At 40.0% G+C, this 121,670-nt stretch overlaps 3 protein-coding genes, 1 long non-coding RNA gene and 1 pseudogene across 7 annotated transcripts; 4 read left to right on the top strand and 1 right to left on the bottom strand.

Annotated features, from left to right (window-relative positions):
- The first annotated feature begins 7,131 nt into the window (after positions 1–7,131).
- Positions 7,132–51,622, top strand: f13a1b (coagulation factor XIII, A1 polypeptide b). The gene is given in 15 exon segments (NM_001077154.1): positions 7,132–7,223; positions 12,783–12,984; positions 20,617–20,805; positions 25,645–25,893; positions 26,173–26,291; positions 26,392–26,499; positions 31,704–31,881; positions 33,515–33,653; positions 35,391–35,494; positions 35,894–35,982; positions 39,415–39,568; positions 41,629–41,904; positions 44,353–44,513; positions 46,959–47,095; positions 51,242–51,622. Coding segments are annotated over 14 exon segments (2,229 nt in total). The 5' UTR covers positions 7,132–7,223; positions 12,783–12,800; the 3' UTR covers positions 51,384–51,622.
- Positions 12,557–18,067, bottom strand: LOC147835898 (uncharacterized). The gene is made up of 3 exons (XR_015495365.1): positions 17,503–18,067; positions 17,181–17,226; positions 12,557–13,601 (listed from the first exon to the last, which is right to left on the bottom strand). It is a non-coding gene; the product is annotated as an uncharacterized LOC147835898 (long non-coding RNA).
- Positions 51,623–54,148: 2,526 nt separating the features above from the next.
- LOC137496073 (uncharacterized) lies at positions 54,149–74,810 on the top strand. The gene is made up of 6 exons (XM_087260517.1): positions 54,149–54,266; positions 56,226–56,264; positions 57,309–57,560; positions 70,308–70,568; positions 73,226–73,366; positions 73,453–74,810. Exons 1-6 carry the CDS (start codon positions 54,236–54,238, stop codon positions 73,473–73,475), a joined length of 747 nt encoding a protein of 248 aa, XP_087116643.1. The 5' UTR covers positions 54,149–54,235; the 3' UTR covers positions 73,476–74,810.
- Positions 74,811–86,587: 11,777 nt separating this feature from the next.
- On the top strand, positions 86,588–93,301 carry LOC141375457 (B-cell receptor CD22-like; annotated as a pseudogene). The gene is made up of 7 exons (XR_015495013.1): positions 86,588–86,618; positions 88,083–88,118; positions 91,779–92,012; positions 92,130–92,404; positions 92,560–92,817; positions 93,026–93,142; positions 93,279–93,301. The product of XR_015495013.1 is annotated as a B-cell receptor CD22-like (transcript).
- Positions 93,302–104,907: 11,606 nt separating this feature from the next.
- Positions 104,908–109,680, top strand: LOC137496072 (uncharacterized). 3 transcript variants are annotated; one of them, XR_015495197.1, is made up of 4 exons: positions 104,908–105,477; positions 105,537–105,733; positions 105,836–105,930; positions 109,105–109,680. XR_015495197.1 is itself a non-coding variant. In XM_087260491.1 (3 exons), the coding sequence occupies exons 1-2, from the start codon at positions 105,015–105,017 to the stop codon at positions 105,921–105,923; spliced, it is 807 nt and encodes a 268-aa protein (XP_087116617.1). In that variant the 5' UTR covers positions 104,908–105,014; the 3' UTR covers positions 105,924–105,930; positions 109,105–109,680. The 3 variants fall into 3 exon arrangements, 2 of the variants coding, with proteins under 2 accessions (XP_087116617.1, XP_087116616.1); XM_087260491.1 differs by having other exon boundaries at positions 104,908–105,733; XM_087260490.1 differs by having other exon boundaries at positions 104,908–105,930.
- The last annotated feature ends 11,990 nt before the right edge of the window (positions 109,681–121,670 follow it).

The following is a 121,670-nucleotide window of genomic DNA, read 5'->3' as shown; positions in this document are numbered from 1 at the left end:
TCACATACAGTCACAAAATTGGTATTGACCATTAAAATCTGCTGTGTGAATGAAGCCATCAAGTTTTTTTAAAGTCTCTCAGTTTTGCCAGAAAGGTCTAGATATTTGGGAAATTACTCTGCGGACTGACAAGACAAAAGTTTAACATTTTGGAAGGTGTGTCTCTATATGTGGTGTAAAAGTAACACCACATTTCAAAAAAAGATCCTCATACCAACCAGTAAAATATGGTGGTGGTAGTGTGATGGTCTGGGGCTGTTTTGCTGCTTTAGGACCTGAAAGACCTGCTGTGATAAATGAAACCATGATTTCTGCTGTGAACCCTGAACCATAATATGCGGCCCTATGTTATGAACCTCAAGCTGAAGCGAACTTGATTCTGCATCAGGACAATGATCCAAAGCACACCAGCACTTGTGAATGGCTGAAGAAAGACCAAAATGGAGACTTTGGAGTGTCCTAGTCAAAGTCCTGACCTGAATCCAATTAAGATGCTGTGGCATGACCTTAAAAAGGCAGTTCATGCTCAAAAACCCTCCAATGAGCTCAAATTACGACAATTCTGCATAGATGAGTGGGCCAAAATTCCTTCACAGACTTTCTGCAAGTAATCGAAAACGTTTGAGTGCAGTAAGGACGGCCCAACCAGTTATTACTGTATGTTAAGGGGGCAAACACTTTTTCACACAGGACTTTGAATTTTTATAATTTGCTTTGCCTTAATAATAAAAATATTAATGTCAAAAATGCACAATTTACTTAATATTTAAATTAGTTTAATAAGCTGAAACATTAAAGTTTGACAAACATGCAAAAAAATCTATAAAGGGCAAACACTTTTTCACACCACGGTAAATATATAATCTTAGGTCAAAGCAAAATAATCATATGTCAAACAGAAAAACAAGATTAGTTTGCTCACCCCTTTGGCAGACTTTGCTTGTTTTGAGGAAAAACTTACCTAATTTTTACATGTATTTAATAAAAAAAGACAACTTGTTTTGCTTGTCTAGAAAATGTCTCTTGATTTAGGAATTTGGACTAGACACAAGACAAAAAAATCTAACATAATATCATCATTTTTGCAGTATATATATATATATATATATATGTATATATATATATATATATATATATATATATATATATATATATATATATATATATATATATATATATATATATATATATACATACATATAAAAAAAAATATATATATATAAATATATATGTATATATATATATATATATATATATATATATATATATATATATATATATACACATACATATGTACATACATATAAAAAAATATATATATATAATATATATATATATATATACATATATATATATACATACATACATACATACATACATACATACATACATATATATATATATATATATATATATATATATATATATATATATATATGTATAATCCGCACACATAACATAATCCATTGGTCTTGGCCAACCAAAACTTTTTATGAAAAGCCCATTCATAAGAGATCAACCTGTCCACCCTGTGTTACGCAACTAGATGTGACTTGAAACTGATGTGTTAAACTGCTTTGACAAGCCTTCACATTGTAGCAAACCATTACATCTTCTGCTTTTAAAGTTCACGGTGAAAGAAAGTAGCCTGTTCTCCGATCTGAAGCTGAGCTCATGCCTGTGACTCAGAGTCTCCCAAAGCATCTGCAGGGTCTCGACAACATGTTTCCCCCTCAGAAACACTGGCAAAACACAAGATTTCCATATAGAATCCCTCAGGCAATGACTCAAACTGCCCATTAGATCCGTAATGCAGTGCGAAAATGGATAAAAATAATAATTTCCCTGAAAACAGGTCTTAAAATCAGATGCAATGCTCCTCAGTTGAATGCATCTTCTTGTAAGGATGTCTACATAATTATTACAATTCTGTGACTTCCAGAAATCAAACCTCTTTGAAAGTTATTTCAGTAAATTATGGTTGGTTTTAAAGTCTGAATGTGATTGAGCCCAAATCTAAGTGTGTCACCAGAAAGTGATTTAATATAAAAATAAAAAAAACTTGAACACATTTTTGTTTTAGCTTTACACAACTGTCTGGAGATTACAACTTTAGTAAAAAAAAAAAAAAAAAAAAAAAAAAAAACGAAACCTTACACACTTTTTATTTTTTACTTTTCATTTTTGTGAGTCACTGCTTTCATGTTATTGCACAGAATTATATTCCACATTATAATTATTAATTAAAATAAATAAAACCATTTAATACTTTTAAGAGAACAACTTTTTATAATATTATTTCAAAAAAATATACAGATGAAATCAGAATTATAAAACCCCCTTTGAAATAATTTTTCGTTTTTAAATATTTCCCAAATGATGTTTAACAGAGCAAGGAAATTTTTACAGTATGTCTGATAATATTTTTTCTTCTGGAGAAAGTCATATTTGTTTTATTTCGGCTGGAATAAAAGCAGTTTTTAATTTTTAAAAAAACATTTAAAGGTCAGTATTATTAGCCCCTTTAAGTTATATTTTTCCGATTAGTGTAACGATCTAAAACGATACAGAACAACGATTTTTTAATGATACCGAACAAACCATCATTATACAGTAACTTCCCTAATTACCCTAACCTGCCTAGTGAACCTAATTACCCTAGTTAAGCCTTTAAATGTCACTTTAAGCCAGAGGTGGGCAAACTCGGTCCTGGAGGGCCGGTGTCCTGCACAGTTCCAACACTAATCAAACACACCTGCTTTTAGATTTCTAGTGATCTGGAAGACACTGATTAGCATGTTCAGGTGTGTTTGATTAGTGTTGCAGCTTAACTATGCAGGATACCGGCCCTCCAAGACTAGTTTGTCTACCTCTGCTTTAAGCCGTATAGAAGTGTCTTGAAAAATATCTAGTATTCTGAGTATATCTAATACTGAGACCTGGAAGGGACGTGATGGTGGGAGAAAAAAAAATGATAGGAAAGTATATATATTTTTTAAGTTTTTGCGAGATAATGCAAAACATCTTTGCGAGGGAAAAAAACTTAAAAAATATATATACTTTCCTATCATTGTTTTTTTTCCCCACTCATTTGTTTTTTCCCCACCATCACATGCTTTCTGGGTCTCCATAAAGATAAAATAAACCAGTTATTAGAAATGACTTCTTAAAACGATTATGTTTAGAAATGTGTTGAAAAAAAATCTGCTCTCCGTTAAACAAAAATAAAGAAAAAAATAAACAGGGGGGCTTATAATTCTGACTTCAACTGTATATATTGAAGTATTTGATATGTTGTGATTTTGGGGTGACACGGTGGCTTAGTGGTTAGCACATTTGCCTCAACAGCAAGAAGGTCGTTGGTTTGAGTGCCGGCTAGGTCAGTTGGCATTTCTGTGTGGAGTGTGCATGTTCTCCCCATGTTGGCATGGGTTTCCTCCGGGTGCTCTGGTTTCCCCTACAGTCCAAATACATGTGCTATAGGTGACTTGGATGAACTAAACTGGTAGTAGTGTACATGTGAGCATGTATGGGTGTTTCCCAGTACTGGGTTGCAGCTGGAAGGGCATCCGCAGTGTAAAACATATGCTGGATAAGTTGGCAGTTCATTCCACTGTGGGGACCCCTGATTAATAAATGGAGCGAGCCGAAAAAAAACAAAAAACGAATGAATAGCAATGAAGAATTGGATTAATTGTGAGATATAAAAGCATTTGATACTTTTAAAAAACTTACAAAATCTAATCCCAAAGGGGCTTTTTAAATCATTTTTAAAAACTATAATGAAATAGTCAATTTATATAGAAAAACAAACAAAAAGCGCTCAGGGGTAATTCAGATATTTGGTTGGTGCTCTTTGGGTAAGCGGTTCATCAAAACAACAACAGGAATCAGTCCAAGGCACTCGAATGAAGGCAGATCCTTGCCGTAACGCGTATTTTTTTTTAAGATTTAGCCGTGTGAATAAGTGAAGTTTATTCATAAACTAATTTCGAGAGGATCATGTGATTATGATTGAACATGGCTGGTTATTAGCATGCATGATCCACCAATCATGCCATTCTAACCCACTATAAAGATCCAGGGTTTTTCACTACAGTTATCTTCGATTTGAAGAATCCCCCCTTCCACACCTACCTCTTCACCTTTCCCTCCATAGGGTGGCACGGTGGCCCAGTGGTTAGCACTGTTGCGTCACAGCAAAAACGTCACCGGTTCTAGTCCTTTAACAGGCCGGTGGTCGTTTCAGTGCGTAGTTTGCATGTTCTTCCCGTGCTCGCGTGGGTTTTCCCCAGGTCCTCCGGTTTCTTCCCACATTTCAAAAAACATGCACAACAAGAGAATTGATCAATCTAAATTTAGCACTACAGTCAATCTCTCACCCCGCAGCATATCTTTCCATAGCTTCAATTTTTAGTCATCAGTATTATCAAGGGGGAGTTGTCGAGATCTACCTAAGCTCAAGGCTCCCCTCTCGCCCTGCAAACGGGAGGGAGCCCAGGGCTCAAGGACCTTTTGAGCTCAGGGCTCTCTCCCGGGACAGCATGCCAAACTTGCTTATAATCAATCATCAGCTAAGTGTGAACTCTTGAAAGGCTTTTTAAATTTTCCACATGTTTTGAGTGCCTTGGACTGATTCCTGTTGTCATTAAATTTATATGTTGTGAGTTTTTATTTATGTGTAGTTAAATTCATTATTTTCGAATCTCTAATCAGAGACTAACTAGACAGCTCTAACTACTTTATTATTAAATCGATAGAATAGACACCAAATAAGCACTAACCAGCATAAACAATATATCATCTTCTTGAAGTAAATATGAAATTCCAGGTACATAATTGATCTCTATTGTAACATATAGATGCCTGTTTCCATCTCTGAATAAAAAAAAAAGAAATTATGACCTTTTTTCATCTTAAAAAACTTTTATTTTCTGGCAATGGTGAGTTTAAATAGTGTTTTTTCCATATTTTTCATGTTTGCTAGTTTTAGTCTAGAGTTCTACATTTTAATTTCCTATCCTGTTTGAGCACTGGTTATCCAGATTTAGTGATCCTGAAAAGTACCTACCCACATAGCAAAATTTCTCTGGCCCAGCTCTGGCCCACACAATCAGGTTTTGCTTGGCCCACATGCCGCAGTGAATTACGGTACATGACTGGACCAAATCTGGCTTCCAGACAAGGGCCAAACACGGACCATATCTGGGCCAAGTCTCAGCCAAGTTAATAACTCATAACTGGGCCTGAACTGGGCCAGATAGGTTGGTGTGTCACGATTGCAATGAAATTGATAAACCCATGGAGTGATGCGCTTTAGGCACACTCTGGGCACGCTTTTTCTCAAAGTGACCTGATTGGTAGAATTTTTTTTTCTTTACTCAAAAATGATTTTAGTGTATTTTAAATGTGGGTCAAGACTGGCCAAACTCAAATGGCCCGCTTATCAAATTTTTAAATCTGGGCCAAATACTACGTTTTTCAGTCCCAAATCTTGTGTGCCGCCTTAAAGGTGGTGCCACCTCTGCCAAACCCGGGCCATGTTTGGCCACATGCTGTATGCCAGTGCCGGATGAATGCCTGCTGTGCCAGCTTTATGCCAAATCTGGGCCAGAATTCTTTGCTACTAGGGTATATTCGAATCAGATTGATACAATCCAATGTTGCTTTGTAAAACTGTCTCAAAAAGTGAGCTGGATTACATAATTATGGATCACAAAAAAAGGATTACTAAATCCGTATCAATTTTATCTGGATTAAACATTTTTAAAAACCGGGCCCAGGTTAAACTTTCTGATACCTTTATGGCAATAAAATACATTAAACACAAATACAGGCCACAACTGAACATTCAGGATGATCTCTGATTGGCGATCTCCAAAATTAAACCAAGAATAGACTTGTGCTGAAAACATTGTGTCTATCAGTCTCTTTAGTTAAGGTTAATATTAAATTGAGGGGCGAGGCAGTGGCGCAGTAGGTAGTCCTGTCACCTCACAGCAAGAAGGTCGCTGGGTTGCTGGTTCGAACCTCGGCTCAGTTGGCATTTCTGTTTGGAGTTTGCATGTTCTCCATGCCTTTGCGTGGGTTTCCTCCGGGTGCTCCGGTCTCCCCCACAGTCCAAAGACATGCGGTACAGGTGAATTGGGTAGGCTAAATTGTCCATAGTGTATGAGTGTGTGTGTGAATGTGTGTGTGGATGTTTCCCAGAGATGGGTTGCGGCTGGAATGGCATCCGCTGCGTAAAAACTTGCTGGATAATTTGGCGGTTCATTCCGCTGTGGTGACCCAGGATTAATAAAGGGAGTAAGCCGACAAGAAAATGAATGAATATTAAATTGAACTGATTAATAAATGACTATAAAAATGATATGGTTGTTAGACTGCTGCACTTTTTTGTGTTGGCAATATGCTCAGGTTTATATAGGCTTATTGTTGTGCGCGCAGCGTTTGTATATTTAGAACCACCTTGAGGGAATTTGGGGGTTGCAAGTCACTAGTGTTGTTATTTCAGGGATTACAGGCTAAAAAAGTTCGGGAACCTTTCGTTTAGCTGTTTTTTCTTTACAGTATCTTGTTTTCTTTTCCTCTCTCTCTCTCTCTCTCTTTTCAAACACATAACTGCACGGTGAGCTCTGACAGATACTGCACAAATGTTACCGCTTCCTATTTTATTTTGTTATTCAGAAGCTGAAACTTGCTTCTTTAAATGTCTAAATGATTGACAGCTTGACTCCACCCTTATTCGGGTAAACACCAATCATAGAAGAGCATAGATATCATTGAAGAGGAAACTCTTTATAGTTTAAACTCTTTATAGGGATTCATATAGCACATAAAATGTTGAAAACTCAAATATTTCATGAAGAAAAGACTTCATGGTGGACAGACAGCATGAAGTCATTTCTTCATGAAATATTTGAAAGAGAGGATTGTGGTCAATTCTGCTTTTGTGTGTTATTTGGTTAAATATATTCTCACCACAAGCCACACAAACTCACACATGCAGCAGTTTTCTACTTCCACTCTGATCTTACACACACCCTCTGCTTTTATAGTGTTGTGCTAATCTGCATACATGGACACACCCATTCATGTGGGATATCTCTCTCTCACACACACAGGGTCATTCCAGCTCCATATAAAGCTGAAGGCAGAAGCCGTCCTGATGTGATCCCAGACTCCAGGATCTGACGCCATTTATCAACCCAGTAGTGTTCCAGGTTAGTACACTTTGTTCAAACTTTGCACAACTTTTAAACAGAAGTTTGGGTGTTCACTAAAGGCTGCATTTATTTCAACAAAAATACTGTCAAATTAGAAAAAAAGCTGAAATATTATTGCATTTTTATATAACAGCTTTTTATTTTCATATGTTTTATATTTCATGCTTTAATCTAGTCTTCAATCTAAAAAATAAATGTTCTTTCGTGGCACCAGTGCTCGCATGATCAACCTTTTAACATTCAAGGAAGCTTTTTTACTGCACAAAATGTTCTTTATGAGAGACAAAAGTTCCTTAAGTTATTAAAATACTCTTCATGCTACTGTTTATTTTAGTAAATTATCCCTGAAAGTTCTTTGGAGAAACAAAAATGGTTTTATATATGGCATTATATTTTAGGAGTGTCCTCACAAACAATTCTAATGTTATTTAATTGTCAAGGAAAGTTTCTTATCTGTGTTGAAAATAGCTGTGCTCTTTACTAACCGGTAATTTGATAAATAAATAGATAGATCTTCACAGAGGTCTCCAACCTAAATATGTCCCGCAGAAATAATCTGCAGCTCTAATTAAACACACCTGAAGCAGCCAATCAAGCTCTTGAGGATTATTTAAAAACACACTGAAGCAGGTTGAGTTCCCCGTAAGGTTGCTGTAGTACATGCAAACTAAGACATGACATGAAGGAAAACATTTTCATTAGCTGAAATGCATTTGTAAAAATTCACAATTAATAAAAAAAAAATTTAAATTAAATGTAGCTAAAAACGCTGAAAAACTAAATTTAAATGATAACCAACAAAGATAATAATTTTTAGAAATAAGCACTCTTTCTGGATGAAAAATCAGACCTGCAGCTGTTTATGTAATTTCCCATACATGTACTTTTATGTACAGACAAACACACGATTGTGTATATATATATATATATATATATATATATATATATATATATATATATATATATATATATATATATATATATATATATATAATCGTGTGTTTGTCTATATATATAAATTTCCTTCAAACTGTTGTGAGAAGCTTGTGGAAGGATGTCCAAAACATTTGACCAAAGTTATACCGTTTAAAAGCAAAGCTAAAAAAAAAAATTAAATACCAAGGAAATGTGTGTAAACTTTTGACTTTAGAAATTAATAAAAAATTCTCAAAAAAAATCTCTCATTATTCTGGCATTTAGCAAATGTAAATCATTCAGGTAATCCTAACGGACCTAAAATAGTAAACGTTTAGTGTGATTTACCATCAGACATTTAATAAAAAATATGTGTATGTAAACTTCTGGGTTCAACTATAAGTGTATGTTTTTGAGAAGAGCGTAGATCACAGGTGTCAAACTCAGTTTAACGTATAGCTTTAACTTTTATTAAATACACCTGATCCAACTAATTGAGTCCTTCAGACATGTTTTAATCCTCCAGGGCCCGGTTTTTCAAAAGTTTCAATCCGGATTTAGTAATTCTGTTACATAATCCATGCAGCTTGCTTTTTAAGACAGTTTTTCAAAGCATCATCGGATTGGATCAATCTGATCCGGATAGAAACTTTTCAGGATCATTAAATCTGGATAACCAGTGCTCAAACAGGATAGGAAATCACAATGTAGAACTATAGATATGTAAAGAGCAACAAGTAGAATAGCCAGTGTGGGGTCAATATAACTTTATTGAAAGTGAAAACACTCACATTAAAAAAAAATAAAAACAAGAAAAACTCCATCCTCTTCCAGCAGTCCGCTCATCTGAGACCTTCAACGCTGTACATTGAGGATATTTATAACAAGTTCCAATTATATAAATATTGACAAACCCAAACACTGGTTGAATTTGGTTCTATAGATTTAACTTTTAACTTGATTTAGTAAGTAAACACCCAGAATTGGGTAAAAAAAAAAAAACAGCAAGAGACAAGTAGTTGTCTTTGAAAATAATGTTTGAATCTTAAACTAATTATACATGATTAATATGTCTCGTTTTAATAACATGTCTCATTTTTCATACTTGTGTTTGTGAAAGCGAGTCTGTGAGTGTAACCATGCAAAGCCAATTATTTTGTGCAGTTTGCAGAACGCAGCTATTTTAATTTGTGCCACCATCTGTTTTAAATCTGCATGCTAACCACAGAAGATCAAGCCTGCTTTTTTTATTTTAAGAGCCTCAATATTTTTTTCCTTCTAGTTTACCTTAATTGCCAGTGTGGAAAAGTGTGATCAGTGTGTTTAGGGGCTTTAGAAGCTAACAGAGGCTTCAGTGTGTGTTCATGGTGTTACTCATGCTCTTCGGTGGGACAAACATCTCCTCAAACTTCACACCTCATTCAGCAGACGCCCTTATGTAATCTGTCATGCAGGTGTGTGTGTGTGTGTGTGTCTGCGGTGACATATTCTAGCACCATGAAACCAGTGTTTGTGCAACATGTCGTAAAAATAGGTTTTCCATGTTTTAATGTTGGGAAATACAGGAATAGGCAGCTGGATGGGAAAATGTCACCTGCATGTTGTTTTTTTATATCCATCCGGAATTATTAACAGCACCCAAGAGTGAATGACAAGGTGTCATGTAAAAACTCACACAGAAACTTAGTTTATGTCATTTAAATCTCCATAGTTCAAATGGACGGCTCTTGTTTTAATTTTATTCTTGAAAAATAATTTATCAGTGCATATTATGAACACCGATTAAAATAACTGCTCCTCCTTCAACTACATCTCTGATTGGTGCATATTGACGAGGTGGCAGGATCAACTTGTCAGCCTTATTAGATTCACTAATAGTAAACTACATCCATCCAATCAAATCCCCATGTACAAAATAAAGCCCTTTCTTTGTGTATTTGTTTGTTTGTTTGTTTTTATTTAGCAATTTTAACAAAAATATACAAACAACTTCAATTATACTAATTGGATTGTCTAATTGAACAATTAGACCAATTCACTTGAAATTTTTTTTTGTCATTGTAGAAGCTTTTGTACTTCTAAAGACTGTGGACTGTTGTAAAGCCTTGACATTGTACCCGTTTTAAGGGCTCATATTTATTTAGAATTTCAAGAGATGGATTTGTTTTCAAAACCCCTTTTTATACACTCAAATTTACATTTGCTGCTTGTTTAAACTACTTATTTAAAATGAGTTGCACCAACAAGATTATTAAGTTGTTGTTTTTTTAAAGAGATTATTAAGAGGAAAACTTAATTGTTTTTACAGATTTAGGTGGATTAAACAAAACATATTAAGTTAACTTAATTGATTTATATTAGGACAACATGAAGTAATTGTGTGGAACCCAGCAGTTTTACAGTGTATAGTTCTATACAATAATAAAAAAGGGTAACACTTTATTTTGATGGTTCGTTTGAGTATTACTGTCTGTTTAATATTAGCTGATACTGCTCCTTCAACAGACATTTAACTGACTATAAGAAACTTTGCAAGTACATGTCAACTTACACTAACCCAAACCCCAACCTAACAGTCTACGTATAATCTAATTGGCATGTACAGATGCAGTGTAACTTAAATTCAACAAACGGACCATCAAAATTAAGTGTGATCTAAAAAAAACTTTTGTTACTCATATATACATCACAATTGGAATCAAAAACTTTTGTTTCTTTCTGACTTGATAAATGGCACAACAGCATTTTGGTTAAAACTAATTAAAAATGATGGTTTACAAACAAGCTGAAAATCGGTTTATTATACATTTCTTCTGTTAAACACAAAGGACATTATTTTGAAGAATGCTTGAGAATGGTAACCATTGACATCCATAGTATGAAAAGCAAATACTATGGAAGTCGGTGGTTAATATTTTCTAAAATTTTACAAAATGTCTTCTTTAGTGTTTAAAAAAAAAAAAAAAAAAAAAAAAAAAAATATATATATATATATATATATATATATATATATATATATATATATATATATATATATATACATACATAAAGTTTGATCAACTTGAGGGCGAGTAAATAGTGAGTACATTTTCATTTTTAAGTGAACTGTCTCGTTATCAAATTAGATTGTTTTTGTAATTCTTAAAGGTGTATTATCTTTGGTATGTTTTATATTTGAACAATAACAAACTGCTTCAATTGTTAAAGACATACTTTTTTAAAGAATGTTGTAATAATTTAAAGCTGTACTTGCTAGTCTAGCTTACGTTACAACATTGGACTCTTTATTTGCAGCAGTAAATTACTGAAAGAAAGCCAAAATCCCTGCAGTAAATCTGTGATTCGGCACATGCTTTGAGTTTGTTTTTGTGCAAAATATCTGCGATGCAAAACAGATTCCATAAATGACGCACATCCTGTTTACATTCTTAAAAGGATTTCTATTTGGGGGGTTGGGGTTCTATTGTTCCACAAAAGAACCTTGAAACTTCCACGGATTATAACTTTGCTCTTTAGAATTTTAGAATGTTCTTCAAAGAAAATGATTCTTTTAAAAATGTTTTTATGTGCTGTTGGGGATGTTTTCATCCACTCTGGGATGATTTTGAGTCGTAATTTGGTCACAACTTTCTGTTTTTCAGCAAATGAACTGATTTTTGATGACATCTTATGTTGACACATATTTTGCAAAAATGCTTTGGATTTTTTCAAAAACACAATACACTCTGGACAAATATACTAATATGTTTGTGTGTGTTTTGCCCCCATTGACTTCCATTATAATAACATTGTTTTAATTGCAAGGCATATTAATATGCATTTTAGATTTCTGTTTTTTCTGTTGGGAAGAGGTAAAAAAAAAAAAAAGGTATTTTTACTGTTCATCATCAGTTTCTGTGCAAAAAATAGCGAAGTTTCGTTATTTTAAAAGATGTGTGTGTGATACAGACCTTTTCGGACTTATCTTTCTGTCTGAGAAAATCAGAATAGGCAGCTCAGTTCTCAGAACACGGTAAACATAGTAAATGTATTTATGGACACACACTATAATCTGTTTTACAAAGCCAGAAATCTATCTAAAGGGTTAATGCTGACAACTGATGATCAACAGTAAAACATTCCAAACAGGGAAAACCAGCAACAATCAAGAATGCATGATTGTATGGCTTATTCACATATTGTTCATGGCTTTACAATCAAAAACTGTGGGTATAATGGAAGTCAATGGGGCAAAAACAGCCACCAACATAATGAAAGGATAAATTTGGACAATACACATGGGTTAAAAATGTCCCCACCCCTAGTGTGGTATCTGCGCATTTAAAAAAATAATAATAATAAATATATATATATATATATATATATATATATATATATATATATATATATATATATATATATATATATATCAGCAAAAAAAAATTATTCAAAGATAATTCCTTGGATTTACTCAATATTTTTACGTTAAGTGGTTGTAAACAATTTATTTGGCCTGAATTTAAACAAACAAATTAAGTTGAACATTTTTTAATTTAATTTGTTTGTTTAAATTCAACACAAATAAATTGTTTGCAACAGTTCTGCATGCAACACTTTTTTCAGTGTACATTGTTGTATTGCATCTGATGTGTATGTGTTCAGGATCTTCCCTTATCTATCATGGCTGATCAAGTGGCTCCAGAGAACCCGACCCCTGCTGCTGCACCCACCGTTCGGCCCAAACAGCGGGTGTCCCACCGTGGACGCAGCGCAGGAGGCAGAGCCAGCTCCAATCAACAAGAGGGCAAGGTGGAGGAGTTTGAGCCCTTCATGCTGATGCCCAGAGGACCTCCACCACTCACTGGTGAGTCGGAGGAAATATTTGCTGCATCGGTGAATAAAAATATATACAATTAAAGTCAGAATTATTCGCCCTCCTGTGATTTTTATTTTTTGTTTTTCAAATATTTCCCAAATGATGATTAACAGAGCAAGGGAATTTTCACAGTATTTCCTTTAAGGTTTTTTCTTCTGGAGAAAGTCTTATTTATTTTATTTCGGCTAGAATAAAAGCAGTTCTTAATTTTTTAAAATCCATGTTAAGGTCAAAATATTAGCACCCTTAAGCAATATTTGTTTTTGATAGTCTACAGCAGGGATTCCCAAACTTTTTAATTCCGGGACCCACTTAGGCAAGTAGTTCAATCTCAAGACCTACCATAATATTTATTATGGAAAAATGGGTAAAAAAATGTATCCATTCAAAGCTGTCAAAATATATGGTGTGCGGCTTTTTGGATTTTGCGATTTGATATGCACAAAATGAGGCTCGAAGTGCTTGTTGTGGGATGCTGGCTGTAACTGTGTTTATTTTTTTTGTTGAAAAAGATCCTCTTCATTTTTCAGAAGAGAATATGATCAACCTTTGATCAAGACCCTTGATTATGATCAAGCACCGTCACATCGCAGTAAATTCCACTGCTAGTGTACATATAGCAGGGGTGATAGCGTTCCGGCACCACGCCGGATTTCCGGCGTACTGTGGCTGCGGGTAGGGTTGTGTCGGTGAGGAAATTTCCCCACCGGTTAATCGACATGTGACAACACCGGTAATACCGGTATCACCGTGGGAGTGGGCATTTTTTCATTTCCTCCTTTTTTCTGCTTTTAAATAGCTTATAAATGCGTGCGTATAATACTTTCACTTTCAGTTTTGCGGGAGTTGCCAATTCGGTGTCAATTGAATGGACAGAAAAGAAACTACAAAAAAAAATTCCTGTTATTAAACAAAACATAACTTATTTACATAACGAATAAAACACAACACTGCTACAGGCTGAAAAAAACTGTGTAAGTTGGAACCACACAAATAACAACCATAAACGCCTATGTTATATATTAACAGCTTAGTCCTTATGAACAATCCGTTTATAAAATACATTATTAACGAATCTATAGGCTATTGAAGAAAAAACCGAATATGAAATATGATCCTTGCATAATGATCACAACTAAACAAGCGAGCACTCATTTTATATTTAAACTATATGAAAAAAAATTAAGAATTGGAACATTATGTAAAAAATCAAAGCGCCTCGTCAGAGCTAAACATCACCGCACATGTGTCAGTTTACAGCTTCTGGAAAGATCAGACAACCTATACAGATCACACAATCTCAATAAACAACATGTAAATGTATAAATATTTCGATAAGTATTGTTATGGAATATTTATAACTAAATGATCTTGCTTTTTTGGTTTTATCGATACAGCTTTGATCTCTCTTACAAGCGGCAGTTACAGGCGCAGCATAAGGGCGTCTCACACTGTCAGTGGCGGAATACACACAGCACTGCCAAGACGTTTTATTTATTTATTTATTTTTTTTTTGCAGATTTGCGCGTTGTTCCTTTAAAAAAAAACCTTTTATTTTTTTAATTCTCTCAAGTTAATGTTGTCTATCGAGTAACTATCGAGTCCCTCGGATTGGAGTTCATTGCGCATTAAGACTATTGACCAACCGCCCTGTAAGTTTAAACACTACAGGTCCACAGCTCTGGTGTGGTATGAATTAAACGTTTTAAATGACAGCGAGACATGCTACGTTTAGTTTTTATTGTAAAATATACATTATAACCCATTACACGGTAAAATTATATGTTTTGAATGGCTTGTCTATTGACGGCGTATAGCCGTTAATTAAATATGCTGAGCATATTTTCATTAAAATCAAAACACATTAATACAAATTAGCCACCCTTTGATTTTTTTTCGTTTACGTATATTTTTATCAAACGAAAAATGCAATGAATTGTTAATTTTAGTTTTCATTTTATTAGAATTAATAGGCCTATAATTTATAGGCTACACAACTCATATATTTGGCTCCAATTGCGTTTTTACAGATATCCTACCAATAGACTTTTTTTTGGCTCAAAGACATTTATGCCTATTAAGTTTTGCAACTTGACTTGTGTTGTGGCTCGATGTCTGAATGAGAGAGAGAGAGAGAGAGAGAGAGAGAGAGAGAGAGAGAGAGAGAGAGAGAGAGAGAGAGGAAGAGAAATCAGTCCTCAGATTCGATGTGTGGCCGCACGTCTCAGTTACTTTATTGCAATTTTTAATATTGGCTCATCTAAATAAACTTTTCATATATTAAAAGCCGAAATATTGCCAGACAGAAGAAGCAACTTTCGGTTTTTGAAGAGAGCGGCCTCAGTTATAAAAGATGCGCGCACACAGGATTCGATCTTTTTGGCCTAGACATTATGGATTTTTTTGACATTAAACACATAATCAAGTGAAAATAAGCTGAACTTCGGAAAAAGTCCTCACGTTGCCACGATGTTTCTCTGCAGTTGGATTGTCAATGGCGCGGCATTGCTAAATCACTCGTTTTAATTAAAAAAAAGATAGGCTATTTATTATTAAACATTGTGAGATGATGGTCGCGTGATTTTTTTTTTTAAATGAGAGTATGCGTTGCGTATTTGTCTGTTTGATCAGTTTGCCTTCTCAGATCATCACGACTTGCCTAAAATAAAAGATATAAAACAGTTCAAGTATAAAACAATGGTAGCTTAAACGTTAAAGAATGTGTGCTATTAGGCGCATAGTTTGCTTATAAAAAGCTTGCAGGACATCGAGGCGCCAGAGCAATCACTTGCATTTTTTCAGTGGGAGCAATTTAAAGTTATCCGTCATTTTTGCTCACAAAGTACGAGTAATACATCAAAAAACGTTACAGCGTTTTTATAAAATAAAGAAAACCAAAATTATGCGCTTTCTGTCGTCTGGTTTTTGAACAGGAGCGCTTAACAAAATGAAGCAAAATGTATATGCCTCACAGACATAATAAATATATTTATAGAAAGCTTTAAATTATTACTTAACGAAATAAAACAAATCGAAAACAAAAAAACTCCTTCATGTAATCCGTAAAGATGAATTTCTCTCTAAAGGCGAGTCCAAGAGGAGATTGCCAGTCAGGATCTTTGCGACACTGACTCAGAATAAGTTTATTAATAAATAATTAAGATATGTCCTTACTCTTTCCTCGACACATTCATTGTTGTTTGTTTTTGCCGGTGCTTGGGGCGAGTTTTAGCTTATTGTGTGCGCTTGAACGCGGATTCGCAGTAGCAGTTTTAACATGGAGTGACACGACATCTGACGTACAGATGACACTGGCACATGCCACTGATTAGTGACACTTCCGGTGGCACGTACGGTTTTCCACTCATGTGTCACTCGCTATTGGCATGTGTAGTGACCTGTGTCACTCAGAGTGTCGCGCTGCATGTCACTGCAGTGACATCGACACCCGGCGAAGCTTATGACATTAATTAACACGAGCAAAACCATATTTAATCATTGCGCGACTTTTAACCTAGTTTATCGCGTCGCAAATTAGTTTATTTGCTGAGCTACTCCACGATGTTTTAATTTAAACGCATTTATTTTATGTATTCCTAGTCATACTTCCGTACGTAATATAGTCATTTGACAGTACATGTCAGTCAAATTTATTGTGGCATGCTTATGTATGGGAGGGGTTACACTTATCTGTTGTACTGTATATTATTGCATGTTCTATGTTTTTAATTCATTCGTTTATTTTATTATTTAACTTATTTTCATTTTAAGGTATTTTAAATAATATCCTTTAAAAAGTTATAATAAAATGCATGTTGAAAACTCGTAACATATATGCATGTAAGATAACAGGTGTCATTTGCCTAATGATTTTTAAATATTAAAGCAAAGAGACTTATAAGATTAATGTGCTTATAACGTGCTTAGACTGACATCTACTGGCACATGTCACAAGATCACTGACACTGGCATGTGTCACTGACATTACTGGCATGTGTCTAAAAACAGCCACTTGACAACAATGATGATCAGGGTTACACATAGGCTGTTAATATATTTGGGCCCAGGGGCCCACAAGTTATGTGTTAAAAGTGCGTTGCATACATAGTACCCCCACCCCTACTCACCTCAGGGACAAGGAAAAAAAGTTCAGGCTCAGGAATTTTTTCCACTATCAGCCCTGCATATAGTCATAAGAAACTAAATAGCTTTTTGATCAACTACTACAAGCTACTTTCAAGAAACGACTAAAAACTCAACTATTTAGTCTCCACTACACTTCCTAATCTGCAATTGCCTCTCTGAATATCACACTAACTGTACCATAAAAAAAAAAAAAAACTAATACTACTAATACTTCCCTTCTTAGACTTTACAGACCTGAAACTTGCCTATAGCACTTATTCATTGTTTCTCTTGGTTGTGTAAATTGCTTCCTTGTCCTCATTTGTAAGTCGCTTTGGATAAAAGCGTCTGCTAAATGACTAAATGTAAATGTAAATGTACAAGCTGGGAATAGGTCAGATAAATATGCCAATGCAATTAACGTTATTGCTGAATAGATCTAATATTTACACATTTGCTTGAGGAAGGAAGGATGGGGGTAGTTACATTACTATTACTATTTTCCATAACATCTATGCCCTTCCATAACATTAGCTGACGTTAAAACTAACAGATAGCACTGTAGCTATTTATTGATTAGCAATCTGTCAACGTTGGGGTATAAAAAAATGGGACAACAAATTGCTTCAGATGATAGAATAGATAGCAAACAATAGAAAATATTGACAATAAAATAAAAGGTTTAGCCTATTAAAATCAATGGCGTATTCAGAAATTAAATAAAGCCATAAAATCTACTTTACCTTTAATAGTATTTGGATATTGATTACAGTTACTATAGTTATTTAGTGCAGAGCAGCAAATGAATCTCTTATTGTGTTTTGTTTAATAACAGAGGTGTTAATGTAAGAATGCACAGATCTATAATGAATATTCGACTACTTGAGTAACTGTTTGTGCTCATTTAAGAGAAAATTAGTTGTGTTTACAATAAAACACGCAAGACTTAGCAAAAAAAAAAACGAAAAAAATAGGCATTTTTCTGACGGTCCCTTACTAAGAGCTCCGCTTAGCGCAAGCTCTAACGGCTAACGCAGATTGCGAGGCCTCAAACGGAGCAGTGCTCATAATGTGGAGCGAAAAAAAAAAGAAAAAGACAGCTGAGAAACAAAACCAGCTTTGTCTTTTTTTTAGGAAATACTCTTTAGATATTTTTAGGGTAAGAGATTTTGAGTTATTGCCGTCAATCGTACTGGATTTGATTCACCGCAATGTAAATATAGCTGCAGCTATGTGACGTAGCGAGACCCACCTTTGTTCACTGTGCGAGCCACAGTTTGAAAACCCCTGGTCTACAGAATAAACCTCACCTATACAATGACCTGCCTACTTAACCTAAATGTCACTTTCAGCTGTATAAAAGAAAAATGATATATTTCTTGAAAAATATCTAGTCAAATATTTTTTACTGTCATCATGGCAAAGATAAAATAACCCAGTTATTAGAAACGAGTTATTAAAACTATTATGTTTAGAAATGGGTTGAAAAAATATTTCAGATAAACAGGAATTGGTGGAAAATATACAGGGGCTAATAATTCTGACCTCAACTATATTTGCAATTGTTTCCTGCAAGCAGGCACGTGCACACATAGGGCTCAACCTGTGCAGTGCACATGCCCTTTTTAGTCTTGGATAGAAAGTGCCCTTCTAAAACGATCAAAAGCGCCCCCGCGACGCAACACACCCTTGGTCCCGCCCTTCAGTAGGCGCGCGACAACACAGCTGATCAGAACGCGCGAGACAACACCGCTCTTTAGTACGCGCGCGACAACACCCCCCACCCCCTAGCTCTTCAAAAAATTTATCCTGCACATGCCCTTTGGACGGTCTCTGCACGGGCCTGCCTGTAAGTAACGAAATGCTGCAGAAATTGAAAATGAATGAGTATTTGCTTTATAAATTTGCTTACAAAATGGAAGCTACAAGCAGTCAAATACACGTTTAATGTCCTTTTAAAATTTTGTGGCTCATTTAAGTTGTGTTAAATAGAATATAAGGCAAAAATGGGAATTTTGATTAACTGTGTGTGGTGAATACAAAGATGCCAAAAACAAATCAACACATTACACTCTCTTGCTGCTTCTAAGTATTAAATAATTAAACTCTTTTATTTTAAAATGGGGAAAATGCTCATTTATTCAATTAGGCAAATTCATTATTTTCCAAAAATATATCGGCATTTACATCAAATATTAGTTGTGTAAAGTATTAGAATAAGGGACATTTGTCTAAAATACACATAGAAATGAAACTAAAATGAGCTTTGAGTTTTAATTCATTACTCTTTACTGAGAGTGACTCTTCTATTTGGGGTTCGAGTGGTTTTGTTTACTATTTGTTTACTCTGTCTTATCCAGTCAAAGTCTTTAACAGAAAGGCTAAAACAAACAATCTAATGACATGAGCATTTTCTCACCATTTCCACCAGAAAGCAGACCTCTCTTGTTTTAAAGATAAGGTTTACTGCAGGAAACACCACTATTTTTTTAACGACTTGACCTTTTTTCGGGGGGTGGGGGGGGGGGGGGGTCTTTTTCTGTTTAAACCATCCTCATGTCCACATCCTCTGTTGCTGTTTGTGTAGGTCATTGTGGTGTAAAACAGTTGTTGCCAGATCGGATATGGTTGCGGCCAGGGCCGGAGCAAGCTGAACTGCCGCTCTAGGCAGAGGACGATCACGCCGCCCTCAACCCCAATATGAAAACGAAAGTGACCAGTTATGAAAATGAAGTGAGGTGTCGCGGACCTCTTTTCCAGCGCACTATGCGCGAATATAACTGAGGACGCGCGGGTGCTGAGGGAGGGAGGTGTCGCGGACACTGCGCTCTCTATTCTGCCGCCCTATGCGCGGATATGACTGAGGACGCGCGGGTGTCGCGGACCTCAATTATGCCGCCCTATGCGCGGTTATAACTGAGGAAACGCAGGTGCTGATAGAGGTGTCACTGACGCCGCCCTCTCTATTCTGTCGTCTATGCGCGAATATATTTAAGGACACGGGTGGTGAGGGAGGTGTTCGGACATAACTGAGGACGCGGGTGGTAAGGGAGGTGTCGCGGATGCCGCCCTCTCTATACTGCCGCCCTAGGCGGCCGCCTAGGTCGCCTCTATGGACGCGCCGGCCCTGGTTGTGGCTGGAAGTTAATGAGAATTAATAATATTATTTATTAAATTTCTCATTTATTGTATTTTTTTAACGTTTTCCCCCATCCTAAATCTAAACCCTACCATCTGAGCACTCTAAAAACAGTAGTTGTACAGAGAATTATTTATGCTATCTATTAAATAACCCAATAAATTGTATTTTTTGACGCAATCCCCAACCCTAAACGCAACCGTCGCAGTACTGTAGAAAATATAAATTGCTGTTATACAGTGTCATAAAAAACACTGCTATATTAATTTGCACATCATACCTCCAGCAGGCTGCGTATCCGATCTAGACTTTACCGTAAAACACCAGTTTAAGCATGGAATGTGTTTGTTTTTCAGAGTATCTGGATATCTTTGATGTGGATGTGCTCAAACAGCCTAATGAAGTGAATAAACAGGCTCATCACACACACCTTTACTCCAGCAACTTCCTCATCGTGCGCCGAGCTCAAGAGTTTCAGATCAAGATCACCTTCAATCGACCCTACAAACCGGCTGAAGACAAGTTTGCGGTTGAGTTTGTTATAGGTAGGTTTTTTTTTAATTGAAGAATTTTGAAATATAACTATTATAACACAGGCTCCTTGGAAATGTGTGCTTTGGTTTACATTTTTACAAAACCACAAAAAAGTAATTTAACATGCATCTGACTGCAGTTAGGTAAAACCAACACGAGGGGGCAGTATGATGATGGCAAATTTTGTTCCTGTTCAGACTAATGATATACACAGTGATGTATTAAAAGATTATTTTTGTGAAGTTTTTTGCACAACACCAAATAAATATATGTCAACTTGATGCTGTTGTGTGATGAAATACATTTGCCGCACCGATCTCCATATCGATAACTTTTCTGGTTTGGTCACTTTGTTCGTAGGTCAATTTGCACATCGTGAACTGCAGAGTGCTTAGGTTTGAGTCTGGTAAAGCACTTTTCAACAAAAGAGAGAAAATCTATGTAAAATGTGTGTAAAGTTATGTGATTGCAGGCACCTTACACTTAAGTTTGCTTTTAAAATTACTATTGGATGGATTTGGGGAACGGTTTGGCTTAGGGAAGTGGCATATTTCAGATTCGTAAAAATGTAGACAGCATGCTCTTGTGGATTTGTCATCTGAAACGTACAGCAAAACGCACACTAAGCAACGTATTTTTTAGATTCGCAAAAATGTAGAAGCGCCCTTTAGTGGATTTGTCCTCAGATACATACAACAAAACGTAGCCTAAGTAATGTAATTCAGATTAGCAAAAATGTTGACAGCACCCTCTAGTGAATTTGTCATCTGAAGCGTACAACAAAACACACCCTAAGTAACATATTTTAGATTCGCAAAAATGTAGAAGCACCCTCTAGTGGATTTGTCATCTGAAGCGTACAACAAAATGCACCCTAAGTAACACGTTTCAAATTAGCAAAATGTAGCTAGCGCCCTCTAGTAGATTTTGTCATCTGAAACATAAAGCAAAATGCACCCTAAGTAACATATTTCAAATTCGCAAAAATGTAGACAGTGCCCTCTAGTGGATTTGTCATCTGAAACGTACAACAAAACACACCCTAAGTAACATATTTTAGATTCGCAAAAATGTTAAAGCGCCCTCTAGTGGATTTGTCATCTGAAGCGTACAACAAAATGCACCCTAAGTAACACGTTTCAAATTAGCAAGATTTTGTCATCTGAAACATAAAGCAAAATGCACCCTAAGTAACATATTTCAGATTCGCAAAAATGTAGACAACACCCTCTAGTGGATTTGTCATCTGAAGCGTACAACAAAACACACCCTAAGTAACAGATTTCAGATTCGCAAAAATGTAGACATCGCCCTCTAGTGAACTCGTCATCTATAAGCATTCAACGAAGCTGGAATGAACTTTTACTAGCTGTAAATTAATTTTTACAATTGTTTTCTGATGTATGTTTCTGCTTTTTATGCTTTCTGTGTTTTTTAAATGTTCACCTGCAGCATTTAAAAAGATGTTGTTGTAGAATTTTTTTTATCAATTAATCAATTGTTATCCATAACTTAAAAGTAATTATTGTCTTATCAGCTAATATTGTAACAGTAATGCATCTCTAATAATAAACAGTTAATAAGTGCATCAGTTATGTTATATATTACTATATTTACTATAGTCTAAATTATTTGTCATAAGATTATAGTTCTCATTTTATAAAATGTGAAGGGCAAAATAATGCGGATACTGTATAGTCAGTGATTGAGTGTATTTCATTTTTTGAGATTAATATGTTTCTTTTGTGACAATCTGTGATTCAGCACATGCTTTGAGTTTTGCATGCTATGCACTATGCAAAACAGATTCCATAAATGACACACTTCCTGTTTGCATTCTTAAAAGATTCTCTCTTGTATGGCTTCTGTTGTTCCATTAAAAAACCTTAAACTTCTATGGAGCTCCACATTCTGTTTTAGAGTTTTAGAATGTTCTTCAAAATAATGATTATTTTTAGAATGTTTAATAAAACCAGAAATAATAATAATACCAAAAATGATGTCATGAATTTCATTAAAATGCCCCCAACCCCTCCCCCACAGAAAACCTGATTGTCTCAGTAAGTCAGAAGTCACTTTATGCTTTCATTGTTTTAAAGCATACATATTTTTTAAAGTTTCCTTCTGCTTTAATTATCAGCTTCCCCCTTTTGCAATACCAAAGAATTATTTAAAGAGGCAAATTGTCCAGCGCAGCAGTAAATGTAACGGAGTGAGCATTTTTCACACTTAAATTTCAGAATAATGGCAACTCTTGTGAAATTTCAGAGAGCTTTCTCTTCTCGTTGCCACACTTCCCTTCAGTGGTAAAACATTGCTCACTTCCCTGTTTTCCTGATAATGATGAACACATTCAAGCACTCATATTTAAGGAAACTGAGCACAGGACCCGAAAGAAGTCAGTTTGACGGCTAGTTGTGTAAGGTGCTTTTTACTCGAATATCCCAACTGTCACCCTGCCTTGTGCATGTTTCTTTTTTTTCTTTTTCAATTTTCCATTGTGTTACGGTTTAACTAAATTGTCTATTGAAAATAAACGTAACGCTTATAATATTAAATTATTACTGAGTAGATGGATGGAAAATACACCAGGACACAATTTACATTCCATTCGTTTATTCCTCTTATGAGGAGAAGAAAAATGAAGCCAACAAAAGAGAGGCTTACATGTGTGCGCTTTGTACAATGCATGTATAATAATAATAATAAGAAGAAGAAGAAAGAAATACAATCAAAAGTTTTAGGGGACAAAGGAACTAAAGTGGTGCCAAAGCAAAGATCTAAACAAAACAAAAAGCCACCTAAACTAGAACACAAGATCCCCCTCTAAACTTACTAATAAAAATCAAAATGTGAAAAAGAAACCGAAATCTTAAGCGTTTGCGACGCCACACCTAAACTCCCTGAAATAATAAGCAAAAATACAAAATGCGGCGCTCACCCACTTACCTAGTGTTTCTGAACATCGAAGTTACCTACGGGCAAAATGTATGTCGCTCGACTTAAACTATTCCCTTTTCCCCAAAAAGGAATGATAAATTCTTTAAGCATGAGCTAATTTACATCGATGTAATTATTCAGAAACACAGAACAAAACATACATTATAAACAGCAGCGAGCGAACACAAACCAACGCACATAGCACTCTGAAAAACAAGGCGTGCCGGTCGAATTTAAAGTCCGCGGAACGAAGTCCAATTGGTTCACGAGGAAACACCCTAATAAGGAGTGACAGGCTTGGGATCCAATCAGCAGGTACCTAGTAGAGTAAAAGTAGCGGAACAAAAGGTGATAGGGCGAGACAAAGAGCGAATGACAGACAAGGAGATGCGAAGGGAGCGAAAGGAGACACGCAAAACAGAGGGAGAAGGCACAAAAAATACAAACTCCCACAGACCGTAACACATTGTCATAAACGGAGCAAGGAAAATTTCACATGATTTCCCATCATTATTCTTTCTTCTGGAGATTGTTTTATTTCAGCTAGAATAAAAGCAATTTTAGTTTTTTTTAAACCATTTTAAGATCAATATTATTAGCCCTCTTGAGCAGTTTTTTTATTGTCTACAGAATAAACCACTGTACATACAATTGCTTGCCTAATTACCCTAACTTGACTAGAAATTAGTTATTATAACTATTATTTCTAGAAATGTGTTCTCCATTAATATTAATATTCAGTGGGGGCTAATAATTCTGACTTGTGGAACTGTATTGCATAAAGGGTTACCAGACAAGGCCAAACTAATATTTAAATTTGGATTTAATAATTTTTTTAGGGGAAAAAAATTTATACTCTTATGCTGTGTTCACACCAGATGCGGAACGCTCAGATAAATTGCGCTATTCATTTTGATGCATTTATTGTTGCAAAATTATCTGTTTAATAAACAGGATAATCAAATGAAAGCAAATGAAGTGCATTCGGCCTCAGCCAAAATGCCGGTTCAGTTTGAATGGTGGTCTTTATTTAATACAAATAAATCGCTCAACAAAATGTTTAGTTGGCGAGGCAGTGGCGCAGTAGGTAGTGCTGTCGCCTCACAGCAAGAAGGTCGCTGGGTCGCTGGTTCGAACCTTGGCTCAGTTGGCGTTTCTGTGTGGAGTTTGCATGTTCTCCCTGCCTTTGCTTGGGTTTCCTCCGGGTGCTCCGGTTTCCCCCACAGTACAAACACATGTGGTACAGGTGAATTGGGTAGGCTAAATTGTCCGTAGTGTATGAGTGTGTGTGTGTATGAGTGTGTGTGTGGATGTTTCTCAGACATGGGTTGCGGCTGGAAGGGCATCCACTGCATTGCTTGCTGGATGAGATTGTGGTTCATTCCACTGTGGCGACCCCGGATTAATAAAGGGACTAAGCCAACAAGAAAATGAATGAATAAATCGCTCTTTAAGACCGACTCAGGGCTTCTGGTAGTACCTAGAATAGCAAAGTCAAGTAAAGGAGGTCGAGCCTTCTCATTTATGGCTTCTAAACTCTGGAATAGCCTTCCTGATAATGTCTGAGGCTCAGACACACTCTCGCAGTTCAAACCTAGATTGAAGACCTATCTGTTTAGTTAAGCATACACAAAGTGCATCACTTAGTGGTATGATACATGAATGTGTTCCACACAGGTTTCTGCATCTTGTTTATATACACTATGAACAGCAGCTACACTAATTATTCTCTAATCTCTACCACACTGAACTTAAACTCTGAAAATTGAACTGACACTGTTTCATTTTTCTATGATCTTTTATGTGGAGCTGCTTTGACACAATCTACATTGTAAAAGTGCTATACAAATACAGGTGAATTGAATTAAATCTAAATATTAAATGTGTTATGATCTGCTGTTGTGCACCAGGACCGGTTCCTCAGTACAGTAAAGGCACCTACATTCCCGTCTTCCCCACTGCGAAGCGGCAGAGCGTCTGGAGCGGCCGGGTCATCGAAAGCAGTGAAAATGTGGTCACGATGGGCATCACTCCCTCAGCAGAGTGCATTGTGGGAAAATACATGACCTACATCGGTGTGGAGACACCGTACGGCATCCGCAGGACCAGGAGAGACCCAAACACTGACATCTATATCCTTTTCAACCCGTGGTCACCAGGTCAGAATTAAACATACAGAGATACTTACACTAAAACTAAAAATCTAGCTTTACTTTTATTAATTAAGCAGATGATTTTAGGATTAAAGAAACACTTCAAATCATCAGAGAGCAAAATGCATAAATGTTTGACACGTCTAGTTTTTTTTTTTCCATTCCTCCAAATTTACTGCAAGTATGAAGGTGTCTGAATAAATGTAGTTTTGCCTGTGGATTTGACTATATCGCTCCTGCTTTGAAAGTATAGCGGGCATATTTAGAGTGTTGTTTCTTTCTCAGCTGATCCGGTGTTTCTGGATGACGAGGAGGAACGTGAGGAGTGTGTAATGAATGAACTCGGGATCATCTATCATGGAGCATATGATGATGTGTCTGAACGCGCCTGGAACTACGGACAGGTGTGAAGGACGACATTAATGCATCTAACTTGCATTGTCAAAATAACTGACTATGCTTGCATTGCAAATAATGCAATGTGCGGTGTTGTTTCTTTTCTAGTTTGAGTTTGGAGTTCTGGATGCATGTCTGTTCGTCATGGATAAAGCTGATATGCCGCTGTCAAACCGAGGTGATGTCGTTAAAGTGACTCGCGTCGCTTCAGCAATGGTGAGAAACTGTAAACTACAATGGCTGAGAGAGCTCAAATGCGCTGGAAGCTGAACTGACACTTAAATAATTGCGTATAAATAATGATGTACTAATATGAAAACTAATGATTCAATTCAATTCAATTCAGCTTTATTTGTATAGCGCTTTTACAATGTAGATTGTGTCAAAGCAGCTTCACATAAATGGTCATAGTAACTGGAACAGTGTGGTTCAGTTTTTAGTGTTTAAGTTCAGTTCAGTTCAGTGTGGTTTAAAATCATTACTGAGAGTTCAAACACTGAAGAGCAAATTCATCGATGCATAGCTCTACCAATCCTGAACCATGCGAGCCAGTGGCGACAGCGGAGAGGGAAAAAAAACTTCACCTGATAGGAGTGAAGAAAAAAAACCTTGAGAGAACCAGACTCAGTTGGGCACGACCATTTTAAAGGGTCACGAAACACCAAAACACATTTTTTGAGCTGTTGACAGTTGTATATGTGTCCCACACTGCTAAAAACACTATTAGGACACCTATATTTCACTAAAAAGTGTAAATTGGTTGTTTTTGCGTTATTTCAAGCTAATTTGTACTTCCTGTTTGAAACGAATTTTTGAAGCTGCGTCATGGTCATGACATAATAGCGTGTATTCCAGCGTGCAGACTGGGCGTCTGTGCCTGAGTGAGTCTTATTACGTCTTACAGTGTGATACATTAATGCATGAGTAAGGCTTGGTTCAAACCAATCAGCGCGCTCTATTGTGGAACTTCATTAATATTCATTAGTGTCACCGTGTTTACGCCACAAAGACGCCACGTTGTGTTGGCAAAACAAGCGTGAAGTGTTGCTTTTATAGTTTGCTGCCGTTAAGTTTCGTTTTCATTTTCTCTCTGTGAGAGCTCAGTCTCACGTGTGGATTAACAGTGTACGCGACGCTCGACAACAATAACTTACGTGTCTGAGGATTATTGTTTACCTGAGAGCTGTTCTCATCTGCAAACGCTGAAATCTGAATTCGCTTGTAGTATTCTCTCCATAAAGACGCGGCTCTAGTTGCTGGTGATTGTCCTGTCTCTACAGATTTGGTAAGTGAGCGACCAGTGCTCTTTGTTTATTCAGTTTGTTCGTATCGAATTAAGTTACTATTGCACTGAGTGCAGAAATGTAAGCACCGCATTTTGTGACCGGAATAACACACGCGGCTTTCTGACGCTACCTGCCGTGTGCATCTAAGTTTCCGGGAAATGCGGAGTTTTTTTCTCTCTCATTCGCCGTGCGGTATCAAACATTGCATGAAAAATACACGCTTGCAGCAGTTCCTCGAATCAAATATCTCGTTTGTCGCGAGAGGCATGAACGAATTCCCTGAATGAAAGAGCCAAACTGCAGTTAAAGTCCAACTTTTAATAATTTGGCAAATAATTCGACTACAGATGTCCATGTAAACACATTGTCACATTGTCCGCTGTGGGTGTGTATTTTGACTCTGAAACTCGCGCGTGCACAAATAGACACTCCCACACCATCCCACTTTAGTTCCTCCGACACTCCCCCCTAAACAGAGCTGGACACGCCCACTTTTCTGACTTTTTCCAAAGTGGAGGTGTGAAAACACCCTGCTGAAACGAGGGGGTTTCATGGCCCTTTAATTTCTCCGCTGGCCAAAAGTCTTGTGCAGAGCTTCAGTCACCGCGGTGGGCTAGAAGATGGCCTCAGCGAAGACTCGTCTGTCCCTGGAGCGTCGCTGGAATCAGACACATGTTCTCCACTGCCCATGACCATCAGCGCAGCAGCAGCTCAGCATATGGCCTGGTCCCGGATATGGAAACCTTGGGATCATCTCGTCGCTGGTCTTGGATCCAATCAGTGACTCCGCATAATCTAAGGACCTCGGGATGAGAATTCCCAGGTGAAAATAGAGAATAAAGAGAATAATTAGCGTAGCTGCTGTTCATAGTGTATATAAACGAGATGCAGAAACCTGTGTGGAACCCGCTAGGTGATGCATTGAGTGTATGCTTTACTAAACAGATAGGTCTTTAATCTAGTTTTGAACTGGGAGAGTGTGTCTGAGTCTCGGACGTTATCAGGAAGGCTATTCCAGAGTGTAGGAGCCATGAAAGAGAAGGCTCGACCTCCTTTACTTGATTTTTCTATTCTAGGTACTACCAGAAGCCCTGAGTTTTGAGATCTTAAAGAGCGAGTTGGATTGTAGCGAGACAGAAGGTTGGTTAGATAAACAGGAGCTAGATTGTTTAGAGCTTTATAGGTGAGAAGTAATATTTTAAATTGAATACGAAACTTAACAGGCAGCCAGTGTAGGGAGGATAAAATTGGGGTGATATGATGAATAAATGCAAATGTAACGTGTCTGGTCCTTCAACTCTTCTTCTTCCTCTGCGTTGTGTGTTATACTCTTTAATGAAGGCCCGGACACAGTATCTGGTTAATCCTTTTACTGAAATAATAAACAGTACAGCCCTTTTACGTGGATTGCTTGCTGCAGACACACAACATCCACAGCATGGCTGTCTCACAAAATCTGCTGTGTTACATCATTATTATCCACCACGGTGACTGTAGCTCTGCACAAGACTTTTGGCCAGCGGAGAAATTAAAATGGTCGTGCCCAACTGAGTCTGGTTTTCTCGTTTTTTTTTTTCTTCACTCCTATCAGGTGAAGTTTTTTTTCCCTCTCCGCTGTCGCCACTGGCTCGCATGGTTCAGGATTGGTAGAGCTACGCATCGATGAATTTGCTCTTCAGTGTTTGAACTCTCAGTAATGATTAAATCACACTGAACTGAGCTAAACTGAACTGAACTGAACTTAAACACTAAAACCTGAACCACACTGTTCCAGTTACTGAACCACACTGTTCCAGTTACTATGACCATTTATGTGAAGCTGCTTTGGCACAATCTACATTGTAAAAGCGCTATACAAATAAAGCTGAATTGAAAATAAAGCTGAATATGAACTGAAAATCAAATGAACATTTTGCATAAAACATAACATTCACAATTAACAAATGAACATTGACATACCTAAAATAATAATAAACAGTACAGCCCTTTTAAGTGGATTGCTTGCTGCAGACATACAACATCTAAATAAAATAGAAAATCAAATCAACCGCATGGCCTTGCTAAAGAGCACAATCCAGTAGACATTTATAAAAAGCCATTTAACTTACAAAAACTACATGTCACATGTCACACTGAATGCTTAATGATGATATAACCGAATTATAAACTAAATGTGTGAAATCGCTACTCTTTTAAGTTAACATTAGCCCCTTTCACACAGTGATACCGGTAAATATATGGAACATTTCCGGAACGACTTTAGCGGTAAATTAAGAGCTGTTCACACAGGCGAGGACGTTACGGAATTTTTCCGGAAAAGAGCATTCACACATCCATTCCAAAATACCGGTAAATTCTGATGTCATTGACCAGAAATGAGCTCTAAACGGCTGCGCTTGTGTTTGTAAACATTTGACTACATCGCAAACTCTTTTGATGGATCAGTATTGTGAACAACTTCGATGAAATCCTATAGAGAAACACTATTGCATGTCGAGATGTACATGATATGTGTGTGTTTCATGGGCACAAGCAAAGCTTGAAGGTAAACAAACAACGGCTTATCATAAGCATCTTATCGATAATCAATCACACTGTTTGCATTAAGATGAACATATAAACGTTATCTGGCTAATTTCTAGCTGCTAAATGTGTCTGGAAAAATATTCTAAGGCTTTTATTTTCATAATCGCGCGGACGTGAATGCGTCTGACTGTTCTGATTGGCTAAAGCAGACGTCTTACGTCAGCAAGTTCTAGACGTGCACGTGCTTATTCCGGCAATCTTCCTTCTGCGTTCACACAGCGCAGCATTCCGGCAAGTTACCGGTAATGTTACAACTTCTCTTTCCGGAAAATAGACAGAATGAATTTACTGGTATTTTCAAAAAGGGCCTGTTCACACATATACACCTTTCCGGAAAATTGCCTGTAATTTTCCAGAAAGCTGTTTTTGTGTGAAAGGGGCTATAGATAAACTGAGACGGAGCATGAAAAACACCTACCCACAGCATGGTTGTCTCACAGCATCTGCTGCGCTAGGTCACTTCCTGCCTAACTTGTATGTCTGCAGTACCCAAACGAACCACATGAGGGCGCCCTTACTTTATAAAACACACAACTGCTGCATAATTCAGGAGGATTCACAATGAAAAATATAACTTCGTTACACAAACTTCAAATGAGTTTGTGTGAATAATGGCTACCTTAATTACTTGTTAGTTCATGTTTGTTAATTATTGTATTAACTAACACTTTAGTTTTAGCTAAATACAACTAACATGAACTCATGACTGGTAATGTATGTTTATGTCATGACTTTACTTGGAGGGGTGCATTATCATTAACTCATCCTTAACTACTCATGAACTCCTTTGTGTAGGCTGTTCATGTTGATGTAAACACACACTAGATGGTCTTGCATAGGCTACATTTAAGCAAAGGAGGCTTGATGGATGGAAAGATGACTGCATGGAAAGCAGGACTGACCATACCTCGAGAAGTACATGTTACGATGCATTAACTTAATTTCTGATGCTGTGCTAAAAAAAAAAAAAAAAAAAAAAAAAAAAAAAAAAAAAAATTTTAATATTTTCCAAATGATGTTTGGCAGAGCACGGAAATTTTCACAGAATGTCTGATATAATTTTTTCTTCTAGAGAAATCTGATTTGTTTTATTTTGGCTAGAATAAAAGCAGTTTTTAAATTTTAACACCATTTTAGGGACAAAATTATTAGCCTCTTTAAGCTATATTTTTTCTTGATAATCTACAGAACAAACCATCATTATACAACAGCTTGCCTAATTACTCTAACCTGAAAGGGGTGGATGGGGGTATCGGTCAGACGACAGCGGCCTCTGTTGGATTTGCGCGAGAACAGCAGGTGTGAATGTCACTCGCGAGAAATTTGAGATCTGAAAAAGCATACACAGCGGCCTCTGGTGGATTTGCGAAAACAAAAACTGCCAAAAAAAAAAAAAACTTCCTGGGACGTATTTTGCGCTGTTTAGAAATGTATGCAGGGGTATGTATCAATAATGAGCCTGGGTTAAAAGTAACAATACTAAAGCATGGCACAGCTTTAAACTGCTCTTGTTGGGTGAAATGGTTTGTGTTACCTTTATCTGCACAGCTGAACTCTCGTGATGATGACGGAGTGTTGGTGGGAAACTGGAGTGGGGATTACATGTACGGAGTGCCGCCGACGTCCTGGACGGGCAGCGTTGAGATCCTATTGGACTACGCCAACAGTAGTGGAACTCCAGTCTGCTATGCTCAGTGCTGGGTCTACGCCGCTGTCTTCAACACCTGTGAGAACTAGGATCCGTTTTTTGATAATAGCCTGATAACTATGTTTGGTTGCCAGAATGGTCTATTAAAGGTTTTTTAAGGTTTGATTTTGTTTGATTAGTTTTTTTTTTACAAGATTTCAATGTCCGTTTTTTGTTTTGTAGAACTTTATTGGAATCTGTCAGGAAGTTCTGTCAATGTTAGTTTTTGATTCCCAGATTGTTCTTTTTAAGGTTTGATTTTGGTTAGCCGTGAAAGTTTTCATTACAAGATTTAATGTTTTTGGTTCGCTGAACTTTATTCTAATGTTCCCAGTATGTTCTGTTAACTGCTTTCTCGCAAAACGTTTCCGGAATATTCTGTCACTGTTAGTTTTTGATTCTCTGAATGCTGCTTTTAAGGTCTGGTTTTGATCAGTCGGGAAGGTTTTTTTTTTTACAAAATTTGAATGTCAGTTTTTGGTTTGTAGAGAGTTGTTCTATAATGTTCCCTGGATGTTCTTTCAGCGTTAGTTTTGGATTCTCAGAATGCTGTATTTAAGGTTTGAATTTGGTTAGCCAAGAAGGTTTTCTCTATATGATATTGTAATGTTAGATTTTGGTTTTGAGAATGAACGTTGGGGATGGGAATAAGAATGAACATTTTCATTACAAGGTTTCAACATTAGTTTTTGATTGGTAGAACGTTATTCCTCACAGAGTATTTCCAGAACGTTTTGTCAGTGTTGGGTTTTGATGCCCAGAATGTAATTTTGTAAGATTTGATTTTGTTTGGCCATTAAAAGTTTTCATTACAAGATTTCAAGGTTAGTTTTTAGTTTGTAGAACATTATTTTAATGTTTCCAGAATGTTCTATCAATGCTAGTTTTTGATTCCCAGAATGTTCTTCATAAGGTTTATCTATATGAGAATAGAATGTTAGTTTTTGGTTTGTAGATCATTATTATTAAGTTATTCTTCACATAATGTTCCTAGAATGTTCTGTTAACATTGTTTTTTTTTTTTTTTTGAAGGTTTGATTTTGATTAACCAGGAAAGTTTTCTTTTCAAAATTAGAATGTTAAGATTTGGTTTGTAGAATGTTATTCTAATGTTATACTCCACAGATTGTTCCCAGAATTTTCTGTCATTATTAGATTTTGATCTCCAGAACTTCCTTTTCAAGGTTAGATTTTGGTCGACCATGAAAGTTTTTATTACAAGCTTTCAGATTTAGTTTTTGTTTTGTAGAATGTTATTCCAATGTTACCGCAGAATATTTCCAGAATGTTCTGTCAATGTTGCAAATGATGCCCAGAACATTATTTTGTAAGGTTTGATTTTGATTAGCGTTATAAATTTTTTCTAATGTTAATCTACACAAAGTTTCCTGACCCTCTTTATGGAATGCTATTTTATGTTTGCAAAATAATAACATTAAATAACCATAAAAAAACGTTTTGGATTTATAATTTTTTGGTTGTTTACAATTAAATACTGTGCATCAATCTGAGAACACTATTTTATAATTTTATAATTCTATATATAATATATATAGAATCTCAAAAAATATTTAAAATTATATTTTTATTGTAACGTTATTGTTTGGTTCTTAAAAAAAAGGTAGGTCAAAAGGTCAAATAATTGTATGATTTTATGTCTCCTCCTCCACAGTCCTGCGATGTCTCGGGATCCCCAGCAGAGTCGTGACCAACTTCTTTTCTGCTCACGACAATGACGGCAACCTGAAGATGGACATAATCCTGGATGAAAATGGGAAACTGGACCGGAACCGCACCAAAGACTCCATCTGGTTTGAGCTTACTTACACATCGTTTGCATTATGTCACATTATTGTACAGTGTTTCCTCTAGGATTTTTCCAGCTGTGGCGGCAGGCCTTTTTTTCACACTGGTCTACCTTTGGCGTTATTTCAGTGACAAATGTCGTAAGCGCAGTATTACTAGTCGAGATTGCTATTATGTAATAGCCTACAGCATGCGGATCTCTTTGCTTGCGCGCTGATTTCCTCTGCTTGTGCACAAAACTTCTTGCACACCCCCTTCAAATATAAGCCGCTTCAAGAGCACGCAGATTTTGTGCGCTCTCAAATAAACACTGCTGAAGTGTGATTTAGTGCGTTGATGTAATGAGTATGTCTCCAGCATTTATTACATTTGCTAGGAATATTTATGAATGTCTCCAATAAACCTACAGAGCGATATAATAATGCGTCCTGAAGTCAAGTGAAACGGCTATACGTCGTGTTTGCTGGCCTCATGCATCACGCACCTGTCAGTCAGTCAGCACGTAACCTTTAAGGGTTAAACAAATGAGGCACAGCACTACTACAGTTACAGAAAAGTTTGCGCTGTTATATTTCACTTACCCTTTAATACGTTTTGGTGCGATTATAACCCGCTATTAAAAAAAAACAAATGTTTTGAATGAGAAGCTGTAATGTAGCCGTGGCAGGATCAATTTTGGCGTGGTGCCCCGCCATGGAAGACTGAATGTAGCGGAACCATGTATTATCAAAACCCACGTAGGGTTAAGAAATATTGTATATTTCATTACATGAATTTATTACAGTTCAGGTCCACAGTATGTAAATGTGTTGCTATCCATTTTTGCACTTCATGTTATAAATGGGGCGAGGCAGTGGCGCAGTAGGTAGTGCTGCCGCCTCACAGCAAGAAAGTCGCTGGCGTTTCTGTGTGGAGTTTGCATGTTCTCCCTGCCTTTGTGTGGGTTTCCTCCGGGTGCTCCGGTTTCCCCCACAGTCTAAAGACATGCGGTACAGGTGAATTGGGTAGGCTAAATTGTCCGTAGTCTATGAGTGTGTGTGAATGTTTCCCAGAGATGGGTTGCGGCTGGAAGGGCATCCGCTGTGTAAAAACTTGCATAAGTTGGTGGTTCATTCCGCTGTGGCGACCCCGGATTAATAAAGGGACTAAGCCGACAAGAAAATGAATGAATGAATGAATGTTATAAATGGTATCATACTGCCCTGTCTAATTAAATCCAACGTTTTTCTCTCTGATTTTGAAATATCAGATATATATTTGCTTTTCTGAGGTTAATTTATATAATCGTTAATGAAATCCTTAATAGCTACAGTAGTTAAACATAAAATAAAATGGAAAAAGACATTTAAGATTTTTCATTCTTATTCTTGTCAGAAGCTGAGAGACAATGAATACATTTAATGCAAGCACAAAGCCTGTTGATATTAAAGAGGTTAGTTAGCTAGTCAGTTTGTTGCTAATTATAATTAAAACAATTAAAAACACAATTGTTGATGAGTGCTGTAAAGAAGAAAAAAAACATACATGTGATGACAAAACAGCTAAGTTAGCTAAAGCTGCAGACTTTCACAGTGCATTTTTTAGGAGTATACTTGCTTTGAGGAGTGCTTGTGCCCCAAAATAAAAGAAATTAGGAGCTCGTGTAATACTACAATTAAAATGTTGAATTCCTTATTTATGTACAAACCTTCATGAATTTCCCTTCAGCTGCAGTTGGTGTTATATTTGCTTTCTGTTTGCAGGAATTATCATTGCTGGAACGAGTGCTACATGGCCAGGCCTGATCTGCCTTCAGGGTTTGGAGGTTGGCAGGTTGTGGACGCAACGCCACAGGAGACCAGCGATGGTATGACACACACTTGTTCATGCATGTATTTACACACTCATACTGTCATACATACTCAGACAAACACAGACACACGGGTTTGTTTTTGTGAATTGTGAGGACATTACATAGGTTTGCATTGTTTTATAATAAAATAAAAGCTGTGTTTTCTATTGCCCTACCCCATCCCTATATCTAAATCTAACCCTCAGCGGAAACTGTGTGCTGTTTTACTTTCTGGAAAAAAAAACATGAATTCGGTATGATTTATAAGGACGGTCCTCATAATTCCCCACCTTCTTACATGTGTCATTCATATCTATGTCGTTATACAGTTTGTGTCCTGTTATGTCACAAACATATACACACGCACTCTTGTTTGTAGTTCATGTGAAGTTATTGTGGCTGGTCTTCTGTCAGGTATGTTTAGGTGTGGACCTGCGTCTGTAGCTGCCATAAAACATGGTCAGATCTGCTACCCGTTTGATGCCCCCTTTGTGTTTGCAGAGGTAATGCTACTATAACATTATATTGCATTACATTACATTACTATAACTACTGTAGATTCTCTATACACTGAAAAAAACGATGTCTGCAAAACTGTTGCAAACAATTTATTTAATTTAAACAAACAAATTAAATTTAATAAAATTCAACTTAAATTGTTTGTTTTAATTCAGCCCAAAAAATTGTTTACAGCCACTTAACGTAAAAAAAATAAATAAAAATGAGTAAATCCAAGGAGTCACCTCTGAATATTTTTTTTCAGTGTATAACTATATACTACATAAAAATACAGTTACTACTGTACATGAAAGCCATTCCACCTTTGCCATTCAACCTTACAGAATCACTGCACAACATTTGAAAACAATATAGTAATGCAGATTTGGCTAAATGGGAGTTTAAATCGCACGTCTGTACATCAGGTGATAAACCATGGTTTAAGAAGAAAAAAACATGGATGCAGTCCTTGATAATAATGACTATGAAATCTATTCTCCAGTAGCACTGCTTTGAAGTCGAGCAAGTCCATGAATAAAAGCTTTAAAAACCCATTGTTACAACTAGGCATAGATATATACATTAGATGTCGCCTGGCCTATTGTTGTCCATTGGACGGAATGCGTCAATGGCGCTGCCATCTTGCTACAGGGTAGCGCTCCTTTGAAATGAATGCGGGACCAAGGTACAGTGGAGGACTGTGGCCATCCGAAGCCAGAGATATACACATATACACATATATCTATGATCGGGAGTTTTCCTGGATGTTAGTATGTAATTTTTTTTTCTAATTACGAAAATTATAATTTGCCATCACTTTTCTACGGTGATGGATCAGTGACCGCACGGGCATTCCTGACAAAAAGCTTGTGTTTGTGTGTACAGAAATGTACTATTAACCCTCCCTGTTAAATTTGATCTAATCATGTCTGAAACACAGCTCCTCTCCTGCTTTCACTTCTCATACTGACGGAGGGAGCGATTCGTTTGTGAATGAATCCCCCGAACGACTCTTTCACTAACGTTAGCCGACAATAATACAAGTTTCTGGCAGCGCAGCATCTCGTTGTCATATTTCTTTTGCATTGTTTGCTGATTTTATTCAACAAAACTAGCATAAGCCGAGTGTTGGAGAGAGAGTTGGAGCTTCTTTGTCTTATGGTGAATGCAGTAAGTGACTGTTATCATCAATAACGTTACCTGATTAGCATAAAAGTTCAGAACATACAAAAACATAATCTTACCTATGAAATGTTCTGCCTTTGTGCTTTGTTTTCTTTGTTTGCTCGTTACTACACCCGTAGACAGCGCTAAAGTCCCGTATCTTCATGTAATAACACTGTCTTGACTAGTGCGGTTGAATGACATTTGTCCTGGGAGCACTGTACCAATGTGGCGGCGCTATTGACGCATGCTCAGGGTCCCTATGCGATATCTAGTTTATATATCTATGACAACTAGGGGTGTGACAAGACGCCTACTCCACGATAGGAGACACGAGATTGGGTTTACTAGAATGAGACAAGATTTTTTACACTATTTTCAAGAGATCCTCAATGATGATATATATGAAGGAAAAATAGTCTTCAATTCTACTGAAGAAGAATGTATGTTATCAAAAATATCAATACTCCAGGCTTAATTTGATTTGTGTTTATGACGATTATGACTTTCAACATATCTAAAGTGCTATTCCATCGTGTGGTGATTCATTTGTGTGGCAGAAGTTGTAGCATTTCTGTGGGAAAAAAAAGTGGTTATGTGATGCCCACAGCACCGAGGCCAGGTTGTGTGCAAAGCACTTGACTTGCAGAAATCTTTATTGTTAATTTTACCATCACACTCCATCTTGTTGCAGGTTAAAATGACAAAATCTCATAACACATCTCAACTTGACATTACCATAGGCTTGTGCTATTAATCCAAATCGAATCGCAATTGCAATTTGAAACGTTGCGATTAGTTAATAACGGCTGTGATATAAAATATAAACAGTTAAAGTCATAATTATTAGCCCCCTTTGATTATTTTTTTTTCTTTTTAAAATATTTCCCAAATAATGTTTAACAGAGCAAGGAAATTTTCACAGTATGTCTGATAATATTTGTTTTATTTGTTTTATTTCAGCTAGAATAAAAGCTATTTTTTATTTTTTAATCACCATTTTAAGGACAAAAAATTATTAGCCTCTTTAAGCTATATTTTATTTCAATAGTCTACAGAACAAACCATCGTTATACAATAACTTGACTAATTACCCTAACCTGCCTAGTTACCCTAATTAACCTAGTTAAGCCTTTAAATGGCACTTTAAGCTGTATAGAAGTGTCTTGAAAAATATCTAGAAAAATATTATGTGCTGTCAACATGGCAAAGATAAAATAAATCAGAAATGAGTAATTTTAACTATTATGTTAAGAAATGTGTTGAAAAAAAAAATTCGCTCTCCGTTAAACAGAAATTGGGGGAAAAATAAATGGGGCTAATAATTCGGGGGTGCTAATAATTCACACTTCATTTGTATGTATATATGTAAACAAAAATAACGAATAACATCTTCAGAACCAGTCCACTATGCTTCAGAAAATTAAACATGCAAGACTTTCTGCGATGGTGTCGTGAGACATCGCAGACATGTATCGGTTGTCGTGAACTATGTCACTTTAAACGTGAAGAAACGATTGAATATTGTGTCACAACGTTTATTTGATTTTTACGACTCCCTACGACACCCTACGTCAAGGAAATTGTGCCGAAATCATGTGATCTGACTTGGGTTTTATAACTAGCCAATTGAGTGAGCACACTTTTGTTCCGCCCAATCAGAATTGCGCAACTGAACTACGCCCACAATAAAGAAGAGAAAACAAACAGGAAAGCGGTGACAAGTGGGATAATGGCATCTGCTGCTTCAGAAGCATTAATATACGAATTAATATTAAAGAAAAACTGCATTTGTAATATGGGAATTTTTTGGTTCCAAAGTCACAGACACCAAATAAAAATAGGTGAATTAAAGAGCTGTTGCAGAACTGTTGCCATGGCTTACAGATTATTAAGATGAAGCTTGAATTAAATTAAAATCAGCTTGAAGCTTAAACTAAATCGTAAATCAAATTGCGATATGCGTCAAAAAAAATCACAATTAGATATTTTCCCCAAATCGCACAGCCCTATTACCAACACAATAAAACTTGTCGTAAATATGATTGTCTTGAAGCCACTATAAATCCGTCATGATTTCTATAACAACATCAATAACATTTTTTTACCTAAATTATAGTCATTAAAATGTCATTAAATTTTAAGTACGCTTGTAACACGAGATCTCGTCACACCCCTAATTATAATCCTTCATGTTTTTTATCATTTGTAACTTACAAGGAGGATACATGTGTACATATCTCTCACTCCATCTGCCTTGTATATTTCCGCAGGTGAACAGTGACGTGGTCTTTTATCGTAGACGTAAAGACGGTATTCTGGAAGTCGTGAAGGTGAATCAGACTCATGTGGGCCGGATGGTGCTGACCAAAGCTGTGCTGCACAGTGGACGTCGAGACATTACAAACCAGTACAAGTTCCCTGAAGGTGAGAGAAGCTGCTCTTAGATATTAATAAAAGACTTCAAATCAGGATCAGTTTCTTTCTGAATATAACAGAACCGATCAGAAGAGAACAGAGAAGAATGAAGGTAACACTTTACTTGAAGGGGGTGTTTATAAGACTTATCATGACATGATGCTTGTCGTGAATGAGAATGAGATTTTATGCATGCTTATAACTGTTATTAAATGTCATTGGATCAGTTATGACATTTTAAATGCAAAGATGAAATTGTTCATGACAACTTGACATGAACAAATACATCTCAACCTGTTTTTGTCTGGCATGACAATTTGACATTACAACGATAACGTAAACACTGTCATGATGCCATTATAAATATATGATGAATTTTATAACTTCATTAATATTTTTTTTACCTCAACTACAGCTGAATTTGTCATTAAAATGTCATTAAATATTAATGACACAGTTAAAAAAAATGATCTATGAGTATTAACACTTTTAACGAGTCGTCATTAATATAAATATTAAAAACTTTTAATAATAAAAGTAAAAAAAAAATAAATAATAAAAAACTTTTGAGGATTTTAGAAACTGATGACTATTAAATGCATCATTACTGGGTGACCGCCAGGGCCAGCGCTTCCATAGAGGCGACTTAGGCGCCCGCCTAGGGCGGCAGAATAGAGAGGGCGGCGTCCGCGACACTACCCTCTCCTCCCGCGCCCTCAGTTATATCCGCGTGACCGCTTCTTTAGGGCGGAAGAATAGAGAGGGCAGCGTCCGCGACACTACCCTCACCTCCCGCGCCCTCAGTTGTATCCACATGTAGGGCGGCAGAATAGAGAGGCCGGCGTCCGCGACACTACCCTCACCACCCGCGCCATCAGTTATATCCGCGTGACCGCTTCTTTAGGGCGGAAGAATAGAGAGGGCAGCGTCCGCGACACTACACTTACCACCCGCGCCCTCAGTTATATCTGCGTCTAGGGCAGCAGAATAGAGGGGGTGGCGTCCGCAACACTACCCTTACCTCCCGCGCCCTCAGTTATATCCGCATCTGGGGCAGCAGAATAGAGGGGGCGGCGTCCGCGACACTACCCTCACCACCTGAGCCCTGTTATATCCGCGTCTAGGGCGGCAGAATAGAGAGGGCGGCGTCCGCGACACTACCCTTACCTCCCGCACCCTCGGTTATATCCACGTCTTGGGCGGCAGAATAGAGAGGGCGGCGTCCGCGACACTACCCTCACCACCCGCGCCCTGTTATATCCGCGTCTAGGGCGGCAGAATAGAGAGGGCGGCGTCCACAACACTACCCTCACCACCCGCGCCCTCGGTTATATCACGTCTAGGGCGGCAGAATAGAGAGGGCGACGTCCGCGACACTACCCTCACCACCCGCGCTCTTGGTTATATTCACGTCTAGGGCGGCAGAATAGAGAAGGCAACGTCCGCGACACTACCCTCACAACCTGTGCCCTGTTATATCCGCGTCTAGGGCAGCAGAATAGAGAGGGCGGTGTCTACGACACTACCCTCACCTCCCGCACCCTCAGTTATATCCGCGTCTAGGGTGGCAAAATAGAGAGGGCGGCGTCAGCGACACTACCCTCACCACCCGCGCCCTCAGTTATATCCGCGTCTAGGCGCCCCCATCCCGCTTTCACTTTAGGGTTGAGGGCGGCGTGACCACCCTCTGCCTAGAGCGGCAGTTCAGCTTGCTCTGGCCCTGGTGACCGCTGTTTTGCAGTGGCAGGTCCTAAACTCTGGAATACCCTGCCTACTTGGCTTCGTGCAATCACTGACCTGCCACTTTTTAAAGCTAAGCTTAAAACACTATTGTTTAAATTGGCATTTAATGCATAGCACTGACACTTCGTTATGTTTTAATATTTGCTGTATTGTTTTGCATTGTCTGCTTTTTTTGTTGTGTTGTATAAGTTGCTTTCACTTGTGTAGAGCACTTTAGTCAATCCTATATAAACAAAAGTTGATTGATTGATTACTGTTTTGTGAAAAGGATCCATTGTGTCCATAGATGTGAGACGTAGTTTACTCTGATGGTGTGTTTTCCTCAGGGAGCCCGGAGGAGCGGCGTGTGCTGGAGAAAGCTGAGGAGTTCGGCTGTCAGCGGGAGAAATCCTCTCCTGCTCTGAGCGATGTGGACGTGGAGATCCACAGTCTGGATGTTAATGTAGGGGAAAACTTTGATGTCACTCTGCAGTTCACCAACCGCAGTGACCAGCGCCGCACGGCAGACGTCTACATCACCGGGACAGTGGTGTATTATACTGGAGTCCCGAGCGGAGAGGTCGTGTTTAAGACACCTAAAGTCAAACTAGAGCCAATGCAGAGTGAGTACATGTGGGAGAGAGAGGGCAGGGCTGGCTGTTGAAACATATTTACTGAGGACAATCCGACTTCTACCCTTTCACGAGTTCACTCTTGCAGTCGTTTAAGAATAAGGCGTATTTGGTGTGCTGTCCGGGGAGAGGGCTCGAGTTATTCCCCTGTTGAGAAGTATTCAACTAAGTTGCCAGTTTAAAGGTGATGATCACTGTGGTGCATCGATAAGAATGCATGAGACGAGGTAATTAAATAATGTTGCTTTATTCCACACTGGTGAATAGAGATGTGGTTTCCACAAAAAAGGAATAACAATAAACAATATTAAATCAAAGTTACATTTGTAATACAACATTAAACATAGTACAGTTGGATCAAAATATTATACAGTAGTTAGTTGAAAATGGATAATTGTATTAAGATACTAACAGCAGCATAATATGAAGTCCAAATTGCTGCTAACTGGGTGTTTATGACACAAACTGGTTCACATGTTGAATGAAATATAGACTAAGACTGGAATAATCATACATACTGACTAACATAATATAAACAGGTTGAAATCGAAGAATATACACACAGCTGGTAACTTACTAACTTCAATAACGACGCGAGTATCAAATTAGCGGCAGCGATTGCTGCGTCATCTCAAATCACGGCGATCACAGAACATCAATTAATGCTGGTAAACAGCATAAAAACTCTTCTAACGTACTCCTTAAGTCTCAGTAAACATACAATACATGAACATTTATGTACTCACGGTTTAAAACACGCACAAATCCACCAAACAACGATGATTAGCAACACACAACTAGGGATGGCTGACGTGAAACTGATGTTTCAACACAGTGTCGAGATCCCGAAGCGCAAGTGTTTCGAAACACTGCACCGAAGCATGATCCGAAGCACCAAAGTCACGTGACTAAAGTGTTTCGAAACACCTAGTCACGTGACTAAAGCGATTTAAAGCATTGATCAGCTTAGAAACGTTTCGAGACCTGGCGAATCCTCATTTGACTGCCAAGGTCTCCAAACAATCTCTGTCTCATATGGCTTAGAGGACTGTGTGTTTGCTAATTGATTTTATGCTTTGCATGATGTTTTGGGTTCGAATCCTGACTTGTACAAATACTCTGAAATCATGGTTTCATGTATTTTAATCATGTTTCTGTTTTGTGTAGCCTAAATAGGATACAGCTACAGTTACGCCATCAATTTAGCATCATTTTTGTAACACTGTAAAACAATAATACATATTTTTACAGTATGGTTGGGTTTAGGGTTAGGGTAGACATTAATAAAATACAATAAATGGGAAATTTAATGAATAATATAAATAATTCTTGATAACTTCAGGCCACCGTTTTTGATCTAGCAACAACCCTGTTTTAAGAAAAAACAAGACATATTTATTCACAAATTGTTTATTCGGATATCAGACCAATGTTGAAACAAAACGATACAAGAGCAAAGCATTACCAACTGGTATTAAAGCATTTTAAAACAACTGTGATAGACTAGCTTCAAAACCTACTAACCCTGCATGGAAGTCTGTCACCTTAATCACTGTACTATGTTACTTGAAGGATTTCACGTACAAAGTTGGGTTTAATGCCTCAATTTGTTCAATCGTTCTTTGCTGAAGCTGTTTCAGTGCAATACATAAAAAATGACCACTAGATGTCACTGTAGAGTGAGGTTTCGAAACGTTTCGAAGCTTCGACACATTTGCTTCGACTGTTTCAGTGTTTCACAAAGCCTCGCTTTGCCCACCACTACACACAACTTCTCTGCCCGTGGCTTCACTCTGACTGCATTGTTCTCTCGTGTGCACGTCTCTGAAAGGCACAAAGGATAAGTAGTCCATTAGCGACCTCTACAGGACAGGTTGGTGTAATGCTTCATAACACCCCTTATCAGAAAACAAAGAGGAGTTGGGATTGAGCGAAGTATCTAGCCCGATCCCAGAACGCTCCCCATAGGAATGTAATGCTTATGAGGTGAGGTGTCGGGGTGGTAGAGGGATGCTAAAGTCGTGAGATGCTGCAGGTAAGACAGCTTTGGTATATACAGTATAGGGGTTTGGTCAAGAACTGATTTGATAATAGAATAATTGTCAATGACGTATTCGATACTGAAACTTCTGCACGTGCTCCTTCAGAAATTTGTTTACAAAACATCACTTAAAGGTGCTGCATGTACTCTTCTACAGAATAAAATTGACACACGGTCACCCGACAATACTGTAGATACTCAAGTTTATATGAGATTGGGCATGATACCTTTCTGTACATTTTTTTCAAGTACAAGATGAATTCTTTGGCTTTACATTTCAGTTTATAAACATGAGGTCTGATTGAAAACGAGTCATCAACAGCCCAGCCCTATGAGAGAGTGAAATACAGTATGATGCTGTTCCTGCATTAACTGCTGCCTCCTGCTGGTGATGACAGGTAAAGAGGAGAAAGTGCTGGTCCGCAGCGAGGACTACATGAACAAACTGGTGGAGCAGAGAAACATCCACTTCATCGCTACAGGGAAGATTAAAGAGACGGGACAGATCATCACAGCCATGAAAGTCATCGCAATGCACCATCCCAAACTCACCGTCAAGGTCAGACTCTATACTGGTAATTCTCATAGACATTAAAGGCGCACTGAGTTTGAGGGATCTGCAGTTAATACTCAACATAAATAAACAAAACCTAATAAAAACATACTTTTTCTTTGTTTTTTTAGTTTTCCTGCAAGTAATGTCACTATTAACTGACACACCAGAGAACAATGATTAATAAAATATGTCATTTTATTTCAAATTTCTTTTATTAGGTTTTTACATGGAATATCAACCTTAAGTCATTTTATAATTATCTTTCCATGTTAATTTTTACACTACCCCAACCCCAAATAAACATTTCCCTCCCTCAACAGCCTCTAACTTCCCATTGAAAAAAAAACAAAAAAAAAAAACATACATATATATATATATATATATATATATATATATATATATATATATATATATATATATATATATATATATATATATATATATATATATATATATATATTTCAATAATAATAATAATAATAATAATTAAGTAAAATAAATAAATAAATAAAAATAAATAAATAAATAAGATGAAAATAAATAATAAATATTTATTTATTCATATATTATTGCTCAGTTTAAGAATCAAGAGTTTGCCAGTAGATAATCTAATAAGGGGCGCCACAACTTGTCAAAGGTCTTTAAAGAACCAGTAAGTGATAGTCTAATTCTTTTCCAATTTAAAACAAGTAAACACTTCTTTTATCCATGCATCAAAAGATGGTGGAGAGACATGTTTTCACTATAAAAGAATGAGACGTCTCGCTATTACAGTAGTAAAGGCTAAAGTCTTCTGGACCATTACTGAAAGGTTGGCATCTACTGTCAACCCAAAAATGGCCAGAAGTGGATTTGTATCCAGATCTATGTCGAATGCATCTTTCAAAGTTTTAAATATTTTAGTCCAATTATCAAATAATTTAGGGCATTCCCATAACATGGATGAGATCCGCTGGTGACTGTTAAAATATGTCATTTCATTAAGTAGTAACTGATTAAAATCTAAAGAGGTGCTAATATTTTGAATATTTCAGGTTAAATTTAATATAAAGAGATGCATATTTTAGATTAAAGGTGAATATTTCAGGTTAAAATGTGTGTTGGGAGTATGTTTAAACAAATAAATATATTTATAGACAGATGGCTTCTTATAGTATCTATCCAGCCTTAAAATAGGCTTGTGCTTTTTTATTTCAGACCAAAAGCAAGATTATTTTTCTTAACCCATTGGCAGGTTATGCAACTTGTTTTAAAAAACCCACTTACAGGTTTTAGCAATCGTTTTGCTACCCATTTCAAAGCCCAGGACTCAAAATTCACAACTATTGACAATTTTTACAAAACTCTTAACACTTAATTTCAAATGCTTAGATATGATGATACACATACTGTAAGTCAAAGATACTTTGTTAATTAAACTAAAATCACTTTAAAAAAAAACACAATTTAACATCAAATTATTTCGTTTCAAAATGCAAGACACACATCTGAAATAACTGTGTATTCCTGTACTTAAAATGATTTAACTATGAACTGATACAGGTGTTAAAAATGATAAGTAACTGTTGCGTTACTTTGAATGTATGTACTAGATTATGTGTTTAGATGATGAAAGTTTCAAGATAAGTCAAATGACAACAGTAAACACAGACGATCACCCAGCTAGACTACATTAGCTATAATTCATAATTTTTTCATCATTATCCATCTTTTACAGACTATGTTTTCATATTTGATATTACTGTATGCACGAAAGCTATGACAGCAGACCAATGTCAGGCCTGGATTGGTCAGAAGGTTGTGACATCAAGGTTCTGAAATTGGTGGCTGTATGCTTGTAAAATACTAACTCTGACTTGTTTCAGAACCATTCATTCATTTTCCTTCTGGTTAGTCCCTTATTTATCAGGGGTCGACACAGCGGAATGAACTGCCAACTATTCTTGCATATGTTTTACATAGGGGATGTCCTTTCAGCTGCATCCCAGTACTGGAAAACGCCCATACGCACTCACATTCACACACTCATACACTATACAGCCAGTTTAGTTTCTTTAATTCACCTATGGGGGGGGGGGAACTGGAGCACCCAGAGGAAACCCATGCCAACATAGGGAGAACATGCAAACTCAAGAACGGCAACTGACCTAGCCGGGACTTGAACCAGCGACCTTCTTGCTGAGAGGCGACAGTGCTAACCACTAAGCCACAGTGCCTCTTTTTATGTCAGAAAACAAAACTAGATTTTTTGCTCGTCAAGAAAAGGCTTTTTAGATATTTAGACAGCAATTGAGACATACACTAAGTACGTTTTAAGCATTTTATTTAAATTTTTTTTTTATCTTGAGAGATGTATTGATGCACGTTTTTGTCAGTAGAATGTAAATGAGTCTGCTGCCCTCTGCTGGTGGATTGACTCATTTCCAAATCTCTGTCATTTCACTGTAGGTCACAGGCTCTCCGAGGGTGAGTGAGGAAATGTACGTGTCTGTTGAGTTCACAAACCCTTTCAAGTTCAGTCTGGAGAACGTGGATCTGCGTGTGGAGGGTCCCGGAGTCCTGCCCTTCAAATACAAGCAGTACAGGTGAAACTTTATATCTGATCCTTAATTTTCTTCAGCTTCAGGAAATACATGTAATAATCAGATTTACACAACAGATTCTAATTGCTTTGGATTATCTGACTATTGCATAGGTGAACATTTGTCCTACGTCATTTAGAATGTGTGCTGACACTTTATATGTTTTTATCACAATATTAAAATAAGGTTAATTTTTACAGGTAAGTCAATAGTTATTGTTTGATAAAACAACAACAACAACAGCCTATTGTCCTATTAACAGTCTATTAAATGGTTTTGAACCATTTGGTGCTGAGAAACTTTTAAATTGAGATTTTGAATTGCCCACATTAACAGTATCATGCAGGTTATGCATGTATTCATTTAGCAAACACTTTAAACTTTTTTATTTTTTTTTTATCTAAAGCGATTTACAAATGAGAAGAATAGTTATGTAGTTGTATATGTAGTTTAGCAGTCTATACATAAATAATTTTTAATATAGAACAGAGAGAGAGAAATTCGATTTGTATAATACTTCTTTATTTCATACCATTTAAAAAAGTCAATTAACAAATTCGGGCTATTTTGTAAATATTAGTTCTTCAGCTTTGACAGAGCACAACAATCACTATCTTTGTAAATCCACAGGCTTTCAAATTCTTCAATATTCTTGACCTTCTTTTAAAATATGACATCAAAATAAATTCTCATTTTAATTAAATTCTGAAAAACTTGTGCCGGATGGATAGATAGATAGATAGATAGATAGATAGATAGATAGATAGATAGATAGATAGATAGATAGATAGATAGATAGATAGATAGATAGATAGATAGATAGATAGATAGATAGATAGATAGAAAAAGAGATAGATAGATAGATAGATAGATAGATAGATAGATAGATAGATAGATAGATAGATAGATAGATAGATAGATAGATAGATAGATAGATAGATAGATAGATAGATAGATAGACGGATGGATGGCTAGACAGACAGAGATGGATGGATGGATGGATGGATGGATGGATGGATGGATGGATGGATGGATGGACGGACGGATACTATAGATGGATGGACGGACGGACAGACAGACAGATAGACAGACAGATAGACAGACAGATAGATAGACAGACAGACAGACAGACAGACAGACAGACAGACAGACAGACAGACAGACAGACAGACAGACAGACAGATAGATAGATAGATAGATAGATAGATAGATAGATAGATAGATAGATAGATAGATAGACAGAGACGGACAGGCCGATGGATGGATGGCTGGAAAGACAGACATGGATGGATGGATGGATGGATAGACGGATACTATGGATGGATGGATGGATGGGTGGATGGATGGATGGATGGATGGATGGATAGACAGATACTATGGATGGCTGGACAGTCAGAGATGGATGTATGGACGGACGGATACTATAGATGAATGGATGGATAGACAGACAGACAGACAGACAGACAGACAGACAGACAGATAGACAGATAGATAGATAGATAGATAGATAGATAGATAGATAGATAGATAGATAGATAGATAGATAGAGAACTCCTTTAATTCTTTTTCAGTTTTCAATGCGCCTTAACACACCTCCTTTTTTAGACCAGAATGCTTATGGGTGCACATATGAGCGCAAACGCATTTGCTGTGTTGCAAAATTAGCTCAGTTTATGAATATTAATGATCAATAATGACGAGTTAACCAAATAAATATAAAAATGACTTTGCTCGCTCGTCTGAGTGGACTAAGTAATTATTTATTTATTTAGAAAGAGAATTATAACTACTTCTTGTGAAGTAGATGAATAGTTTAGCAGTTTTAATAAACTTGTTTGTAGCTTGTAGCAAGGGTCTAAATTAACCCTTTCTGTGAGACAAAACAAAGACGATCCAGCGTGGTTATAGCGTGGTTTATTGACTAGTCTAACATATAATAAACAAATGTACACAATATAAGAAAAACATACAGAAAGCGAGGAAATTAAGAGTTTAGGTAAAATAATGGCAAATCTAGTTCAGTTCCACATAACTATTAGGGACCACCAAGATTATAAAAACAGCTTTTAATAAAGGGGCGCTCAGCCTTAAACAAACAACTGAATACCTGGATTTAGTGGGTCTGTCTCTTTCTCTTGTTGTTCGAGTTTCTCTGATGCGTGGAAGATGGAGTCCTTTAAGAAGTCTTAAGAAGATGTGTGGAGCTTGTGACGGAGATCAGAGGATACGCGAGACGCAAACTTTAAACTGAGTTAAATTTGCAGGAAAAAAAAAAAAAACGTGGACTCAGGCGAGTCACGTGGGTACAGAAACATGATCTGCCCCCTTAGGGGCACTTCTGCGGAGACCTTTCTGCCGGCACCTTTCTGCCCCGATTTTGAGGCATAGATGGGTTTTAATTATGGGTCAAGTCACACCCATTTTAACTGACCAATGGTTTAGTGGAAAAGTTTTGAGCGGGAGATTTTCTTTGTCTCTCGACCGCTGATATGCATAATGAGGATCCTCCCTGAACATACAGATGGACTTTAACTCAGAGCATTAAAGAATGCAAGCCGTATAAGTTATTATAATGCTCTCAGCATCATGTGTTGTAAAATAGCAGGAGGCACCTACGGTCATGAATGTCACACCAGTAAGAAATATGGTATTTAAGGGCCATCCCTTTCTTCAGCTGCGGCCCATATGTTACAGTCAGGGCTTTACATTAACACCCGCCAACCCGCCGGGTAGATTTCAGCTTTGGCGGGTTAGACAGACACCTCCACTAGCCACTTTGGCTGGTTGGAAATAATTTTTAAATTGTGGTTTTCTTAAAAGCAGGGTTCGACTATAAGAATGACCCAATAGGCGTGTAAATGTGATCTTAGAGTGAAGAAACAGCACGACTAACAAAAAAAATAGCATTCGCGCGGGCAGAAGAAAGCAGATGAATACGGAATGAGAGGATAATCACTCGCGCTAACAGCTGATGTGGTGCGCGTGACTTTTTAAAGCGTGTGCGCGCTCCTGTTTCCTTCATTGAAGCACACGTGCCTGGAACGCAACTGTGGTCGGATCTCTTTCAAATAGTCAGGCAAAAAAGTAATGCTAATGCACACACAGTGTTGCTGCTTTCAAGAGCTCCAAACATGTCTTTTTGTAAGCAGCACTTGCTTTCGCTTTGAACAGATTATTAATCGGCCTTAACCGTGTGATCATCCTTCCATTATCACACAGTATGTTTTTCACCTGCTTTCTTTTGCTTACGGTTGTTTTTGTTTATATGGTTATCATTTTTTACGACAACATTGCTTTAATATGAGACTAACTCTTCATTTGTGTGTTAACTGGTGATCTGAGAGACCTTTAGTGAGGACAGATTACTGTGCATATTTTTGATACATGACAATACTTATTTTTAAAAGTCAATTGTATTTTTTTGGTTTCATTTAAAAAGAAATGCTAAATAAAAAGTATAGTATACAGCTATATTTAGCTTGTTTGACACATTTAAAATTTGTGGTTAAGAATTTTTTTTTTTTTTGGTGTGGTCAAAGATAAATTAGGTAATTCCTTAATTTTGAGTTGTGAAAAGTCATGTGACCCATTTGCTCATATGATACGATACAACACAAAAAACGTTAAATGAATGAGAAGGCGTGTGGACATAACACAAAATCTAAATCAACTAATTTTAGCATGTTAAAGTCATATTTATGCATATAAAAATATTTTCCCAACAACAAAATTGTGGCTAGTAAAAATGCAGAGTGGCTAGTAACATTGGAAAACTACTAGCCACAGTGGCTGGTGATCAAAAAAGTTAATGTAAAGCCCTGGTTACAGCTATTTAAACAGCATGGTGCAAAACATTAAAATGACACTTGCATCTGTTGAAAATAGCAAATAACATCTGTGTCGCACCTTGCGCCGCATCCAGTTACTATGACCATTTATGTGAAGCTGCTTTGACACAATCTACATTGTAAAAGCGCTATACAAATAAAGCTGAATTGAAGTGAGTTGAATTGCGCCAGGTGTATGATAGGGCCCAATTTGTTTGTTTAAATTCAGGCCATATAAATTGACTTACCTTAAAACAATGTAGTAAATCCAATGAATGAGTTTTTTCTCTGTGTGTCTATGTGTGATGTGTGTGTTTTTCAGTGTGATTGCTCCAGGCACCTCTATAACGTGGACTGAGGCGTTCAGCCCTCGACGGGCCGGATCTACTAAAGTGTTTGCCAAACTGGACTGTGCTGCTCTCAGACAGGTGTACGGAGAGACGGAGCTCACTGTCCAAGAATGAAAATGGCAGAACATGAAGACAAGAAACTGGCGTCTGTAGTCTATGACCAAAGAGAATTTGCATGTGAACTCGAGAGTAATCAAGAGAAACATCATATTGCTGCATGTTACCAGTGCATGATATTATTGTGTGTTCAGTTAAATAGTTATCACAGTGTATATTGTCATTTAGCCATCCTTGTCCTTTATGTAAGAAGAGTAATGCTGTACTGCATAGAAAATAAACGACCAACAAAAAAAGTGTTTGCATTTCTTTTTTCCGTGAACGTGACATCTCAATAAGCAGAACTCTTTTTCAAGAGTTCACACTTATGCAGAGTTCTGACTGCATGATTTTAGCCCTGATTTTGGCTCGCCGACAGGTTTTGAGAAATCACAGACAAATTCCTGAAATCACAGGCAAATCGATGCTCATGCACGTGAGTGTCAATCACACAGTATAACCTATCAAAGACGCGATCTGAGAGAATCGCAGATGAGTCGCCGTGACTGTGAGATATTTGGTGTGCTGAATATCTGGAGCTGTCGGCGATTTAAATAATGCTGTGTGAAATGAGTTTTGACTGAAAATACCATCAGCGATCGCCTACAGCCAATGAGAGAGCAGCATTCACAGCTGTGTGTGTGTGTGTGTGTGTGTGTGTAGATGTTTCCCAGAGATGGGTTGCGGCTGGAAGGGCATCCGCTGAGTAAAAACCAATGACTGTAAAAAATATGGACGACGCGACAGCCCCTTTTCCCATTGAACGCCTTGAGGGCAAAACGCCTGCTTGACGGGCACAAACTGTCGCAAAAGACTGCTGAAATTGGAGCCTTGACATGCGCAGAAGGACTGTCTGATGGAGCCAGAGGAGGGGCCGCGAAAATGAGCGGAGTCGAGCTTCCAACCAAACGCTTTAGGTAAAATCAACCACGCCCCCCAAACTTCTCAGCATGCGTTTGCTGTCATATCAACACAAATGGATGTAATAACGTTAACAAATATGAGGGTTTTATATATTCAATCGCGCCAGCTCCAGGCCGCAGCGCATAACCTACTCGCGGCGTCGCGGGCTGATTCCGGCTCGCATGCGGCAGCGCCGGCTCGCTCGGCCGCCGCATCTGGCTCGATTGACTCGGGCTGGAATCGGGCAGTGAGTCCAGGCATCCGGAGTAGGTCCAGCAGAGGCAGTCAGTCTGAGCTCTGAGGGGTAAGTCTCCAGCAGGCGAGAATCTAGCCGGAACTGGCCCGAGTGCGTTTTGCTATCTGGGTGGTTAGGCGTGTATCAGCAAACTAATAAAGCCCGAAAAAAGCCCTGACCTTAGCGAATAAACAGTGTTCCACCAGGATCATGTATGTCAGAAACTGTAGTTTACTGCTGAACTCATTTTGTCATGGTAAAATAACACAGAAATCGAATAATAACACTTCAGACTCCTGCTGAAGCTCAGACGCGCTGCTTTGAGAAACTGTCAATCACAGCTGTCAATCACGATGACACGCCCAGCATTAAATTACTGCTAAAAACAAACTGTTTACAAAAATGAAGATCTGCACCTATTTCAGCACAATAACCAGTGCCTTAATCCACCAGAACCATCTTTCGGGACATTTTATGGCAAGTGTAATAATTTTTTTATTTGGGCTCAAGTCTCCTTCATTAACACGGAGGAGGCGGGCTTTATGACTTGTACCGTAGCCAGCCCCCAGGGGGCGATCTAACGGCCGAGACCTTTACTCAATTGCAGGCTTGCGGCACACTTGGTAAAAACGTGCTGGATAAGTTGGCGGTTCATTCCGCTGTGGCGACCCTGGATTAATAAAGCGACTAAGCCGACAAGAAAATGAATAAATGAAGTTATTAATAATAATAAAAATAATAAGAATAACAACAAGTATACTGTATATACTTTTGTGAGGTAAAAAAATTAAAAGGGGACCCTTGTATTTGCTATAGCCCCAGGGCCCAATGTGTTTTTAATCCGGCCCTGTCTGTAAGTATTTGGAATATCTACTGTATATAATTGAAGACTTTAAACATACAAAGATGGTACACTGCTATACTTGATTGAATGAATGAATAAATTAATGAATGAATAAACGAACGAATGCATGAATGAATGAATGAATGATTGAATGAATGAACGAACACATTTGGTTGCTTCAGAAATAGACAATGGAGAAGTTTCAAAGATGACTGAAATAACTTAACCTGTTAAAGAACCTAGATCCAATGCTATGTAAAATTGCTTTGTCTTGTATAAACTTTTAGAATGTGGTGTGATCTACTATTTAAGTTTTGTCTTTTTTAACACTCACTGTCATTTACTGTTACTACTCCTGTGTTGTCCTCGCTGTTTTCTGGACATTTACGTTAAAGAGTTTTTCTGTTCAGTCCATTTCACCCCACTTGTTGTTTATTTTGCTACTTTTCAGTTGTCCTCATTTGTTTTCCATTTGCTGTATTTATGCAAATATTAACTTTTGCAAAATAAAAAATAAAAACTGCTTAATATAGTTTGTACAAAAAACATTTTTTATTGCTATTAAATGCAACTTATTATTTTATTATTTTTATTTTGTGTAAAAATTCAAGCAAACTTGTAAGTCATATATGTGATTTGCATATATATGTATGATGATTGTATTAGCATAAATGGAATCAAATCCTAGAATTGTGGTAAGAGGGCATTCTCTCTCTCTCTCTCTCTCTCTCTCTCTCTGTGTGTGCATGTGTATGTGTGTGCGTGTGTGTGAGTAAGTGTGTGTGTGTTTCTGTCTATCTGTCTGTGTGTGTGTGTTTGTGCACACACAGGAAGAGTTGAATCTTAAACACAGACTGGATGTTCTGCAAGTGTCATTAATAGATCAGGATGGAGCTCATCTCACTTCCTCTAATCCTCTGTGAGTATCAGTATATCATTTATCCATCATTTTATTTTTTTAATGATCTGACTTTAAGATAAATGTGTAGCTTATGATATATAAATATAAATATATACATATATATATATATATATATATATATATATATATATATATATATATATATATATATATATATATATATATATATATATATATATATATATATATAAATGCACTGATATGCCGTTTATGAATGAGATCATTACTGTAGTTTCTTTAGTCGTACTGTTTAAGGTTTGTGATTGTTCATGAGTGGGACTGAATATGCTGTCATGAGTTGATATATTTGTTTTCATATTTACTGTTTATTGCAATCCTTCAGTGTTTTTGATCCACATTAAAGTTAAGTGTGTGAATTAATATGTTTGGGTAATTCCATAGTTGCTATAGTAACACAACAACTATAGTAATATAAACAAATTACTACACAGTTTTTTGACTATATATCATAATGCAACACACCACAGTTTACTGCAGTAAAACTAAAGTATACACTGTAAAAAATCAATTTGTGTTGGCCAACATGAAGGAATTAAGTTCACTTATTGCTTTTTACAAAAGCTCATTTTAAATAAGTAGTTTGAACAAACAGCAAACATCATTTGTTGATTGTACAGTATATATATATATATATATATATAAAGATAGATCATAATTTATTAGATAATAATAAAAGTTTATGAATAAAACTTATTTAAACAAGATAATAATGGATAATAATTTGTTATTAGATAAAGTATATCTATATTAATACAGTTTATGAGTTCACTATAGTTAATACTACAGTATGCTGGAGCATTCATTACTAAAGTGTTTTACTAAATACTTCAATGTTATACGCTTTACTATGGGTAAAAACACTACAGCAGTGGTTCTCAAACTTTTTTCATCAGTACCACCTCAGAAAAAAAAAGGTCTTTCCAAGTGCCACCAAAAATGAGCAGTATTGAAATACAGTAGCGTAGTAGGCCCAGTAAAGCAGCTACAACTCTGCACAGTTAAAAAAAACTTGGCAGATTACCTCAGAAATATAGGCTATATGGCATATATGGTATATTATATAGATCATTTTTGATAAATTTTGAAATGTGTAGCATGTACATGACATATTTCATTCCTTCTTGTACCACTAGAAGGAAGCCTGCGTACCACTAGTGGTACACGTACCACAGTTTAAGAACCACTGCACTACAGTATTTCTAATTTGTTTACATTTTTTAAAGCAAAATGATTCCACAAATATTTTGAATAATCAGGTTTTGCAGTGAAGTACTGGTTGATTTGAATGCTGCTGTCCTTTGTCTGGTTTTACTTATATCCTGACAGCATATAAATATATAAATATAAATATTCTTAGAAGTTTATACAGATATTTTACTCTTTCAGCCTCAGTCTCGGTTTATTTTGAAATATTTTTTGCATATATGACAATTTTATTAATATTCCTTGGACGTAGTCACCACAGCGACAATCAATCCAGTCAATCCAGCATATTTTTTACGCAGCGGAGGCCCTTCCAGCTGCAACCCAGCACTGGGAAACACCTTTACACTCTCACATTCCCACACGCACCCATACACTACGCCCAATTTAGCTTATCAACTCACCTATAGCACATGTGTTTGAACTATGGGGGAAACCGGAGCACCCGGAGGAAACCCACGCAAACACAGGGAGAACATGCAAACTCCACACAGAAATGCCAACTGGCCGACTCGAACCAGCAACCTTCTTGCTGTGAGGTGACAGTGCTAACCACTGAGCCTCCGTGACGCCCCATATGAGAATTTATATGTTTAAAAACCAGGCATGTACTTATGTCACATGTCATTTGAATAGAGTGCCATATCAGATTTCTATTTTTATATAGTCATTTTCTATGTGCCAAATGTAATGAAAAATACATTTGAAAAATTGCTTGTCTCCTCTTTTTAGTGCTTATTTCAAACATCGACCGTGGACACACCCTGGAAGGTGATGTATTTTATATATTTATTCATATTCACACTTTCAGCTATGAAAAAAAAATTTAATCATTTAAAAATAACAGATTTCTCTGGATTTAGTAGGTCTTTGATTGGAGTAAAATGTTGATATTTAGTTTTCTTCTGTAAAGCTTTGATAACATTCCTCCCAAATCTGAAACACTGCTAACAGTTTCTGTAGAATCTACAGTAACTTACTGTAAATCAATTCCTGCAAAAAATACTGTATTTACATTTAGAGCACCATTTATTTTGCTGTAAACATATTTACAGAATTTTGTATATATCTTTACTGTAAGCCTAAAACATACCACAATTTTCACAATGCAACTTTAAAATGCAGCAACAATTTACTTAACTGTCCTACAGTAAAATAGAGTTTATATAACGGTTAAATACTGTCATTTTGTTCACAGCATAAATATTGTCTTTTTTGTTAGTGCTGTTGTTGTTTTGCATAAAATGACAATTGTTCAGAAAAGCAATTGTTTCATTTGTTAAGATTGAAAATCAAGGTTATTCCACAAAATATTGATTTCGTCATATTTTACGGTAAAAAAACAGCTCGAGAGATGTTCGAGATGTGAAAAAGCGCGCTCAGTGGCCTCTCGCGGATTTGCCAAAGCAAAAACTGCAAAAATACGTTCCTCCCGGGATGTATTTCGCAGTCTCCAGAAACGTCCATGGGACTACGTGTTCAGAATGAGCCTGGGTTGATTTTACCCCAGTATTTTGAATGGAGTTTCTCGGCTCACCTGGTGAGCCTGACTGCGCTTACATATCTTTCATCTCGTTTTACGCTTGAACAACTAAATGAATGATGAAGTCTATTTAACTGAATGTATTTTAATGAAATTACAACGTCGATGCTGGAAAAGGAACATTATGAAATTGAAAATAGTCCAGAAGTTTATCACTGGCTGAAAAACTGTGCATATACTCCATTAAAAGCAGTATGGTGTTTTTACACAGCAAAAGCATGTTGTGTAAAATAGTTAAACGTCTAACTTATATATTTAATGTGATGTTACAGAGAGACCAAAAGCTGCAGTGATTGTAGAGCCAAACAATCATGAAAGTGTCACTGTCAAATGTGAAATATCAGGAGCTGATGACGACTGGACGTACAGCTGGTTTATAGAGGGATCATCTCGTCCCTTCAGCATTGCCAGAGCGCTGAGTGTGAACACAGATATTACCAACTGCAGCACAAACATCACCTGTAGAGGAGAGAAAAACAGTAAAGTGAAGTCAGAGATCAGCGACGCCGTCACATTCTCATACCGTGAGTCAGATGCTCTTCACTTATGGAACAACAATAATGCCAAAACTATTTGAAATTTTAAAAAAGCTTGTCGGGATGGGAGACAAACAGATGTAGAGGTTAAAAAGACTGCAGACTGTACTGTCTGTCGCTGGATCACCTCTTGAGTTCTGAGGGGCAGATATACTATAAAGCTTTTTAATACAAACACTTTTGGCATTACTTTTGTTCCATATTCACTGCATATAATACAATGAGCTCAGTAGCATCCCAAAAATAAACACTTTGAAATCATCATGAAGGTGATGTCAAGGATGAAAAAGGGGGTTTTGCTTAATACAACTTCATTTAAAAAATGACGCTTCTCTAATTGTTTCCTCGCTCCTTCATTTGTCAGCCAGTGACTGAAAAACTAAATTTAGTCATCCTGAATGACATCTCAATTCACGAATAGTGTAATGAAGAAGCGGGAAGTGAGGAATTTTCTGCAATGATTGAAACACGGACCCGATAGATAACACAAGTACATCTGCAAGACGTATTTTAAAGATCTGTTGGGTCTGGAAAACATCTGCTGTTTACAAGGATCTGATAAACATCTTTAAAGGTCCTGTGAAATTAAGTATTAGCAGGGCTTAACATCAACACCCACCAACCCGCCAAATGCAGGTGGGTTAGACAGTCACTCCCACTAGCCACTTTGGCTGTTTGAAGATCATTTTTAAATTGTAGTTTTCTTAAAAGCAGGGTTCGACTATAAGGATGACCCAATATGCGTGCAAAAGTAATCTTAGAATCGAGAAACGGCACGACTAGCAAAAATAATAGCATTCGCACGAGCAATAGAAAGCAGATGAATACCGAATGAGAGGAGGATCAGTCGCGCTAACAGCTGATGTGATGCGTGCGACTGTTTAAAGTGCGTGCACGCTTAAGTTTCCTTGCTTGAAGCAACCGTGGCTGGAACGCAACTGTGATCGTGTCATGATCACCAGCGATCTAACCACCAGAGGTCGCTGGAAAACATAGACAAGACTCAGCTATAGTGTTTGTGTTTGAGCAGTACTTGTAAGCTGCGTCCCAAATGGCACACTATACACTATGCACTCATGCACTATGTACTTATGCACTTACACACTCAACAGTAGTATATGTATGTAGTGTCATCCCAAATGGCACATTAATGTTTTTTTACTAAACGGAAATTCAAACCGTTTTCCTTATGACGTTTGACGGTTGCCAAATCAGTGAACTAAGCGACCGAATTATCAAATAATACCTGCCGTTAGTATTGCCGCATTCACCATCGGGAGGCGCTATAATCACTCTCGTAGGAGATTTTTGCTTTTATCATACAAAATAAATTAAGTTATCCAACATGTGCGTCCGATAGCTCCGCCTCTTCCGCGACGTAAGCAAACCTGCGGTCGTTGAGTGCGTGAAGTGTCCATCATTCCACACTTCATTTTAGCGGCTAAATGAGTGCATCATCCGGGTAATTAAAGTGCACTTATTATTTTTAGAGTTTTCAGTGTGAACACTAATTATAATACAAAATGGCGTAGAATAGTGCATAGGTATGCAATTTGGGTCGCAGCTATTGTCTATGATTCAATCCTTGAGCAGCTTCAGCTGTGCAAAAGTAATCAGTCAGGATCTAGAACATGTGTGTGAACAGAGTGCATGTATGAAGTTGTAGTCCATGAACTGGCGGACTTGTAGTTTGTGTGAGTGTGAATGTTTTCCAGCAACCTCTGGTGGTTAGAACGCTGGTGATCCTGACAGATCGGTTCTCTTTCATTTAGACTAGACAAAAATCTAAGCAGCATCGGTTGCCTTTGCTTTGAACAGATTATTAATTGGCCTTAACTGTGTGATCATCCTTTCATTATTACACACAGTATGTTTTTTTTTTTTTTTTTTTGCTTGCCTTCTTTTGCTTACAGTTATTTTTGTTTATATGGTTATCATTTTTTTACAACAACATTGCTTTAATATGAGACTACCCCTCTATTTATGTGTAGTTGGTGATCTGAGAGACCTTTAGCGAGGACAGATTACTGTGCATATTTTTGATACATGACAATACTTATTTTTAAAAGTCAATTGTTTTTAAAGTATAGTATACGGCTATAATTACCTTGTTTTGACACATTTAAAATTTGTGGCTAAGAAATAATTATTGTTTGGTGTGGTCAGAGATAAATTTGGTAAATCCTTAATTTTGAGTTCGGAAAAGTGATGTGAAATAAAAACTGTTTGCAGTATAACACCATGAAACCATGACCCAATTTCTCATACACGACTCACAAAACATGAAATGAATGAGGCATGTGGACAACACAAAATCTAAATCCAGTCATTTTAATAATGACTTTTAATAATAATTAATAATAATAAGAATTCCTTACATTTATATAGTGCTTTTCTAGGCACTCAAAGCGCTTTACACAATGGGGGGAATCTCCTCATCCACCACCAATGTGCAGCATCCACCTGGATGACGCGACGGCAGATATATTGCGCCAGACTGCACATCACACACCAGCTGATTGGTGGAGAGGAGACAGAGTGATGAAGCCAATTGAATATGGGGATGGTTAGGAGGCCATGATGGACAGAGGTCAGTGGGCAGATTTGGCCAGGATGCCAGGGTTAAACCCCTACTCTTTTTTCGAAGGACATTCTGGGATCTTTAAAGACCACAAAGTCAGGACCTCAGTTTAACGTCTCATCCGAAAGATGGCACTCACTGAGCAGTATAGGGTCCCCATCACTATACTGGGGCATTAGGACCCACACAGGCCGCAGGTTGGGCGCCCCCTTCTGGCCTCACTAACAGCACTTCCGGCAGCAACCTAGCTTTCCCATGTGGTCTCCCATCCAGGTACTGACCGGGCGCAGCCCTGCTTAGCTTCAGTGGCCGATCATGTTGCAGAGAGCTAGCTGTCGGCAATTTTTACACACTATTTTAGCGTGTTTATAGTGTTTACACTCTATTTTTACTATTTTAGCCATTTTAGCGTGTCAAAGTCATATTTATGCATAAAACTATTTTCCCAACAACAAAATTGTAGCTAGCGAAAATGAAGAGTGGCTAGTAACGTTGGAAAACTACTAGCCACTGTGGCTGGTGATCAAAAAAGTTAATGTCAAGCACTGAGTATTAGTATCAGTATGTTAGTCTTAAGCTAGTATGGTCCAAGACAGTGTCAAAATTCGTATTTAGAAGATGCAAGCCTGATATAAACATAAACACCTAAATGAATCAATGATTTTTGGAGGTCACCTCCAACTTTAGTTTCTGATCAAACCTTCTGACCAATCAAATACTCTCTTGCATCTGACATGCCCCGCCCCCTTCAAGACGTTTCTCATTTGCTTTTCATTTGATTCGCTTGATATTACGCCCCAAGTCTAGGGAAAACAACATGGGCATAATAAACAAAGAAAACAAATGTGTTGGGGTGGTGGATTTTCCAAACACAACAAAATCTAAGACAAAAGATTCCCTTCGGTCAACAACCAAACTCAGAAACTCAGTTGAGAGTATATGAATAGATTTATTATAGAAAAAATGTGGTTAATATAAATGAGCATCTCTTCAGGGTGACCACATGAGGCCAAAATAACAAACAAAAGAATCTATAAAGTAAATGCACTAAATTACCTATTACTATTTAAAGAAAAATACAAGAAAGCTTACCTTACTCCCTACACATAAACATAGTCAAAAGTAATCAAATAAATAGGCAGGCCACCCCTACACGCTCAAACTCTCAAAATATTTTAACGTATGATGAACATCAGTACAATATCGGTTGTTGGTCGTCGGCCGGAGGGGTGAGGGAAACCCAGGAGCTCCACTCCAAACACCGAACGCACAAAAACGAACTCTGCCAGAAGCTCCCTTATATACAGGCCTCCGAGACCAGCAGCCAATCAGAACAAGGGATGACGCCGGTATGGGAGCCTATGAGACAACAGAAAAACAACAAGAAGACGGGAAAAAGAAAAAGACAGAGTCCATAAAATTCGCAAAAATAAATGAATAAACTTCAGTCGAAACACTTGAGCTCAACCACTCTCACTGGTAGAGCTGTGAGAAACAAAACTCTATCGGGTGTTTTTTTAGGAAGAGGAGGAGCTACTCTATGTACCGCCCTATCTTCATGTTTCAGCTGAGACTACGTCAAACATAGATAAAAAAAAATCACATTTCAAAGCACTATTCGGGATCTTTAACAGGTCTGTTTTATGAACATTCTAAATCAGTGGTCACCAATCTCGGTCCTAGAGGGCCGGTGTCCCTGCAGAGTTTAGCTCTAACTTGCCTCAACACACCTGGCTGGATGTTTCAAGTATACCTAATAAGACTTTGATTAGGGTTGGAACTAAAATCTGCAGGACACCGGCCCTCCAAGAACAAGTTTGGTGACCACTGTTCTAAATTATAAACATGTAAACCTTTTCACCTGTAAGTTTCAAATATGTCAGCTGTTTCCCTGGAGTGAGTTCTTAACAGCTTTAGAACTGTACACTCTGTTCCATTGTGTTTCCATAGCAACACATTAAGCTTCAGCTAAGATGAGCAACCAATTTTGATAATTGGATTGTAATTCTGCCATTCTAAATTCTGTACATTCCAAGTTCCACATTTGGAACTGTACTTCTCAAAGGGTTAACCCATTCTTAGCTACTTATGAACTCCTTATGCACGTCCAACTAGTGCATTTATGTTAAATAACAATAGAAAAGTGTACACTCAAGATCAACAGTTTAAACACAGGAGTTCATGAGTAGTTAAGGATGAGGTAATGATGATGTGCCCCTCCAAGTTAAGTCATGACATAATTAGACATTAACAGCTCATAAGTTCATGTTGATGACATTTAGCTTAAAGGGCACCTATGATGAAAAACGTTCGAGGTTACAGAAGTAACCCTTCGTTCCCCGAGGAGGGGAACGGAAGTGCCATGAATGGGAGGATTCGGATCAGAAGCCGCTTATCTGGAGAGTATTGAACGGGCCAATGAATGAAATTAATTGGCAGCGTAAGCTTGCGCAGGTGTGCGACATCTGCAATCATCTCAGCATATAAGCACACCTGAAGCCAGCAGACGCCATCCTTTTAAGCTGAAGAGACTTTCAAACAGCTAAGGGACAGTCATTATGGCGACGGAATGGCACTTCCGTTCCCCTCCTCGGGGAACGAAGGGTTACTTCTGTAACCTCGAACGTTCCCCTTCGGTTGGGGAACTTCAGTGCCATGAATGGGAGAATATGGAAAGCGCCATAATGACTGCACCTTACCAACACCCCCGATGAGGAGATAGTCAAGCAAGCGTGACGCACCCACATCATGGGGGGCGCGGTCCTCCAACGTGTCCCTGGCCCTAATTTATCCTACTTCAACAGAAGTTTTACGGATTTAGATATATTTTTTGGGAAGTCGTGAGCATCTAGATAATTCTAGGAAATACGACAGTACGTTGGGAAGCGTGCAATCCCGATAGGGAGGACGCTGCGGAGGCCATCCGTTACCCAAGGGGGGGATAGATGGCAGAATTTACCTATGGACTAGCCCTAAAAAGGGGGAGTACGCATAGCAAAGAGTGGTTAGCGGAGAGGGAAGACACGGGTCCGCCCAGGGGGGGGACTTAACCGTGGCGGAATAAGCATATGGGATCGCCTAGTGGGGATCACGCATAGCAGGCACCTATACCCAAAACGCGGGCTGACCAGCGGGCAGACCTACAACGTAGTGGGCCAGCAAGTGACTCCTCCGCCGAGTCAGTGCTGGGGGCCACGGAGGAATCTGCAGGGCTCACCTGACGGGGAACTTTACTGACAGATAAAAAAGGCGCACGTACCTCCGTGTTAGGGAGAATGGCGCAGCAAGCGTGTTTCAACACCCTACCGAGTTGTCTCCTCAATCACCAAAGGGTTACCTAATACCCTTGAGGAAACCGGCTCCACTCGCAGATTGTAAAACCTTGCAAATGTGTTGGGTGTCGCCCAGCCCGCAGCTCTACAGATGTCTGTTAGAGAGGCGCCGCGTGCACGCGCCCAAGAGGATGCAACGCTCCGAGTGGAGTGTGCACGTACTCCCGGGGGACACGGCTGACCTCGACTCGAATAAGCGAGTGAAATGGCATCCACAATCCAGTGGGATAATCTTTGTTTCGATACGGCACTTCCCTGCTGCCGACATAACAGACAAAGAGCTGCTCAGATGATCTAAAATTCTGAGTACGGTCCACATAAATGCGCAGAGCGCGAACTGGACAAAGTAAAGAAAGGGCTGGGTCTGCCTCCTCCGGGGGCAGCGCTTGCAGGTTCACTACCTTATCTCTAAAGGGGGTGGTAGGAACCTTGGGCACATAACCGGGGCGGGGTCTCAGGATAACGTGAGAGTAATCCGGCCCGAATTCCAGGCACGAGTCACTGACCGAAAATGCCTCCAGGTCCCCGACCCTCTTGATGGAGGCCAACGCAACCAGCAGAGCTGTCTTCAGGGACAGAAATCTTAGAGATACTGATTCGAGTGGCTCAAAGGGATCGGATCGCAGACTCGTGAGAACGAGGGCGAGATCCCAAGAGGGCATGAGAGGGGGGCGAGATGGATTAATTCGCCTAGCACCCCTAAGGAACTGGATGACCAGGTTATGCTTTCCCACGGTGCCGCCAGCTACCGCGCTATGATAAGCGGAGATGGCGGCCACGTAAACCTTGAGAGTGGAGGGCGACAGCCTGCTGTCCAACTTCTCTTGAAGGAAAGAGAGCACAACACTAATCTGGCAATTTCGGGGGTCTTCTCTGCGAGAGACGCACCATTCAGTGAATAGACTCCACTTCAGGGCGTAGGCGCGCCTCGTGGAGGGGGCTCTAGCCTGAGTGATGGTATTAACCACCACAGTCGGTAGGTTACCCAAGTCTTCCTCGCGTCTAGGGACCACACGTGGAGGTTCCAAAGAACGGGGCGAGGGTGCCAGATGGTGCCCTGTCCCTGAGAGAGTAGGTCCTCTCTCAAAGGGATCCGCCAGGGGAGGGCCGTCGCGAGGAGTGAGAGCTCTGATATCCAGGTCCGGTTGGGCCAAAGGGGCGCAACTAGCAGAACCTGTTCCTCGTCCTCCCTGACCTTGCACAGAAACTGCGCGAGCAGGCTCACTGGGGGAAACGCATACTTGCGCATGCCCCGAGGCCAGCTGTGGGCCAGTGCATCCGTGCCGAGAGAGCCCTCGGTCAGGGAAAAAAACAACTGGCAGTGAGCGTTCTCGGGGGAAGCAAACAGATCGATCTGGGCCTCCCCGAATCGCCATATCAGCTGAACAGACTCGGGGTGGAGTCTCCATTCTCCAGGGCGTAACAGCTGTCGTGAGAGCGCATCGGCTGCACGATTGAGCGTGCCTGGGACGTGAATGGCGCGCAGCGATTTCAGCCGCGGGTGACTCCAGAGGAGCAGACGGCGGGCGAGCTGAGACATGCGGCGAGAGCGCATACCCCCCATGCGGTTGATATACGCCGCTGCCGCCGTACTGTCCGTCCTGACCAGCACGTGTTGCCGCTCCAGCACCGGTAAAAAGCGGTGGAGAGCGAGGAACACTGCCAACAGCTCTAGGCGATTGATATGCCAATGCAGCTGGGCACCCTTCCAGAGGCCCGCAGCCGCATGCCCGCGACACACGGCCCCCCAACCCGTGTTGGAAGCGTCTGTTGAAACAACAACATGGCTGGACGCCTGTCCTAGAGGCACACCGGCCTGTAGGAACGAGGGGTCGTTCCAAGGGCTGAGGGCGCGGCGACACAGCGCAGTAACCGAGACCCGGTGTGTGCCCGCGTGCCATGCGCGTCTGGGGACCCGATCGTGAAGCCAGTGCTGAAGTGGTCTCATATGGAGCAACCCGAGCGGCGTGACGGCGGCTGCGGATGCCATATGCCCCAGGAGCCTCTGAAAGAACTTCAGTGGGACCACTAGTTTGCTGTCGAGCTCCCTCAGACAGTTCAGCAACAGGCGAGCGCGTTCCTCGGAGAGGTGCGCTACCATGGTGATCGAGTCCAGCTCCATCCCGAGAAAAGAAATCCTCTGCACGGGGGCGAGTTTGCTCTTTTCTCGGTTGACCTGAAGCCCCAGTAGGCGGAGATGCCGAAGCACCTCGTCCCTGTGCATAATCAATTGCTCCCGCGAGTGGGCTAAAATCAGCCAGTCGTCGAGATAACTGAGTATGCGAATGCCCGCGAGCCGAAGGGGCGCTAGGGCACCCTCCGCGAGTTTGGTGAAGACCCGCGGAGACAGAGAGAGCCCGAAGGGGAGGACCTTGTACTGCCACGCTCGACCCTCGAACGCAAACCGCAGAAATTGGCGGTGGCGTGGAAGAATGGAGACATGGAAATACGCGTCCTTCAGGTCTATGGCTGCAAACCAATCCCGAGGACGAACGCATTGGAGAATGCGCCTCTGCGTGAGCATTCTGAACGGCAGCTTGTGCAGACAGCGGTTCAAAAAGCGCAGATCTAGGATTGGCCGTGACCCACCGCTCTTTTTGGGTACGATGAAGTATGGGCTGTAAAACCCACTCTCCATCTCGGCTGGAGGAACCGGCTCGATTGGACCCTTCGCCAGGAGGGCAGCAATCTCCTCTCGCAAGACAGGGGCGGACAGGGGGTTGACTCTGGAGAAATACACGCCCGTAAACTTGGGGGGCCGTTTCGCGAACTGAATCGCGTAACCGAGTCTGATTGTGCGTATGAGCCACCGCGAGGGGCTGGCCCGCGCTAACCAGGCAGGCAGAGCCCTCGCTAATGGAGTCATCGCTACAATCGCTGACGTACCAGCGGTGGGGCAGCGCGGAGTGGGTGTGCTGATCCGGGAAGCACGAGGGTCCCGCGGAAAAGCTGGAGGAGAGCGATTCGCTCTGGCTCCGCACCCTGACTCCGGAGAGGGGGCTGGAGGGCTGAGGGAAGGGAGACCGTCCCCCCTGCGCTCGTGAGCCACTGGCGAAGCACGTAGAGTCTGCGAGCCGGAAGGCAGCGCGTCCCGGACTGGCAGAACTCGTGCAGTCACATCCGGGGAAGGGAAAAAGTGCTCTTTTACTGATGTTTTGGTGGCACTGAAAAGTACCGTTGTTATCGGGCCCCGCCCTCCAGCGGGGAAAGAGCAAGTTTCCTCTTCTCCGGATGGCCTGTCTCAGGGACGCTTCGCGGTCCGTTTGCCGGACTTAACGGCGCCCTGGGCAGGAGGGGCTGCCTGCTTTCGAGGTGAACGCCGCGCCCGCTTGGCCGGAGGCGCAGGCGGGGGCGGGGCAGCACTCGTTGGCGGGCGCCCTCGGCGAGGAACAGCGGAGGTGGATGGCTCGGCGGGCGGAGCGGGCTTACGGCCACGCCGATAGATGACATTGCCCATCGCATCCGACTGCTCTTTCACCGCCTTGAATTCCTGGGTGAATTCACCGACGGTGTCGCCGAACAGGCCAGCCTGGGATATGGGCGAGTCAAGAAAGCGAACTGTCAACGTCGCGCATATCGGCCAGGTTTAGCCAGAGGTGGCGTTCCTGAACCACAAGTGTGGACATCGTCCTCCCCAGCGCACACGCGGCGGACTTAGTAGTCCGAAGAGCATAGTCGGTCGCGGTGCGCAGCTCATGTAATAAGCTTGGGTTGGACCCGCCCTCGTGCAGCTCGGCCAGCGCCTGCGCTTGGTAGCGCTGGTAGGTGGCCATCGCGTGCAAAGCAGAAGCAGCCTGGCCCGCAGCCTTATAAGCTCTGGCTCCGAGGGAGGCAGACAACCTACAAGCTTTGGACGGGAGGCGGGGCAAACCCCGCCACGTAGAGGCGCCGCGCGGACAAAGATTGACCGCGATAGCGCGCTCCACTGACGGGATCGCCTCATACCCCCTGGCAGCTCCGCCGTCAAGGGCGGTGAGGGCGGAGGCACTCGCAGCACGGGCAGAGAAAGGTGCCCTCCAGGACTGCGTGAGCCTACTGTGCACTTCCGGGAAGAAGGGGACGAGAGGCTTCGAAGGCTTCGCCTTCTGGTCCTCTACGTAGCACCCATCTAGTCGGTCCGGCCGCGGAGCTGGGGGATAAACCATCTCCAACCCCACGGCCGAAGCAGCCCGGGAAAGCACGGCTAACATGTCCGCTTCAGGATCCGATTTGACAGCGCTCACCTGCCCGGAGGGGGCGAGCGGGTCCGGATCTTCGTCAGACAGTGAAAGCCCACCCTCCGATGCCGCGGAGGACATCTGATCTCCGGTGTCAGCGAGTGTGAGAGCTACCATCTGGTTAGACGGATCACTCTCACCACCCGAAGCTTGGATGGAGCGCCGTGAGGAGCGAGAGGTCCGCGAGCCCGTGGGCGGCGGATTAGCTCCCGCTGAAACCCTCAGATCTGCCCGAGCGCCCGCTGCTTTTTTAGAACAGGAGGCAACTGGGGTGGCTCGCTCTCTTGCGAAAGTTAGCCGCGATCTTAGCTGTGCAACGGTCATGGCATCGCAATGACGACATGAACCGCCCGCGAGCACCGCATTAACATGCTGGACCCCCAAACATGCAATGCAGTGATCGTGTCCATCATCCGGAGACAGGAAACCCCCGCATCCAGAAACGCACAGTCGGAGCGCCATCCTGAAAAGGACGTGCTGCACGACTGTGTTGCTCTTTTAGGAAAGTTGCAACTATACGCACCGCTCTGGAGGACCGGACCCAAAGAACCGCAGGCAAGGGAGTAACCCAGCTCGACCGTCTGCCACCGCGAAGACCCACTCTGGACCGGGAGACACACTCGTTCGCTCTGAAGTGCTGATCAGCAAGAGGAACCCTCATCGACTCACTCAGAAAGGATCTGAAGCGAAAAGGATGGCGTCTGCTGGCTTCAGGTGTGCTTATATGCTGAGATGATTGCAGATGTCGCACACCTGCGCAAGCTTACGCTGCCAATTAATTTCATTCATTGGCCCGTTCAATACTCTCCAGATAAGCGGCTTCTGATCCGAATCCTCCCATTCATGGCACTGAAGTTCCCCAACCGAAGGGGAACCTACTTTCCAAGCTGTTTGGACAGACGTGTGCAAGTATAGTGTATAGACCAGGTGTGGGCAAACTTGATCCTGGGGGGCCAGTGTCCTGCATAGTTTAGCTCCAACCCTATTCAAACAGACCTCCCTATAGAGTTCAAGTGATCTTGAAGACACTGATTGGTTTGTTCAGGTGTGTTTGACTAGTGTTGGAACAAAACTCTGCAGGGACAGCGGCCCTCGAGGATCAAGTTTGCCCATCCTTGGTATAGACGGTCATATTGGGGTGATATAAACACACACAGTTCTTTTTTTTTTTTTTTTCAATCTAACAAAAAAAAAAAAAACAGTTGACCAATTGGAGCAGTTTTCAGACCGACCACAACTTTACGTAGGAGTGCGGTCCCCCCGCCCATCAATATTGATTGACAGCCTTGCGTCACAATCATATCCTCAGTTACTTGTTGCATGTCTGCCATTTTTAGCGTGTGAGTCAAAGGGATATCATTAAAGGAACACCCCTGCTCTATTTTTTGATGAAAAGCTCATTGGGCTTAACACAAGATCAATATTCTCCACATTATCGCTGTAATCTGAATTATTGCTTGTATCTTTTGCGTGGCGCGGTGCCGTGCATTTCGGAGTTCTGGGCGGAGTTTCTGTCGGGGTGCAAACTGTGGAGCTTCGGGTCAGTGGCTCGGCGTGGCGTGGGTTTCTGTTAGGGTGCACGCGGCCGAGCTTCGGGTCAGCGGCTCAGCGCGCCAGGGGTTTCTGTTGGGGTGCACGCGGCAGAGCTTCAGGTCAGCGGCTTTGCGTGATGTGGGTTTCTGTCGAGGTGCACGCGGCAGAGCTTCGGGTCAGCGGCTTCATTCGGTGCCTCAGTCAAAGTTAATTCAGTGTGTGTGGTTATTAGTCTCGGTGTACAAGCTCGGCACTTATACACCGAGACTATACAAAGACGCAAATTTTGATTTTGTATTCTCTGCTTGGTCTGTGTCCGACTCGTACATGTACGGCTGAATGCTCATCTTAGCTTAGCTTAGCTTCTATCTCTGTCTGTCAGCCTGTCTGTTGCAAACACAGAGCGTGGGAGCTCTTGGCTCCGCCCCCTTGTTACGTTGGGTGGGAGGCCGAAACTGAAGCAACACGCCCCTAAAACAGCAAACTGTGTAAACGCCCCCAACATGACACTTTTGAACACATTATAATAAAAACATCTGAACTGTGTGTTGAACTGAACCTAAACTGGCACACTCAGAACAACCATAATATTAGTATTAAATAATAAAAAAGGGGTAAACTATGTGCCCTTTAAACTTAAATGTTAACTATTACACCTATTAACAACATGTACTAACAAGTAGTTAAAGTAGCCATTATTTACTCATGAACTCTTTTGACCCATGTTGTAGTTAAAGTTAGTTCATGATTAGTGCATGCCTTAACTCATTAATACATAATAAAGTCATGTATAGTTTACATATTAATACATCGTTATTCATGTACTGTTATTGTAAGGTGTTACCACTACATCCAATCAGCTCGCAGTAGAAACAACAAGTCACGCCCACTGTGTAATATTATATTTCTTTAGGAACTGTATAACAATATGGAAAGAAATGGGTGCAGCTTCTAGTTCATGCAGACTTTAATTTGATTGTACCAAACCACAAAGTCAGCACCTTGAACACTGCCACATGTGCTGATAATTGTTGCTGCTTCGTGTGTTTTACCTTAATTTCTGTTTGTCCAGATCTTATAGAAGAACCTAAAGCTGTTTTGACTGTTCAGCCTGAACCGTCATGGATACTCGGAGGAGGCACTGTCACTCTCACGTGTGATGTAGAAGGGGAAAGCAGGGCTTGTATATGGCAGTGTGGAGGTAAAGATATCACCACGATGAGGAAGGAGATCAACATCACTGTACACTTCAGTCAAACCTGTATGTGTTACTGCTGCATACAGTCACGGACTTGCTGCTCTCAGTGGAGTGATGAAGTGAATTTGACTGTAGGTGAGTGACCATTTAAGGGATAGTTCACCCAAAAAGTAAATCTGTCATTTACTCATCTGTCACTCGTTTCTTTCTACTGTTGAGCACAAAATAAGTTATCTTGAAGAATGTTGGTTGGTATCCTCTCCATAGCGTTGCTACCTAATACCATATCTTAACCATTTGTTATCTGGAATACTCAATACTTATTGGTCAGTCTCGACATTCCAATTATGTTTTTCCAAGAAAACAACCTCTGAATAACACAGGTTTACCCGGGAGTCACTTTGAATCACCTTGACTGTTAGTGTATACTTTGAAATCCATATACTTACATCCACAATCATATGTATCTGCTTGTCTGTCCTGCTGCAGTTTTCAACTGTTTAAGGCATCTTGCAAATTAATAATACATAGGTTTGTACTTGTATATGCTCCATCCAGCCAGTTTTTGACTGTTTGGCGCCATCTTGTGTCTGAATAATCCTGTAATGAGTTGGGTCGGAAACAAAAGTTAGGATCCAAATGCAGCTTTAATTTGGGATGGTTGTACAGGCATGGTCAAAACCGTACAGGCATGGCGGCAAAACAACATGAACAAGACAAGGATAACGCTAGGATTGCTCACTATAGGAAACAAGACTCAGCAAAGTGTGTGTGTGTGAGGTATATTATAGTCTTGGTAATCCATTCTCATGAGCACAATCAGTGGTGATCTGGAGTGTGTGAGGTGCATGATGGGATATGTATTACAGTTCAGTGGCAGATGTGAAGTAGCGTGAATGATAGTGAGTATTCTTCAGTGATCCGCTAGGGGTAGATCACTGGTGATCCTGGCAAAGCCTTCCCTGTAGGAGAGGATTCCAGATGTTTCAAATACAGTCCAGGAGAGAGCTGAAGCAGAGACGGAACAAGGGGGGCAGGTCCATGCAGCAGTGGTGAACCTGGAGTGTGGAGCTAAGGATGCCCTGGAGCATGAAGCTAAGGATGCCCTGGAGCATAGAACTGAGGATGCCCTCGAGCATGGAGCTGAGGATGACCTGGAGCGTGGAACTGAGGATGCCCTGGAGCGTGGAACTGTGTATGGCCTGGAGCGTGGAGTTGCACAGGGCTGGCCTGGAAAGTGGACTTGAGGAGGCCGTGGAGCTGAGGATGATCTGGAGCATGGAGCTGCCGAGAGCCTAGAGTGTGGAGCTGCAGAGAGTCTAGTCTGTGTTGCTGAAGTAGGCCTGAGGGCTCTGGTTCAGCTGGCAGTGATAGGTCAGACAACCCCAGTGGGTCAAGAGGTTCCGGGTCACAGGGCACTGGTGGTTGAGACAACCCAAGTGGATCAGGTGGCACTGGGGGTTCAGATAACTCCAGTGGGCCGGGAAGGACTGGCGGTTCAGATAACCTCAGTGGGTCAGGTACCTTGGGTCTGGCAAACAAAGGCAGATTAGGACGTTCCGGATCAAGAGGCATTAGCGGATCAGACAGCTGCATTGACAATTATTGCATTTGTAGCTCTGGTGGCGACCATTCTTGGAGCTCAGCCAGCCCTGTTAAGTCGCACGTCTATGACGGCACTGAAAAGTCACATGGCCCAGGTGACACTGGGAAGTCCCAAAGCTCTGGAACCATTCGTGGGAATCAGGCGGCGGCTCTGGCCATTTGGTGGAATCAAGGGGATATAGTGCCTGCCATTCAGGAGATTTAAGATGGTCTGATCCACATCATTCAGGGAATTCAAAAGGATCTGGCACCTGCCATTCGGGGGATTCAACAAGCTCTGCTGACCGACATTTCGGGGATTCAAGGGGATCTGGCTCAAAGGTGGCAAGACAACATGGACAATGCTAGGACTGTTCACCACAGGAAACAAGACTCAGCAAATGTGTGTGAGTGAGGTGTAATCAGGTGTAACCTGGTAATCAGTCCTCATGAGCTTCAGCTGTGTGTTTGCAATCAGTGCTGATCTGGAAAGGGTTTGTGTGTGTTGCATGATGGGATATATAGTCCAGTTCGGTGGCAGATGTGTAGGAGTGTGAATGATAGTATGTGTTCTTCAGTGATCTGAAAGGGATCACTGGTGATTGTGACAAATCCATAGGTTAGTGTATACTCCATCAGCTGTTTTCATTTCAGTCAGCCTTGCATTTATTTAAAGAATTAATAAACTATTACGACTCAGAACAGTTTTTGTGTGTAATTCTTATGTTTTGTGGCAAGTAGCCTTGTAATAAGCATGATAAAGTACACGCAGGTGGTTGTTTATTCTCTCAGAATAAAGCCCTTAAGTCTTCTTCAACAGTACTCAGCTTTTCAATGGGCTCCTGATAAACCTGCTGGGCTTTATTCTGCAGTAACAACCTCCTAGATGTACTTTATATCTAAATTAAACATCCAGTGCTAACTTTGATGTTTGGACTGGATTTGTTTTTGTCAAACTCACATAACTCAGCCAATTAGTAAAAATTCAAACCATGATTTCACAAAGACCTACATTACATGAAAGGTCAGAGGAAAAATATTGTTTTAATCTAAGTTTAATAAGAAGAAAAGTCAAATGTGAGCAGTTGCTGGTGCTAGAGGGTGAATTGGAGCTGCACATTTTATGACAGTTTTATCATAGAAGTGAAAGTCTTTATGTTTTGATGTCGATTAATCTAATCAGTTGTATTCCATGTTTTTATTTCCAGTTTATCCATCTAATATCAAAAAACAACCAGAAGCTGCCAAAAGTAAACTGACCAATTTTAAACTGGTCAGTTTTCTACTAGCAGCTTCTCCATATCTACTGGTGTCCATCTTATTGGGAGTCAAATGCTACAGAGCTCATGGTGAGATCTCCAATTATAATGTATAAATCAATTTTTTATATTTTTTTTAATTAGACATCCCTTAATTCATTTTTTGTATTTTCCAGCTCAAGCTGAGGAGATTAATTAAAGGGATAGTTCACCCAAAACTAACATTTCTGTCATCATTTACTCACCCTAATTATTCCAAACCTGTTTCTTCCAAAGGATTTTTTGAAGAATAATGAAAATTCAACCCAGGCTCATTATGGATACATACCCCAGTATAAATTTCTGGAGAGCGGAAAATCTGTCCCAGGAGCTACTTTTTTTGCAGTTTTTGTTTTCGCGAATCCTCCAGAGGCTGTTGTGTACGCTTTTTCACATATCAAATTTCATTCGCAAGAGCCATTAGTGCCTGCTGTTTTCACATAAATCCACCAGAGGCCACTGTCGACTGACGGACCGTCCGACCAATACTCCCACCCACCCACTTCTCTAAACCCAACTGATAGAGGTTTTAAAAGTAATCCAGAAAAAGAAACGCCCTCGCAGCCACCTGATTTTTACTCCGTTTTAAGATCTTACCACATTCTCACCCTGTCATTTACTTGTTTATTTTATTTTATTTTTTGCCTTAGCCTTTGTTTTACCTGCTTTCTGAAACCGTTCTTCGCTGGACTCGAACCCCATCATCACCTTCACTCTGTGTCTCGAGTTCTCAGACATTCTTATCGAGCCACTCTGCAAACTAGTAACAGCAGAAAAGCCATCAACATGGAGTTAAGCAGTCAGCCGGTAAGCAAGAAAGAAACACAAGCCATCAGCGGCCTCATACTGCCCCATAGCGTTCGTTTTAAAGACAAAATGCAGCCATACCTACGTCTGGCTATATAATTCGTGCTCTCCAGAAATGTAAACGAGGATACATATTCACAATGAGCCTGTGTTGCGGAAATCTGTAACCACTGACGTTTATAGTATTTGTTTTCCCTACTACGGCAGTCAATGGTTACAGTTTTTTTTTTTTTTTTTTTTTTTTAGCATTCCTCAAAATATCTTCTTTAGTGTTCAATAGAAGAAACTTATAAAGATTTGGAACCACCTGGGGTGTGTAAATAGTGAGTAATATATTTATTTTGGAGGTGAACTGTACCTTTAATCAGCCGTCAGAGAGGAGGAGTGAAAGTCTGCAGTCCTGCTAAATAAACGCCAGAGTTTTTAGTTATTAGTTATTAAGTTATTACAGAAGCTTTTCTTTCTCTATTATTTTGTTTCTTTTCTTATGTCTGAATATGCTTAATCTAATTATCAAATGTCCTTATTGTTTGTTTGCTGAAATAGTTTTCAAATATGACCATGTCTTTGTAGTTGCTGTAATTTTGTGTCAAATCCTGTTTTGTTTCAACGTGTTTGCATTTTGTATACTTGGTAATAAAAAATAACAATAAAGACAGTCGTTAAAAGACCCTTTTTTTCTGTGTAAGTGGCATGATGCATTTGATTTAATGAAATTGCAGTTATTAATGTTGGAGTAAATATATATGACATTTTAAACTGAATATCTCTGTATCTACACAGACATAATGGAGACACTTCATATTTGTGACTCATTTGATTTAAGATGAATGTGTGCATAAAAGTGTGTCTGTAACCTCAAAAAGCCCATGTTGTTGTGAAATTTTCTGTATTACGTTCTCACACTTCCCTTTTTTTACTCTGAATCAAGACTGTCGATATTTGGAAATCCACTTCCCTTTTTTCCAATCAATACAATAGCTAGACCAGGGATGTCAAGCTCAATTCCTGGAGGGCCGCAGCCCTGCACAATTTAGTTCCAACCCTAAGTTGACACACCTAATGAAACTACTGTAATTCCTTCAGGCTTGTTTGAAACCTACAGGGAAACACTGGATTTGTCTCCCCATACATTTCCATTCATACACACGCGAATGCATCAGACAAGAAACGCAAGGTCATGCGTCAAGTTTCGCAAGTTGCTGCTGTGCAAAGTTTAAGCTTGGATAACTCTGACCTGCAAAAACATGACCTCTCTGGACAGAAATTTAAAACATGGAGCAATCGTTCGCTTTTGTAATGTCTAATTATCTTGTTTAATCCCGCCCCTTTTTGCAGCACCGTATGACAGAATTTCACGCACAAACTCTAGTGTGACCAGAGCTTTAGTGTGTTGGAGCAAGGTTGAAACTAAACTGTGCAGGGCTGCGGCCCTCCAGTAATTGAGTTTGACATCCCTGAGCTAGACCATGAAGTTGTTTATAATAATGATGATTGTTGTTAAGTGATTATGTAAATTGCCCTTAATACAGTCTATCAAGAGTCAAAGGTCTTTTTGTTAATGCGAAACAAGGGCTTGAAGCAGGGGTGTCAAACGTACGGCCCGTGGGCCGGATCAGCCCTACAAATGGGTTTTATCAGGCCCGCGAGATGCAATTTTTTAATAAAAGAAACTGCTGTTCCAATTGTGTCCACTGGACGGCGCAAATGCAAACTGTTAATTTCATTTGATCCAGAAGAATGAATCAGCATCAATGTGGCTGCCTTCTCTGATGCTGTGTTCACACCAGACCCGGAACGCGCGGATAAATCACGCTATTCGCGCGTAAATAGCCGTGTGAACATTTGAGTCTACTCGCTTCATTCGCGCATCGAACCCCGCTTCATTCACGTGTCAAACTCACATCAGAACAGACGCAGGGCTTCTGTCTGCACAGTGACTCTAGCTTCATAGCTATATGGCTAACATGGATTTTATGAAGAAAATAACAGTGTTTATGTGCTTTATGAAGACTGAAAAACAGTGTTGATATGTTTAGGGTCGTGTCTGAGTCCACTACATTCTTTCAGAGGTGCATCCAGCTCTGTGAGCTCATAAACTCCTCCAGAAACTGAACCTGGATGACGGAGGCTTTCAGCGGTGCTTCTGACTAAGCCAAGCCGAGTTTGATGAACTGTTGTCGGTGAAGGCTGAAGGATTTCCCTCGGAACACCGAAAACAGGTTCTACGTCACAATCACGCCCCCACAAGAGCAAGCTTCTGATTGGTTAACGCGGCACGAATGTATGCTGAAGTTCAGATTTTCGAATTCGAGAGATTTGCGCGAAACGCTCGTACAAACTCCCCACAGAAACGCCCACCGGCCTGGTTGGACCAGGACAGTGGCGTAGCGCAAAATGCGGAGGCCCCCCTGCAGGAATCGCTGACGGGGCCCCCTGATGAGGGGGTGGGGGGGACGTCATACGTCAATTTGCATATCACTGACGTCATCACGTTCTACCGTTTCTGTTTAACAGCCTATGGTTAATAAAGGGGTATTTATAATTGCACTACACTTTATAAGCATATTTATTTAACTAAATTTAATGCTGTTTGAATACAGTATATCATTATAGATGTGTAACGTTAGTGAATGTGCAGTAATCTCTCATATGTAATAAACTCAGACAAGTTCAGAAACTGTCACTAAAATATATGTGAATGTGAACAAGAAAAGAATAAACGCTCCAAATAAATTGTTAAAATAAAGTAGAAGTAGATCGGTTTGACTGTACAAGGGTAATACCTTCACACTGCCTGTGCTAAATCATTTGTCGTCGGTACGCAGAGGGGTGATCTGATCTCGGGCTGCAGGTGGGAGAGGCTGCTGTACGAGGACTGACTGGGCCGCCTGTCAGTGCTGTGAGGCGGGGGAGGGGCCGGCGGCATCACACGCAGCTCGTTGAGAAGAGTAGGGACGGTACAGTATGGAAAAATGACAGTCTAAAAAAATCTCCAATAACACAAAAAAAAGTCGCTAGATTTGTCGCTAAGGGGGTCTGAAAAGTCGCTAAATCTAGTGACAAAGTCGCTAAGTTGGCAACATTGGCGGCAAGCAATCAGAATGAAGTAGTCCACCGCTTGAGAGGTGTTCAGAGAACACAGACCTGTGAACTTTGGTTCCGACCACAGTTGTTCCCAACAGTTTATTGAAAATCGCGACGACGCCGGGCCCCCTAATCACGCGGGGCCCCCCCGCGGTGCGTGTGTAACCCTCCCAAAAAGGGAATAAAGTATTCACACACAACACAAGTTCTTTGCTGGACAAAATACAGTATTTATTTTGGGCCACAATAATCAAGGAAACGTCAAACACTCAATTCATTTAAATACTAATTTCACTTTTATTTTATACAATAATCCTAAAGATTAAATTTCCACACAAGGGGAGCAGCAGGTAGGGAATCAAAAGGACATAAAGTTCATGATGTAAAGATTGTTAGTGGACTGCATAAAAATTATTAGGTAAGGCAATTAAAATGACCACCACAAGGCATTTAACAAGGGGTATCAACCGTAATTGTGCAACACATCATCATTTCACATCAACCCAGAGTTGTAATACACCACACAGTAAATCTCATAAATATAAATGTATAAATAACACCCATAAATAGACTCCACACAGCAATCAAATCATAAGCTACCATCAATACCACTCCAGCTAAATATCAAGCCGTCGTCATTTAACATTTCCTTTACGGAGCGTAATGCTAGCCTGCGCTCATCCCCCGTCACACGCACGCACACACACACGCACGCACGCACACACACAGACAGACAGACAGACAGAGTACAAGCGCCGGGAGCAATCAAACTCACTCAAACTCCCGGCGAACAAAATGCAATGCACACACAATGACCCCGCAACAGTATAACTGTGCTGCTGGCCCGCTTACCCGCTACCGGACGTGGGATACAGCGATTGGAAAGTCAACAGCGGCCGCCGAAACTTTAGTCCGGGGAAACCCCAGCACTACCAACTATCCCTCCCAGTCATTCGCTCGCGCACAACATCATGCCCACGTCCCGGCACGATAGCCTTGGCCAGCGGCTCAGCAGCACCTGCAATCAAAAACCAAGAAAAACCCCTCCTGACCCAGAAACTACAATCGCTTTTAAAGGCTTGGACTCATTACAAATTGAACTCAGCTGTTCATCTCCTGGAAACGTCATAGACGCAAATGACGCCAGTACGCATCATCCTGGTTTGGGAAGCACCGCTTACATCCACCCCCCCTACTCAAAATGTGTCCACACATTTCCACTTAAATTCTGTAACGCTGTGGCAACAGGCCCTTGGTGGCCCGTGCAGATCGCCTCAAACCCTCCACTGATACATCAGGTGGGCTAGAGAGTCCTTCTCTCTGTATAGTCTGAGCAGTTGTTTCAGCGTTGTCCATAACAGTCCTTTCATTTTCCCTTACAGGTGCAGGCAAATCTGTTAGACAGCCCCCGACCCAAGGATACATACACCAATTACTGTTCAGTGGATCAACCTGAAGAGCAGGAGCTTGCTCCCCTACTTCATTCTCTGAATGTGAGGTTACCTCAAATTTGCAGGGACTTAACATATTGCGGTGCAACACCCTCTCATCACAATTACCCCCTTCCTTCTTTACAACATAAACTGGTATGTCAAGATTAGGTTGAGAAATAACCACATATGTATTCCTCTCCCACCTATCCTCCAATTTACCTTTTCCTCTGGCCCTCTTATTAAGAACCATTACCCTCTGTCCTATTAGCAAAGGTTCCCCTCTTACCCTACGATCAAACCCCTTCTTTTGATGAAGTTGAGCCTTCTGGACCTGTTTTCTCGCTTGACTATAGGCAGTTACCAGTCTTTTATGGTGATGATGCACCCAGCTGCCAACTGTTCCTGAAAACCCATCTCCCCGACCCAACATAATGTCCATGGGCAGCTTAGCATATCGTCCAAACATCAAAAAGTAAGGGGCATACCCTGTAGATGGATGGGGGGTATTATTGTAGGCTTGTACCATCTCTGCTACATGCTGGTCCCAATTTTCCTTCTGGTCATCCCTTAATGTACCCAGCATGCTCAACAATGTCCGATTAAAGCGCTCACATTGTCCATTCCCTGCAGGGTGATAGGGTGTTGTATGGGACTTTCTGATGTCATATAATCCACACAGTTCCTTTATGACTCTAGACTCAAAATTGGGACCCTGATCAGAGTGCAACTGATCAAATCCCCCAAACTGCTGAATGAAATGTTCCCATAACGCCCTTGCAGTTGTCACCGCTGTTTGATCCATGGTTGGCACTGCCACAGCATAACGGGTAAAATGGTCCATCATAACTAAAATGTTACACCTCCCACTACGCGCAGGCTCCAGTGACAGGAAGTCCACAGACACAATCTGTAATGGATAATCTGAATCTATGGATACAAGCGGGGCACTCACTTTATTAGCTGGGGTCTTATGCAGATTACATCGAACACATTTAAGACACCACTTCTCCACTCCTTGTGTCATTCCCGGCCAAAAGAAACGGCGACGGGCCAAGCCGAGAGTTTTTTCCACTCCAAGGTGTCCGGCACGATCGTGCACCCATTCTAGGACTTGGTTCTGCAAACTTTGAGGCACCAAAACTTGTTTCAGTTTGTCAAATGTCTTTGGATCACATACCTCACGGCACAACAATCCTCGATCGGTGCCCAGACGACCCCACTGTCGCAGCACCACTTGAGTAGGTCGATCCTCTGCTGCTCGTTCTCTTGGTCCAGGGCCTCTTCCTCTGTCCATATACATCCACAATCGTGACTGCACTGGATCCGCCCGCTGTGACCTCACCCAGTCATCCAACAAACTAGGTCCGACACACTCCTCCTGGGTCAACTGTGGCTCTCGTTCTTTGCTTGGCTCCTTCTCCTGGTCCTTAACTACTGGAACAAAGGCATGGACACAAGCATGAACCACTTCAGATGGTACATATCCCGGCTCACCACATGGCACTGCTTCATCCTCTATAGACTGGCCATCTGTCTCTTTCCCAGGCCATCTCGAGAGGGCATCAGCGTTTCCATTTGTCCGTCCTGGTCTATAGCGCACATCAAACTGAAATCCAGCCAATTGGGCCATCCATCGTTGCTCCACTGCCCCCAGCGTAGCCGTATTCAGGTGAGCCAGCGGATTATTATCTGTGAACACAGTAAAGGGAGACACAGCAAGATAGTCCCTGAACTTTTCCGCTATAGCCCATTTTAAAGCCAGCAGTTCTAATTTAAATGAGCTATAGTTTTTATCGTTCCTCTCCGTAGGGCGTAGGCTTCTGCTTGCATAAGCAATTACTCTCTCCTTCCCTTCTTGAACCTGAGCAAGTACTGCTCCCAAACCCGTCTGACAGGCATCCGTATACAGCACAAATGGCAGCTGGAAATCAGCATATGCTAATATGGGTGCTTGCAGGAGGCTCTCCTTTAATTTCTTGAAGGCGCTTTCTTGCATCTCCCCCCATGCCCAACGCTCTGCTTTACCTGCAGCTGGTTGAGTTCGTCGTTTCGATGTCCCCCATAACATTGAATTCAGTGGTGCTGCAATCTTTGCAAAGTCTTTTTTAAAACGTCTATAATAACCCACTAGGCCCAAAAAGGCCCGAAGCTGGGTAATGTTCTGAGGAGCCGCCCATGTCTCCACGGCTTGCAACTTCCCTGGGTCTGGTGACACCCCTCCTTCTGAAATCACATGGCCCAAATAATGCACTTTGCTCTGAAACAGAGAACACTTAGTTGGTTTTACTTTCAGGTTAAAATCCCCAAGACGACTAAAAACCAAGTCCAGATGGTCAATGTGAGCCTCAAAAGAGGAGGAGAAAATAATTATATCATCCAGATAAAGCAACACAGTTTCAAAATTTTGATCCCCAAGACAGCTTTCAACCAGCCTTTGAAAAGTTCCTGGAGCATTGCATAACCCCATTGGCATCCGATTAAATTCATATAGCCCCATTGGGGTAACAAAAGCGGTCTTCTCTTTGTCAGCTGGGTGCACCCCCACTTGCCAATACCCATGTGCTAAATCTAAAGTTGAAAACACTGTAGATTTTTTCAATGAGGCTAGTGATTCCTCAATTCTAGGCAAAGGATATGAATCTTTATGTGTAACACCATTCAGACACCTGTAGTCTACGCAGAAACGAAGGGTGCCGTCCTTCTTTCTGACAAGCACTACAGGTGCTGCCCAGGGGCTATAGCTCTCCCTAATAATACCATTCTCAAGCATGTTATTTAAAAGTCCCCTAACTTCCTGATACAATTTTGGTGGAATCCTATTGTAACGTTCTCTAATTGGGGCTGCATCACCTGTTGGTATTACATGCAAGACTCTATCTGTAAATCCATAATCTTCCTCATGCTCTGAGAAAACCTTCTGATGTTTAGCCAGCAAACCAGAAATCATCTCTTGTTGTTTTAGACTAAACTGCTGTGGATCTAACGATACAGCAACAGGCCATGGCATCTGCACTTGTTCGTCATCCTGCACTCTATTTTGTCTCACGCTTACCTCCACAGTGTCATCATCTAATGATCTTAATTCCACATTTCCTTGCAGGCCAGAAGAACACAACTCCACATCTGAATGCTGTCCAATCCGGCAGCGTTGGGAGAGGATCACAGCCACTGGGGACAGATTAAGAATTCTAACCATAACCCTTCCCTTTGAAACTGTACTCAATGATCGGGCTACCAATAACTGCCCTGGCAATACATCTGGACATGGTTCTACCAAACCCACATAATCCCTCTTATCAGGCCGAACCCGTGCACATGCCTCGATCACCATCTCTGACTGTGGTGGTATTATTTTTTTCCTTCCCTGGGGCCAGTAAATTGAACTTATCTGCCCCGACTCGTCAGCAAAATGTAATAAATCTTCACACACAGAAAACATCTGGCGCCATACTTTAACTTGTACTTCACTTTCTGAGCCTAGGTAATCATCTCCAGTTTTTGTCATTAAAAATTCTCTACATTCCTTAATTACATTCATGCCAATCAACCCTGGATATGATGATCCGTGTGAATCTTTGACAATAAGCACGCCCCTTTTTGGTATGACTTTGCCACAAATATTTAAATCCACCTCAATGTAGCCAATATATGGGATGACTAACCCATTAGCAGCCACTAGGTTAAATTTTTGAATGGGTGGATACATCGTTGGCCCTTCGGTCTTGAAATGTTTCTTAAAATAACTTTCAGTCAATGTGGTTACCTGCGAGCCAGTATCAATTAAGCAAGATGTTTTAACTCCTTGTATTTCTACCTGCACGACTGGACATTGTCCTATTAGGTGATCTTTCTTTTCTAATTGGCCACTACTTGATGTACCCACCGTTTGGGCCTGTACAGTGGGCTCTATGAGTTTAAAGGCCCTTGTGGTCCTTCTACAGTCCTACAACGTCTTTCAATATGACCCACTTGTTTACAACGCCGACAAAGAGGTCTTCCCTGATGGTCGAATTGATCAGAACTTCTTCGACCCCCCATCAACTCATACCTAGGTCTAACACCCTCACTCTTAGGCCACATATTCTGTACTCCTTCACGGACTTCACTCATCATTCCAGCTACTATTTCTTTTATTTCTCCTTTCAGCTGCAAAAATACTTCCTGTTTAATTTCCTCTACCAATTTGGTTGTATCTAGAGTTGGTTTCATTTGTACGGTTGCAGCTACTGCTTGCCTTACCTCTCCAAACGCATCTGCTTGTAGGATGGCTTCTCGTTTAATATCAACAAAAGCAATATCTGATGATGCTCTTACCATACCCTGAAGTTCCCTCCGCAGCCCGGCATCAAAAAGTCCCAAAATAAACTGATCCCGTAACACATAGCCTCCAGTAGTGTGATCTCCCCTACTCTCCAACCGATTACTTAATTCCTGAAGTACTAATGCAAACTGTCTCACACTCTCATCGGTCCTTTGTTTACGAGTAAAAAATTGGGAACGAAGGGTTGCAAGAGGGACTGTATCCCCATAATTATTTTTCAAAAATGTCAATATCTGTCCTGATGTTACACGCTCTGCTATCGGCAAAGCTAACACTTCCCTCTTCGCTTCCCCATCTAAATTACTTATTAAAGCTGAAACTTTTTGAGCCTCTGAAAAAGGGTACATATCAAACATTGATTTTTGCATATTATGCCAATCCTGAAAATTATTCTCCTGTGCCGTTTTCTCCCCACTAAATTTTTGACACCATGGTGTCCCCATCATCAAAGGAAACATAAGCATGGCTTGATTCTGGGCTATATTAGGTGAGCTATCAGCCCCCTGCTGCTGCTCACTAGATGTAGAAGGTGACTGGTCTAACTGTTGTGTGGTTGACATTTTCCTGATTATTGCCCAAAGTCCAGACTGCCAAAATTACGCCAAGTTGTAACCCTCCCAAAAAGGGAATAAAGTATTCACACACAACACAAGTTCTTTGCTGGACAAAATACAGTATTTATTTTGGGCCACAATAATCAAGGAAACGTCAAACACTCAATTCATTTAAATACTAATTTCACTTTTATTTTATACAATAATCCTAAAGATTAAATTTCCACACAAGGGGAGCAGCAGGTAGGGAATCAAAAGGACATAAAGTTCATGATGTAAAGATTGTTAGTGGACTGCATAAAAATTATTAGGTAAGGCAATTAAAATGACCACCACAAGGCATTTAACAAGGGGTATCAACCGTAATTGTGCAACACATCATCATTTCACATCAACCCAGAGTTGTAATACACCACACAGTAAATCTCATAAATATAAATGTATAAATAACACCCATAAATAGACTCCACACAGCAATCAAATCATAAGCTACCATCAATACCACTCCAGCTAAATATCAAGCCGTCGTCATTTAACATTTCCTTTACGGAGCGTAATGCTAGCCTGCGCTCATCCCCCGTCACACGCACGCACACACGCACGCACGCACGCACGCACACACACAGACAGACAGACAGACAGAGTACAAGCGCCGGGAGCAATCAAACTCACTCAAACTCCCGGCGAACAAAATGCAATGCACACACAATGACCCCGCAACAGTATAACTGTGCTGCTGGCCCGCTTACCCGCTACCGGACGTGGGATACAGCGATTGGAAAGTCAACAGCGGCCGCCGAAACTTTAGTCCGGGGAAACCCCAGCACTACCAACTATCCCTCCCAGTCATTCGCTCGCGCACAACATCATGCCCACGTCCCGGCACGATAGCCTTGGCCAGCGGCTCAGCAGCACCTGCAATCAAAAACCAAGAAAAACCCCTCCTGACCCAGAAACTACAATCGCTTTTAAAGGCTTGGACTCATTACAAATTGAACTCAGCTGTTCATCTCCTGGAAACGTCATAGACGCAAATGACGCCAGTACGCATCATCCTGGTTTGGGAAGCACCGCTTACACGTGCCCTGCGGGCCCGTCCGCTACGCCACTGGACCAGGACCAGCAGTGTTCTTGCTGTGGGGCTCACAGTGCTAACCACTGGGCAGCCGTGCCGCCCAATAAGTGGTAAAGGAGGAGAATAGGGGAGGAAGATAAAATGGATTGAAAACCGTGGTTATTTATAGTAGCTCAGGGCTCATATGATTGGAAGATAATGATTAGCTAATACAAGACCGGCCGTGATGAATCATAAGCACGTGATCTTCTCAAAATTATGTCATGAATAAACTTCACTTTTCAAATAAGTACTGTTTAGGTTAGTTAAGGGTTAAGTACTCACCCTCACATCCATACCCCTAAGACCGTGAATTAGGTTCTCTTGTCACGTTTTAGTTAAAACAATTCACACTGTATAGTATGAATATTTTTAATATTCTGCCATAATTGTATATGCTTCATTTTTCAATACACAGTAAAGAGATCCAGATTACATCACATTCAATGTCAAAATTCAATTAAATTCAATCATTTTGCAGCCAATACAGCGTCAATTCATCTTGGGAATTGACTGTGCACAGTGCCCAGAGAGATTAGGAGCGGTTCTACCTGCGAGATTTTTAGCCAGGTCACTGTTTGCTGGTGGAAGAAAATGTTTCCTGACTTGCTTATTCAAAACATCCTGAAGTGTTAAATAATATTTTAATCTGATGACTGTGCAGGCCAAAGGAGATGTTCAACTTTAATTTTATGGTCATCAAACTACTCTGTCACCAGTCTTGCTGTGTGTATTGGTGCATTATCATCCTGATACACATGCACATGGTCCTCCAAAATGGTTTGATAGTCCTTAGCAGTAATGCGCCCATATAAAACAAGTATTGGGCCTAGGGAATGCCATGATATTGTAGCCCAAACCATCATTGATCCACCCCCAAGCTTCAATCTGAGTGGTACGCTTCTTTGGGGCTTCTCCACACCGTAACTCTCACAGATGTGTGAAATACAGTGAATGTGGAATCATCTGAGAACTACATGTTTCACATTGTCCACAGCCCAAGATTTTCACTGCTGGCACCATTGAAACTGACATTTGGTAGTCGCACGAGTACAAACGTTTGGCTAGAGAGGCCCAGACATGTACAGTATATAGACCCTGTGGAGCTCCCGATGAGCGGTTTTGGTGGAAAGTTGAGGGCAGCTGTGATCTTATGTTTTTTGGATACAATCTAGCTTATACAGTTGGCTTACAGTCTTTCAGAAAGCTTTCTCTCGCCTCTACAGTGGCTCCTGTTGGATTCTGTTTGTTCTTGGTGGTTTGCTGACGTTACTCTGGGCATCGTGGCTCTTTATACAGCACAAAGAATTGCCACAATGGACTTCTAACTCTGCACAAGACGTTTGGCCATGGGAGAAATAGTCGTGCCCAACTGAGCCAGGTTTCTCTCTGTTTTTTTAATTCTTCACTTTCGCCAATTGGTGAAGTTTTTTCCTCGCCGCTGTCGCCACTGGCTTGCATGGATCAGGATCTTTAGAGCTTCAGGAGAGGTTCCGGATCCATCGATGGATTTGCTCTTCAGTGTTTGGACTCTCAGCAGTGAATATTAACCCACACTGAACTGAACTAAACTGAACCTCAACACTAAATACTAAACTGACACTGTTTCAATTTACTATAATCCTCAATGTGAAGCTGCTTTGACACAATCTACATTGTAAAAGCGCTATAGAAATAAAGATGAATTGAATTGTGTGCATTGCAATATTTTAAGCAGAACTGAGATTACTCTGCTAAATAAACCTTCACACTCTGCTCTTACTGGTGGAATGTGCAAAGAATGAAGACTGACCACCAGGCTGTGCAAATTTAGCCATGAAACCTCCAAAACTAAATTGGCCAGTGTTTCCGCTTCATTGTCAACCCCTGAATTTCTAACTTCTCTTTTGTGTGTGTGATTGTACGGAAGTGTTGCGTCTGTGTCTGAGACAGGCAGTGTGTCATTAATAGATCAGGATGGAGCTCAATGCACTTCCTCTATTGCTCTGTGAGTATCGTTTTACCATTTATGCATTAAATTGTCCCTTCTTAAGGTATACAGCAGTTCACGGGCTGACCCTTAGATTCTTGGTCTCAGTTTCTTCACTGGTTCTCTGCAGTGATGCCGAGCTCAGATTGTCTGTTTGATGTCAGGTTTTGCTGTTCTGGGTTCAGCTGTTGAATCAATACTAAACCCAGCAGCAGCAGAATGACCATGTGTTTAATGATATAGTGAAATGTGGTTTGAGGTCGTGTTTTTTTCTACTCAAACGCTTAACTGTGACATTATTGACCACAGTGATTAAGCACTTCCATCTGAAGCAATGACTATATTCAGATTAACTTTACTCTCAGAAATGCACACATAGGTGTTTTCTTTATTCTTCCTCTTTTACAGTTTATTGACTACCATTTACAGAGATAGATTTACAGTTAATAGACAGAACAGTGAGACAGAACATTGATTTAAAAGTTTAGCTATTATAAAGAGGGATACAGCTGAGCTTTTGTGAACTTTGTTAGTTTTTGAAGTTAAAGTAGAGTGTTTTTCAGTGGGATGCTCCACAAATCGTTTATCAATTTTTCTGCTTCCACCTTGCAGCATCGTCTCTCTTTCTGATTATCCGGTTTGTTGTGTGCAGACGAGCTGCTCTTCTATTGGTCAGAGTGATGCATGTGACATACTTCGGGGTCTTTTTAGGATGAGAATGTCTTAACTTTAAACATTGTGGAAAAGAGAACAAATGCATGATTCAGATATATTATTTTTTCCCCACATGCACTGCTTTCTCATGGTCATGTTTACGCTGAAGCAAGTATGTTATTAGCAATTTTCATAGCTCGTGATTTATTGAGGATTTTCTTATTTGGTTTTCAAAATGCATTACAGTATGTTTCTGAGATCTCAGCTTCAGCAGACCTTTTTTCCATTTGAAATTCTTTGTCTTGGTCATGTAATTTTGTTTTGTTTTTACAAAAAAGGGCAATAAGCTGCTTTTTCTGATTTACTAATTTATTTCTATACAGTATGTTATTTTTATTATATCTATTGTTTCAAATAGGCTGCTAAGTAGTTGTTTTTTTTACTGTATATTATTATTTCTAATATTAATAATAATAATAAAATTAAGCATTGTTTATATTTTATTTAGTCAAAACTTACTGTGACTTAAACTTCTAATATAAACTAATGTTTATATATTTATTAAATAATGAGTGTTACAGTTAGTTCATAATCAGTTGGATATTGACTGAAGTTCCACAAAACATTTGGGCTGCAAAGAGATTTCCCCGTGATTTTATGATAGCATGAGAACACAGCATTAAATGCAGCTCTGGATTGCAACTCAGTTTGACCCATAAATAGTAAAGGATAATCTCAGAATGTGAAAAATCTGATGTGAAAATACAAATGACAAATTCTGTGTGTCAAGAAGCAAAATAAATGTGATTTGTCTCTTTGTCTTTTTAGTGGCCATTTCAAACGTTCTCCCTACATACGCTCAAGGTAATTCTCTCTCTCTCTCTCTCTCTCTCTCTGTCTCTCTCTCTCTCTCTCTCTCTCTCTCTCTCTTTCTGTCTCACACACACACACACAGATGAGGTCTTTTTTTTTTCATTTCCCAAATGTTTAACAGAGCAAGGAAATTTTCACAGTATTTCCTAAAATATTTTTTCTTCTGGAGAAAGTCTTATTTGTTTTATTTCAGCTAGAATAAAAGCATATATATATATATATATATATATATATATATATATATATATATATATATATATATATATATATATATATATATATATATATGTTTATGTGTGTGTGTATGTGTGTGTGTGTGTGTGTGTGTGTGTGTGTGTGTATATATATATATATATATATATATATATATATATATATATATATATATATATATATATGTGTGTGAGTGTGTGTGTGTGTGTGTATTTGTATGTGTATATATATATATATATATATATATATATATATATATATATATATATATATATATATATATATATATATATGTATGTATGTATGTATGTATGTGTGTGTGTATATATATATATATATATATATATATATATATATATATATATATATATATATATATGTATGTATAAATATGTATAATGTATGTATAAAAATGTTTGACATGCTGTCCTGAGAGAGAGCCCTGAGTTTATGAGATCCTTGAGCCCTGGGTTCCCTCCCATTTGCAGGGTGAGAGAGGAGTTTGAGCTCAGGTAAATCTCAAAGACCCCCCCCCCCCCCCCCCCTGCTTATTTGTAGCTAAGTGACTAATATAGATGGCTGAGAAGAGGTGTACTCACTTAGAGCTTGACTATAGTATAGTCAAGTATATTTTGTGTGTTCAATTTGCTTAGGGTGCTTGTTATTTGAACTGTGGGAGGAAACCCACACAAGCATGGAGAGACCAAGCAAAACTTTGCACAGAAATTTCGTCTGGTTTAGAAGGAACTTAAACCAGAGGCCACATGTGAATTTTCAGGCAGATCGGACACTGTTTGGCTGAGTTATAAGTGTTTTCTTGTTGCCAGCAGGTGGCGCCATAACTGTGTCTCAATATTGGCATGTAGATGTCTTCAGGAGATAAATTTAATCTACCATGTGAATTTTCAGGCAGGTCAGACATTGTTTGGCTGAGTTACAAGGCAAACTTCCTACTGTCAGCAGGTGGCGCTATGACTGTGACTCAATATTGGCGTGAAGATGTCTTCAGGAGAGGTATCTCGTCTAACCTGTCAATTTTCAAGCAGATCGGACATTGTTTGGCTGAGTTAAAAGTAATCTACTGTTGCCAGCAGGTGGCACTATAACTGTAACTGTATATTGGCATGTAAATGTTATCAGGAGTGGAATCTCATCGAACATGAGATATTTCAGGCAGGTCAGACAATGTTTGGCTGAGTTATAAATAATTTCCTATTGCCAGCAGGTTGTGCTATAACTGTAACTGGATACTGGCATCTAAACATGTTCAGGTCAGGATTGTTATCAAATGTGTGAATTGTGAGGCAGATTAGACAATGCATGCCTGAGTTATAACAACTTCCTTTTTTGTGGCGAATCGTCAAAGTTTGTGAGGCCACCACGGACACACCCTTTGACGAAAACTCTAGATCAGGGGTCACCAGCCCTGTTCCTGGAGAGCTACCTTCCTGCAGAATTCAGTCCCAACCCTGATCAAACACACCTGAACCAATTAACAGTACCTAAAGCAGCACTTGATAATTACAAACAGGTGTGTTTGGTCAGGGTTCCAACTAAAATCTGCAGGAAGGTAGCTCTCCAGGAACAGGGTTGGTGACCCCTGCTCTAGATCTTCGCAATTTAACATCGCCTTTAGATGACAAAACACAATTTTGGTGTTGATCGGATAAAATCCCTAGGAGGAGTTCGTTAAAATACAACGCCTGGAAATGGCAAAAACGCCACTTTTGTGGCGCAGGAAGTTAAAAATATCCAACTTCCTGTTGGGTTTGAGATTCCGCTCTAAGAGACTTTTTCATAGGTTTTGACATGTTTGACGTGTGTGCCAATTTTTGTATGCGTGCGTGATTCGTAGCTTGGGGGCTCGTCCGTTAAAAGTGCATAGGTAGTGCTGTCGAGTCATTTTTTCACACCCACTTCTGAAACCCATGACAAAAGTACATTTTTGCCACTTCTGGGGCATGTGCAAAGTTTTGTGAGTTTTCGGGCATGTTTAGACTCTCAAAATCGCAATCCATTACAGAAAAGAAGAAGAAGAAAAAGAAACAATTCCAATAGGGCAGGGGTGTCCAAACTCTGTCCTGGCGGGCCAGTGTCCTGCAGATTTTGGCTCATCCTTGCAGGTGTTTAAAGGCAAGTTGGTTTCTAGAAAACCCAGTAAGAGCTTGATTAGCTAGTCCAGGTGTGTCTGATTGGGGTTGGAACTAAACTTTGCAGGACACTGGCCCTCCAGGAACCGCATCGTAGGTGCTCGGTCCCGAATCATTAATATGTTTAAAAACAATATTACTCAAAGAAAAAAACGGAAGTCTTTTGGATATTTCACCTTCAAGAGTGAAGAACATCAATAAAAACCTCAAGGAATCTGAAGAAATTTTAGTCTGTAAATGACAAGGGGCGCAAGCCTAAGTTGAACTACCGTGATTCCCCCAGTTGGCACTGCATCCAGAAACCTCATTCATCTATAAGTGACATCACCACATGGGCTCAGGACTACTTTGGCAAACCTTTGTCAAGTACCACAATATGTAGTTTCGTCCACAATTACCAGCTAAAACTGTTCTGTGTCAAAAGAAAGCCCTATATTAACAGTGTCCATCAACTTCTCTGCGCCTGGAGGCATCTGGGATGGACTATTACACAGTGAAAACAGTGGTTGCATGAATCAGAATTCAGGTATTTATTTGGAAGAAATGGATGCTGTTTGCTAAGGACCAAAGAGGAATAGGATCATCCAGACTACCAGCTTACCAAAAGCCAGGGTCTGTCATGGTATGGGGTTGTGTCAGTGCCCTTGCAAAGGTAACTTGCACTACTGTGATGGCATCAATAATGCTGAAAGTACATCGATTTTGGAGCACAATATGCTGCCTTCTTTTCCAGGGACACCCGTGCATATTTTAACACGACAATGCAAAACCACATAATACACAAATTACAAAGTCCTGGCTGTGGAGGAAGAGGATACAGGTACTTGACTGGCCTGCCTGCAGTCCTAACTTGTCTCCAATAAAGAATGTGTGGCTCTCTTTGAAGCACAAACCCATACTTGGGATATGTGTTTATTTTGAAGAAAAAAACAACAATTAAAATCACGAGGAATAAATTAAATAATGTTTGTTGTATTGTCTGCAATGAAATATAAGTCAAAGGAAGTTTAGAAATCACTGCTTTCTTTTTTTATTTGCATTATCCATACTGCCAAACTTCTGATTTGGGGCTGTAATCATTTACTTAAATCATTACTATTGAAATGTGACTTTCAACCAGCACAACAATAAATGTTTCTGAACACAATCACCAGTTGTATCTTTAATTTATGACTGAAGCTTAAGTGCGAAAGAAACATCAGTAATATAAATGATAGAAGTCATGTAGTGAAAGATAATCCCTAAATGCTCAACATGAACCCAAAATAACATCATGAAAATCTTACAGAGAAACCGAAAGTATTCATAAAGCCCCAGAGTTCAGTGTTCGCTGGAGACACAGTTACTCTCAGCTGTGATGTTGGACGATCAACTGGACGGAGGATTTACTGGTTCGAAGACTCCAGATTTCTAGAAGATGGCACTGAAATGAAAACACTGACAGATGTGAAGATCTCCGATGGAGGACTGTACAAGTGTATTGTAGAAGCACAAAGTCCAGCAGTCAGGTTAACAGTATCAGGTATGTGCTCTTTCTACAAGGCAAACTGATGTTGAGTTAAGTTGCATATTACCGAATGAATGTCATGCATCAACAGTATTCTGTCAGCTGAATTAATCTTGAGGTCATGTTTCACAGAGAGACACAAAGCTTTATTGCGTGTTCAGCCTGATGGAGGTGTTTTCAGGGGACAGACGGTCACTTTCACATGTCACATACCAGATTCAGACGTCACTCTCTGGAGCTACAGCTGGAATAAAGATGATTCAGTGATTCAGGACAGTGAATCTCAGGAATACAGAATCAGCTCTGTTGATGAATCTCACGCAGGTCTTTACAGCTGTAGAGGAAGAGAAACTGGAGGATCACGACACACACACACACCAGCGATCAACACACACTGACCGTATCAGGTGAGATTTGAGGGGGAAATTACCTTTTTATCTTTCATACTTCAACTATGCTTTAACTTTTGAATTCAGAATATACTCTTACATTTAGGCAGGGTTTATAAGATGTTGAGCTATTCTTCTGTGTGTGTGTTTTACTATCTCTTCTGTTTGTTCAGTTCATACAGAGAGTACTAAAGCTGTTCTGACTGTTCAGCCTGAACCATCACAGATACTCAAAGGTGACACTGTCACTCTCACATGTAACGTACAGGGAGAAAACTGGACATACATACTATTGTGTGGAGATAAACAGCTCCTCTCTGAGGAGAAAGAGTTCAATATCGCTGTAGAGTCCACACAGACATGCAGGTGTTCTGGCTGGAGGCAATCAGACTCTTCTGAATGGAGTGATGAAGTGACTCTGACTTTGTTGGGTGAGTGATCAACACTCAACATCAGGATCTTTCTCAATGTTTTCTCACATTTGCTTTTGTGATGACGACTGATATGAATGATAGTTAAGGTTTGGCTTTAATTTATCAGATCAATTAAATTTATTTTCAATTTAGTGCAAAGGTACACTGTTCAATGTTCAAAACTATTTATTTCTCATTCATCATGCTACTGTCTATGTGTTTTCAGGTTCAGAGTCTTCATTGTCGGTTCTCTCAGCTCTTAAACTGGTCAGTTTTCTAGTGGCAGCTTCTCTATATCTGCTGGTGTCCATCATACTGGGAGTCAAATACTGCAGAGCTCATGGTGAGATCTCTCTCTCTCTCTCTCTCTCTCTCTCTCTCTCTCTCTCTCTCTCTCTCTCTTACTGATGAGTTCATTCTAATCTGTCATTGTTATCAGTAATTAAAATGCCATTTATTCTATATTTTGTGTTTCCCAGCTCAAGAGGATGAAGTTGATTAACATGTTGTCACAGAAGAGTAAAAGCCTGCAGTTCTGATTAATGAATGCCAAAGTTTTTATTTTTAACATTATTCAGCTTGTACAATCTTTAAATAATAATGACAAAACACTGCTAATTTAGACTGTCATTGCTACTGTAGTTTCATTTTATTTGTAGCTCGTGTTATTGTTTTTTTTTTTTTTTTTTTTTTTTTAGTTTTGTTATCGGCCTAAATAAAAACTCATTTAGTCTGTGGCTATCATTGTTTCAGGTCAAATGTCAAAAGAGAAACAGTGTGTGTGTGTGTGTGTGTGTGTGTGTGTGTGTGTTTCTGCTCAGTTTAAGGGTAATCTTAATTCTCACAAATCTTACTTGTGTGTGCACCAAAAGCGGATCAAAAAAAGCATACCGAGACCTGCTTAAAGATGTGGTCTCGGTACTTTTAAACGAACCCTGGAGCGGTTTTATTTGTGGTGAGAATATGATTTGAAATAAAACCGACACAACAGCAAAAAGTACTGCACCTTTTGGACTAATCCAGCTGCCATAGGCCAATGCGATGTGCATTATGGGACATGGAGGAAAAATATTTGTTGACAGCGCTTTACCAACAGAGAGAGAGAGGGGAAAATATTACGCGATGGATTGTTGGTAATAATTTCAGAAGATGACTATGTTATTTTAGCTAAATTAATTCACGCCTCCTCCTGAAGTGATGAGTGATGCATTAAAACATTGTTTTTCAGCTGCGGCCGTGCTTCATTTTCGAAATGTATAGTTTGTCTGAAGCAGGGATACAATCAGTCAGAGCAGTCGTCCCTTCATAGTAAAAAGCAACATTTTGTGTCTGCCGGCTTGTTTACTTGTGGGAGTTCATTGGCATTTTCCTGAATGTGAATTCTGACCAATCAATAAGCAGTTTAAGAAATGCGTTTAACAACATCTGGCCAATGAGAGATGTGGATTTTTGTCAAATGTCTGCCGTTTCGAACCAAAGCCAGCAGTTTGGTGTTAGAAAGACCCAAAGACGGCAGAAAATGCAACAATGTGTCATTTATTACCCTTGGTCCAGACCAAATGAAGCGAACTACAGATGTGAAAGCACCCTGACGTATCCATACAGAAACATTCTTAATGAAACAGTGGAACAGCTTGTCTTTACAATTATATATTTAAAATTAAGATATAGATTTTATTTATTTATTTATTTATTTTTACAGTTTGTAAATAATTTAATAGTCTCAATATATAGTTGAAGTATACACACTATAAATAAATAATGTATAATAATCAGTCAGGATTTTAAGTACAAGTAAAAAATTTGTGTTGACCAACACCATAGATATTTACATTAGTTGTCACCTACCCTGTTGTTGTCTATTAGAAGGAATGCTTCAATAGAGCTGCTGTTTTAGTACAGGGTAGCGCTCCTTTGAAATGAATGCAGGACCAAGGTGCAGTGGAGGACTGTAGCCATCCAAAGCCTAAGATATACATGTAGGAATGGGTTTTAACCACAGAAGTGATCAGAATGATGCTAAAAAAATGTACATTCTAGTCAAACCATTCTTGTGCAATCTTATACCAAAAACGGAAATAAGGGCAGAATTAATAGCTATAAATGTGGTAGAGCGTTGATATTATGTGATTATATTGTTTTGCAATATGGAACAGTTATATGATGATGTTAAATCAAAAGTAATTCACAAATACTTGAAAATGAAATTATTCAATGACAATAACTTGCTATGGTTACAACTGAATTAATTACAAAATAACTTTATAAAATGATCAAATATGAAATGAAAAAACGTGATATTAATTGTACTCAGCTTGATTGTAAAATTAAAGTTACCAGAGGTAAAAGAAGAGACCGGGGGGAGACAAAGAGTACAGGCCCAGAGGTTAGCCTGATTGCAGCAGAGTCAGAGAAGATAGACTCCAGAGGAGGAGGAGAGGAGCAGAGCAAGAAAGCGCAGAGATGGAAAAAAGGCCAGGAAAAGAGTTTACGACCTATTTTGTTGACCATTTGACTAAAGCCCAAATACTGAGACATTCAAACTGACCAATCAACATGTGACCACATGGTTAAAACCCCAAAGTCCACACACCAGGCCCTGATCTCATCAGTTACTGCCTTTGGAATTTGTGTGAGCCTTCTTTGGTTAAAAAGAGATAGAAACAAATGCATATAATTTAGACTCTTACATACACATATATGCATATATCTACAATTTGGAGTTTTCCCTGTGGGTAGTACGCAAATATTTTTGTAAATTACAAAAATAATCATTTTACATCACTTTTTTTACATGGATGGATTAGTGACCGCACCGGCATTGCCGGCAAAGAGTGTTTGTGTGCATGGAAATGTATTATGCTCCCTCCCTGTTAAATTTGATCTAATCCATGTCCTGAAACACCCCCGCTCTGTTGCTTTCACTTCTCATTCTGACGGAGAGGATGTTTTTATAAAACATTTTTTTTTATTCTATAGAACTTTATTCTAATAAAATTAATATTTATGCAAAAGATTTCTTAAATTATCTTAGCATCACTCCAGTTGTGTCTTTAGATTGTTTTACAGTTACATTTAGGATTAATTTCTGTTATTTATTTAGAATAATTGTATAATAACAATACTAATATATATACACACACACACACACAGTTTTTCCTTTTTTAAATATTTTCCAAATTAAGTTTAAAAGGGCATGTAAATGTTCACTGTATGTCTGATAATATATTTTTTTCTAGAGAAAGTCTTATTTGTTTTATTTTGGCTACATTTTTTAAACACCACTTTAAGGTAAATATTATTAGCCTCTTCAAACTATATTTTTTCGATAGTCTACAGAACAAACCATCGTTATACAATGACTTGCCTGGTTAACCTAATTAACCTAGTTAAGCCTTTAAATGTCATTTTAAGCTGTATAGAAGTGTCTTGAAAAATATCTAGTCAAATAATATTTACTGTCATCATGACAAAGATAAAATAAATCAGTTATTAGAATATATAGAAGTGATATAAAAGCTGCGTCCCAAATCGCATACTTATGCACTATTCTACGCCATTTTGTAGTATGAATAGTGTAAGTAGTGCGTTCACACTGAAAACTCTAAACATAATAAGTGCACTTTAATTACCCGGATGATGCACTCATTCAGCCGCTAAAATGAAGTGTGTAATGATGGACACTTCACGCACTCAACGACCGCAGGTTTGCTTACGTAGCGGAAGGGGCGGAGCTATCGGACGCACATGTTGAATAACTTTATTTAATTTGGATGGTGAAAGCAAAATTCTTTTACGAGAGTGATTATAGCGCCTCCCGATAGTGATTGCGGCAATACTCACGGCAGGTGTTATTTGATAATTCGGTCGTTTATTTCACTGATTTGGCAACCGTCAAACGTCATCAGGGAAACGGTTTGAATTTCCGCTTAGTAAAAAAAAACAATAGTGTGCCATTTGGGACGACACTACATACATATACTACTGTTGAGTGTGTAAGTGCATAAGTACATAGTGCATGAGTGCATAGTGTATAGTGTGCCATTTGGGACGCAGCTCTAGTGTGTGGACCTATGGTACAAAGGGACAAAATGCGCATGCCCAGTGGGCGCACCTGCAAAAAAAAAAAAAAAAAAAAAAAAAGTTACTGAATTCAAAAGCTGATGAGCGGGAGAAACTAGTGAGGATGCTGAGAACAGACATTTATTTGTCGTCAAAAACACAAAATATTCGCACTATAGTGAGTATTAACCACTGAAATTATTCTCAAAAGGTTTGTCCTTTCAACTGTATGGTATTATGTGCGCCTATTTTTCTCTTAATTTGTTATCTGATTTAACATAGTTTTTGTCACCATTTCATACAGTGCAGTTTGAAAATTACGATATAATTTGCGTGAAATGTCCGTAAAACTGTCAATGGGGATTCTCTGTAATTTTCTGAAGTGAGCTTTTTTCGTATCGAGCAGTTAACATAACCTTATTTTAATTTCGTTAACAGTACTGTTGTATCTTCAATAAAGATAACTCTACTGCAAGTATAGGGTTGAAACGAACTTTTACTTCTGTTTACTTCAGTTGTAACAACAGACATTTCCACCGTATGCCTTCCTGCATCGGCTCTCGTCTTTCAACTGGGTTACAGTCAATAACACACATGTATAAACCAATAACGACCTCTTGTGGTTACTCTAGGATACTACATCCCCTCCTCCTTAAGCTATCAATTGGAATGTTTCTTTTCTGTTATTTGTATAGCTTAGTCTTTCAAATGAAATCACAATAATCACTTAAGATATATACAACACTGTAAATAAGTAACAAATTATAAATGTTATTGATCAAGATTCTTATTATAACCTTTTCAAGCTATCAAGTATAACTGATACTTTTACTAATTTGTTCTATGCAACATAGTCTTTGAAGTGAGCTGGAGAACATTTTTCTCTGGCAGACCTTCTCAGATTTGTAGGTAAGTTGGTCTGTTTTTCAACGGCAGTCACTTCCGGTAACTGTGGCTTTTCCAATGGAGACAGCTCCCTATCTGCAGGTGCATCAACCACCTCTGCAGTCGGTAACGCAGGAGTATATACGTTCTGTTCATCCTCTCTGGGTATTACAGTGTCGAGAATTCCATCTGTACTCCGAGTTCTTATTTGGTCCACATGCCTCTTCACTGTTTGCCCCTGGCCGAGAGTGGTCTTGTATGACAGAGGTCCAGTACAACTTTCCACAACTGCAGGTATCCATTTTGGTCCACTGCTGTAGTTCCTCACATACACTGAATCTCCAACATCAAAACTTCTGAGTTTGCAACTTTTGTAATGAGCTTCTTTTTGCTTCTGCTGTTTTTTTAGAATTTTACTAGAAACTAGAAACATCCTTCCTAAGAAGGGCCCCGTGTAGTCCATATGAAGTCTTTCCCAGGGTGACCCTGGCCACTCCCACAGGTGTAATGGAGCTTGAGCAGGTGCCTTTTTAAACTTTGACACATCTCACATGACTGCACCACTTTCTCCACATCCTGATCCATACCAGGCCACCACATGTATGAACGGGCCAATCCTTTCATTCTTGACATACCAGAGTGGGTCTGGTGTAACTGTTTTGATACAGCTTCTCGGCCTTGTGGTGGTATGATGATCCTTGCTCCCCAAATCACACATCCGTCTTTGACACTTAGCGAATCTCTCCTATGATAATATGGTAACAGTGAGGGCTCCACTTCTTCAGGCCAACCCTTTAATATGTACTCATGTACCTTGGAGAGCGTTATGTCATGTGATGTCCACTTCCGAATTTGCACTGCACTTACAGCTAAGTCATCCATTAATTCCATCATCAGCACTTGATCATTGGTGTCCTCCGGTTCTCCCTCACTTGGCATTGGGAGTCTACTCAGTGCATCAGTATTTTGGTGGTACTTTCCTGGCTTATATACAATGTTGTACTGATATGCTTGTAACATCACAGCCCACCTTTGCACTCTGGGTGATCCCATTTGAGGAACTGCTTTCGTTTCATTGAACAAATTGATCAAGAGCTTATGATCAGTGCAGATTGTGAATGCACGACCATACAAGTACTTGTGGAATCTTTGGATGCCAAAAATCACCGCTAGGCCTTCTTTGTCTAACTGTGAGTACCGCTTCTCTGCAGCCGTTAATGTTCGTGACATGAACGCAAGAGGTTTCGCCATGCTCTCTCCTTTTCTGCGCTGCGAGAGCACCGCACCAACCCCATAGGGTGAGGCATCACAAGCTAGAACTAATTCTGAATCTGAGGAATAGTGCACTAGCACCTTTGCTGATTTCAGAAGTGCTTTAGATTCTTTGAAGGCTTCTTTTTGTGCTTTTTTTCCACCTCCATTGAACATCTTTCCTCAGCAACAGATGCAGGGGGGCTAGTAGCGTTGCCAAATTTGGAAGGAACTTATTTTAATAGTTGAGCAACCCCAGGTAAGCCTTAAGCTCTGTGACATTTCTTGGTTCTGGTGCTTCATCAATGGCTTTTACTTTATTTTCTGTGGGATGTAGACCCTGTGCATCTACTCTGTGACCCAAATATTCCACCTCATTTGCCAGGAACACACATTTTCCCCTTTTTAGCCGCAAACCAGCTTCTTTCAGCCTGGTCAACACTTCATCTAGTGTCTTCAAATGTCTGTCTTGGTTTCCTCCAGTCACCAATATATCATCCAGCAATCATGTAGCAATCCCTCCATTGTTCTCTGAAAGATAGCAGGGGCGGAAGCAACTCCAAAAGGTAGACGATTATATGTGAATAACCCTTTGGAAGTATTCACAGTCAAATATTTCTTGGAGTTCTCATCCATGACTATTTGTTGGTATGCGTGACTCATGTCCAGTTTTGTAAACTGCTTTCCTCCATCCAATAGAGTAAAAAGATCTTCCACTCTAGGTAATGGATATTGTTCCAGTGTTGACACTCTGTTGACTGTAAGTTTGTAGTCACCCCATAGTCTTATACTCCCATCTGGTTTCAAGATAGGCACAACAGGAGCTGCCCACTCTGAATACTTAACAGGTGAGATGATCTTGTTTCGCAGCAGACGATTAATTTCTTCTTCCACCTTTGTTTTTAAGGCATATGGCACTGATCTGGGTCTGTAAAATCGTGGTGAGGCATCAGTCGGAACATGAAGAGTAGCAGTAGTGCCCCTTAGTGTCCCAAGCTCTTTTTTGAACACTTCGTCATGCTTAGATAGCACCTGTTGCAGTGTCTTCGCCTCTGACTGTATCAGCTTTATCTCACCCCATTGCAGTTGAATTTCTTCCAGCCAGCCTCGACCTAGTAAACATGGTCCTGTTCCTTTGATTATGACAAGAGGCATTTCTTTTTCCTGCTGCTGGTATTTTACATGAACGTCTGCTACCCCCACTATCTCTACTGGCTCTCCTGTATAAGTTCTCAACTTCATTTTTGAGGATCTTAATTTGGGAGCGTTTGTGTCTTTCCAAATGTCATTGAACATACCTTCGTTCATTAAACTGACATTACATCCTGTATCGATCTCAAAATTCACGAGTTTGTCATCAATATGCAACTCAACAGTGAGGGGCTTCACTTTCTTCATAGCATCCGCTTTTATACATGCCAAATTGAAGGTTTCTTCTGACTCATCACTCTCATTATTTTCACTTACTTTAAATGCTCTATGTGGCCACACTCCTTTTGTTCTACTTCCAGTGCCAGTGTGTCCCCTCTGTTTATTTTTGTTGCGACAAGCCCTTGAAATATGACCCAATTTTCCACATTGATAACATTTTTCCTTTTTAAATCTGCATTCACTGGCTTTGTGGTTTTTTCCTCCACACCTGTAGCAGTCTCTGGTATCTATTTGTTCACCTGACTCTCCTTTTTTTTCTTGATCAGATTTCTTCACTTTGAACTTGACGTTGTTACATGTCTGTACACAGGATTTATTTTGTAGGTCAAGCACATTTTTGCTTGCAGTTTCCGTGGCTACTGCTAATTTAAAAGCAGTTTCAAATGTCAGATTTGTTTCTGAAAGCAAACGTCTCTGAATCCGATCATCATCAATGCCACACACAAGACGATCCCTCAGCATTTGATCCAAAGTTGTTCCATAATTACAGTCTTGAGCTAAACTACGCAGCTCTGCAACATACTCTGTTACAGTCTCTGTCGGCTTCTTTGTTCTGGAGTCAAATTTAAATCTCTGAACAATCTCGCTTGGCTGGGGATTGAAATGGTTTTTTAGCATCGTTACCAGCTGCTCATAAGTTCTTTCACTTGGTTTCACAGGGCTTAGAAGATTTTGCATCACACTGTAAGTTTGTGGTCCCACAACACTTATGAGAATAGCTCTTTGCTTACCCTCATCTTCGATTCCATTAGCCACGAAAAATTGCTCCAGCACTTCGGAATATTCTTCCCATATTTGAATTTTAGCATCAAACATTCCTAGTGAGCCAATAGTTCCTGTAGCCATGGTTGCTTTTCACACAATCTTTTTTTTTTTTTTTTTTTTCTAATTCCCTCACAGGCAGTTATTAGCACAGTGCTCCGTCATTTCTACCTCATTAATTTGCTGTCATCACGTGCTTCCGCTTTATCCTCGTCGCCAAAAATGTTGTATCTTCAATAAAGATAACTCTACTGCAAGTATAGGGTTGAAACGAACATTTACTTCTGTTTACTTCAGTTGTAACAACAGACATTTCCACCGTATGCCTTCCTGCATCGGCTCTCGTCTTTCAACTGGGTTACAGGCAATAACACACATGTATAAACCAATAACGACTTCTTGTGGTTACTCCAGGATACTACAGTTACTCGTGACATTTCTTAAAACTGAAGGAAGATAAACCAATAATAATGGTAGTTTCTGAATAATTAATAGTTTGTTTGTTTTTTCCATCTGTTCAGCAAAATTTCTGATTAACCACAATTCGTTACATTAATTCTCTGCATAACTTGTTCAAAACGTGTATGGGTTTCTTTCTACTGGTCACAAAAGCCCCATAGTGTTAATAATGCTACTAAAGCAGTTGTTGGTAACTTTACTGAGTGACTGACTTCCAAAGAGTTAGTTTGTCTTGGCATCAACCTTTCGGTTCCCAACAGGAACCAACAGTTTTGGAAAGAAAATGATGGTAGAATTGTAATTTTGTGAAATCTCCATGTAACAAACATGGCAGTGTGATTACAAACATGCATAAACAAACATGTTTCATAATTGAAGTGATCTCATTTGTGGGCCAGGCAGAACAGAACAAGTTTATTAATGCGGGAGTGAATGGTATTTAATGATTGAAATCTTCAATATTTTAAACAACATTTATAATCATGTGAAAAGTTAATGTTTTCCTGCAGTCCAGATTGATTGTACCGCAAATAACAACAGTTGACAGGCATAAATCTGTGACAAAGTAATTTTATGTGCATCTGATTCATTTTTATTAAGTCTAAAATTGTTTCTGCAACATTAGATGAGAATAATACAAATAAATAATACCAAAAAATATATATTTTATTTTATGTAAAATCAATGATTGAGAATAATGAAGGTTTCCTCCAAACAGGAGCATAGGGATTGCTTGTAATCTTGATTGGAAATAATATATTGGTGCACCTCTAAACCTATTATTGCTAATATCTCTTTCAGTTCCGGGACCAATTGTATTTTCCAGTGAATCCACCAGATGGCGCTGTGGACCATCTACATTGAGCAGACCATATGACGTGAACACTCTAGAGCTGCATTTCTAGTCATCGATCACACAAACAATGACGTGTTTAATGCCTGTAGAGAACACAGGTGAGTGTCTGATATTAGAGTTTGCTTCTATGAAGAACAACAAATGTGAATGTTAAGTTAGTAAACTTTAAGTTTAGGTTTTAGTCTACCTATACATTGTAGGGATAGTTTACAGTTTAACCCAAAGAATGACCAGTCTGGTAGATGAAGAAGAGCCGGAGTCAGAGATTTAAAAAAAAATAAATTAAGTTTACTGAAGATAGTTTGCAGTTTCATTCGCAGAAGCCAGCTTCAACACTCTCAATGAGTTCCTAGGCCGCTCTGCTTACAATCACCAATCAATAACAATTATACTCTTACATAACGTCATTAACTGCGTCATACATATAGGTGCTCTAACCTGATTGGTTAAAACACAGATAGACTAGGAACATTTCCACGTGAGGTTCGTGCGTACAATTTTGAACAATATCTAAACATAAACGTCAGACACCCTTTAGACTGATTAGAGCTGACTCCAGACCTGTGAAACGGATCAACAATCAAATAGAACACACACACTTTAAATATAATCTGTTTCTTATCCAAGGCTGAGTGTACCGTCAGCCGTCTTTATCAAAACTGGTTAAAAACTGGTATAATCCACATTCAGGCAGATATATTCTTACTACACAAAGTCTATCTTGAATAAAAAGTAGAATCACTTTAAAAGATTTAACCGTAAAACTATAGCAAAATCACTTTAGACATTTTAGACAGTATTAACTCCTAGAAATAACAATAGAAAGAGTTGCTTCCAGTACTCTGTTCCACTCAAGATCTCCATGACCTCTGACCTAGTTTGCTGGCTCCTGAAAATATGTATAAAGAGACTGGCAAATGCACTGAACATTCTTATATTAAGCAATGTGTTAACTTATTCATTAATTAAAATCAATTCACAGTTAAATACTAAGAAACAGGATGATGAAAAGGATAAACGTTGGTCCATGATGAGATGGACTGGAAAGCAGAAAATCCGAATCCTTCAACATATAGATAGATATAGATACATTTTGAGGCGAGGGGCAAGTAAAAAATTTATTAATTGAATTTTTGTTTAAAGAAAATGGATCAAATGATAGTTTAACCCGTAAACATATTTAACAATATCGGACATTGATAGCCACTTATTTCCATAATAGGAAAATACTATGGGAGTCAATGGCTTCCTCCAGCCAACATTTTTCAAAATAAATTTTTTTTAGCAAAAGAAATAAACTAAACCCTGCTTGGAATAGGTAAATAATTGAAGAATTGTCCCTTTAACATAACTCAAATGTGCCTTTTTTATTACCTTACACAATTGTTTAATTTAATGTTTTAACATATATTCTACAAAACTAAAATTCACTAAGTGTATCACAAGAAAGATCAAGACAGAATGTGTATTTCATAATGAGAAAGAGATTTTGAGAAATTGTTAAAATTTTTCTTGAAAGTCCATTTTACATGCAAGCTCATTATTATGCCTCTGAAGAAGCTCAGATGATGGTGTCCAGGTTTTGGAAGTTTCTTATTGGCTAATTGACAACATTTGAGTTAATTGGAGGCTCCACTGTAGAATAGTATTAAAGGAAAACCTCAAACACGCTGCTGTGTGAGTGACAACATGGGAAAATCAACAAGCCACAATTAACAAAAAGCCAGATTACAATTTGCTGAATTACACTGGGAAAAGAATAATTTCTGGAGACGTGTCCTGTGCTCTGATGGAACTAAGATTGAATTGTTTGGCCATAATGACCAGTGTTACATTTGGAGAACAAAGGGGAAAGCTTACAAGCCTAGAAACACCATCCCAACTGTGAAGTATGGGGGCGGCAGCATCATGTTGTGGGACTGTTTTGCTGCAGGAGGGACTGGTCCACTTCACAGCATAGATGGCATCATGAAGAAAGAACATTATGTAGAAATACTGAAGCAACATCTCAAGACATCAGCCAGGAAATTAAAGCTTGGCCACAAATGGGTCTTCCAAACAGACCATGACCCTGAGCATTCTGCCAAATTAGTTAAAATCTGCTTTAAGGACAACAGAGTGAATGTTTTGGAGTGGCCATCACAAAGCCCTGATCTCAATCTTACAGAAAATTTGTGGGCAGAGTTGAAAGAGCTTGTGCGAGCAAGACAGCCAACAAATCTGACTCAGTTACACCAATTCTGTCAGGAGGAATGAGCCAAAATTCCTGCAAACTATTGTGAGAAGCTTGTAGAAGGATACCCAAAACATTTGATCAAAATTATAGTGTTTAAAAGCAAAGCTAAAAAAAAAAATACCAAGGAAATGTATGTAAACTGTTGACTGTCTGGAATTTAATGGCTGGCTGTTGTTTGTAGCTTTAGCCTGCTAGCGCCGCTGGTCAGCTAAAGCTACCGACCTCTTTTACCATACACTTTTGACTTACTGGCTTTGCTCTTTACCCCGTAAAATGTCGCTTCCGTCTCTGTCCTTGTGTGCAGGAGAAGCATCGATGGAGGCGTTGGAGCTGGAGCTGGAAGAAGTGGAGTCCCAGATCCGCGCGCTGGTGGTAAGACGGTCGCGGCTACGGGAACGGCTCCTCGCCGTACCTAATGCTAAGGCCGTCTCATCACCTAAGGTACGTGGAAATTACAACCACATCATTCCCTCTACCTCAACCCCGCGTCCTTCTCTGTCCAGGCCCAGCGCACCCGGGGCGCGGCTCAGCCAGGCGTCGTTCACGCCGACACCCGGCTACCACGGCGCCTGGGTGCAGCCGCGCAAGGTGCTTCCCAGATCCCGGGGCAGAACGTCTCCGCCTGTGTTCGAGATCTCCACGGAGAACCGCTTCTCCCCTCTCCGCGAGTCGGGTCCCGATGTGGCCATCATCGGTGACTCGATCGTTCGTCACGTCCGTGCCGCCTCCTCAAAAGGTAATAAAGTACGTACTTTCTGCTTTCCTGGTGCCCGTGTGAGAAATATTTCTACACAGATTCCAACCATCCTGGGCGCTGCCGAGAGCCCTGGTGCCGTTGTCCTCCACGTGGGGACAAACGACACCGGGCTCCGGCAGTCGGAGATCCTGAAGAAGGACTTCAGGAGCCTGATCGAGACGGTTCGACGCACCTCGCCCGCCACGCAGATCATCGTTTCTGGGCCGCTTCCTACCTACCGCCGAGGAAATGAAAGGTTCAGTAGACTTTTAGCTTTGAATGAGTGGCTAATAACATGGTGTAAAGAACAGAAATTGCTCTTTGCTAATAACTGGAATCTTTTCTGGGAGCGTCCTAGGCTCTTCCGTCCTGACGGCCTGCACCCCAGTCGAGCCGGAGCTGAACTCCTGTCGGACAACATCTCCAGACTACTTCGCACCATCTGACTAGCAGGTCAAAATTCACACTATAGCCACTTAGACTCTTGCTCACCCCACTTAAACATCAGTAACGCATATCTGGCGAATCCTATAGAGACTGTGTCTGTTCCTCGTATTATTAGATTAAGAAATAAACGTACTGTGTGCTCCAGGAAAAATCTAGTAAGAATCAAACCAGAAAAACCAGTAGAAAGTGAAAATACAAATTTCGTAAAACTTGGTCTCCTAAACATCAGGTCACTTGCACCTAAAGCACTTATCATTAATGAAATAATAACAGAAAACAATCTTAATGCACTCTGTCTCACTGAAACCTGGCTGAAACAAAATGACTATATTAGCTTAAATGAAGCAACTCCTCCAGGATTCTTATATAAACATGAGGCTCGTCAAACTGGTCGTGGTGGTGGAGTTGCATCAATCTTTAGTGATTTCCTTAATATTAAACAGAGAAACGGACTTATGTTTAGCTCCTTTGAAGTATTATCGCTTAATGTTCAGCTTCCAGATACTATACAAAAACCTATGTTATCTCTCGCTTTAATCACCATATATAGACCCCCAGGACCCTATGTCAAATTTCTAAAAGAATTTTCTGATTTTATTTCTGACTTACTAGTCAAAACTGATAAAATGCTAATTGTAGGTGACTTTAACATCCACATAGATGACGCTAATGATACATTAGGGCTCGCGTTTATGGATTTAATACACTCACTTGGGATAAAGCAAAACGTTGTGGGTCCAACCCATCGCTTAAAGCATACATTAGATCTAATTCTGTCTTATGGAATCGAGGTTATTGACGTAGACATTATACCACAAAGTGATGATATTACAGATCACTACCTCTTACTATATAAGCTATGTTTACCTGAAATCAGCAAACCCGCTCCAATACTCCGCCCTAGTAGAACTATTGTTCCGTCAACTAAAGATGAATTTATAAATAACTTACCTGATCTCTCTCTATTTCGTAATGCACCCGCAAACTCAAATGATCTTGATGTAGTAACCAGCAGTATGGATGCCATCTTTACTAGCACACTAAATACTGTGGCACCCATCAAATTAAAAAAGGCTAGAGAGATTAAAACTATACCATGGTATAATAGTCATACTCGTGCGCTCAAAACAGCAACCCGCGCCCTGGAACGTAAATGGAAAAAAACTAATTTAGAGGTCTTTAGAATTGCGTACAAAGACAGTATGTCCAGCTATAGGAGGGCTCTAAAATCTGCCAGGACCGAGCACCTGCGCAAACTGATAGAAAATAATCATAACAATCCTAGATTTTTATTTAACACCATCTCTAAATTAGCAAATAATCGGTCATCCTTGGAACAAACTACTCCACCGCAAATTAGTAGTGATGATTTCATGAATTTTTTCAGTAATAAAATAGAAGGCTTTAGACAGAAAATAGGAGATGCCAAACTTTCTGCACCGGCTTATACTCCAAATCCTATAAATATTTCATTAAATCATAATAATAACCTACACTGCTTCAAAATCATAGAACATGAAGAGTTAGTAAAAATTATAAATAGCTCTAAACCAGCTACGTGTATGCTGGACTCAATTCCAACAAAATTACTGAAAGAGCTGCTACCTGCTATAGGAGAACCTCTTCTTAACATTATCAACTCTTCTTTATCTATAGGCCATGTTCCAAACTCTTACAAGCTAGCTGTTATTAAGCCTATTATTAAGAAACCGCAACTAGACACCAACAACTTAGCTAACTATAGGCCTATTTCTAATCTTCCATTTATGTCTAAAATACTAGAAAAAGTTGTTTCCACTCAATTATGCTCTTTTCTGCAGACGAACAATATTTTTGAAGTGTTTCAGTCAGGTTTCAGGGCTCACCACAGTACAGAAACCGCCTTAGTGAAAATAACCAACGATTTACTCTTAGCTGCTGACCGAGGGTGCGTCTCGCTATTAGTTTTACTCGATCTTAGTGCGGCATTTGATACCATTGACCACAATATCCTCATAAATCGCTTAAAGTCTACAGGTGTCCAGGGACAGGCTCTACAATGGTTTAAGTCATACTTAACTGACCGCTACCAGTTTGTGAATCTTAATGGACAGCCTTCACAAATCTGCCCAGTAAAGTATGGGGTGCCTCAAGGATCAGTTTTAGGCCCTTTACTGTTTACAATTTACATGCTACCACTGGGAGACATTATTAGAAGACATGGGATCAGCTTTCACTGCTATGCAGATGATACTCAATTATATATTTCCACTAAACCTGACGAGACGTCTGAACTTTCTAAACTAACTGAGTGTATCAAAGACATCAAAGACTGGATGACCAACAATTTTCTTCTCTTAAACTCAGACAAAACAGAATTATTACTTATTGGGCCTAAATCTTGCACACAGCAGATCTCGCAACTCAATTTACAATTAGAGGGATACAAAGTTAGCTTTAGCTCTACTATAAAAGATTTGGGTGTCATATTAGACAGCAATCTAACTTTTAAAAACCATATATCCCATGTCACTAAAACTGCCTTCTTTCATCTGAGAAATATCGCTAAATTACGAAATATGCTATCCATCTCAGATGCAGAAAAGCTAGTCCATGCTTTTATGACTTCGAGACTGGATTACTGTAATGCTCTATTTGCTGGCTGCCCAGCATCCTCTATTAACAAACTTCAATTAGTACAAAATGCAGCAGCCAGAGTCCTGACCAGGTCTAGAAAATATGATCATATAACCCCAATTTTATCCTCCTTACACTGGCTGCCTGTTAAATTTCGTATTGAATTTAAAATATTACTTCTCACCTATAAAGCTCTAAATAATCTAGCTCCTGTTTATCTAACCAACCTTCTGTCTCGCTACGAACCAACTCGTTCCTTAAGATCTCAAAATTCAGGGCTTCTAGTAGTACCTAGAATAGCAAAATCAAGTAAAGGAGGTCGAGCCTTCTCTTTCATGGCTCCTACACTCTGGAATAGCCTTCCTGATAACGTCCGAGGCTCAGACACACTCTCCCAGTTCAAAACTAGATTAAAGACCTATCTGTTTAGTAAAGCATACACTCAATGCATCACCTAGCGGGTTCCACACAGGCTTCTGCATCTTGCTTATATACACTATGAACAGCAGCTACGCTAATTATTCTCTTTATTCTCTATTTTCACCTGGGGATACTCATCCCGAGGTCCTCAGATTAGGCGGAGTCACTGATTGGATCCAAGACCAGCGACGTGATGATCCCAAGGATTCCATATCCGGGACCAGGCCATATCCTGAGCTGCTGCTGCGCTGATGGTCGTGGGGAGTGGAGAACATGTGTCTGATTCCAGCGACGGTCCAGGGACAGACGAGTCTTCATTGAGGCCATCTTCCAGCATAAACCACGGCGAATGAAGTTCTGCACAAGACTTTTGGCCAGCGGAGAAATTAAAATGGTCGTGCCCAACTGAGTCTGGTTCTCTCAAGGTTTTTTTTCTTCACTCCCATCAGGTGAAGTTTTTTTTTCCCTCTCCGCTGTCGCCACTGCCTCGCATGGTTCAGGATTGGTAGAGCTGCGCATCGATGAATTTGCTCTTCAGTGTTTGAACTCTCAGTAATGATTAAATCACACTGAACTGAGCTAAACTGAACTGAACTGAACTTAAACACTAAAACCTGAACCACACTGTTCCAGTTACTATGACCATTTATGTGAAGCTGCTTTGACACAATCTACATTGTAAAAGCGCTATACAAATAAAGCTGAATTGAATTGAATTGAGTCTCCATTCTCCAGAGTGAATCTGCTGCCGTGAGAGCACACCGGCTGCACGGTTGAGCATACCTGGGATGTGAATGGCGCGCAGCGACTTCAGCCGCGGGTGACTCCAGAGGAGCAGACGGCGGGCGAGCTGAGACATGCGGCGAGAGCGCATACCCCCCATGCGGTTGATATACGCCGCCGCCGCCGCCGTACTGTCCGTCCTGACCAGCAAGTGTTGCTGCCCCAGCGCCGGAGAAAAACGGCGGAGAGCAAGGAACACTGCCAACAGCTCTAGGCGATTGATGTGCCAATGCAGCTGGGCACCTACCCACAGGCCCGCAGCTGCATGCCCGCGACACACGGCTCCCCAGCCTGTGCTGGAAGCATCTGTCGAAACAACAACATGACTGGACGCCTGTCCCAGAGGCACACCGGCCTGCAGGAACGAGGGGTCGTTCCAGGGGCTGAGGGTGCGGCGGCACAGCGCAGTAACAGAGACTCGGTGTGTGCCCGCATGCCATGCGCGTCTCGGAACTCGATCTTGAAGCCAGTGCTGAAGTGGTCTCATATGGAGCAATCCGAGCGGCGTGACAGCCGCAGCGGAAGCCATATGCCCCTGGAGCCTCTGAAAATATTTCAGTGGGACCACTAACTTGCTGTCGAGCTCCCTCAGACAGTTCAGCAGCAGGCGAGCGCGCTCTCCGGAGAGGCGCCCTACCATGGTGACCGAGTCCAGCTCCATCTCGAGAAAAGAGATCGTCTGCACCGGGGCGAGTTTGCTCTTTTCCCAGTTGACCTGCAACCCCAATAGGCGGAGATGCCGGAGCACCTCGTCTCTGTGCGCAGTCAATTGCTCCCGAGAGTGGGCTAAAATCAGCCAGTTGTCGAGATAATTGAGTACGCGGATGCCCGCAAGCCGCAGAGGCGCTAGGGCACCCTCCGCGAGTTTGGTGAAGACCCGCAGAGACAGAGAGAGCCCGAAGGGGAGGACCTTGTACTGCCATGCTCGACCTTCGAATGCAAACCGCAGAAACTGACGTTGGCGTGGAAGAATGGAGACATGAAAATACGCGTCCTTCAGGTCTATGGCTGCAAACCAATCCTGAGGACGAATGCATCAAAGGATGCGCCTCTGCGTAAGCATTCTGAACGACAGCTTGTGAAGGCAGCGATTCAAAACGCGCAGATCTAGGATTGGCCGTGACCCACCGCTCTTTTTGGGTACGATGAAGTACGGGCTGTAAAACCCGCTCTCCATCTCGGCTGGAGGTACCGGCTCGATTGCACCCTTCGCCAGGAGGGCAGCAATCTCCTCTCGCAAGACAGGGGCGGACAGGGGATTGACCCTGGTGAAATACCCGCCCGTAAACCTGGGAGGCCGTTTGGAGAACTGTAGTTCGTAGCCGAGTCTGATCGTGCGTATGAGCCACCGCGAGGGGCTGGCCCGCGCTAACCAGGCAGGCAGAGCCCTCGCTAATGACGTCATCGCAGCAATCGTTGACGTACCCGCGGAGGGGCAGCGAGGAGCGGGTGTGCTGATCCGGGGAGCGCGAGGGTCCCACAGAAGAGCTGGAGGAGAGCGTTTCGCTCTGGCTCCGCACCCTGACTCCTGAGAGAGGAGCAGCGGAGGTGGATGGCTCGGCCGGGGATGGAGCGGGCTTACGGCCCCGCCGATAGATGACTTTGCCCATCGCATCCGACTGCTCGCTCACCGCCTTGAACTCCTGGGTGAATTACCGACGGTGTCGCCGAACAGGCCAGCCTGGGATATGGGCGTGTCAAGAAAGCGAACTTTGTCGACATCGCGCATATCTGCCAGGTTTAGCCAGAGGTGGCGTTCCTGGACCACAAGTGTGGACATCGTCCTCCCCAGTGCGCAGGCGGCGGACTTAGTGGTCCGGAGAGCATAGTCGGTCGCCGTACGCAGCTCGTGTAACAAGCCTGGGTTAGACCCACCCTCGTGCAGCTCGGCCAGCGCCTGCGCTTGGTAGCGCTGGTAGGTGGCCATCGCATGCAAGGCGGAAGCTGCCTGGCCCGCAGCCTTGTAAGCTCTAGCTCCGAGGGAGGCAGAAAACTTACAGGCTTTGGACGGGAGACGGGGCGGACCACGCAAAGCGGGGGCGCCACGCGGACAAAGATTGACCGCAATGGCGCGCTCCACCTGCGGGATGGCCTCATACCCCCTGGCAGCTCCACCATCCAGGGTGGTGAGGGCGGAGGCGGACGCAGCGCGGGCAGAGAAAGGTGCCCTCCAGGACTGCGTGAGCCTACTGTGCACTTCCGGGAAGAAGGGGACGAGAGGCTTCGAAGGCTTCGCCTTCTGATCCTCTACGTAACACCCATCTAGTCGGTCTGGCCGCGGGGCTGGGGGATAAACCATCTCCAACCCGACAGCCGAAGCAGCCCGAGAAAGCACGGCCAACATGTCCGCTTCAGGATCCGTTTTGACGACGCTCGCTTGCCCAGAGGGCGCGAGCGGGTCCGGATCATCATCGGACAATGAAAGCCCACCCTCCGATGCCGCGGAGGACATCTGATCTCCGGTGTCAGTGAGCGTGAGAGCTACCATCTGATTAGACAGATCACTCCCAGTACCCGAAGCTTGGATGGAGCGCTTGGTGGAGCGAGAGGTCCGCAAGCCTGTGGGCGGCGTATTGTCTCTCGGTGAAGCCCTCAGATCTGCCGGAGCGCCCGCTGCAGAGCAGGAGGCAACTGGGGTGGCTCGCTCTCTTACAAAAGCTAACCGCGATCTCAACTGCGCAACGGTCATGGCATCGCAGTGACGACATGAACCGCCCCCGAGCACCACATTAACATGCTGGACCCCCAAACATGTAATTCAGTGATCGTGTCCATCATCCGGAGCCAGGAAACCCACGCAACCAGAAACGCACAGTCGGAGCGCCATCCTGAAAAGGACGTGCTGCACGACTGTGTTGCTCTTTTAGGATTTGCAACAATACGCACCGCTCTTGGAGGACCGGACCCAAAGGGATGCCAGGCAAGGGAGATACCCAGCTCGACCGTCTGCCGCTGCATGGACTCGCTCTGGACCGGGATGCAATCGTTCTCTCGAAATGGCTGTAGATCAGCAGGAGGAACCCTCATAAGCTCGATCAGAAAAGGCTCTGAAGTGAAAAGGATAGCGTCTGCTGGCGCCAGGTGAGCTTATAAACTCAGTTGATTGCTTATGCCGCTCACCTGCGCAGGCTTGCGCTGCCAATTCATTCTTAATTGGCCCGTTCAATACTCTTTCAGACGAGTAGCTTCTGAACCGAACCTCCCAATACGTGGATTTTAACAATCAAATCCACTTATAGTGCTGGAGTTCCCCCCGAAGGGGAACTATATTTTATATAATTATATATATATATATATATATATATATATATATATATATATATATATATATATATATATATATATATATATAATTTTATTTTTTTTTTTTATGTATCTTTTCTACAAACTTATAATGCACATGATTTGCATAACACCTCTCTAATCCAGTTCTATAAATCTAAGTCTTTCTTAAAACACAAACTTATCAATGATTCCTACTTGTCTTCCTTGTGATGAAGAGTAGGCAAAATCTCATATGTAGTGGGGAAAAAAGAAGAAAGTGTTCATCAGACGCTGGATTTCAACTGGGTTCATGATCGATTGGGTCAAACCATGTTTTCATGCGCTTTACAAGCTACCCCACTCACACTACAGTCTGCTGAACTCTATAATTATGTTGTGTCTGTCAATCAAACAGTGATGGGTGTGAAACGCTTAACTAGTGAATTTCAATGAGATGCGCTATTTGCACTTAGCCTAAATAAACACTCCAAAATCTGCATTTTTTCCCCCATTCACAGAACCCCCAAGCGTGCACGGTCCCCTGGGACTGTGCCCATAATGCCCTTTGCTTAATCCGGCCCTGACTGACACTGACACCTCCAATAGAGATAGTTGATGCACAATCAGCTAAAATGTTGCTAGAATAGTTTTTTTTTATGTATGGGCGATAAATATTGCATCACCGAAAATCATTGAGGTCATGTTCATGTGTTGTGTGATATATTGATTATTGTGACAGGCCTACCTAGCCATTTGTTTTTTATTTATCCATGAAATTATTGCTTTTCTTACTTTGAGTTTTCATCTTGTTTCTAGTCCAAATATCTAAAAATTCTTAAATCAAGACGCATTTTCTAGACAAGCAAAATATTGTCTCCTTTTCAGATATGATATTTCACAGTTAAGTGAGTTTTTACTTGAAATAAGCCAAATAATCTGCCCATGGACTAAGAAAATTAACATTATTTGAAAGTGAAACAAGTTTATTTTGCTTACCCTATTGGCTGTTTGCTTGTTATAAGGAAAAACTGACTTAATGTTGATTAATTCTTTCTGAAAATAAAACTATATTTTTTGCTTGTATAGAAAATGTTTCTTGATTAAGAATGTTTGGATAATGCACTAGAAACAAGACAAAACCTCTAAGAATTCTTCGAATCCTCCATGAATTTTCCTTGTTAACGCCTTCAGTCTAGTATGAGCCAAACAAAAGTGAAAACATGATGTCCCCTATGTAAGAATGGGTTTTAACCACAGCGGTTCGAACTGTAGTTCTGCCAAGTGACTAAAGTTATCAGCATGATAGTAAAAAACTGTACATTTCTAGTCAAACCATTCTTCTGCAATCTCATACCAAAAACGGAAATAAGGGCAGTTTTAATAGCTATAAATGTGGGAGAGCGTTGATATTATGTGATTGTATTGTATTGCAATATAAAACAATTAAATGTTGATGTTAAATCAAAAGTAATTCACAAATACTTGAAAATGAGATTATTCAATGACAATAATTCTCTTTGGTTACAACTGAATTAATTACAAAATAACTGTATAAAATGATCAAATATGAAATGATAAAACATGAGATATTAATTGTACCCCGCTTAAATTTAAAACTAGGGTTACCAGAGTTAGAAGGAGAGACACGGAGGGAGGGAGAGACAAAGAGTGCAGGCCCAGAAGCTAGCCTGATTGCAGTAGAGTCAGAGAAGAAAGACTCCAGAGGAGGAGATGAGCAGAGTAGGAAAAGACAGACCAGGGGCCTCATGTACGAAGACTTGCATGGAAATCATACTAAAACATTACGTACGCACAAAGCTGTAAATGTGCGTACACAGAAAAAATTCAGATGTATGAAACACTGTGTACGCCGAATCTCACGCATATTCTTTTGTACATCTGAATGAACGTGAAACTGAGCGCAACATGCACGAGCACAAAACCCCTCCCTGCCTCCGCCCCCGTATGAATATGCTAATGACTCTACTTTGGCAAAACCCAATGAAAAAGCAAAGGCAAAAGCAAGCAAGAAGAGAAACTTTGAACAGAATGTGAATTGGAGGTGCTGCTTTCGGAGGTAGACCGGAGAAAAGCAGTGTTATTTGCAAGTTTGTTCTCCGAAATTAACAACAAAAGAAAAAAATAGAGTGGGAGAGTTTAGCTGATGCGGTTAACACAGTTGGGTCTGAACATCGCACTGAGTGAATTAAAAAAGAAATAGTGTGGTTTATAGGTGTAAAATGTTGCAGTGACTTTAACAGTTTCAGTGGCACAGATTGTAAAGCGCATGTCAACATGTTTTGACACGTTTGAGCATGAACTCGGTTTGAATCCAGCGTCTGATGAACTCTTTCTTCTTTTTTTCCCCCGCTACATATCAGATTTTGCCTACTATTAATCACGAGAAAGACAAGTAGGAATCATTAATAAGTCTGTGCATCATATTTTATTTGCACATTTATTGAATGGAAATGTTTCTGATTCACGCATGCAAATTCATCTTCAGATAGTGTCTTTATAGCAATGTGCGTGCAGTAGATAGCTCAGATCACATTGGGAAAACAGGCGACCGCTGCAAATTGTGCTTTAATGTTTGGCTGGTCAACTGTATGGTATGGAAACCTTATATACCTGCTAGATGAACCCGTCTCATACAGTTGCCATTGCAAGGCTCAAACACTTTGTAGAGAGGAATTTAACACAACTGCCTTTAGGAGTCCCCAATGGAAATAAAACAGACACGCACAAAAAATGTGCGTACGCCAGCCATAAAGCTGGCGCGGAGCTGCGCACATTCCCACGTTCAGTTCATTGTTAGTAAATCCAAACGTGAGCGATTCTGAGCGTGAAACCTGGAATACGCAAAGTTTTTGTGCGTACGCAGCGTTGATACATGAGGCCCCAGGGCTGTTTATCAATACCAAGTACGCAAAGTTCGGACTTGCGTCCTTGGAAGTTCAGACTTGCCAAGTTCAGACTTGGAAGAACGAACTCCAGAGGACGTGAGGACACGAGTCAGGTACTTCTTCAAATGGAACAGCAGTGTACTTTATAACGTCACTTACCTCACCATGGATTCATCAGTTTCACTGTACATTAACAATAAAATGATTTAATTTATATTATATCAATATTATAAATCTACATTTTTGATTTAAGAAAATGTACACATATTAGGGTTGGGCATCTAAGCTATAATGCTGATCCGATACGCATTTCGATACAAAGAATACGATCCGATATATTAGCAATACATTTGTGACATTTTGCGATGCAACACGATACGATTCACACCCATATCACGATACAATGCGATAATTCAGCACTAACTAATTAGTTCAAGTTAATGAGATTATGTAAAAGAGGATGCTGTGCCATTGAATGAGTTTGATTATTTATTAACCAAGCAAAACCAAGACTTTTTTTTACAAACTGGCTTTTCTCTCAGAGCCAGAGTGTCAGTTTACAGTAGAGGGCCATTTTAGAACATATAGCACATATTATTTAAGTATTTTTAAGATAAACAGAATGTATAAGTGCAATATATATTATAAATGTATTTATTTGCACTCTTTCAACATAAAGGTTTACCATTGCACAACAAGAATTGTGATTTAAACTTTCAACTATGAAACAAGTTTTACAAAGATATTTTGCCACTGAATATTCAAAACTTAAGGTTGTGAACTAGCAGTGTTATGCTGCTTTGAAACATCACTGTCACTGTAAACAACAGGCTAATAAAAATATAACAAACCAGCAATCTTCTTGCTGTGAGGTGGTCAAACTACCCACTGTGCCACCGTGACACCCATTATTTTTATCATTATTATTATTAATATTATTATTATTATAATTAAATAAAAATTAACAGGAGGAGGTGTTTAAAACCTTCGTTCTCCGTGACACTAGGCTGAATATCTTTGCAGATGAACAATGCAGTAACATCCGTTATTGGCGTAGAGCGCACAAAACTGTTGCGCACGGAAAAAAACTCGCAATGCTTTTCTCACCACTTTTGGAGCTGGTAGCTACAGTTGAAGCAGTGCGAAAGCCGGGGATGCAGGAACACTGGAAGATGCTTCCACAACAACACAGAGGCGCCGCTTCAAGTGAGATTTCAGATTAGTCGTACTGCCCACGTATTTTACAGATGCGCGGCACATTTTGCAAATTGCATCTGTCCTGTCAAGTCGTACTATAGAATTAAAACTCAGTGAGGAATAAAATGTTTGTTTTGCTTCTCGCGCTTTCTGAGGGCGCACCACTAGCTTTATCCGCACACCTGATACACTGAGTTGTAGTGTAAGTGTACACATCCGCAAATCCATTGCTAAGGCTTACTTTATGTAGGTCGATTAAATTATGCACCAAAAACAGGTTGACAACACTTGTTAATAAATAAAAAATACATTCTATATTAAAAATATAAGCTGTATCTTGGAAAAACCGATGCATCTAGCAAAAACCGATGCATCTCGATTTGCTTCCAAAATTTAATTCATCCTCTGCTGCTCTACGGATGCACTCGCATCGTGCACGCGCATGACCGCATATCAATACATATCGATTAATCTTCCCATCCCTAACACATATATTCATAAAAATATTAATTAAAATGAGTTATTATACACGTGTGTTTGACTATCAGATTTATTAAGCTACAATGGTAATTTTACCCACAATAGGAAATAAAGACATACACAATAAGAAATAAAGATTACGTCAAGCAATTTGGTAATCAAGGACAAACAGCGTACAACACGGTAACATAATTAAAGACAATTATAAAAGGTAACAAAATAACAAAAAATAAATAATGCAAAATGATACACCTGAGAACAAATAATAGATTTATAAGACCAAAAACTGTCCGTTAGATATTCTCAAGATGTATTAAATATCATGTTTTAACTACAATGGAGAGATGAGATCCAGCGGTACGTCCAGGATGGCCTGGCCGAAGTAAAGCTGCTCTGGCGGGGGAGCTGATGACGGAGCTCCCGCTGGCAGGCTGGGAGTCGGAGTCCGCAAAAGCTGAGCCACATCGTTAAAGAAGCGCTTTCTTTGTAAATAAACTGCCAATTCAAGTTTAAAAGAACTACATTCTCGCCTGAAAAACTCTTAAAACTTTATTTTGTAACAGGTTTCCCGTGCAGTTTTCCTCCTCCACCATTAGCGCTTGCTGGTTACGCTGCAATGCATTCTGGGATACCTAAGCTTCGCAAGTTCACACAAGTCACCTCTCGATGCATCCTTGGCCGAAGGGGCAGAGCAAGTACACATCCAGGAATTTCATCTGTACTTGGCAAGATGTGAACTTTAAATTGGAACAGTACTTTGGCGACGGTTGATGACGTTTCACGAGGACACAAGAACGCAAGTACAGACAAGAACGCATATTGAGAAACAGCCCAGGAAAAGAGAGGGCAGGAAAAGAGACAGGGCTCGAGTTTACCACCTATTTTGTATCTTTCTCGATCATAGCTGCTTTTCCACTATCGTGCCGAACCATTCTAAGAACACTTCAGTACGGTTACGGTTGTTTCTCCACTGAGCCTGGAACGGCGCGGCACGATTACAAACCGTTCTCGGCCCGGAATTCTCGGCACGGTTAGACAACCGTGCTGAACTGTGCTGACAGATTCTGTGTGTTGACGTCGCGACTCGGTTGCTAAGCTACCACAGCTGGCTCAGCAGAAGCGCGCTAGTCATCAGACATCCTCAATAAACTACAGTGCATTTAATATAAAATAATGATCCAGGTCTAAATGATACAGTTTGAAAAGGATTTTAAAACCATAGAGCAGTCTCTGGTAGAGAAGTGAATAACTCATCACATTCTAACGAAGATATTTTATTCATTAAAGTTATTATTTCATAGACTTGTCTTGAATACAGACCTACTTCGCCTGCCTGAATGTGAGTTTATTGCACGCAGCGCTGTATTTCACAGCACAAAACTCGCTCTGATCCGGAGAGACATGCCAGCGACTACATGCGCTGCTGACTTTTTTTTGGGCATTGAATAAAGCGAATAAAGTCATGCTTAGCATCGTCGATGTCCAAATTCCACAACAACATCACTATATCCATGGAACACGAACTTGCAGACTCTTTTAACAACAAGAAAATAACTTCACTTTTTAATTCAAAGCCAGGACAGCTTGTTAATTTAATACCGGTGAGACCACCTGAAGCATGGCGTGTTGTAATGTAAGCTGTCCAAAAGACTTTGCTTGAAAGCTTTAAGGAGCGGCACTGTAACTGGACAAAGTTGTCCAAAACACTGTTGTATGATTTATATTATAGTATATGCACTAATAAACAAGTCAAAAGAATGAATGAATTAAATAAATATGGATTCTTAAATGTCAGTATTGCTTTTACTCAAAAGAATATCAATACGTTTTGACAAATGTTTTATAAAAATAAAATGAGCAATTTTCATCATTTCAGCTAAAGGCAATTATATGATTCAGTTATACATAAGTTATATGACATTTATGAGGCATGTAACATGTTTCTGTGTTTTTGTTTTTTTGTTCTTGGTGATCTTTAATATAGCTACGCAAATATTTTCTAAAACGTCAAGCAATAATTTGCCTACAGCTTGTTAGTTAATTATGAGTACAAAAATAATTATAATAATAAAAATAAAATGAACAAAATAAAAAGATAATAGAGCAGCATTTTGCTAAATATAATAGTGCTTTATATGCTTGAAATCCTGCTATTTTTGTTGTTTCATATAAATTTTTTTATTTCACTTGCTGCATTCGTTATTTAATGTTTGAATAGTAAAACAAATAACAACCATCGCTTAAATGGTTTTATTTTACCATCAAAATGTAGTATATTTTATATCATTATCAACTTTTGATATAAAAACGCAGTGTCATTTAATTAATTGTTAAAAATGAAATAATTTGTGCTGTGTTTTTATTAGTGAAAGTGCCCGCTCACTTTTAACAAGGCCTGTCCAAAATTATATTTCTGCCACTATAATACAAATGCACTATTATTGTTGTCTTATCATTGTTTATTTTTCTGTTATGTTCAGAGATTTTAAATATTATTTATTTCCCCTCCAATTATTTTCAATCATCACGTTACGTTTTGGTAATTTTCCCTCCAAGTAAATAAATAAGGGTGCACATGTACCTATATTTAGCACCTATTTGATAGAGTGGCATAACAGTGTTTAGTCACATGGTTGCTTTCGCTTTTATGAACAAAAAAAAAACATATATAGTTTCGGCTCTTATTTAACTTTAATTGAACAAAGGGAGCCGTTTACATTGCGTTACCAAGGCAACTACTGATGCGTTTTGTGTAATGTTTTAAAGAGCTTTGTCGCAGCACGACAGTGGAAAATGAAACCGTATCCGTGCTGTCTGGCCCGGTTTGGCACGGAATGGAACAGTTCTGTTTAAAGAACGATTCAGCACGATAGTGGAAAAGCGGCTCATGTGACTAAAGCCCAAATGCTGAGACATTCAAACTGACCAATCAACATGTAACCACATCATAAAACCCCCAAAGTCCGCACAACAGGCCCTGATCTTATCAGTATCTGCCTTTGGAGTCAGTATGGACCTTCTTGAGTCAAAAAGACATGTTTTGTCATATAAACAAATGCATATGATAATTCAGCCTCTTACACCTACAATATAATCATGTAAAAGCTCATAAAATCAACAGATGAAAGATGGAGAGTTACCTGTACAATGTGTTTTTTGAAGCCAGTAATCTCTCTGATGTGGAACTTAAATGCATAAAAAGGTATTTTAAAGAAGAATGCCAATGTAAAAGAGTAAAGTTTGTGATCCGTAATGTGGGTAATGACCTCTACAAGATAAGTTTTGCAAATCAATATGGTAAGCATGTTTATTTTTTTTTATATTTTTTTTATTATAAAATAAAAGTCAATCGTATTTTTGTATTTCACTTGGGCTAAGCAAAGTGTGTGTGTGTGTGTGTGTGTGTGTGTGTGTGTGTGTGTGTGTGTATGTGTGTGTGTGTGTGTGTGTGTGTGTGTGTGTGTGTGTGTGTGTGTGTGTGTGTGTGTGTGTGTGTGTAAAAGAGAGAGAGAAAGAGAGAGAGTATGTAATACTATAGTATTTTATTTATAATCATGATAATACAATTTCTTTTGTGTTCACAGACCAGAAAAGAGTGCTAGACTAGAGGGATCATTTCATCAGCATACCTGGACAAGGGAAAGTCCATCTGAAAACATCTGCAAATCAGGTGAGTGTCACAATCAGACAACAAATAAATAATTATTTATGATTTATAAATCTGTTCTAGTTTTCTGCCAACAAAATATGGTTAATCATGTTGTTCCTGAAGCCAAGACAGAGACAGACACTTTACGCAGAGTAAAGAGACCTGTTTTAAGTTTAAATTAGCCAAATTCATAATATTTTGTGCCTTGATGAGTTTTTCAATGTGAAAGAAATTAGACGTTGTTATTAATTGCCTCTTTAATTATTTACTAAATGAATAATTTTTATATGGTACAGCTTAAACAGTAAAGCATTTGCACTCTTAAGTCTGTTGCATCACCTTGATTTCTCTGTGTACCCGGTTTTGTCCATGATGACCCATCTACTGCTTAATTGGACAATTCAGAAGCAAGGTTTTTCTTACAGAATGAG

Source organism: Danio rerio, chromosome 7 (genome assembly GCF_052040795.2).
Source record: "Danio rerio strain M-AB ecotype USA chromosome 7, GRCz13ab, whole genome shotgun sequence".
Taxonomy (NCBI): domain Eukaryota; kingdom Metazoa; phylum Chordata; class Actinopteri; order Cypriniformes; family Danionidae; genus Danio; species Danio rerio.
This window is presented reverse-complemented; position numbering and strand designations above follow the sequence as displayed.

Bases quoted from the DNA above. Each gene is read 5' to 3' on its own strand.
- LOC137496073 (XM_087260517.1), top strand. From the start codon at position 54,236: ATGGAGCTCATCTCACTTCCTCTAATCCTCT. The intron at 57,561-70,307 runs GTGAGTCAGATG...CTGTTTGTCCAG, and splicing joins CGCCGTCACATTCTCATACC to ATCTTATAGAAGAACCTAAA. The intron at 70,569-73,225 runs GTGAGTGACCAT...TTTTATTTCCAG, and splicing joins TGAAGTGAATTTGACTGTAG to TTTATCCATCTAATATCAAA.
- LOC137496072 (XM_087260490.1), top strand. From the start codon at position 105,015: ATGTCGCTTCCGTCTCTGTCCTTGTGTGCAGGAGAAGCATCGATGGAG.